The 123,711-nt window shown below is 40.5% G+C and overlaps 6 protein-coding genes across 9 annotated transcripts in view; all 6 read left to right on the top strand.

The window, feature by feature from the left end:
* Positions 1 to 5,667: 5,667 nt before the first annotated feature.
* Positions 5,668 to 21,221, top strand: LOC117372203 (cytochrome P450 2B1-like). Its single transcript, XM_033967968.2, has 11 exons — positions 5,668 to 5,867; positions 7,340 to 7,502; positions 11,069 to 11,221; positions 12,117 to 12,277; positions 12,376 to 12,444; positions 12,516 to 12,620; positions 16,923 to 17,061; positions 17,133 to 17,218; positions 18,055 to 18,156; positions 18,306 to 18,447; positions 20,324 to 21,221. Exons 1-11 carry the CDS (start codon positions 5,706 to 5,708, stop codon positions 20,509 to 20,511), a joined length of 1,470 nt encoding a protein of 489 aa, XP_033823859.1. The 5' UTR covers positions 5,668 to 5,705; the 3' UTR covers positions 20,512 to 21,221.
* Positions 21,222 to 21,669: 448 nt separating this feature from the next.
* LOC117372201 (cytochrome P450 2J4-like) lies at positions 21,670 to 40,469 on the top strand. The gene is made up of 11 exons (XM_033967965.2): positions 21,670 to 21,928; positions 22,944 to 23,106; positions 25,547 to 25,699; positions 26,030 to 26,190; positions 26,267 to 26,335; positions 26,410 to 26,514; positions 38,514 to 38,652; positions 38,723 to 38,808; positions 39,130 to 39,231; positions 39,385 to 39,526; positions 40,239 to 40,469. The coding sequence occupies exons 1-11, from the start codon at positions 21,767 to 21,769 to the stop codon at positions 40,424 to 40,426; spliced, it is 1,470 nt and encodes a 489-aa protein (XP_033823856.1). The 5' UTR covers positions 21,670 to 21,766; the 3' UTR covers positions 40,427 to 40,469.
* A 1,620-nt stretch (positions 40,470 to 42,089) lies between these two features.
* LOC117372202 (cytochrome P450 2D15-like) lies at positions 42,090 to 60,458 on the top strand. 3 transcript variants are annotated; one of them, XM_055222620.1, is made up of 11 exons: positions 42,090 to 42,284; positions 47,967 to 48,129; positions 49,651 to 49,803; positions 51,974 to 52,134; positions 52,211 to 52,279; positions 52,353 to 52,457; positions 54,554 to 54,692; positions 54,762 to 54,847; positions 55,003 to 55,104; positions 55,716 to 55,857; positions 59,922 to 60,458. In XM_055222620.1, exons 1-11 carry the CDS (start codon positions 42,123 to 42,125, stop codon positions 60,107 to 60,109), a joined length of 1,470 nt encoding a protein of 489 aa, XP_055078595.1. In that variant the 5' UTR covers positions 42,090 to 42,122; the 3' UTR covers positions 60,110 to 60,458. The 3 variants fall into 3 exon arrangements, with proteins under 3 accessions (XP_055078595.1, XP_033823858.1, XP_055078596.1); XM_033967967.2 differs by lacking the exon at positions 42,090 to 42,284 and adding an exon at positions 46,529 to 46,724; XM_055222621.1 differs by lacking the exon at positions 42,090 to 42,284 and adding an exon at positions 46,646 to 46,728.
* A 5,332-nt stretch (positions 60,459 to 65,790) lies between these two features.
* LOC117371834 (cytochrome P450 2K1-like) lies at positions 65,791 to 70,146 on the top strand. The gene is made up of 9 exons (XM_055222587.1): positions 65,791 to 65,959; positions 66,132 to 66,294; positions 66,444 to 66,596; positions 67,151 to 67,179; positions 68,580 to 68,712; positions 68,771 to 68,856; positions 69,192 to 69,293; positions 69,702 to 69,843; positions 69,916 to 70,146. The coding sequence occupies exons 1-9, from the start codon at positions 65,798 to 65,800 to the stop codon at positions 70,101 to 70,103; spliced, it is 1,158 nt and encodes a 385-aa protein (XP_055078562.1). The 5' UTR covers positions 65,791 to 65,797; the 3' UTR covers positions 70,104 to 70,146.
* Positions 70,147 to 110,200: 40,054 nt separating this feature from the next.
* Positions 110,201 to 116,323, top strand: LOC117372204 (cytochrome P450 2F3-like). The gene is made up of 11 exons (XM_033967969.2): positions 110,201 to 110,477; positions 111,692 to 111,854; positions 111,996 to 112,148; positions 112,929 to 113,089; positions 113,174 to 113,242; positions 114,521 to 114,625; positions 114,698 to 114,836; positions 115,326 to 115,411; positions 115,478 to 115,579; positions 115,655 to 115,796; positions 115,882 to 116,323. Exons 1-11 carry the CDS (start codon positions 110,316 to 110,318, stop codon positions 116,058 to 116,060), a joined length of 1,461 nt encoding a protein of 486 aa, XP_033823860.1. The 5' UTR covers positions 110,201 to 110,315; the 3' UTR covers positions 116,061 to 116,323.
* A 1,898-nt stretch (positions 116,324 to 118,221) lies between these two features.
* Positions 118,222 to 123,711, top strand: part of LOC117372205 (cytochrome P450 2K4-like) — a 6,690-nt gene continuing 1,200 nt past the window's right edge. Inside the window, exons 1-10 of one of the 2 annotated variants that reach the window (XM_033967970.2) lie at positions 118,222 to 118,503; positions 120,603 to 120,765; positions 121,327 to 121,479; positions 121,585 to 121,745; positions 121,828 to 121,896; positions 121,999 to 122,103; positions 122,192 to 122,330; positions 122,443 to 122,528; positions 123,302 to 123,403; positions 123,641 to 123,711. The exon at positions 123,641 to 123,711 is cut by the window's right edge and continues 71 nt beyond it. In XM_033967970.2, the coding sequence (XP_033823861.1) occupies positions 118,342 to 118,503; positions 120,603 to 120,765; positions 121,327 to 121,479; positions 121,585 to 121,745; positions 121,828 to 121,896; positions 121,999 to 122,103; positions 122,192 to 122,330; positions 122,443 to 122,528; positions 123,302 to 123,403; positions 123,641 to 123,711 (1,211 nt within the window). In that variant the 5' untranslated portion in view covers positions 118,222 to 118,341. Of the gene's footprint in view, positions 118,504 to 119,440; positions 119,463 to 120,602; positions 120,766 to 121,326; positions 121,480 to 121,584; positions 121,746 to 121,827; positions 121,897 to 121,998; positions 122,104 to 122,191; positions 122,331 to 122,442; positions 122,529 to 123,301; positions 123,404 to 123,640 lie in introns of those variants that run through there. The other variant, XM_055222622.1, reaches the window with a different exon arrangement.

Genomic DNA, 123,711 nt, shown 5'->3' with positions numbered 1-123,711 from the left:
ATTGAGATCGGGGCTTTGTGATAGCCGCTCCACAACATTGACTTTGTTATCTTTAAGCTACTTTGTAACCAGTTTGGCAGTATGCTTTGTCTCATTGTCTATTTAGAAGACCCATTTGAGCCCAAGCTTTAACTTCCTGGCTGATGTTTTGAGCTGTTGCGTCAGTATTCCCATATAATGTTCTTTCCTCGTGATGCCATGTATTTTGTGAAGTGCACCAGTCCCTCCTGCAGCAAAACAACCTCACAACATGATGCTGCCACCCCCATATTTCACAGTTGGTTGTTCTGGCTTGGCCAAACAATTTAGATTCATCAGACCACAAGACATGTCTACAAAAATTAAGGTCTTTGTGTACATCTTGGTACAGTACTTGTTTCACTGTGTATAATGACACACTCTTACCAGCTACAGTCAGCATATTCACAAAATCTTTTGCTTTTGTTCTCGGGTTGATATGGACAGGGCCGGCCCTAGCCCTTAGGGGGCCCTAAGAACACTAACAAGGGCCGTTGAGGCCCTTGTTAGATCATTTGAAAGCCCTGAACATTAAATATGAGAGGATTTTAGGGTCACATTATTTTTATGTTTATTGTCAGGCTTTGGATGCTGTGATTTCACGTATATGCGCAAATGAATGAGTAGGGATGTACAGTTACGTCATCAATCATCAATGGGCTGCCGATACCACTGTAACTGTGTGCCTCTTGTTTGACGCTCACAGCTCATCTCTCAAAAAAGAGCACTGAGTACTGACATGTGAAGTTCGTGACTGGTGAGGCACTAATGTCATCACAATCAGATTTACAAACACGTAAACCAGGTCAGCAAGTAAATTTGGCCCTGGGGCAATTTCTCCCCCAGTAAGTGACTTGGGGTCAGAATAAAAAAGAATTTAAAAATAAAAGTTCTGAAGTGTGTATGAAATAGCTCTAATAGTATGAAGTAAAAAGCAAGCTGGTTTTGTATTGTTTTTTATTCTGGTTCACCAATTTTCAATGGATTGAAGTCATTAAATTTCTTACCATTTTGTACCACTCTGTTTGAAAAGAGCGAGTCTTTTGTCCCATAGTCTGGAGTAAACCTTTTAGCTCCGGAGTTGGTCTTCCTTTAATTATAATCTCCTGCTTCAACTGAAAGTCCAGTTTAGAAAACTGCTTGAGTGTAATCTTCCTCATTTAAAAAAGTAGGGCCAGACAAGAAGAAAAAAGTAAACAGATTGCTGAACTTGACTTGCTAATTGTAGATTGCTGTCACTATTTTGCTGCCCAAGGACCTGCAAGAATCCCTACCATGTGGCTAGGTGACTACATGCCTCACCCATCGCCTTTTCACAGCTGCTAAAAGCACAGTCAGTCCATGGTGAGGCACAGCCGTGTGAGCCGTGTGAGAGTCACCTGTAGCGACAAACCCATACTTTAACCAGGACTCCTCGTATTGTCTGTTAAATTTAGTTTTCTTTTTCTTTGAGGTCATAGGCTCCTCTTCTGGCTCCTCAGTTGGCCTTTTCCCCTTTGCAAAAAAGCTCCCCAAAGACTTTGTTTTTGGCTCATTTTCACTCGCTTGTGGATCTACTTTTGGGCGACGTGTGTGATGCATTATACATGATACGTCATCGCGGAGAAGAGCAGATCTAGCATGGATATAATGTACTTGCCATTATATCAAATGGATTTCTGTGGCGATTTCCTATCAAGATTTTGATTATATATCTACAGACAAGCTTATTAGTGCATCATGAGGGACAGGTGAAAGTTACGTCTGAGAAGATGCGATGAATTATTTATTGTTTTTGCGCGGCCCAGTAGCAAATGCGTAACGGTCCCTGGCCCAGTAGTTGGGAACCACTGTTTTAGTCTGTAAAACAGCCATTCAAATGTCCCTCTGCTGCCTCAGCGCACCCAGAGTGCACCTGGAGGGGAGCGGTCCTTCACACAGGTGTAAACACGTAGCTGTCCTCACTACTCCCCAATTCAAAAACAAATGTAGGCAGCACATATAAAATAAAAAAATAAAATACATCTAATAATTTAAGAAGGATATTTAGACTAGCATAAACACCAGAGCACCATTTAGTTTTCAGAAAAAAAATTTCAATCATTATTTTCAATATAAATGTATGGGCTTTTGGGGGCCCTCTGGTGGCCTCCGGGCCTGAAGCAGCTGCTTAGTGTACGTATAGGCTGGACTGGTCCTGATATGCATATTTAGGACCAAAGCATGTGTGACCGGTGGACTTCTGCGTTGTGTTGTAAGGGTGCTATGGAGCCACAAGACACCGCGGGAACTTTTGAATCGCCTTTAATCTGTTTCATAAAAAGTATAAAACTTTATCAACACGTGCCACTACACATCGGTCCAGCCCACACTCTTCCCAATACCGGTTTGCAAAGGGCGTAACAACAACATACCTGTTTCATAAAAAGTATAAAACTTTATCAACACGTGCCGCTACACATTGGTCCAGCCCACACTCTTCCCAATACCGGTTTGCAAAGGGCGTAACAACAACATACCTGTTTCATAAAAAGTATAAAACTTTATCAACACGTGCCGCTACACATCGGTCCAGCCCACACTCTTCCCAATACCGGTTTGCAAAGGGCGTAACAACAACATACCTGTTTCATAAAAAGTATAAAACTTTATCAACACGTGCCGCTACACATCGGTCCAGCCCACACTATACAACAAAAGACAATAGAGAATATCAACATCTTCCTGCACTTGCTCACATGAATAAACAAAAACAATGAAACAACACAGGAGATCAATATTAACTTAAATACAAATAAAATATAACCACAGATGTATACAAAGATTAAGACAATTAAAAGAGGACACTTGGGATTACAATGAATGACTGACCTCTTCCCAATATCGGTTTGCAAAGGGAAGAGGCGGGAGTCAAACCCTGAATTTATACCAGGAGCACGGCGAAGGACACACGAAGAAGAAAGAAAAACAAAGAAGAAGCGGCTGGAGGACCAAGGCTGCACATAAAATCAAAACACCAGGTATGGATAAAACTGTGACAAACAAACGCAGCATTTTGTATAATTATACATTAATTATACATATATATCAACCGGTTACACATGTTCATCTCTGAGACACAGAACCCATCTCCTTCCTGAGGGATCTGATGGCTGGGCATTCTCATGGTCTTCACTTGCATTTAATTGTTTGAATAGATGAACATGGCACCTTCAGACATCTGGAAATTAACTTAACTTCATGTTAAGTGTACTATAACAGACAATGTACAAGGGGCAGGCGTCATAAGCTTAGGTTTCCGCCTATTCATTTTTCAAGTGTGGTTTAATTTGCATACAGCAGCTCACCTTTAGGAGTAGCCCGGTGGTCCAGAGTGGGATGTATTCAGGAAATGACCCAAAAGACATAGTGTAATGCTATTTATTACAAATATAGAGTATAGGCCAATTGCATACAGAGTTTGGGTGTTCTCTGAACCAATGTGAGAAAGACCCCGAACAAAGAAACTCACTTACATTTAAAATCTAGAACTATAGGGCAGCCCTTGACACGTCTTGTTTCTACATACGGGCCAGAACATCCAGACTGGCCAACAGTCTGTATCCACAGGCTGTGAGGCTCCTGAACTCTGCCCCCCTCTCATGGACAAAAAACCATATTCAACTCTTAATAACACTGAACTGGTTACGCGGTTACGCTGTTGCTTTTTTGTCATGATTCTCAGGTCTCTGTCTGAATGTCCCTGTTTGTGCACATTACTTGACACGCCCTCATCATGCTGCTGTAACAACTGTCTTATGTTGTACTGAGGCCACACTGGGTCAATGTTTACACTTGGGTTTAAGGGGTATCTATTATTTATGGGCTTGCACTTTATGGGATGCTCCAAACGCAATTTTGTTGTTCTTCTGTGACAGTGACTATAAATAAATAAATACCAATACCAAATACATGCTTTAAGTACAAAGGCTTAATTACAGGCTATTGCCCACATACTTCTCATTGTAAGAAACATGACCCTGTGACCTTTGTCCCCTCTGTTTCTTGACCCTCTGTGAAATGTCTGGATATATAAACTGAATTGGACTGAAGAATATTGGGTTGAGGTTTTAAATGGTCAAATTCAGTTTTACACTTTTTGATTGGTCACGTCAAAAGTGCAATCTAAAATCCAGTTGTGTTAAATACTTTGAGGAGTATTTTTCATCCATACTTTTACTTTTACTGATGTACAATTTTGGCAGGAGTACTTGTATTTGAATATGAATATGTGTAACTGTACTTACTTACGTACAAATATTCAGTACTCTTTCCACCTCTGACACTAGGTCAAACAAGTATAGACATGTATGCATGGTTGTCATTCATTATCTACATAGAACCTGTGTTTGTGCGATGTAATTTGAGATAGAGATAGATTTGTGATATAAAGGGAAGTTGAATGTGTTGTGCAATATCTCCAAATCTGGCAAGCCGAGGCTTTTGGGCTTCAGTTGGACTTTGATAGTGCTTTGACCAAATACATCGACATTCCCTATTTCATATTCATTTTCAAGTCCACTATTACTGGAGGCAGCCAAAGATACCACAAATTTGTACCTCAACCTTAGCAGACTCATGTTTTTGTTTGCTCTCTGCTTCCACCATGTTTGTGTTTGTGTTGCTCCTGTGGATATGTCTCTGCTTGTTGTTAATTAATTTCTCGACACCACAAAAACTTCCAGTGGTGCTGTGGGAGGACAGAGGTGATGTAAGGGGGAGGAGGGGGTTCTGGTGATACTGGCAGTTGAAGTTTATGGGAGGTTCTAAGAATGAGACCAGAAAGGATAAAGTTGCATTAGTCAAGGTGGGAAGAGATGAGGCTGTTGACAAGGACAGGAGCCAAGTGGACTGTGAGGGAGAGGCAGACGGTTAATGTTGCGTAGATAGAAATAGGCAGACCAAGATATGTTATTAGCGACTGAAAAGCCGAGGATGACACCCAGACTCTTGACCTGAGGGGAGGGGGGCAGGAGTTGTCAATGGAAAGGGAGAAACTGTTAACTTTAGAAAGGGCAGATTTGGTGCCAACAAGAAGAACTTCAGTTTTAACACCATTTAATTTGAGAATTTTTGATGTGAACCAGTTTTTGATTACTGAAAGGCAGTTGAAGAAGAAGGAGGGTGGGAGTGTGGAGGTGGGTTTACTGGAAAGAAAGAGCTAGAGTAGGGTTTTATTTATGAAGCACTGAAAATGAAGTGCAATCTAAAATAAGTTGTGTTAAAATATGTAACTACTCTGAGTATTTTTCATGCATACTTTTACTTTTACTGAATTTTGTCAGAAGTACTTGTATTTGTATATGACCACATGGCACAGACAGCTCAGAAAAAAAGTTCTTGCATTTTTATATATGTAACTGTAAAATAAAAGCTTTGGTAATAAAAATACAACATAACTTTCATAGCAGACATTACATCCAAAATACTATCTCTTAAGTGGGATACTTGAGTGCATGTAAACACATTCTTTAACAGAGCTTATTGTTATAGTCTGAATGTAATATAATGGAAAATGTTATGTGTTATGCAGTTAACTCCACATATGGCAAACCCTGTTACTGAAACACATTATTCATTCCCTATCACTGGAGGCGGGGCTAAAGAAACCACTGTATTTTACCCAAACCTCAGCTTACCCCTGTCCTTATTTGCTCTCTGCTCTCACCATGTTTGTGTCTGTGTTGCTCCTGTGGATATGTCTCTGCTTCTTGTTCGTTCAGTTCAGGTCACGACGGCCCAAAAACTTCCCTCCTGGACCCTTTGCTCTGCCATTTTTAGGGAATGCACTGAACTTAAGCCTTGACAACCCTCTGAAGTACTTTGAGTCGGTAGGTGTGCTATTCAAAACTACATTGTTATGTTTGTACTGTGGGCAGGCTCATCACAATGGGGCGAGAAAAGTAGTCTGCTAAGGACCTTCTGTTCATGCTGAAGAAGGGTCCTTACACATGAGAATCATCTAATGTTTTAATAAACAGTAATATTAATGCATATCTCTTAAGAAAAAAAGAAAGTATGAACAAATCTAAAAGAATCTAAGATTATTTTTTCAGCATCAATAATGCACAAAGTACCATGAGTGGAATTTTCCCAAAAATGCCTGCACGAGTGTTAGGTTTCCAAACAGTGGTCATTGCAGACTCCAGCCTAATCTTATATACTTGAAGGCAAAAAAAAGATGATGTAACATTCGAAATATGCGCTGACTGGTCTATTGAACTGAATCCTCAAGGAGTCTGGACCTTGTTGACACTCAAAGGGAATAATATCAATTTAATTTTGCACATAAGAGGAGTGGTAAAGCTTTTGACAGGTAAATCCTTGTTTAAGCAGTTAATACAGTATTCTTTCCGTAAAAAAACACAATATTACCTGATGCTATACGGTCATTTACAAGAGACTCAAATCTCTACCCAGAGGATTCTACCCCGCAGACCTCTACCAGAATGCACTTCTACCGACATGTCCTCACCTTTTATTTAATCTACTCTTTATAAGTGATTTAATTATACTTTTTTATCAGTTGCCATAGTTTGCTATTAAAGGTTATTGAAAATAAATCTAACTTTAATCCTCAATACATTTCTAAAAATTTCCTAATTTGAAAATAACTACTTTGTCTCTGCTCTGCTTGACCAGGGAAATGTCACAAAACTAAAACATATATTCAACTTGGAAACAGCAGCAGCAAATCCCTCCTGCCATTTCAGCTTCAACATAGAGTTGAAACCAGAAGTTTAGAAATCAATTCAGACTAAATCTTTTGTGTTTTAGAACAATTAGGATTACCAAAATTATTTCTATTTGTTAAAAGCCAGAATAATGCCTTCAAATACATCCATAAGTGTGACTCTGATTAACACAAATGTTGTCAATAAATCAGAAGCTTCCAAAGACATGACATCATTATCTGGGTTTAAATGCATAGTAATGAAAAAGTAATGCAATAGTAAGTAATGAAAAAAAAAAAAAAAAAAAATATATATATATATATATATATATATATATATATATATATATATATATATATATATATATATATATATATATATATATATATATATATATATATATATATATATATATATATATATATATATATATATATATAAATGCTCTCATTATTTTGGTATTTGGCAAAAATAATTTTGGTAATCCTAATTGGCCTGAAACAGGAAGAGTTTAGTCTGATTTCTTTCAAACAGTGAGAGAAAAAGTTCTTGGGGGGCCTTAGTATTTTATGTGAGATTGCTTATAAATGAGATCGTCCATGTTTGTGTGCTTTTCTGTTTGTTTCCAGTTGAGGATGACTTATGGGAACATCTACAGTCTGTACATAGGGCCCAGAGCTGCTGTGGTGGTGAGCGGGACCCAGGCTCTGAAGGAGGCTCTGGTTAACAAGGCTGTGGACTTTGCTGGACGACCTCAGGACACATACATCAATGCTGTTGTAGAAGAAAAAGGTTACTTTTTTTAAATTAATAATACAACATAATAAACAACAAAGCATAATAAGGCAAATACAAGCCAAAACCTGACTTAAAAAATGGGTGTGAACTAGAGTGCGTTCAAGGCTCAATCAAAGTGCATACTATGCAAACCAGCCACAGAGCTCAGTACTAGTCTGCTCACTTGTTGCATTAAAATTTAGGTAAGAGTGCCACGTAAAAGCTAATCAGATAAGTTACTCAGAGTAATACAATAATCAAAGGGTTTCCTAAAAAGATTTATAAATGAATAAAACAGGGTTTTCAAAATCAGTTAAATAATGTTTTTGAAACTCTTTTTATTTAGCAAATAATGAAATTAAAGCTTGTTCATTTAATGTCACACTTCATACTAATAGGCTTGTAGGTCACACAATCAAGCTGCATGCTACAGGGGTTCTAAGGGCAGACCCAATAGCCCGACCAAACATCCAGCTTGTGTTGTCACTATTGCGATTCATGAAAGCCATGCAAGCCCACTGCACTGTCCCGTGGAAAACCACCGAGCCTGAGCGACTGATGGTGATACCAGCAAAGAAAGGCATGACCCAGACCCACTCTGAAGATGAAAAGGAGTGGACAACACAATGAGGCCCTGCCTGGCAATAAAATATCAGTTAACGAAATAGTCTGACTTCCATGAGTAGGCCTATGTGCAGAGTCTACACAAGGCATCACACATAAAATGCAGCAATGGCTCCAATGCTGCCTCCACACAGTTAGTAGGAGCATGTGGAGCCTGCGAGTATCTGTGTGAGAGATGTGCTGATGTGCTCCGATGGGATCGTGGGTCAGAGTGCATAGTGCAGAGCAGAGGCAGCCATGAAGGACAGAGCAATTATTGTGACTTCCCTTGGTTGAATGGAAAGAATTTGGAGCAACACAACACCTCCACCAGCATCACACTGCGGCATGTGGTTATACAATTATAATTAAATAGAATACTCAAGGCCACTGGACCGGAGCTGAACCACGTGCAGTCTGAGCCCAGGGTGACACACAGTCAATCACAGCCACGTTTCTACTGTTGTTCTGGGACATTCATCTTAACCTCAGTCCTTTTGATTATCAATCTCATGTAGCCGCACCACAGTCAGCTGTCAATCTACACTAATGTCTCCTGCATGGTACTATGAGGTAACACACTGACAAACTGCACTGTTCATAAAAACACAACACATGGGAAAACTTTAACAGCTGGCCTTCATGCTAAGGCAGTAGCCATAGTCACTTCACTCAAACTGCAACAAATTAAACCGTTTCAATCTGTGAACCAGGCAAGCGGAACTATGGAACCCAAAACCTAAGCCAAAAGGCATTTTTGGAAGACATTTAAACATCCACAGCATTGGATTAAAGACTGGGCAGGTTGAACATTTGTTAATGGACTCTTTGCCCCTCAGATACTTGGTTAAGTTCCAATACTCCTCTATCTATTGCTACGCCGGGTTATACAGTGTACAGACGAACAGTTGGACTTTGATAATTATAACCTGGAATTTGTGGGAATATCACTTACTTTCTCTCGTGAAATTACATTCTATGTATTAGTAATGTATCAACCCACAAATGCTACTAATGGGTTTTTGTCTCTTTGGGTAAAATACTGAAAAGATTTAAAGGAACGGAAGTATACTATACATACTACTAGGTGACTTCAATTTAAACTGGTTTGAAAAGTCATGTAGGAACTATGATAGAAATTTAAGTATAGTCATGTTGTGTATTTAAAAAGCATTTGATCTGTGACAGTCTGCCAGACCCAGACGAGACATTAACATGTGTGAAGGCTCTGTCTCCATCCCACAGGAAACTCACTGTTGATCTACCTGTCTAAGTGTAAAAGTTCATTCTCATATGGGTGTGAAACAAAAGTCACTCTGCTTTGAAATGTATGTAGCATTGTCATTCTGGTATAAAATAGTCAGAGCTAAGATGCTCAGGGTGGTTGGGTGGTTGGTTGGTTGGTTGAGACTTGGACTTAGAGGGAGAGGGGAAATGGGGGAGAGGCCGGGAGGCTACCAGTCTGTGGCCAGGGCAGGCCTGGGCCCTGTCCCGTCTGTATCTGCTGTAACAAACAATAAACCTTTTTTCCTGTATTGCAAAACTCACCGAGCTTCATAAATGGATTACTTTTCATCTACAGCTGTAATTTTTCCACAACAGAACAAACTAGGAAATAGCATTTCAAATGACACAAATGTTGAAAAAGCCTCCACGCAGAACCAAATCCTCATAAACTTTAATAGATCTAATATTTACAAATACAGATGAAACCAGATGTTTATGAAAAAATATGAAAAATATGAAGAAAAAAAAAACATATGAAAAAAAGGCATGCTTTTTTTTTTAGATGAACGTGCTTTGGTCTGAAATGTACATATCAACCCAAGAAAAAAAACAAAAGACCTTTGTGAAGATGCTGGCTAAAGTTGGTAAGAGTGTGTTACTCTTACCAGCATGGGCTGAAAGGCCTTTCTGGCAGGAAGAAGCCATTACTCCAAAAGAAATATAAAAAAGCCAGATTAAGGTTTGCAAATTCACACAGGGAGCACTGTTACATTTGGAGGAAAAAGGGGGAAGCTTGCAAGCCTGAGAACACAAAGGCACTTTTTGGTCCACTAAATGCTATGATAAACAAATCTATCTATGAAGGTGTGGTTCCTGGAGCCCTAAAACCTGCCATAGTCACCCTTATTTTTAAATTGGGTGAAAAACAAAATGTAAGGCAATTATCCTCTATAAGGATCGTCTCAGTTGCCTCAAAAGTGTGTACATCCAAAACTGGATTAGGTCCTATCTGAATGATTGGCATCAGTGTGTTCGGGTGAACAAGCATCTTCTTTCCAAAAGTAATGTAGATTTGTGAGGAAAAAACACTATTTGGCAATGTGTAAACACTGGGTTTTTGCCAAGGTTTTGAGGCCTTAAAAAATGATAAATCTCAAACCAAGTAAATATTCATGTAAATGAGGTCCTATGAGATATATATTTCATAAAGTTGTCAGTCTGGCATTTGAATGAAGTAGGTATGAAAGGCCAAAGAGAGAAATGTAAGCAGGATTCACTACCTCCAACTGGAATGAATGGGAAAAAGGACTTCAACATCACTTTTTGCTCTCATTCAACCTCACATATGACTGAGTTGTAAGATTTTTATTTTTGGTAAGTAATTTGACAAATATCACTCGGATTTTGACCAAATGTGTTTGTTTAGTACAAGTGGACATTAAATGACAGACTTCTCTGGTGACAAAGTTGCTTTTGAGGTCATAAATTACTCCAGGACAACACAAGGGTTAATTGAGAAGTAGTACTTCTTTTTGGAGCACTACTTTGTACCTATACTTGAGTAATATTATTATTTACTATTACTTTCACTTGAGTACAATTATTGGCTACTCTACCCACCTCTGAAAAAATTGCATGTGAATACTGTTGATGAGCTAGGAACAAGTTACTTAGATTTAAGTACCTACTTATTATTTTCACTGTTTGAAAATTGGTAAGAATAAACATGAATTATGTGCAATTGTGTGCAGGTGTAATTCTAGCTGATTATGGTACAAAATGGAAAGAGCATCGTCGCTTTGCTTTGACAACCATGAGAAACTTTGGTTTGGGCAAACAGTCGATGGAGCAGAGGATTCTGGGAGAACTACAGCACACCATCAATAAACTGGAGAAAAACACAGGTGTGTTAATAATTCCCGTGTTAATAAAGAGTCTTGGGACTCATTATTGGACTGAGATTCATGCTGTGTTCCAGTTATCCACAGAGGTTAGACCTTGGAGAGTTTCTGTATTATTGTTGTCAAGCCAATAAATACAATGTACAGTGTTGTCACAGTTAGTGTGATTCATGTATTAAATTGGACTATTCTGACTATTTTTTCTGGGTAGAAAATAACACAAACTATCAATATTACTGTTGCTAGATTTATTTTTAGATTAAAGAGTCCTTCCATCCATTCATTTTCTTCCGCTTATCCAGGGCCAGGTCATGTAGGCAGCAGTCTAAGCAGAGACTCCCAGACATTCTTCCAGCTCCTCTGAGGCATTCCTAAGAAAGCTGAGAAACATAGTCCCTCCAGTGAGTCTCGGGTCTTCTGTGGGGCCTCCTTTTGGTGGGACGTGTCACCAGGAGGAGGCCTCACTTCTCCAGGAAGGAGTTCAGGAGGAATCAGATGCCCTGGACTAGTTCTATACTCTCTCTACTCTTTGAATGGGAGTTTGCCAAATGTCCAAATGTGATTTGTGGATCTGGAAAAGGCATTCAACCATGTCACCTCATGGTGCCCTTTGGGGGTGCTCTGAGAGTATGGGGTCTGGGGCCCTCTCTTACTTGAGCAGGAGCTGTGCTGGCATTGCCGGCAATAAGTCAGACCTGTTCCCAGTGCCTGTTGGAGTCCATTTGCTGTTGTAATGTCGTCGCTGTGTCAGACTGTTGTGGTAAAGATGACGAAAGAGTGTCCCCGTTAAAATGTTCAAGTTGGAAAATTTAACTTTTCGAATTGGAACGCGACATTGAATCATTTTACAGTGTTTCCTAAAACTGTTCTAGTCATCTGTCTATTTTTTGTCATTTAGGTAAAAGCCTGAGTGCTCAAGTCATGTTTCACAACATCGCCTCCAACGTGATCTGCCTTGTTCTGTTTGCAAAACGATTTGAATATGATGATGAGTTTATAGTAAAATATGTGGAAAATTTCACTGAGATTAACAAGATGATTAATGGACCTTGGTCTTTTGTGAGTGTCATTTTTATTGTCAATTTATTTTGTTTTCATTGAAATGCATAAGTCCAGTATTGTAATAATCATTGGGGTTTTTTTTGTTTTTTTTGCAGCTGTATGACTGTTTTCCCTGCATCCGTCGCTTTCCATTACCATTTAACAAAGCTTTTAAGAGAATACAGGTAGTACCTAAATATGATTGGAAAGTTTTTTTTTATTGTGGTCATTTTTTTTTCTTGTTCTTGTGTCTCAGACACTGAAAAGAATGACTTCCTCTATAATAAATGAACACATGAAGACCAGAGTTCCAGGACAACCTCAGGATTTTGTTGAGTGCTATCTGGATGAAATGGACAAGGTGAATACTTTGCACTGTACTTTGAAAATAAGCAATTTAAATTATTTCTAATATCCATCCATCCATTTTCTTCTGCTTATCCGGAGCTGGGTCGCGGGGGCAGCAGTCTAAGCAGGGACTCCCAAACTTCCTTCACCCCAGACACGTCCTCCAGCTCCTCCGGTGGGATCCCAAGGCGTTCCCAGGCCAGCCGAGAGACATAGAACCTCCAGCGTGTCCTGGGTCTTCCCTGGGGCCTCCTCCCAGTGGGACATGCCCAGAACACCTCCCTAGGGAGGCATCCAGGAGGCATCCTGAGCAGATGCCCGAGCCACCTCAGCTGGCTCCTCTCAATGTGTAGGAGCAGCGGCTCTACTCCAAGCTCCTCCCGTGTGACTGAGCTCCTCACCCTATCCCTAAGGGTGCGCCCGGCCACTCTGCGGAGGAAACCCATTTCGGCTGCTTGTATCCGCGACCTTGTCCTTTCGGTCATTACCCAGAGCTCATGACCATAGGTGAGGGTAGGAACGTAGATTGACCGGTAAATCGAGAGCTTTGCCTTCCGGCTCAGCTCCTTCTTCACCACAACAGACCGATACAGCGACCGCATCACTGCAGACGCTGCACTGATCCGCCTGTCAATCTCACGCTCCATCCTTCCCTCACTCGTGAACAAGACCCCGAAATAGTTGAACTCCTCCACTTGGGGCAGAGACTCACCACCCATCCGGAGAGGGCAAACCACCTTTTTCCGGTCGAGAACCATGGCCTCGGATTTGGAGGAGCTGATTCTCATCCCAGCCACTTCACACTCGGCTGCAAACCGCCCTAATGCCTGCTGCAGGTCCTGGCTCGATGAAGCCATCAGGACAACATCATCCGCAAACAGCAGAGATGAAATCCTGTGGTTCCCAAACCAGACCCCCTCCGGCCCCAGGCTGCGCCTAGAAATTCTGTCCATAAATATAATGAACAGAACCGATAACAAAGGGCAGCCCTGGTGGAGTCCAACATGCACCGGGAACAAGTCTGACTTACTGCCGGCAATGCAAACGCAGCTCCTGCTCCGGTCATACAGGGACCGGACAGCCCTTGGGGCCCCGGACCCCATACTCCCGGAGCACCCCCCAAAGGACACCACGAGGGACACGGTCGAATGCCTTCTCCAAATCCACAAAACACATGTGGACCGGTTGGGCATACTCCCATGAACCGTCGAGGACCCGATGGAGAGTATAAAGCTGGTCCAGTGTTCCACGACCGGGATGAAAACCACACTGCTCCTCCTGAATCCGAGGTTCGATTATCGGTCGGATTCTCCTCTCCAGTACCCTGGAGTAGACCTTACCGGGAAGGCTGAGGAGTGTGATTCCCCTGTAATTGGAACACACCCTCCGGTCCCCCTTCTTATACAGAGGGACCACCACCCCGGTCTACCATTCCAGTGGTACTGTCCCCGACCGGCACGTGATGTTGCAGAGACGTGTCAGCCAAGACAGTCCCACAACATCCAGAGACTTGAGGTGCTCAGGACGGATCTCGTCCACCCCCGGAGCCTTGCCACCGAGGAGCTTGCTAACCACCTCAGTGACTTCAGCCAGGGTGATGGACGAGTCCGCCTCCGGGTCCCCAGTCTCTGCTTCCTCCTCGGAAGACATGACGGGGGAATTGAGGAGATCCTCAAAGTATTCCTTCCACCGCCCGACAACATCCCCAGTCGAGGTCAGCAGCTCTCCACCCGCACTGTAAACAGTGTTGGTGAAGCACTGCTTCCCCCTCCTGAGGCGTCCTCTCATTCACCGGAGTGAACCCCAACACGAAGCGGCTGAGCTGTGGGGCAATGAGCAAGCCCACACCAGCTCCCCGCCGCTCCCCGCGGGCAATGCCAGAGAAATGGAGAGTCCAGCCCCTCTCAAGAAAGAAAGAAGAAACTGTGCGTGGAGGCGAGGCCGACTATATCTAGTCGGTAACGTTCAACCTCCCGCACAAGCTCTGGCTCCTTCCCCCCCAGCGGGGTTGACATTCCATGTCCCCAGAGCCAGTCTCCATGTCCAGAGATCCGGTCGTCGAGGCCCCCACCTTCGACTGCCGCCCAGATCTTCATGCACCAGCCCCTTACAGATCCTCTTGCGGGTGGTGGGTCCACATGAGGACGGCCCCACGTCACTCCTTCGGGCTGAGCCCAGTCGGGCCCCGTAGGGAAAGGCCCGGCCACCAGGCGCTCGCTGTCGAGCACCCACCCCAGGCCTGGCTCCAGGTTGGGGCCCCGGTAATGCCGGTCCGGGCGACATAGCTTGCCTTGATTTATCTCTTGTCATAAATGGCTGCTGAACCGCTCGTCGTCTGACCCGTCCCCCTGGACCTGTTTGCCATGGGTGACCCTACCAGGGGCATGAAGCCCCCGACAACATAGCTCCCAGGATCATTCGGGCACTCAAACCCCTCCACCACGTTAAGGTGGCGGTTCAGGGAGGGGTTTATTCCTAATAATTATTATTATTTCTAATAACAAATGTAAAATGTAATTGTAATGTAACATTCAGTAATGTGTGGCTGGTCATTTTCAGTAGCATTGTCAATACTGCGATCTAGTTACTTAATGATTCTCTTATTGATTCCTAATTAATAATAATTAAAAAAAACAACTTATATCTAATTTATAGCCTATTTTATTGTTTAAATTAAAGCCTAACAAAGTAGACAAACATAGCATTTGAAGCCCTGTTTCAAAGAGGTAGGTTTTGGAAATTTCTCAATATAGATGACACACTTTTTCCAAGCCACACACAGGGATCAAACAGTTAGGCCTACCAGTGAGAATTTTTCAGTTCAATTTCTCCCACCCTGCTGTGTTCTCAAGTACCAGTTCTTGATTCCCATCCCTAGTCTTTTTTGATGAAGAATGGTACTTGTACAGACAGGAGGAATAATGTCCTTCGTGGTTTCCTCAGACCCTTACACATTTGTGCTCAGAGTCTGCTCTGCACAGGGTCCAGGTGTGAAGATGACCATTTTAGTGTTTTATTGAAAATGCAAATGGGGATCACTGAGAGAAAGCAGAGGATCTTCTAGAGAACATGAAGCTCTCAAGTGCCCCGGTGGTGTGGTCAGACACACTCGTGCCACTGGTGAGCTGGAGGTCATTTTGTAAAGCTCTGCCATGCTCTCCTCGTATACCTGCATGTCTCCTGTAAGCTCCTTCAGGATCTGGAGGAGCTTACAGGATGACTGGAATACAATATTGAACCATTTTACAGTGTTTATAAATTCAAACACTGAATGACAAAACTGAAAAGCTCTAAAAATCTATATTTATTTTATTTATTGAGTTTATTTGAATGAGGGCAATGCACGTTAATAAACATTTCTGTAAATGGTCCAGTATTAGTTCTACAGCTAGTTTCCAACCGTAGTCCCCAAGCAAGGTGTAAAATGCAAGGATCCGCATGTAAACATTCCTGCTCTCTCGCTCGTTCCTGCTCCTAACCCTGCGCTCCAGCTCCGGTACAGTCCATCCCTTGTCTTCGCCTCCTGTCCTGTCTTGGTCTCCGGCTTGCTTCCCATCTCCTGCCCTGGCTTCCGCTCTCTGGATTACTCCTGCTCGGCCCTCCCTGGTCTCGTCTACGGTCCTGTCTTGCTCCGGCTTGCTTCCCGTCACTTTAGTCAACAACAATGACACAGGACAATAGAGTCCTGCACAGTGCCACAGGCAACAGGCAGCACAAAAGCAGCACAAAAATACATTATTAATTATGATCACAGAGTTGATTCTGAAACTCCCACTGAGAAAGCAGATTGGCTGAAGGCATTTTTTTAAGGGGATGACTAAACTATTTGAAGTAGCAGATCTGGTGTGTCTGCTACTCTGTTTAAAGAAAAGTGGTGGTGGAGCCAGAACATGTAGGATTTAAAAAAAAAAGATTTGGTCCTGAAATTTTAAAAGTTTTTATTTAACAAAAATACTGTAATGATAATGGATAAACGGTTTCATCTCCAGAACTTTTAGAGCCTGTTTGTCGCTAGTTATTATGGACAGCATGTAAATCATGAATAGAATGTGTCCGAGTACTGACCCTTGTGGCACACCGTAGCTAATTTTGGTGTACGGTGAGGTTTGTTTGTGTTTAACCAACTTATTCTCCCAGGCATCTGTCGCATCTGACATTTATTTGTTCTTTGTCATGTCAGTAGCCATTCCATTGGTGCATGTAAAAACATATGTGATAAGTGGTAAATAAATATATTAAGAGACCAATCTTTTTAACTGAGTTTTTTCATTCTTTTTCTTTTTTTTTCTTTTTTTCTTTTTTTTTTTTTTTACAGAGAGCCAATGAGGGCACATCATTTTCTTCAGAAGAACTGTTGATGACTCTTCTCAATCTACATTCTGCAGGCACCGACACCACATCAAATACACTGCTCACTGGATTCCTCTACCTCATGACCAAGCCTCACATTCAAGGTAAAATCATGTACTGTTATGTTTTAGGTTTAATAGTGGTAGTGTTAATGTTGTTTTTGTCATCTACCCAGAGCGATGCCAGCAGGAGATAGACCGAGTGCTGGAGGGAAAAGACAGTGTCACTTTTGAAGACAGACACAACATGCCTTATGTCCAGGTATTAAATAGATATTTTTATGTTTAATTCATTTTTAAAATTTTCTTTCTTTATTATATGAAGAATAGCAATTGAAATGCAGACTTCAACGAACATATTACACCGATGCTCCCTTCACTACATTACTTTATACTTTTTTTGTTAATTTACATGAATCAGTTTTTGTTCCTTTACTAAGCAGTAACCTCTAACTCACATTCACTCACACAAACATTCTGTGAGTTCTCTGTTGAAGTTGTTGTGCAAAAATTACACTTTTAGATGTTTCTAATCAATTTGCAAAGCCCGGTGAGTTCTGAAATGTGGAAAAAGGTTTATTCTTTGTTACAGCAGATACAGACAGGACAGGGCCCAGGCCTGCCCTGGCCAAAGACTGGTAGCCTCCTGGCACCCGAGTCTCTCCTCCTCCTCCGTTTCCCCGTCCTCCTACTCTTCCCTACTTTGTTCCCCAGTCTAAGTTCCCTAGTCTTCCCTACTGTGTTCCCCGAGCATCTGAGTTCAGCGTATTCATACCAGAATGACAAAGCTACATACATTTCAAAGCAGTGACTTTTGTTTCACACCCATGAGATAATGAACTTTTAAATTTTGACAGGTAGAACAACAGAGTTTTCTGTGGGATGGTGGCAGAGCCTTTACACATGTTAATGTCAGGTCACTGTCAGATCAAATGCTTTTAAAGAGATGACATATACTTAAATTTCCATCACAAGGTCATGTATTGTATTGTCGTAACTTTACATTATAGGTTAAAGTTTGTTTTATATAGTCCTGTGCAGCTGAGAGAGATTTTATCAACAGTCCTTTTTCTCCATCCATTCCTGTTGCTCCATCAGGCTGTGGTACATGAGAGTCAGCGAGTGGCCGACACTGTCCCTCTGAGTGTTTTTCATGCGACCACCAAAGACACAGAGCTGATGGGGTACTCCATTCCTAAAGTAAGTAGGATTATTAAGTTAATTGCATCAGTGGGACATTTTGGTCCCACCCCATCTCAGTTTTTTAGTGTAGGTTAAGCCCACATTGAAGATTAATGTCTATAAAACTAAGTGTATAGCAGTGTAAAATGCCTCTGTTATGTTCCTAGGGCACTATTGTCATCCCCAACCTGTCGTCAGCACTCAGTGAGGAGGGACAGTGGAAGTTTCCTCTTGAATTCAACCCTGAAAACTTTCTCAACGACAAGGGGGAGTTTGTCAAACCAGACGCCTTCCTGCCCTTTTCTGCTGGTAGGGCCTAATGAGCACACCATTTTATAGCGATATCTGAATGCCCAGTGGCTCAAAATTTCACACAGTGCATCTTCAAGCCACAGTATGTACCATTTTGTGCCAGAAACATTACTCCGGCTTGCATCTTCGCAAACCGAGTATGGTGTAAAATCTCCAAATATGGTTTTGACTTTCTATTTCTCTGGGATCATGCAGTTGACTTTCCACCTCCAGAAAGTTACAAACTCTCACTTTAGTACACTATATACTGTTATAATCACATTCAGGTGCATTATACGTCATGGAGTGTGGCACATTAGGGCAGTGGGAACTGTGTTCACATTGCCTGCGGTAAGTCAGACCTGTTCCCAGCGCATGTTGTCACCGCTTCTGTTCATTATATTTCATTATATTTATGGACAGAATTTCTAGACGCAGCCAGGGGCCGGAGGGGGTTTGGTTTGGGAACCACAGGATTTCATCGTTGCTGTTTGTAGATGATGTTGTCCTGATGGCTTCTTCGAGCCAGGACCTGCAACAGGCACTGGGGCGGTTTGCAGCCGAGTGTGAAGCGGCTGGGATGAGAATCAGCTCCTCCAAATTCGAGGCCATGGTTCTCGACCGGAAAAAGGTGGTTTGCCCTCTCCGGGTGGGTGGAGTGCCCTTGCCTCAAGTGTGAGGAGTTCAAATATCTCAGGGTCTTGTTCACAAGTGAGGGAAGGATGGAGTGTGAGATTGAAAGGCGGATCGGTGCAGTGTCTGCAGTGATGCGGTCGCTGTATTGGTCTGTTGTGGTAAAGAAGGAGCTGAGTCGAAAGGCAAAGCTCTCGATTTACCGGTCAATCTCCGTTCCTACCCTCACCTATGGTCATGAGCTCTGGGTAATGACAGAAAGATACAAGCGGCCGAAATTGGTTTCTTCCGCAGGGTGGCTGGGTGCTCCCTTAGAGATAGGGTGAGGAGCTCAGTCACACAGCAGAAGCTCAGAGTAGAGCCGCTGCTCCTCCACATCGAGAGGAGCCAGCTGAGATGACTAAAGCATCTAACCCCCCCCCCCCCCCCCCCCCCGACCTGGCCCCAAATAAGTGGAAGAAAATGGATGGATGGATGGATGTTGAAACATAGCTTTAACGTTCTATTTCTATATTTCAGTTTTAGACCCTCCTTGCTGAGAAGGAGGGTCTAAGGACAGGGAATGTTCTGGGACAGTGATCCATTTGCTTGTTTTCTGTTGTTTAATTTGCTTGTCTGTTTCTCTTTCATTGTTGATTTTCGAACTTTCTGTTGGTTAAATCAATTCTTATGTTCAGCCCTAAAAGGCAACTGCTGTCGTGATTTTGGGCTTTACAAAAATAAATTGAACTAAATTGAGTTTTATTGGCATAGAGCTTGTGTTCTACCTGCAGTTGTCTCTGGTACATGAAGCAATCTCCCAAGCAATGTCCCATATTATCTCTCTCCCTTGGCCCTTTCACTCTTTCAGGACATTCTCTGCAGATTTAATTCACATGCCTTATACGGCACACAACATATTATGCCACTTTATTCACATGGGAGTTCAACATTTTATCTTAAGAGAAAAAGAAAAATATATGGTGGCATAATGTGAGCAGCAGCAGAAGGACACAGTGTGGTTCTGGACCCTAGACCAAATCCCAACTCTGCACCACAGCAGAGAAATCTTGGTCAGGCTTGTGTTTCAGTCAGATTTTGGCAGAGAATCAAAACTAATTACAGGAAGTAGCACTGCCTCACCAAGCAACAAAGATCTAGTATTCAAACTACTGAAGTATTACTCTTTACATGCATACTTAGGCAGTGACATAGAAGGGAAAAAAATCCCACTGATATACAGACTTTATTGTACTGTTTTATATATTTTATTTTTCTCCAGGTCCTCGGGTGTGTCTGGGAGAAAGCCTGGCCCGTATGGAGCTCTTCCTCATCTTGGTGACTCTTCTGAGGAAGTTTAGGTTCATTTGGCCTGAGGACGCAGGAGAGCCTGACTATGAGCTGGTGTTTGGCATCACTGTGACCCCTAAACCGTACAACATGAAAGTGGAGCTGAGGGCCACACAGTGACAAATTTTGAAGTTGTTGAGATCAGCATAGGATAGAGGTGAGGGTGCACTTTTGAAAGTAGTAGGAACAATACCAGAGGTAAGAGAGGAATGAATGATGGCAGGAATTAAGGAGATGAGTGAGGAGAGGGAAGACTTACCAGATAAGTTGGAAGAGGATCAAGGTGGCAGGTAGAACATTTGGACTGGCGAATGGGGACACATTTCAGAGTGGTTCAGAAAGTTACAAACTAGAACTGTGTTTGTGTGTTTTTTTGTTTTTTTATCAGCCACAGCAATAGTGCAAAAAAAAGAAGACAAGACATTTTTTTCTGAGCTGTTGGTGCAAAAAAAAGAAAAAAAAGAAAAGAAAAGACAGGAAGAAAAGAGCTGTCGGTGCAAAAATAAATAAAATAAAAAGATAATTAAATGTAAAGGATTTTATATTTTATAACGTTTATTTTACTGTTTTATCAAAGTATATTTCAAAGTGTATTCTTATTGTGCAAACTGTAAGTTCTTCCTTCTTTCATGCAGAAATGCACCCATCCGTTTCCAGTGATGATAGGTGCGAGACACGCTTCTTAGAAATGATGCTTGTGTAACTGTAATGTAACCTCCCATTTGTATGTGTGCAAGTCAAATTCAATAAAAGGGAAGCTGAGGGAAGTGGCAATTTGGTAGTTTGGGACGAGCTGTAACAAGCGCCACTACCCCTCGCGAGGAAACCAGTCTCTGCCTTCTGTGTCGTATTCTCTTATCTAGATTAATAGATAGAGAAAGTATTGGCAAAGTGACAATTGATTATTAATAACTGTGTGATTTTCTGACATTAATTAATTAATTAATTTTTTTAGCTGTTGGTGCCACTTGGGGCTTCTGTAGATTTCAAACATAGTAAAAAAAACAAAAAACTGTTACATAAATTCACGGTAAAATACAAGCTTTGGTAATAAACACACAACATAACTTTCTTAGCAAACATTATATCCAAAATACTTAAGTGGGATACTTGAGTGCATGTAAATGCACTCTTTAACAGAAGTTATTGTTATAATCTGATTGTAATATAATGGCAAATTATTAATATTATGTATAAACTATATGTCTTATGCAATTGCCTCCAAACATTGCAAACCCTGTTACTAAATTCATTAATCATTTCCTACTTTACATCAGGTGTAAAGTCCACTATCATTAGAGGCGGAGTTAAAGAAACCACTGTTTTTACCTCAACCTCAGCTTACCCCAGTCCTTATTTGCTCTCTGCTCTCACCATGTTTGTGTCTGTGCTGCTCTTGTGGATATGTCTCTGCTTCTTGTTCGTTCAGTTCAGGTCACGACGGCCCAAAAACTTCCCTCCTGGACCCTTTGCTCTGCCATTTTTAGGGAATGCACTGAACTTAAGCCTTGACAACCCTATGAAGTACTTTGAATCGGTAGGTGTGCTATTCAAAACTACCTTCTTATATTTGTACTGTGGGCAGGTTCATCACAGTGGGACAATAAAAGTAGGCAACTGGCTGCTGAGTCTTTTGCTCATGCTGAAGGGGGCCCATATACATGACAATCAGTTAACGTTTTAATAAAAAGTAATATTAATAGATATCTCTTTAGACAAAAAAATGCATGAAAAAAACTAAAAGAACCAAATATTTTTCAGCATCAATAACACACCAAGTATCAAAACTGGAATTTTCACAACAATGCCTGCAGGAGCATTAGGTTTTCAAATAGTGGTCATTGCAGACTCCAGGTTCCTCTGTTACCTTTCTGTTGATTCATACTGAGCCTAATCGTATATACTTGAAGGCAAAAAATAAATAATAGACTTGACACTCGAAACCAATATGTGCAGAGGAGCCGACTGATCTATTGAACTAAATCCTCAAGGAGTCCACCTAGAAGACCCTACGCCACAGACTTCTACCAGGATGCACCTCAACTTTTCTAGAATCTACTCTTTATAAATGACTTACTTATACTTTTTGTCAGTTTTTGCCATATTTTGCTATTGAAGATTATTAAAGATGATAAAGCTAACTCTTTTTTTGCGCAAAGAACATACATTTAATCTCCAAAAAAATTTCCAAAAATGTCTACCTTGTGTTGCTGTCTCTGCTTAGCTTGCCTTTGGAAGTTAACGATATAAAACATGTGACAAACCTAAAACAAATATTTAGCATGCACGGTGACAATAGCTGTCTGAAATAGCAGCAGGTTATCAGCAACTTTTGCAGTCTTTTGGCATGGTCACAGTTCATTTATTATTGGCAACTGTGGATGGAGAAAGTTTCTGGTGAAAGTCTGTGGGGCAGGAACCTCTGGGTGGAGATCAGCTGCCAGATCCCTCTCATCACTTTGGGCCATTTCAACTTCAACACAAGTCTTCTCGGGGGCCATTAGTACCTTAGTAGATCCTTCATGTTTGTGTGCTTTTCTGTTTGTTTCCAGTTGAGGATGACATATGGGAACATCTACAGTCTGTACATAGGGCCCAGACCTGCTGTGGTGGTGAGTGGGACCCAGGCTCTGAAGGAGGTTCTGGTTAACAAGGCTGTGGACTTTGCTGGACGACCTCAGGACATGTACATCAATGCTATTGTAGAAGAAAAAGGTTACTAATTTTTATTTATTTTATTTTATTTTTTATCTTAATAGCACAACACAACATAAGAAACAACACAACACAATAAGGCATATTTAAAAGCCAAAACCTGACATAAAAAAACAAAACAAAACTGTAGCTGTAGTATGCTATCTGGTTTTATCACATAGTGCTTCTATTTATCTGACTTTCAACTCCTTAAAGTATATCAGTGTGTCAGATTTGGGTAACTCCATGAAACGAGGGTCAAACCTTTCCCTCAGTTGGAGCAACCCTGTAGCTCCAGTTGTTGTCACTAGAGCGCGCTCAAGGCTCTGGCCTTAATTTAATGAAAGCCTTAGTTCACATGTGTCAAACTCAAGGCCTGGGGGCCAAATGTGGCCCTCCACATCATTTTATGTGGCCCTCGATATGGTAAATTAAAAGGTTAACATGTCATTTTATCAAGAGATATATCGTTACACAGCTATATATTTACATCTATGCAAATTAATATGCAATATTTGAAACTTGAATAAGTAATACATACAGAAACGGTTAATTAACAAGTTAAAAAGTAGTTTCATCTATTTTACATCTGGCCCTTTGAGGACAGCCATTTTGCTGATGTGGCCCTCAGTGAAAATGTGACACCCCTGCTTTAGTTCATTCAATGTGGCACACAGGGTCCTCCATACTGACAGGCTTGAAGGGACACACAATCAAGCTGTAAGCTACAGTATGGGGTTTTATATTTAAATTAGCAGCAAGAGCAGAGCAAACATAGTACCCAAGTACTGCACTTTGTTTTCTCATAAATTAATTAATTTTGTGTTTCCCTGCTGTAAAAGGACAACTCACTGACAACTATCAGACCGAGATTCGGTCTCAGTCCAGCCTTCGCGCTCCTGAATCCGAGGTGCAAGTATCAGAACTGTTGTGCGGATCCAGCCTGAAATGTCAGAGTTTTCTTTGCGGGAGAAGCAAGACCATTACGCAGTGGACTAGGTCTGGACAGGGTGGCTGTGCTGTCCTGTCTTCCGTGCTGGGGGGAACATGCCGGGTTTCGAGGTGGAGATCCAGATTGAAGCGCAGATCCAGTCTAGTTCATTATATCTTGTTCTGAGCCGCTCGTCTTGGTGGACAATATATGTAATACCCTGCTTAAGTGAAGATCACAATCACATTGTTTGACTGTGCTTTAAATTTCTTACCTATAGAATGTTTAACCCCCACTCTTTGAGTAGCACAAAACATTGGTGCAAGCTCGCTTCTTGAGGCTCTACTGCCTTTAACCCGACTGTCCTGTTGTAACTGACGATAAAGAACGATCCCCGTGCCTCTGCGCCTGTTCTTCAAGCAACAGAACAGAAACCGACATCCTCCATGCACTTGGCTCTTGGTTCAGCCCGAAGGCATCTATAAAGCCATTTTATCGCTCCAACTCATCTGAGCCCGGCCTGAACCAGAGCTGCTCTCCGCTATTTCAGGCATCTGGGTTTGGATCCCACTGTAACACATGTCTCACATGTATCTCATGTAGGCCAAGCTATAATAATGATTTGGAAGTTGAATTAATAAAATAAAATGTTTAGAAATTATATAATAACAAATGTAGAATATTTGTTTTCTGCATTTTACAGCCAAGACTACATATTTCTTCTTTTTATGTAATTCTTTATGATTTCCTCTTCAGATAAATGCAGCATTTGACCATATTCCGTGCCCTCATGACGTATATTCTGGGGGTGAGGCCACTAAAATATGAATATTTTGGGGCACTTCATTCAAATGACGCTGGTTTTCTCCCGCCACATTTATCAACAGCTGCTCGTGTGCACGGCACAGGTTCATAAGTCCCAAAGCCAAGTGCCCTCTGCTGTATGCACAAATATACACACACATATACACTAACGCAATGCTAGTAAATGAGGGCCATTATACTTTTCTGAGTACTTTTCTAACATCATACATTTACTTGAGTAATACTTTTTATTGAAGTAATAGTACTCTTAAGTTTTGGTTACTCTTCCCACTGTAAGTCTATAAGTGACAAAAGATTAATGTCGACAATATTAAATGAGTTGAACATCTGTGTTTCTTGCGCTGCCCCTTCAGATATAATGCCTTTTTTTCTCATTTTTGTGATTATCCTTTGAAAATACCAGATTGTGTGCATTATTTAACATTAACTAAACTATAAATCAGATGTTATGTCCTGACAGTTGCTCTTTAAATTATTATTAACTGAGTAGTAAGTTTTCTTGGAACACTACTTTGTACTTATTCTTGTGTAATATAATTTTTTTTACTTTCACTTGAGTACAATGATTGGCTACTCTTCCCACCTCTGACAAAAATGCATGTGAATACTATTGATGAGCTACAGTACCTACTTCCTATTTTCACTGTTTAAAAATTGGTACCCCAGCTTTAATAATCCATGTGAATTATGTACAATTGTGTGCAGGTTTAGTTCTAGCTGATTACGGTCAAACATGGAAGGAGCATCGTCGGTTTTCTTTAATGACCATGAGAAACTTTGGTTTGGGAAAACAGTCGATGGAGCAGAGGATTCTGGGAGAACTACAGTACACAATCAATAAACTGGCGAAAAACACAGGTGTGTCAGTAATTCCCATATTAATAAAGACTCATTATATTGTACTGAGGTCATGCTGTGTCCCAGTTATCCACAGAGGTTAGGCTTTGGAGAGACATTTTCCTAGAGTGTTTGATTTTTAGTCAACTGTCAACATTACTGTTTCAAGCAAATGGAAGCCATGTTTCCTTTTTTAAATAGGACTTTTTTTAGATGAGTGTCTCTGTTAAAATGTTCAAGTTAAAATAGTAAAAAGTCGACCTCTGAGAACAACTGCAATGCAGCATTGAACTATTTTACTTTTTTTTTTGTATAACTGTTCTAGTCATCTGTCTGTCTTGTGTCATTTAGGTAAAAGCCTGAGTGCTCAAGTCATGTTTCACAACATCGCCTCCAACGTGATCTGCCTTGTTCTGTTTGCAAAGCGATTTGAATATGATGATGAATTTATGATAAAATATTTGAATAATTTCACTAAGGTCAACAAGCTGATCAATGGATCTTGGTCTTTCGTGAGTTTTCATGTATTTGTACTGAAACATAAACACATAAGTCCACTGTTGTAATGATCAGTGTGTTTTCTTGCAGCTGTATGACAGTTTTCCCTGCATTCGCCGCTTGCCATTACCATTCAACAAAGGTTTTAAGACAATACAGGTAATACCTAAAAATGAAACGTTTTTATTTCATTTTTTTTATTCTTAAATTTTTTGCTTGTTTTTGTGGCAAAGACATTGAAAAGAATGACTTCCTCTATAATAAATGAACACATGAAGACCAGAGTTCCAGGACAACCTCGGGATTTTGTCGACTGCTACCTGGATGAAATGGACAAGGTGAATACTCTGCATTGTACTTCAAAAACAAACAATTAAAATTATTTTCAATAACAACATGTAAAATATTCAATAATGTGTGGCTGGTCCTTTTGAAGGATGGGATCTGATCTTATCAATATCCCCGGCATTGTCAACACCATAATCCAATTCCTTAATTATTCTCTTATTGATTCCTAATTAATTTTTAAAATGACTTTTTTGTATCTAGTTTATAGCCTATTTTATTGTTTAAACTGGAGCTATTTGGCCAGAGGTGTAGGCTAAAACTCAAGTGCTCCTTATAAATATGAAGTATGTTTGCGGTGTCTGTGTAATCTCAGTGTAATCTGTGTAATCCCTCTCTCGGGTGGTTTGGTCAGACACAATCACACCAGTGGTTAGCTGGAGGTAATTTCGTAAAACTCTGCCATGCTCTCCTCGTATACCTGCATGTCTCCTGTGAGCTCCTTCAGGATCTGGAGACTGTGCTGAGAGACACAACAAACCTCTTGGTAATGACACATATTGGCGTGCTATCCTGGAGAACTTGGACTTCCTGGGCCACTTGCATGGTCCAGCTATTACCTCAACCCACTAGTATGATATTGAACTAGTAAAAGCAATAAAAAATTAAAGGCGGCATCGAACGGCCCTTGCGGGCCATGCTTCGTACTCTTTCCACCCAGAACTCCTTAAGGGTGGTGCTAATGGGCCACTTTTCTCTGTTTTATTGTGGCTTTGGATTGTACTTGTCTCTAAACAAAGTCAAAAGACATTGGAAGAGTTGATGCACAAAATGCAATAACATAGATTTTTGAGGCATCGTCATGGCAACACCATGCAAAATATAAATTTGGCCCCCATATTTTTTTGATGGGGATGACCTGAAGAGTCACTGTGCAAATTTCACATTCTTTAATGAAGCAAATAAGTTGTATTCATTTGAAATGTACAAAAATTGGGAAATTTTCCCATTACGATAACATAGGCATCGCCATGTGTAACATATGACATGGGTCCAATTGACTTGATCCGGATGATATGAAGAGTCATTGTGCCAAATTTCACGTTATTCCATCGTGGTAATATTTTTCTCCTGAATGGGAAATTTTGGGATCACTCCCCTTCAGATAACATCAGAATCAGAATCAGAAGACTTTTATTGCCATAGTCTGTGAACACAGTTCACAAACTAGGAACTTGATTCGGTGAAAAAGTGCAACATAAACACACTGAATAAATACAAATACAAATAAGGGCATGCACAAAGTTAAAAAGATATGCTTAAAAAAATCAAATGAAATACTTAAAGGGAGAAAATATGTACAACAGCAGCATCAGAACAACTGTGCAAAGTGGCTTATTAAAGTGACCGGTGTTATTAAGTGTCCAGTTTAGTGCAGATATTATAAAGTGTTCATGAGACAAACAGCAGAGGGGAAGAAACTGTTCTTATGGCGAGAGGTTCTGGTCCCAATGGACCGTAGCCTCCTGCCAGAGGGAAGTGGCTCAAATAGTCCATGTCCAGGGTGAGAAGTGTCAGCTGCTATACGGCCTGCTCGCCCCCGAGTCCTGGAGACGTACAGGTCCTGTAGAGATGGAAGGCTGCAGCCAATCACCTTCTCAGCAGAGCGCACAATGCGCTGCAGTCTCTGTCTGTCCCTGGCAGTGGCCCCAGCGAACCACACAGTGATGGAGGAGGTGAGGATGGACTCAATGGTGGAAGTGTAAAACTGCACCATCATCTGGACTGGCAGCTTGAGTTTCCTCAGCTGCCGCAGGTGGAACATCCTCTGCTGGGCTTTCTTGATGAGGGAGCTGATGGTCGGCTCCCACTTGAGATCCTGGGTGATGCAGGTGCCCAGGAAGCGGAAAGAGTCCACAGTGGTGATGGGGGAGTTCGTCAGGGTGAGGGGAGGCAGGGGGGCTGTGACTTTCCTGAAGTCCACAATCATCTCCACTGTCTTCTGGGCATTGAGCTCCAGGTTGTTGCTGCTGCACCAGGACACCAGCCGGTCCACCTCCCTCCTGTAAGCAGACTCATCGCTGTCCGAGATGAGTCCGATGAGGGTGGTGTCATCAGTTGGTGTACAGGGAGAAGAGCAGGGGAGAAAGTACACAGCCCTGTGGAGATCCTGTGCTGATAGTCCGAGTGCCCGAGACATTCTTCCCCAGCCACACGCGCTGTCTCCTGTCTGTCAGGAAGTCAGTGATCCACCTGCAGGTAGAGTCAGGCACGTTGAGCTGAGCGAGCTTGGCCTGGAGCAGAGCAGGGAGGATGGTGTTGAATGCAGAGCTGAAGTCCATAAACAGGATCCTGGCGTAGGTTCCCGGGGAGTCCAGATGCTGGAGGATGAAGTGAAGGGCCAGGTTAATGGCGTCGTCCACAGACCGATTGGCTCTGTAGGCAAACTGCAGAGGGTCCAGGAGGGGGGAGGTGAGGGACTTGAGGTGGTGCAGGACCAGGCGCTCAAATGACTTCATGACTACAGACGTCAGCGCCACAGGCCTGTAGTCATTAAGTCCAGTGATCCTGGGCTTCTTGGGGACGGGGACAATTGTGGACAGCTTGAAGCAGGCTGGGACATGACATGACTCCAGGGAGGTGTTAAAAATGTCCGTGAAGACAGGAGCCAGTTCCTCAGCACAGTGTCTAAGGGTGGAAGGAGAGACACCGTCTGGGCCCGCTGCCTTACGGGGATTCTGCTTCCTGAAAACATGGGCACTTTGGCGCATCTCCATGGCAACATGGTGCAAAAAAAAAAACATGGGTCTGATTGACTTTATTGATTGGGATGACCCAATGAAATTTTGTTTTAGGAAAACAAAATTTTTGCCCTCCATGCAAATTTATTTGTTATTCTGTAGGGAGTGCTATCGCACCAATTTTGTTTCTTCCACAATGAGTAGGTTTAGGCAAGAAAGTTTCACATCTGATTCAAATTTCAGCCCAATTGGACTTTGTATGCACAAATGGGAGCAAATTTTGGCATTTGAAAATTGCAAAAATTCCGATGGAATTTTGTGACTTCGCTGCACAGAAACTGTAATAGGTATCAACATAAATTGGATAAGTTTTAATGCCCCACTTATCTACATGATGTACAGTGAATTTCAGCCCCTTCAGAGGAGTTGATTAAAATGCAACGTCAGTGAAAATGCTGATCCATGATGGCCAAGTTCCAGTTTGTCAGGGGGCGTGGCCATAATAATATTTTTGGCATCACATAATTTCGTAACTGTACAACAAAGCTGACATCGGGACGTCTCCCATTGACGCAATGTATTTTAATTTTTGCAGGTGGTGCCATACAACACACACACACACACACACCCACACACATATATATACACATATGTGTGTTACAAAATTTTGCATAAAATTCAGGTCTGCTGAAAAATTTATGTGAGTTTTTAAATATGTTCAGGGGTCAAATTCCTGCTCAAAGAAAAATTAATTAATGAGATGTTAGCAAGAACAAATATGCATATCCCATGCCTATGGCATGGGTTGCTAAGATACTGCAGTCCGGGCAGGGGGCACTTCGTGCACAACTTCGTCAAAGTCTGCATGCACTCATCGTTGCGTAAGCAATAGGCTCTACGCCAGGGGTCGGCAACTTCGCTTGGCTTCGGGCCAATTTTTTTCAGCGCCCACAGGTGGCGGGCCAGATGGTAAAGGTATTGGCTTACATATATTTATAAATACATAAATATGAATTACATGCATTTTAACTCACCTAAAAATAAATATAAGTTTAAATAATATAAATTACAAGAAACAACCCCACCCCCTTCTCCCCTACGACGGATTTGGCGGGTTACAAAGTCTTAGCAAAACATACACTAGCAAGAGAGCAATGTCGCTATCAAAAGGACAAAAAAGAAAAGTAGAGAGCGAAAATCGGGGTTTCAGAGAAGAATGGAAGGAAACATATGCTTTTATCTTACCTGGATTTGCGAATGCAAAACCTTTATGCCTCATCTGCAACGAGGTAATATCCGTTTGCAAGGAATACAACATTAGACGACACCATGAGACAAAACACGGAAATTTCAGTGCGTCCTTTCCCCCAAAGTCAGAATCACGGCGTGTCAAAATTGATGCTCTTTGTGACAGCTACATCCAGAGGAGCAGAGTCTTGGTTCGAGGCCTTAACACACAAGAAAAAGTGTCCAGTGCGTCACTTAAGGCATCCTGGATTTTGGCTCGTCATGGAAAACCTTTTACTGATGCAGAAATTTTGAAGGATGTGATGGTGTCAGTTTTGCAAGAGCTGTCGACTGATAAAACCACAGACGCACTTATAGCTTCTGTCAAACAGATGCCACTCTCCGCACACACAGCTGTGCGCCGAATTGAAGTATTGTCCTCCGATATACATGGTGATATTATCCGCGCACTCCGTAAAGTTGATCACTATTCCCTGGCTATTGACGAAAGCACTGACGCGACAGATGTGGCTCAAATGTGCGTTTATGTTAGATATTTTGATGACAAGACTGTCTCATTCCAAGAAGAACTTCTTTTTCTCATTCCGCTGGAAGGCCAAACTACAGGTGAGATTCTGTTTGCCAAACTTGAGGAGCAGTTTAGGAAACACTCCTTATCCCTTGAGAAGATTAATTTCATTGTAACAGACGGCGCTCCATCTATGATTGGAAAGCAAAGAGGTTTGGTTAGCAGACTCAGGGAAATTGTTCCAAACATACAGGCGCTCCACTGTCTTATCCACCAAAGTGTGCTGTGCGCCAAGCTGAGTGGTGAGCTAAAGACCGTAATGGACAAAGTGATGCGCATCATTAATTACATCTGAGGGACATCGAGCACACAACACCGTCTTTTCAGGCAACTTGTGACTGAATCAGAAGAAGCAAGCCACAGCGATTTGCTGCTGCACAATGATGTGCGCTGGTTAAGTAAGGGGAGAGCGTTAGAGCGCATGTGCACGCTTCTCAACGAGATCAAGGCCTTTCTTCAAACAAAAATTAGCGCACCTGCCACAGAACATCTTGCCCAGCTTGAAGACAAAACCTTCATGGCCAACGTTGCTTTTTTAACGGATATATTTGGCCACCTTAACCAGCTTAATCTTCAGCTACAAGGACGAGAGAAAACAATTGTGGACATGGTAGAAAAGCTGGAGGCTTTCATCAAAAAGTTAAACTTATTCGAGACAGACATGACATCCAAACGACTTCTGCATTTCCCAACATTAAAAAAGCATGCGCCAAAAGAAGTGACAAAAGGAATGGTGGATTTTCTTAAACATGTGCTAGGGGAATTCATTTCGAGATTTGAGGACTATTCTTCCCCCAAAGAAATACTTGCCTTCGTGCGTGATCCATTTAGTGTCCAGGCAAACCCAGAGTTCTCTTTAATTGTGAAGGAAACATTGCCTTCATTAAACGAGGCAACGTTTGAGCTGCAGTTGACAGAGTTTCATACATCGTCCCAAATGCGCTCAGCTCTCCAAAATGCACAGTCCCTTTGCGCGTTCTGGCTCTCCTGTCCCGAAGATTATGGCGAGGTTAAGAAGCTCGCTTTTTATGTGCTGACAATGTTCCCGTCGACTTACACCTGCGAGTCTACATTTTCTTCTATGAATGCAATTAAAACTCATGAAAGAAACAGGCTGACAAACAGTAACTTGGAAAATGCCCTACGTCTGAAAGTCACATCTTTAACACCCGACATTAAAAAGATTGTTAAAGAGGGGAAATTCCAGTATTCTCACTGAGTAAGTTTAACATGACTCAAATATTTGTGATTTATGTAAATACATTACTAATTATGGATGTTTATTTTCAGGGTCCCGTTGCCTACACAGAAAGCAACAGTTCGTTTATGTTCTTAATGTTTATCTACCTTTACAAATACAGCCATGCTTTAAACCTGTGTTTAATTAATTAAAAATCCTCAGGCAAAAGCTTTTGCACCTTTTATTATGGTTTTGGTAAGAATTATGCCTTTGTTGAACATGGTAATATGGATGCTAAAGGCGCACAGTATCGGGTAGAGCTATGAAAAACTTTTCACTTTAAGTTTTTACCTCATTTATTCAGGTCTTTGTCTCATGATATTAATTGAAACTAATACTTTTGTGGTTAAAATGTTAAACAAGGATAAAATCTTTCTAAGACGGTTACTTGAACCAGGAAGCTGCGTAATTATTGCTTATCGTCAAATCTCTCCATCAAAATTCTTTTCTCACGCTGTCTTCTTGTGACCATCGCTGCGATTTAGCTCTGCCTCGATGGTTAAACTACGACAGGCTTTTAGTCGTGCGTAATACCGCACTAACGGCTTCCTTACTCCACATTTGGTGCCGTAATGACCTGCACCTTTACGCACGACTGTGGGAGAGCTGTAGGACTTGGATGATGCCAAGTGCAGCAAGGATCGTGATAAAATCACAACGTAAATGAAAAATGTTTAAAATTGACATGGCTAAGTGGATTTATGTTGTGTCAAACATGAGCAAAGGTCGGGAACAATAAAACCTGACATGCGGACAAAAAGCAAGTCCCCACCCCAATTAAAAGAAATCTTCAAACTGTGAGTATTTTGACAGTTGTGATTAAGTGATTTATTTTAATAAAATAGGGAATTTTGAATAACTAACCACAGAAGTGCAAGAAGGCTATAGCGTAACTGGTGCACATTCCTTGAGCTGCGCGCAGTCTGCACGCTTGCCTCACCAGATGTCCAAAAACAGTTAGCCACGATTTTGACTGGTGAAGGTGTATGTACACACCAGTTCATTGTTTGCTTTTAATGTTGTGTTACATGCACATCATGGGCAGTGGAATGCCCGTAGCAGTGCCCACATAACTTGGTATTTGTCGTAACGGTGGGTGTAGCGGACCAAAGGATGCAGACTCGGGGAATATTTACAGTATTTATTAAAGAAATGACAAATGGTGCAGTTTGAGGGTTGATCCGGCGGTGAGCAGGAGGTGAGGCACGGGCCAGGATCCAGGAGCGGAACGTGGAGCGCAGCGGAGATGACGATGCGGGCAGCACCAGGGCAGGATGCAGAGTGCTAACCAGGGTCCGGGGTCGCGGAATGCAGAGATAAAACAGACAGTACCAGGGCTGGGAAGCAGGGTGGAAGCAGGGTTATCGTCAAATCTCTCCATCAAAATTCTTTTCTCATGCTGTCTTCTTGTGACCATCGCTGCCATTTAGCTCTGCCTCGATGGTTAAACTACGACAGGCTTTTAGTCGTGCGTAATACCGCACTAACGGTCCAAAAAAGTCCAAAATCCTCTGGCGGGCCAAAAAAAATTGGCAAAGGGCCAACATTTTCCCGCGGGCCGGACGTTGCCGACCACTGCTCTACGCCCTGTAGGGGCTCAGACCTAACAAGGAGGGGACAAATTTGACAGCACATATGTATGTGTGAAACAACTCCCGTTATACAGTTTCAAAGTTTCCCCTCCGGTGCTCTTTTTTAGTCTAGTATTCTCAAAATAATCTAGCAGTATAAAACAATGAATCAGACATTGCATGGCATAATAGAGAAGATTTAACAATGGAAAGACAAGTTTATTTGTATAGCACAATTCATACTCAAAGTAATTCAAAGTGCTTCATGGAATAAGAAAGACATTAACAATCACAATACAACAAACCAAAATATAAATAATCATCATAAAATTAATATTAAAAAAGAAGAGTGCAGAATAAAACCCTTTCAGTCATATCCACAGCTAAACAGAACCGTTTTGAGCCTGGATTTAAACATGGTCAAAACAGAGGCCTGTCTGTTCATTCAATCATGTCTGTTCATTAACATGCATTGCCACAGTCAAATAAATAAATAAACAAATAAATGAATAAACATCTTCCAGAAGACTGATCCAGGGTTTAGCTGCATAACATTGATTCCCCATGTTTAGTCCTGACTCTGGGCACCAGCAGGAGGTTGGTCCCTGAAGTCCTCAGAGTGTGAGATGGTTCATGTGGCACAAACATGTCGGAGATGTACTTTGGTGCTAGGCCACGGAGAGACTTGTTCACAAGTAGAGCTGCTTTAAAGTCTATTCTCTGAGCCATAGGAGCCAGTGCAGAGACCTGAGCACTGGACTGTGCTCATACTTCCTGGTTCTAACCAGGACCCAAGCAGCAGCGTTTTGGATGTACTGCAGCTGTCTTAACGCTTGTTTGGAGAGGTCAGTGAACAGGCCGTTACAGTAGTCTAACCTACTGGAGAGAAATGCATGGTTAAGTCTCTGGATAAGTCTTGTTTTGATGGTATACCTTTGATTTTTGCAACGTTTTGTAAATGATAAAAAGCAACAGATGTTATTCATTTGATGTGGCTGTTAAAGTTCAAGCCTGAGTCCATTATTACCCCTAAATTTCTAGCCTGATTTGAAGGTTTTAGAGAGAAAGAGACTGAAGTTGACTGTTGACACCTTCTCTATGTTTCTGTGGACCAAAGACTATGACTTCAGCCTTGTCTGTGTTTAGCTGGAGAAAGTTGTTTTGCATCCACACACTGATCTGTTGATGCAGTGTCAGAGTGAATCCACTGGTCCATATTCACCTGCTGCCAGAGAGACATAGATCTGAGTGTGATCTGCATAGTTGTGGTAGGACACATTATTGTTGCATATTAAGTGCCCTAATGGCAGCATGTAGAGATTGAACATCAGGGGTCCCAGGATTGACCCCTGGGGCACCCCACAGGTCAGGGACTTTTTATCTGAAACACATTTTCCATTTTCAACAAAGTACTCCCTGTATTCTAGATAGAACTCGAACTGGTTTAGTGCAGTACCTGAAATGCCTACCTAGTCCTCTAGTCTCTGTAAGAGCAGTCTCAGTCCAGTGGTGGGGTCTAAAACCTGAATAGAAAACATTAAAGGTGTTGTTCATTTGGGGAAAGTTAATAAGCTGTTGGGCTATTGGACTTTGTCCCAAAACAGCAGATTTGAGATGGGTCAGTAATTGTTCATTGCTCTTCTTTAGGAGAGGTTTGATAACTGCAGTTTTCAAAGCTCTTGTGAATGTTCCAGATTGAAGTGGCATGTTAACTATGCAAGCAAGGGGTAATAGCACACTGTTGAGCACAGACTTTAGAAATCTTGTGGGTAACACATCGAGGCAGCTTGTAGATTTATTTATTTATTTATTTAGAAAAGGGACAGTGCATATTAATGAACATAAGATACATATGTAAATATGCCAGATTTTAGCCACAGGCTAATTTCCATCTGTTGTCCCTGGACAGGTTGATGGTCACACTTAACATAAAATACCAGATAAACAAAATACAGTCAAATACATACAGGGCAGGACAGAAGCCAAGTCAAAAACATAAACTCAGGAGGAATACTACTACTTTTAAAGTGTTGTGTGTATTGCATAAGTTCTAAAGTGCTGTGTGTATTGCATAAGTTCTAAAGTGCTGTGTGTATTGCATAAGTTCTAAAGTGCTAAGTGTATCGCATAAGTTCTAAAGTGCTGTGTGTATTGCACAAGTTCTAAAGTGCTGTGTGTATTGCATAAGTTCTAAAGTGCTAAGTGTATTGCACGAGTTCTAAAGTGCTGTGTGTATTGCACAAGTTCTAAAGTGCTGTGTGTATTGCATAAGTTCTAAAGTGCTAAGTGTATTGCACGAGTTCTAAAGTGCTAAGTGTATCGCATAAGTTCTAAAGTGCTGTGTGTATTGCACAAGTTCTAAAGTGCTGTGTGTATTGCATAAGCTCTAAAGTGCTAAGTGTATTGCACGAGTTCTAAAGTGCTAAGTGTAACGCATATGTTCTAAAGTGCTAAGTGTATTGCACGAGTTCTAAAGTGCTAAGTGTATCGCATAAGTTCTAAAGTGCTGTGTGTATTGCACAAGTTCTAAAGTGCTGTGTGTATTGCATAAGTTCTAAAGTGCTAAGTGTATTGCACGAGTTCTAAAGTGCTAAGTGTAACGCATACGTTCTAAAGTGCTGTGTGTATTGCACAAGTTCTAAAGTGCTGTGTGTATTGCATAAGCTCTAAAGTGCTAAGTGTATTGCACGAGTTCTAAAGTGCTAAGTGTAACGCATATGTTCTAAAGTGCTAAGTGTATTGCACGAGTTCTAAAGTGCTAAGTGTATCGCATAAGTTCTAAAGTGCTGTGTGTATTGCACAAGTTCTAAAGTGCTGTGTGTATTGCATAAGTTCTAAAGTGCTAAGTGTATTGCACGAGTTCTAAAGTGCTAAGTGTAACGCATACGTTCTAAAGTGCTGTGTGTATTGCACAAGTTCGAAAGTGCTGTGTGTATTGCACATAACCTAAAGTGCAAGGTGTATTGTACAAGTCCTATAGGTCGAGTATTTTATGTAAAACTAAAACTGAGTAATTATGAATTGTGTTCACATGTTTGAGTTGATCTAAGCCACTCCTTTAAATACCTTTTAAATGTAGTAAAAGTGGGTGCCTCCCTTACAAAAGTGGGAAGACTGTTCCACTGTACACAGCATGAACTGGTGATGATCTCTTGGACAGTTTTGTCAGTTACAGGTGCAAAGTGAGTCAGCTCTAAGTGTCTAGGTGGGTGCTGGGTTGTTATTTGTGTTGTGGAAATGATAGCATTTTTAATGCCCTGAACCTTGGCATTAAAGAACACTGCAAATTCATTATACTTAGATGTGAAAATTAGTTTTAACGGCAGCAGAGCCGGAGAGTTTGTTAATCTGTTTACTGTTGCAAACAGGACATGAGAGTTGTTATGGCAGAAAAATACCTCACCCTTGTTCTACATAAACTGTGGTTGTACGTGTGCATCTTTTCTCTGTAAATCCCATAATGAACCTGGAGCTTTGCCTTGCGTCATTCCCTCTCAGCCCTCCGACACTTCCTTTTCTGTGCCCTGACTGAATCATCATTCCTCTATGTCGCTTTCTACTTATTTTTAACCATTTAATCCTTCATTGGGCAATGGTGTCCAGAACATTCAGAATACTCTAAGTCACAGAATTCAACAAATCATTAACATTAGAACATGAGGCATTTTCAAAGTGCATCATTTCCATGAACAGTGCACCTGTGTTATCATTTATGTGTCTCCTTCGAACAACTGCAGGACCAGCCGCTGGTTTGGGAATAACAGACAGGTCAAAGAAATGAGTGTCCTCTGTTGTAGGTGGGCTCGCTGAAATGCTGAGTCAGACCAAAGATTTCAAGAACAGATCTGAGCTTTTTAGTGTTTCTGTTAAACACATTATCCACATGTACATTCAAATCTCCTGTAATGACTAAACCAATCCAGACATAGACTTAGACGTGTACAACAACAACAACATAACTCAACAAATAACACAGGGCTAAAGACAAGCACAGTGCCACAGGTGACAGGCAGCACAAAAACAGCACAAAGAAATTGTATTATTAATTATGGCCATAGACTTGATTCTGAAGTAACCATGATTTTTCCATGTTTTTAAAAGTTGTATGTACCAGGATTGCGTATATGAGATGGTATAGTTTTCCAGAGCTGGACAGCTCGCACCAAAAAAACAGATTGTCTGCTTTATAAGGGTACAACTAGATTATTTGAAGTAGCAGGTCTGGTGTGTCTTCTACTTTGTTTAAAGAAATCAGAAAGTGGTAGTGGAGCCAGACATGTAGGAATTTAAAAACAGATTTCAAAAATTTGACCACATTTTCCCAAATTAATAGTTCATATTTCACCAAAATAATGCAATGGTGATGGTGAAAAGGTTTCATGTACAGGACTTTTAGAACCTGTATGTGGCTTGTGAAAGGGGACAATGGATGATTTGCATAATGTCATATTCTTTATTATATTATGGACAGAATGTCAAGCATGAGCAGAATGGGACAGAGTACTGACTCTAGTGGCACATCAGAGCTAATTTTGGTACACATTTAGGGTTGTTTGAGTTTAACCAGCTTATTCCCCAAGGTATCTGTTGCCTTTGTCACTTTTTTTAAAGAATCATTCCATGTGATAAGTGATAAATATATATCTTAAGAGACCAGTCTTTTCAACCAAATCTTTTTTTACAGAGAGCCAATGAGGGCACATCATTTTCTTCAGAAGAACTCTTGATGAATTGCCTCAATCTACATAATGCAGGCACCGACACCACATCAAATACACTGCTCACTGGATTCCTCTACCTCATGACCAAGCCTCAAATCCAAGGTAAGATGATGGACTGGTCAGTTTGGGGTTTAATAGTGGTAGTGTTAATGTTATTTTGTCTTCTCCCCAGAGCGCTGTCAGCAGGAGATAGACCAAGTGCTGGAGGGAAAGGACTTTGTCACTTTTGAAGACAGACACAACATGCCTTATGTCCAGGTATTAAATACATTTTATTGATTATGTTTCAATTCATTTTTAAAAAGTTCTTAGTATATGAAAAATAGCAATTGAAATGCAGACCTCAACGAACATATTACATCAATGCTCCCTTTACTACATTTACTTTTTTTTTTTTTTTTTTGGTTAATTTACATGAATTAGTTTTTGTTCCTTTGCTAAGCAGCAGCTTCTAACTCACATTCAGTCGTACCAACATTCTGCGAGTTCTCTGTTGATGTCATGTATTGTATTGTCATAACTGTACATTGTAGGTTAAGGCCTGCTTTGTATTGTCCTCTTTCTCTGTTGCTCCATCAGGCTGTGATACATGAGTGTCAGCGAGTGGCCGACACTGTCCCTCTGAGTGTTTTTCATGCGTCCACCAGAGACACAGAGCTGATGGGTTACTCCATTCCAAAAGTAAGTAGACGTTTTGATCTTGCTTAGCCTCACCTGAGTTTTTAGCCCACTTAGTCAGGATAAGCACACTTTTTAAGCAGGCTGAAGATTAATGTATATAGAAAGAAGTTGTGTATGTGTTAGTCGTGTAAAATGTCTCTGTTTTGTTCGTAGGGCACTATTATCATTCCCAACCTGTCGTCAGCACTCAGTGAGGAGGGACAGTGGAAGTTTCCTCATGAATTCAACCCTGAAAACTTTCTCAACGACAAGGGGGAGTTTGTCAAACCAGAAGCCTTCCTGCCTTTCTCTGCTGGTAGGGCCGAATGAGCACACCATTTTACACTGATATGTGAATGTGCAGTGGGTGAAAAGGTAGTGCACTCAAAACTTCACAGTGCTCCTTAAAGCCACAGTATGTGCCTTTTGTGCCAAAACAGTCTAAAATAAAAGCATGTTTTTTTCATTATAGATGTTATAATCTAGCATCTCCACAAATTTCTTGCGTGTCTGGGCCTAACCTGACCCGAATGGCCCATAAACACTGAAAGAAAGATATGTTGCAGCCTGGATTTTACATTCTGTGCATTTTTATTGGCATAGAGCTTGTGTTCTACCTGCAGTTGTCTCTGGAACACGACGCAATCTCCCGGGCAATGTCCCATATTATCTCTCTCTCTTGGCCCTTTCACTCTTTCAGGACATTGTTTGCGGATTTAATTCACATGCCTTATACCGCACACAACATATTATGCCACTTTATTCACTTGGGAGCTCAACATTCTGTCTTAAGAGAAAAAGAGAACTCTATGGTGGTAGAGTGTCAGCAGCAGCAAAGGGACACAGTGTGGTTCTGGACCCTAAACCAAACCCAACCTGACACCACAGCAGGAAATCTGGATCAGGCTTGTGTTTCAGTCAGATTTTGGCAGAGAATCAAAACTAATTACGACAGGAAGTAAGACTGCCTCACCAAGCAATAAAGATCCAGTATTCAAACTACTTTTATGTTTTCCATTTTTGTCCAGGTCCTCGAGTGTGCCTGGGAGAAGGCCTGGCCCGTATGGAGCTCTTCCTCATCTTGGTGACTCTTCTGAGGAAGTTTAGGTTCATTTGGCCTGAGGACGCAGGAGAGCCTGACTATGAGCTGGTGTTTGGCATCACTGTGACCCCTAAACCGTACAACATGAAAGTAGAGCTGAGGGCCACACAGTGACAAATCTGCATATTTGCTGTCAATAAATGTTGTGTAAAGTGAACACATGCATTTCTCAGAAGGAATATTAAAAAAACTTACCTGTGTGATATAGCTGTAATGTGCTCTCCTATTTCATAAATGAAATGAGTTGACATACTGAGGACTCATCAAACTGTGGTTGGCCCCTTCAGATTTATTGCATGTGCAACACATTATGATGGATTTCATTGAATTGATCCCCTCAGAAGGTAAAAGACATTGCCTCATGATAATAGACCTATGTCTCGGTGGATAGCAGCTTTCCCCACATCAAAACATACCTCAGATGCAGTAGCAATACAAATTACTAAGAAAAATAATTCCTAGATGGGGAATTCTGGGAATAAAATTTCGTGAGAATGACAATGGGACACACTTTGGTAATGAAGCAATTACACAACTACTAAATACCGTGATATTGACATTCACAAACATTGTGCTTACTGTATCAGAGTTAAAAATGCGTTATTTCCTTTTGTGTATTATGTTTCTTTTGAATTTATATGTGAATTTTATCATTTTGACGTTTTCATTTTGAAATAAACTGAAGTGTGCGTTGCTCCTTTGTATTTTATTTTGCTAGCTTCACTTCCCCTCTCAGTCGCATGTTGGAGACTGCAGAGGGGAAGTTCCAGTGACGTGCGGTGAGGTTCATGACTGGTGAGGCCCTGATGTCATCACAATCAGATTTACAAACATCTAAACCAGGTGTCGGCAAGCAAAGCAAGTAAGTGACTTGTGGCCAGAATAAAAAATTATTTCAAAATAAAGGTAGATAAATAAATAAAAATAAATAAAGGTAGAGCTGTGTGAAATAGCTCTAATTGTCAATAGATTGAAGTCTTTAAATTTATTACCATTTTGTACCACTCTGTTTGAAAAGAGCAAGTCCCTTAATTTGGAAGAAACACTTTAGCTCCAGCATTAGTCTTCCTTTAATTATAATCTCCTGCTTCGACTGAAAGTCCAGTTTAGAAAACTGCTTGAGCTTTAATATGTAATCTTCCTTGTTTTAAAAAGAAGAGTCAGACAAGAAGAAAAAAGTGAATAGATTGCTGAACTTGACTTGCTAACTCTAAATTGTAGTTTGCTGTCACTGTTCTGCTGCCCCAGGACCTGCAAGAATCCCTGAGCTCATGAGTGCCCCCTACCATGAGGTCAGGTAACTACGTGCCTCAGTCAGCGCCTTTTCACTGCCACTTAAAGCAGTAGCTGTCAATGCTGAGCAAACAGCACAGTCAGTCCATGGTGAGGCACGAACGGCTGGTGCTTCTCCGCGTCTTTTCAGTATTTGAACAGTAAAAGTAAAAAATCGGCGATTTTGAAAGAAACAAATCAAATAAAAGTTGCAAAGTTAAATAGAAAATAACTTTATACTACAAATCATTGGATAAATATAACCATTTCATTTATTTTTTCTCTGTGATGACAGGTGAGGCACGGCTTCACCTGCGTGCCCTGACTGCACTTCACTGGTACGTTCTGTTGCTGCTGAAAATAATATATTTTATAAAAATGATTTACTGTAAGCAATAATACAAGAACACATCTTAATCAAACAATATTATATAATTAATGTATTATGGAATGCTAATTCTAAATTTTCTAAGTTTAATTTGTATTGTAAAATTTTTCTTCGGCTGACTCCCGTCCTTGTTTGCTCTCTGCTCTCACCATGTTTGTGTCTGTGCTGTTCCTGTTGATATGGCTCTGCTTCTTGTTGGTTCAGTTCAAGTGTCGACGGCCCAAAAATTTTTCTCCTGGACCCTTCGCTCTGCCATTTTTGGGAAATGCAATCAGCTTAAACCATGACAACCCCCTGAAGTACTTCGAATCCGTAGGTGTATGGATCAAAATTACCACAGTCAGCAGACTTGTGTTCTTTATTACATCATTTTGATTAATATTTCAAAGTTCCAAAGTATAACAATGTTTCATGGGTGTCATTGATTATAACTTGGTGAGACTTGCCACATAGTAAGATGAGGTTGAAAATATCCAGCCTTTTCTCATTAATAATTAAATTCAGTTTTTCTCCCAGAAAGTGTATTGTAAAAGCAGAACTTATTTTATTTCTTGCAAGCTTGAGCCATCAGCTGTACCAGGGGTGTCCAAACTTTTCTCATTAAGGGCCACATATATAAACACAGACAAAGCTGAGGGCCGATTGAAGACCATGGTCAATTGTAAAAAAAAAATTCCGTTAGCTTTGTATTGTAACATGGTACTAATGCCACGAAAATGAGGCGCCATCTCAGTGTTTTCTCATTGTTACAGGGAGCCATTGTGAAGACATTAATGTGTGTGTGTTATGTCTGTCACAGGTATATTTAATTATATTTTCATGTATGTAAAATGGTAATTGGTGCATTTGTTTCTCAGAATATTTTTCACTACCACCCATGTAAATTCAAAATTATTTTATTGTTCATGTATGATTTATATAATTGAGTCCTGTAGCATTGTAATAGCACAGCCAGAATGTATTTGTAAGATCTCTCTCTGTGTCGCATGTTAAAGACCTGGTGACTACATCCTGGTGAAGGACATCAGAAGGAAGAACTGGTGGTCCAAATGCTGGCAAGGCCCCTTCTGTGTGTTGCTGACCATCTACACTGTAGTAAAAGTAGCTGACAGAGTGACCTGGATCCACACCAGCCACTGTAAAAAAGGTAATCTCAGCCGTTGGTTCCTAAGAATGCTGTGCCAAACTATCATACTACAGATGTAAACACTAAGAAACATCTACGTTGTGGCAAGTCCCGAGCATTAGCCCCTAAACTGAGGCTAAGTCGGTGTGCTGGGTAGGGATGGGTGAAATGAAATGAGATCTTGCGATCTGTACCGAACAAAAGTGGGCGTTCCCAATGGAGACTCAAACTGAAGCGTGCATTGTGAACAAGGCGATCACGTGATGAGATCTCATCCAGAGCAGGTGACGTCAGAGAGGTTCACACTCATCCAGCGCTTATAAGCAGTTTGAATTTGCTGCACCACTCGTGGGTTGTTGTCAGCGTTTATAGGAGTTAGCGAGTTAGTAAGTTTGTCAGTTAGTGAGTTCGTTAATCAGTGAGTTATTAGGTAGGTGTATTAGATAGTTGGTTGGTCAGTTAGTGAGTTGGTGAGTTAGACGTAGGTGAGTAAGTTGGTCAAGTAGTGAGTTACTGTTGCTGTTTTTAGATGATATTTGGCATAAGCTTGACAGAAATGTACAAGACAGACTAAAAAGACCAAGGAGATTGTTGTGGATTTCCGCAGGAGAAGTCACAACAACCACCTACCTCTCCTCATTGGCTCCGAGGCGGTGGAGAGGGTGAGCAGTTTTAAATTCCTGGGGGTAACCGTGACTGATGACCTGTCCTGGGGTGATCACATCACCTCAGCTGTACGGAAGGCCCAACAGCACCTCTACTACCTGAGGAAACTGAGGAGTGCCCACATTCCCAGACCTCTGATGTTGAACTTTTATAACTGTGCCATCAGTAGTGTTCTGACATATGGATTTTTAGTGTGGTTCTCCAGCTGCACTAAGGCTGACCAGCAGGCACTCCAGCAGGTGGTGAAAGCAGCCGGCATCGGAACCACTCTTCCAGAAATCGGCACCATCTACTCCACTTGCTGTCTGAGAAGAGTGCACAACATCCTGCGGGATCAACATCACCCTGCGCACCATCTTTTTCACCTGCTGCCCTCAGGGAGAAGGTACAGGTCCATACGGACCAGAACATCCAGACTGGCCAACAGTCTGTATCCACAGGCTGTGAGGCTCCTGAACTCTGCCCCTCTCCCCTCTCGGCCCCTCTCTCACGGACAAAAACAACATCCAACTCTCAATAACACTGAACTGGTTGCATTGTTGCATTTTGTCATTATTCTCAAGTCCCTGTCTGTATGTCCCTGTTTTTGTTTTTGTGCACCTTACTGACACCATCATGCTGCTACAAGACTGTCTCATGTTGTACTGAAGCCACACTGGGTCAATGTTTACACTGGGGTTTAAGGGTATTTATTATTTATGGATTGCACTTTATGGGATGCTCCAAACACAATTTCGTTGTTCTTTTGTGACAATGACAAATAAACTGAACTGAACAAAGATCTTTGTAGCAGATGCAACCACTGAAGTAGTTACCTTGCTGAAGTTCCAATACCGAGAAGCGAGGATCCATTAATGTACTGGACCAAATCAAAAGTGCTATACCCAACCCTGTATAATCTTTTCAAAAGTTTCCTCTGCTCCCTAGAATCCTCTGTTCCTTGTGAGAGAATATTTTCAAAAGCTGGAGACATTCTTTCCAACAAAAGAAACCGTCTCAGTCCAAAAACCCTTAAAGAAAAATTGTATTTTTAAATAAAAATCAATGAAACAGAATTGTGTGACATGTTTTAATATTTTTATAGTCATTTTTATATACAGGCTTTTACAAATATCCAAAGTGTTAGTTGAAATAACTAAGGCTAATACACAGCTCAAATGTTGTAATGTATGCAAAGTAACAGCAGATGGCAGCAATATGAGACCTCATTACTGTACCACATTTTGAATCATTTGGCTATGAGATCTCGTCATCTGATAAGATCTCATTTCCCCCATCACTAGTGCTGGGCCCCTCCGTTGAAGTTAGTCCGAGTGCTGACCCCTACGTTGACCAAGGACGTTCGGAAGATCAACCAACATGCCCAAAGAAATTGACATGGGACAAAAGCCCGACAGCACCAACAGATTCGCCTACGAGAACACACAACAAAGAAAACAAGGTTTTCCTGCTCACACACTGTGACGGCTGTGTGGCCCTTGGGGTATTATAAACGTACCATGTGCTGGATTTACTCTTGCATTTTATCATCACCCTAATTTTAGTTACTAATTTACATAGAAATACAGAAGGCAAATGCACAATACATGTATTAAAAAGATCAGAGTACAAAGGTTACAATACTTACCCAACACTTGGATCCTGGCCCTACAGGTTGAGGCCAGGAAGGACACCAATGAGTTCTGCTATGTGAGTGCACACTTGCGTTACACATGTGGAGAATCTGACTTGTTTAACTAACTACATGACATGTCTCTCCGTACTCATGGACCATATTAACAAGCTATGGTCAGCTGTTCCACTACTGTCCCACCACTTCCAACCAGGCAAAAGTCATAGGTCTGACCAAAACACAAGAGGTCAGGATATCAGCTGGACAAAAATTCTTGAATGGTATCATACCTTGGTACAGTGGTATTCACAATGGCCACGAAATTGGCCACCTAGCCACTGATTTGGAAAATTTAACAGCCCTGACTATGCAAGGTTTTGAACAAATGACTAAAGCAGCGCGACTTCTGGGGCAATAATTTATATAGATAGTTTATGTAATAGGCCTCTGAGATAATAGAAAAGATGATCAATATTATATATGAATGACTTGTTAATATAACCAAGCTTGACCACAACCTATCCAGTGGCTGGAACTGGTGGGTCTGGCTCACTGGTGGATGGGAAGCTTGACCCGTATTTCCCGTATCATTGGCCTAATCACTTTTACATTTTTATTCTGCTGCCTCATTCCCTGGATCCGCAACCTAATCAGTAGAATGGTCCAAAATGCCAGTGTCCAATACACTGCCTTACTGATCTCCCCATCTATCATACACCCACTGACTCAGATGACACAGACTCAGACTTTGACATCACTGTTTAAACATGGCTCTACTGGACAAACTATGGTCCTGATCTTGGTCTTGGTCCAACCACTGGTTCTCCTACCAGTCTTCAAGACACTTCAAAAATGGCTTTGTGACATATATACTCCAATATCTACAAATGTTAATAAACTATGTTGGTCCAGGCTTCTCTAATTTTACTCCAAATGGCTCAGTACATATGCATTTAATATGTCAGTAAAAATAAATATAATAACTTGCAATGTAGTTTCTAGAAAAAGTGGTGGTATTAGATTGCTTTTTACGATATTGATGTCCACTCAAAGTATGTTTGCCTAACCATAAAAGTCTTCATAACTTCATAGCTGTTCACTATCACTGGAGGTGGGGCTAAAGAACCCACAGATTTTTACTTCAACTTCAGATTACTCCCGTCCTTGTTTGCTCTCTGCTCTCACCATGTTTGTGTCTGTGCTGTTCCTGTTGATATGTCTCTGCTTCTTGTTGGTTCAGTTCAAGTGTCGACGGCCCAAAAATTTCCCTCCTGGACCCTTCACTCTTCCATTTTTGGGGAATGCACTCAGCTTAAACCATGACAACCCTATGAAGTACTTCGAATCGGTAGGTATATGGATCAGAATTACTACTTTATTATTGTATTGTGGGGAGAGCCGTCTCACTATAATAGGTAAGACAATTGGTAAACACAAACACTGAACCACTTCAGTTAAATTAAGCCTCTAATGGATGGTACAGCAAAGCAGTGCTTTGTTATGAAGACATTTATGGTCGTCTCACAGTAGGCTGCGCAATTTTCCAAGTTGGAAGTCAGCAGATTGTGTTCTTTATTACATCGTTTTGATTAATATTTCAAAGTTCCAAAATATACCATAATATTCCATGGGTGTCATTGATTATAACTTGGTGAGACTTGCCACATAGTAAGATGAGTCACCTATTAAGGCTGAAATATCCAGCCTTTTCTCATTAATAATTCAATTCAGTTTTTCTCCCAGAAACTGTATTGTAAAAGCAGAACTTATTTTATTTCTTGCAGGGACACATATAAAAACATAGACAAAGCTGAGGGCCGATTGAGGGCCATAGACTAGTCACTGATACAGTGAATGCTTCAAATCTGTGTTATTATTACAAGTTAGACTAAACAACTATACCTTTGTTCATGCTTACATCCTCAATGGAAAGCATTAAATGAAAAAATGATTATTTAAATGATAAATTCTTGTTAAAGTAGATTTTCAGAAATGTACAGGGAAAAGTACTGGTCTGAGGACCGCATTCTGCCCCCGGGCCACAGTTTGGACATGCCTGCACTATGCAATGCTAGGATGGGAGCTGACAGGGATGGTCCACCCTTTTCTGACTTTTCTGACTTTTCTTTAAAATAAGTTATTACTTTTATAAGTGTCTGAGTTTTGTAGAGGCACGTTCACTGAAATTATGTTTGTAGATGCTTTATACATGTGTATTTTCAAGACCAAACAAAAAACTATGCACACAGGGGCCGACTGGTCTATTGAGCTAAATCACAGAGGAGTCTGGGTCTTGTTGAAACCCAGGGGTATAATGTAATTTAACCTTATTACACAGTTGGAGGCCTGAATGGGACAAAGTAAGCAAGTCAATCTGATAAACAACAAAGATGCCAAAGACTTTGACACGTAAATACTGGGTTACTTTTTCCTCTAAATGCTATTCGTTAATGTTTTCTTTGTGGTGGCAGTTCTGGTTAACCAGAAATCCATTTCAACCAGGAATTGATTTCAATGACAAATTTAAGCTTTTGTAAGATGTTTATTGATGATATTCTCAATGTTTGTGTGTTTTTCTATTGGTTTCCAGTTGAGGAGGACTTATGGGAACGTCTACAGCCTGTACCTAGGGCCCAGAGCTGCTGTGATGGTGAATGGGACCCAGGCTCTGAAAGAGGCTCTGGTTAACAAAGCTGTGGACTTTGCTGGACGACCTCAGGACACCTTCATGATGGCAGTTTTTGAACACAAAGGTTACTATTTTTTACTTGTTTCATACTTATAACAAAACATGCAAGAAAAAAGTCTGATAGCTCAGCCCTAAGCATTAATTTTAATAATAACCTGCTTCTGTTTTAATGTTTTATATGGGCTTATATATGTATTTATATTGTATTTTTTCTGTACTTGAACAGCCCATGAAAAAGGGAGTGCAAGTACTCTCATTGGGCTCTCCCTGTATAAATAAAGATAAAGAAAAAAAGAATTGGGGAGGGCACAGGACATATGTGCAAAAGGCTAATGAGATCAAGGACAAAGTTAGAGGTGGGAAAAATATGTAGAAGTAAAAGATGTAGACAGACTAATAAAAAAGGATTATCCAAGCGTGTGAGTGAAACAAAATACAAGTCAGAGCATGTTTTTGATGAGGTATAACATGGTTTAAAGCTCACAAGAATGAATTTTGTGTAACAAAGGACATTCATTTAGAAGTCTTGAAGTCATGTTGTACAGTATGAGCAAAACATCAAACATGTCTTATGTCAATCATAGCTGTCAGCTGTGGTATTAAGGAGAAATAAATTTTAAAAAAAAGTAATCAAGTGGGAAATTAAAATAAAAAAGAAATCACCTTTTTTATATGTATGTATGCCATTATGAGTACAAGCCAAAGCTAAAAATAAATAAATCAATAATTATAAATAATCATTTGGGGTTCACTGTGGGTGAGGGTCCAAAAGTGATTTTAAGAATTGTATTAATTACCTGCCAGGGTGATATAGAAACACAATGATGTTGTAATAGTACTGCCAATATATTATAAGATCCAGGCCAATTAGACCTATAAAAATTTCATTCAGAACCTTTCATGGTACATCTGTTTCCCACTGCTAGTTGCCATGAAGTTTGACGTCAGACTTTTTACCAATATTGTACCAAAATTTACCAATACTTCCTGCTAATTTAATTCTTAAAATTAAATTAGCAGCAGGAGAGGAACAAAACAAATGTCTTACTACATGTAAGCACGTAACAGGACCAAAAATACATTTTAAATGGGGAATCGTAGACCCATGGGAACATAAGTACACCATGTAAGTACGCACGGCTGCTGTCCACGTCCATTTCATTCACAGCCTCTACACCCTGATAGAATCATTACTCAATCAACCAAATAATCAGCTACTCCAAAAGAACATTTAACACATTTTTATAAGACTAAGACTGTTTATAATTTCTGTGCCAGGGTGACCTAGGAACATAATGATAATGAAATAGTTTTAAAGCATTACAGATGAGGCATAAACTTAAAAATCCATTTCAAACATGGAAGAAAAAGTCATGTGAGTCACTATACACTTTGGGAAGAAAGCTGATTGGCTGTTGTGCTAATGGCCAAGAAATATGTGCATGTGAATACTACTGATGTACCAAAGGGCCTGTCAGAGCTAGGAACAAGTTACGTAAGTTTAAATACCTACTTCCTCCTTTTGTGGTTTGAAAATTGGTACTCCTGCTTTATTAATGAATCTGAATTATGTGCCTGTGTGCAGGTGTAGGTCTAACTGATTATGGTCAAAAATGGAAGGAGCAACGTCGGTTTGCTATAATGACCATGAAAAACTTTGGTTTGGGCAAACAGTCGATGGAGGAGAGGATTCTCGGAGAACTACAGTACACAATCAATAAACTGAAGAAAAACACAGGTGTGTTAATAATTCCCATATTCAATACATATTCTTTGAGCTCATTGTGTTGGACTGAGAGTCATGCTGTGTTCTAGGAGAAGCACTTGGCCTGAAAGGTCAAGAAAACCCCCGCACAACGTTTCGGTCCCTCTGACCTTCCTCAGGTCGTCCTATTTGTCAAATTGTAAAAACAATGTACAGTTTATGTACATTAACAAATAAATAAAAACTGAGCCTTTTAAACGTTGACACACATTGTTAATAAATTAATCACATTGACTGTGTCAACATTTGTCAGAGTTTTGCTTTTTATCCATTGTGTGCTAGACTGTGTATAATTGTCACAAATCCGTGTGATGGAAATGTATGTGTATTTATGTTCTGAGGAAAATATTCTTATCATATGTCTTTGTGTAAATGCATTTGATCTGTGTCAATCTGTCAGAGACCCAGACCAATAATTAACATGTGTGAAGACTCAGTCTCTATGTTGTTATACCTGTCTTTAAGTGACACCATTATTGTTGTGAAAAGACAATATATTTTGGTCAATAATAATCTATATGCACTTTGACACATGTCAAAGTCTGACTCACAGACTGACACAGATCAAATGCATTTTCACAAAGAGATATGATAAGAATTTTGTCCTCACAACATTAATGCACATAGATTTCCATCACATCCACCTGCACCAGAATAAAGTGAATGAATTAAATTGCCTGGACAGCTCTAATTAACTCGGACAGTGTGCGTCTCAGTCACCTGTTCACAGTGAGGAGCAGCTGTGCTCCAAGTCCAAGTCTAGAATGAGTGCTTATTATTAGTATTATTATTAAGGAGAAGGTGCAAGTGGAGAGGAGAGGCAGGTAAAGTGTGCATTAAATCATGGACTTGTGGAGTGATGAAAAGATCAGCCTTTATATCACCACACACCACATGCTTACTCCACAAGCTTACGCGGCACAGTGCAGCACCTTTTAAGCATACTCGGCACATCCTCTGCACACAAAATACAAACTAAACCCTGCTATGGTCAGAGAGTGGAAGTTACCAGATTAGCTCTGCATATGCAGCAGACCCAGGTGTACCACTGGATAGGCCGAGGCTGTCATCCCCAAGACAGACCACATTCAGTGGACAGGGCTGATGGAGTGCTCAAGCTCAAGCCAAGATGAGTAGTGCCCCGGGCCTTACCCTAGTAGGCTGTGCATGCCACATGCATTGTAAGCAGCTTCAGCTCCAGATCCAAAGCTCAACCTGGAGTTGCTGTGCAGAACCAGGGCTGTGTGCTCCGTGTGCTGTATTTTGAGAGGACACCAGGACTAGCCCGTTGTTGAGGTAGAAGATCCAAATGCCCTCTTGGGTCTATGAAAGTGATGAAAGTGCATGGAGTAAGGGAGTAACATTGGAGTGACATGCTCTCCTTGAACCCTGTGGTGTGCCGGGAAACACCTAGTTAGCGTTAGCATAACTAAATCCAAGAGCCCTGCCATACACCTATCCCTGTCCAAAGGGGAGGTGGGTTTCCCACTGGGCCAGAGAGTGGATGATGAAAGCAGGCAGAGCTCTAACGAAGTCTTTGATGGACGCCTGTGATGTTGCACCAGCTATCAAGATTGCAGCACTCCAGGGACCCAATCTCAGAAAGCCACTAGAACTGCAGAGACTGAACCACATGGAACTGCAGTGGACAACTTATCGGAGAATAACATAAATAGTATCGATATTACTTTTGTCAGAATTGTTCTCAAATGCAGCACAAAGCCATGTTTCATTTTCCAAACCGGAAGTTAGAGACATTTTTTTTAATTAACACTTGGAAGATCCAGTCTCTCTAGAACAACTAGAATGCAGCATTGAAGTATGTACGGCGACAGTGGCTCAGTGGTTAGAGTGTTGGTCCCCCAACCCGAAAGTCGGAGGATCGAGTCCCGCTCGGACCAAGTTCTGTCGTTGTGTCACTAGGCCCATTGCCTAGTATGAAAGTGCAAATGATTGGTGGTCGGAGGGGCTGATGCCGCAGATTGGCAACCTCGCTTCTGTCAGTAGTAACTTAACATCACTAAGTGTGGAAATGAATGAATAATGGCTGTAGTGTAGCACTTTGACAAGCCTGTAAAGTGCATTATAAGACATTATTATTATTTTACAGCATTTCCTAAAACTGTTCTCTTGTGTCATTTAGGTAAAAGCCTGAGTGCTCAAGTCATGTTTCACAACATCGCCTCCAATGTGATCTGCCTTGTTCTGTTTGCAAAACGATTTGAATATGATGATGAATTTATAGTAAAATATGTGGAAAATTTCAGTACGAGTATGAAGACAATCAATGGACCTTGGTCTTTCGTAAGTTTTCATATATTTCTATTGAAACATAAACACATAAGTCCAGTGTTGTGATAATCATTCTGTTTTCTTGCAGCTGTATGATAGTTTTCCCTGCATTCGCCGCTTGCCATTACCATTCCACAAAGGTTTAAAGGCAATGCAGGTAGTGCCTAAAAATATATTTTTTTAAATTTTAGTTCTTAAAAAAAAAGAAAAATCTTGTTTTTGTGCCAAAGACAGCGAAAAGAATGACTTCTTCTATAATAAATGAGCACAAGAAGACCAGAGTTCCAGGACAACCTCGGGATTTTGTCGACTGCTACCTGGATGAAATAGACAAGGTGAATACTTTGCACTGTACTTGTATTTGAAATCTTGTCATTTCCAGAGTTATTCCATTGCTATGTATACAGTTGAAACCAGAAGTTTACATTTATATAAAACAACATATACACAACCGTCTGACATGAAATCAGACTAGATTGATTTTTCCTGTTTAGGTCAATTAGGATTAACAAAATTATTTCTATTTGCTAAATACCAGAATGATGAGAGAAGGATTTTTTTTGGTTTTCATTACTTTCTTCAAAGTCAGAAGTTTATATACGGTAAGATTACTATGCATTTAAACAATTTGGGAAAACCCAGATAATTATGTAATTTCTTTGGAAGCTTCTGATTGGTTTATTGACGACATTTGAATTATTTAGAGACACACCTGTGGATATATTTGAAGGCACATCTGAACCGCACTGCTTCTTTGTGTAACATCATGAGAAAGTCAAAAGAAATCAGCAAAGATATCAGAACAGTGACCTTGCACAAGTCTGATTCCTCGTTGGGTGCAATTTCCAGACTCCCGAAGGTGCCACGTACATCTGTTAAAACTACTATATGAAAAGATAAAGACCATGAGAATGTCCAGACATCATACTGCTCTGGGAGGAGATGGGTTGTGTGTCCCAGAGATCAACATGCTTTGGTCCAAAATGTACATACTAACCCAAGAACAAAAGCAAAAAACTTTTTAAAGGTGTTGGCTAAAGGTAAGAGTGGTACACACACAGGGACAAAGACCTGCACTTTTAAAGATATGTCCTGTGGTCTGACAAAACTAAAATTATACTGTTTGGCTATAATCAGAAAAGTTATATTTTGGATGTGTTGTGGAAAAAATGACAATTCTAGATGAAAAGTAATCCATTTGCGAAGCCCGGTGGGTTTTGAAATACAAACAAAGTTTATTCTTTGTTCCAGCAGATACAGACAGGACAGGGCCCAGACCTGCCCTGGCCACAGACTGGCAGCCTCCCGGGCCCCCAAGTTTCTAGTCTCAGTTTAAGTCTAAGTTCCCGAGCATCTGAGCTCTGACTATTTATACCAGAATGACAATGTTACATACATTTCAAAGCAGAGTGACGTTTGTTTCACACCCATATGATAATGAACGTTTACACTAAGACAGGTAGAACAACGACGAGTTTCCTGTCGGATGGAGACAGAGCAACATGAATATACTAACATTTCCATGACAGAGGAAAACGGGGAAAGCTTGTAAGCTTCAGAACACCATTACAACTGTGAAATACGGGGGGTGGCAGCATCATGTTGTGGGGTTGTTTTGCTGAAGGAAGGACTGGTGCACTTCACAAAAAAGGATTTATTTCAAGCAGATTAATGGGCAAAAGAAGTCAGTATACATGTATTCAGTACACTTAATGCACATTTCCCACATTTTTTCTTAATTAAATTCAAAAAGGAGTGATAAGAAGAAAACATTAAATCCACCCCTGTCTTCATTAGAACATAAGTTAAATGCTTTGTTTAAGCTTCCTTTTCAGTTGAACATTTATATATAGCTATTGAAGATTTAAAAGTGTGATTTTTGGGCCACCCTGTATAACAGTCGTCAACTTGTCTGGGTCAGGCCTTACCTCACAACAGTCCACCATATCCCATGAATTTTACCTCAACTGCATGTTCACGTCACAACACTCCATCACTGGTCCTGATCCTCCTCTGGGCTGGCTCTGGCACACCGGGACACCTATGCAGAGTGCAGTGTGCACTCCAAACAACTGCTAATAGTCCTAGGCTACTCTCAGAGAAGTTACAACTACAATTCACAGTACTCACATGGTTGGCAGGAATCCATTTCCTGGCGCTGCGTGTATGATGCTGTCCCAGTGTACTCCTGGTGCATGTGCCTTGATTCTGCTACAACTCCCGCTGCTGCACTGCACTGCTTCTGTGCATCCCTCTCTTCATTTCTCTCTGCCCTTTGCGTCCTCCCTCACCAGCCAATAAAAACATGCATGTATTCCAAAATAAAAGCACAATACACTACAAATAAAACCATGCACTTCAAAAAAGTTGAAATCCTTGCTGTCTCTCTTGAAAGACAAAATTACATTCTTTTTAACATTCTTTTTTCCAGAGAGCCAATGACTACACGTCATTTTCTTGGGAAGAACTGTTGATAACCTGCCTCCAACTACATACTGCAGGCACTGACACTACATCAAACACACTGCTTATTGGATTCCTCTACCTCATGACCAAGCCTCACATCCAAGGTAGGATCATGTACTGTTGAGTTTTTGTTTTACTGTGGTCATGTTAATATTTTTATGTCTTCTCCCCAGAGCGCTGTCAGCAGGAGATAGACCGAGTGCTGGAGGGAAAGGACTTTGTCACTTTTGAAGACAGACACGACATGCCTTATGTCCAGGTATTGAAACATCATTAATGCAATGTATTTAATTTTCTTTTTTTTTGCTCTTTTCCTTAATGTTTATATGAAGAATTGCAATTGAAATGCAGACCTCAAGGAATAAATTACTCCTTTGCTCTCTTATTTACATATTCCCTGTTATGCTCCGTCAGGCTGTGGTGCATGAGAGTCAGAGAGTGGCCGACACTGTCCCTCTGAGTCTTTTTCATGTGACCACCAGAGACACAGAGCTGATGGGCTACTCCATTCCCAAAGTAAGAAGGATTAATAAATTACTCCATTTCAGTCATTGCTTCAATGGGACTTTTTGATCTCATCCTCTTTATGTAGTCCTACCCTTTTAAAGTGTGCATGAAAATGCTCTGGCAGTCATTCATTTTAGTTCAGGTTTCACCCCTTGCTTAAACTCATCTCAGTTTTTTGCTGTCAACCCCACTTTTTAGATCAGGGGCCTCAAACTCATTTTCACCGAGGGCCACATCAATAAAATAGTTGCTCTCAAAGGGCCAGATGTAAGTGTAAGACAGTAACTAAATGTAACTAAATATAATGTAAAATAAATACAACTACTTTTTAATCTTGCTAATTAACCGTTTCTATATTTATTACTTATTCAAGTTACCAATATTGGATATGGATTTGCATAGATATGAATAAAGGCTGTGTAACTGTGTATTTCCTGATAAACTGATATTTTAAAACGGTCAGACCTTTTAATTTACCTTGTTGTGGGCCATATAAAATAACGTGGCGGGCCACATTTGGCCCCCAGACCTTGAGTTTGACACATGTGTTTTAGATTGATGTCTATTGTAAGAAGTTGTGTATGTGTTAGTAGTATAAAATGTCTCTGTTTTGTTCCTAGGGCACTATAGTCATTCCCAACCTGTCATCAGCGCTCAATGAGGAGGGACAGTGGAAGTTTCCTCATGAATTCAACCCTGCAAATTTTCTCAACGATAAGGGGGAGTTTGTCAAACCAGATGCCTTCTTGCCCTTTTCTGCTGGTAGGGGTCTATTGTAGTGATACCAGAATGTCCAGTAGGGGAAAATGCAGTGCACCCAAATCACAATGCATTGCTTAATGTGTTTACATGCTTAAGTGTTCTACCTGCAGGAGCCTGTCCAGTTTTGTTCACCTGCCTTCTATCTCACATAGCATATTATGCTACAAATATTTAGTCTTAAGAGAAAAGAACTTTGAATGTAGGTGAGGGTGGCTGAGTGTTAGCAGCAGCAGAGGGACACACACGCACAGTGCGGTTCTGCCACTGACATAAGCCCCGACCCAGCACAACAACAGGGAAATCTGGGTCAGGCTTCAGTCAGGCTTGGGCAGAGAATCAAAACTAATTCAAACAGGAAGTAATGCGGCCTCAACATCCAGTATTCAAACCACTGATGTATTACTCTTCCAGCACATAAAGAAGTGACATAAAAGAGACAAAATACTTCTGTAAACTCTGATATAATTTATCGACTCTTCACAGAAGTATTTTGAACTCGTGGACACAGCGAACCAATCAAAGTGCCACTAGGTCCCTCCATACAATGAGGTATGGAGGGTCCTGTTGATGGAGGGCTTTGTAGCTGATGAAGATCTTGAAGTTGATGCAATGTGGGATGAAGAGCCAGTGGAGTCATTTTAGAATGAGGATGAAGTGTTCTCTGGAGTTTTGAGCTTTGTTAAGCAAAAAGTCCTCACCGCTGCATTGATTAATCATCATGATACAGCAACTGCATCACTGCGGACGCTGCACCGATCCACCTGTCAATCTCACGCTCCAACCTTCCCTCACTCGTGAACAGGACCCCGAGATACTTGAACTCCTCCACTTTAGGCACTCAACACCCACCCGGAGAGGGCAAACCACCTTTTTCCGGTCGAGAACCATGGCCTCAGATTTGGAGGAGCTGACTCTCATCCCAGCCACTTCACACTCGGCTGCAAACCGCCCCAGTGCCTGCTGCAGGTCCTGGCTTGATGAGGCCATTTATTTTATTTTATTTTTATTTTATTTATTTATTTGAAGGACAATGTGCAGATGCATTAAAAAGATGGCTGCACCAGATTTAGCAAAACGCTAATTTCCATCTGTAGTCCTTTGTGTCACAAACATTAAAAAACAATTCACACATAAAAAGTGCAATACAAAAGATAATGTACAAGTGTGCAAAATTTTCAATACATAGTGCAAACTACAAGTTATTAAAGTGCAGGACATATGCAACAAATATCAGAATAAATACAGTGTAGTCGCTATCAGATGATACCCACGAGGGTAACATCTGATAGCTCTGTACCTTATTGGTATTGTGAATGTAAACAAGACAGTAATATGACACTAAAACAGTACTATAACACTCATGATCTGGTAATCTAGTGGCCATCAGATGGTACCCACGAGGGTAATATCTGATGGCCGAATACCCATCTGGTATTGTTAGTGTGAGCAGGACTGATGGTCAAGAAGCTAGTTTTTGACAGCCCCTGAAAAGCTGTGATAATCTGCTATGTTCTTAAGATTTTCTGGAAGCCCGTTCCATTCCTTGATGGCTTTAAAAGAGAAGGCAGATTGAGAAAAAGCGGACTTTCTTATAGGAACATTGCAGTCACCCCTAGACACGGACCTTAACACTCTACTTGTTAGTTGAGAGCGAGGCTGTACATAGGTCTTTAGTGGGGGTGGGACAGCATCATGTAAGATTTTATGTGCCATGAGGACAACACCATCTGCAAACAGCAGAGATTAAATAATCTGGTCTCTGATCCAGACCCCACCCAGCCCCTGGTTGCAGCAAGAAATTCTGTCCATAAATACAATGAACACAACCGGTGACAAAGGGCAGCCCTGGCGGAGTCCAACGTGCACCGGTAACAGGTCTGATTTACTGCCGGCAATGCAAGCACAGCTCCTGCTCCGGTCATACAGGTACCGGACAGCCCTTAGAAAAGGGCTCCAGACCTCATCCTCCCGGAGCACCCCCATCAAAGGACACCAGGAGGGACAGAGTCGAATGCCTTCTCCAGATCCACAAAACACATATGAACTGGTTGGGCAAATTCACATAAACCCTCGAGGACACAATGGAGGGTTTGATTATCGGTTGGATTCTCCTGTCTAATTTCCTGGAATAGACCTTACTGGGAAGGCTGAGGAACACACCCTCCAGTCCCCCTTCTTAAACAGAGGGACCACCATCCTGGTCTGCCACTCCACAGGCACTATCCCCGACTGCCACGCGATGTTACAGAGACGTGTCAGCCAAGACAGATCCAGAACATTCAGAGACTTAAGGTACTCGGTACGAATCTAGTCCACCCCCATAGCCTTACCACCAAGGAGCTTGCCAACCACCTCAGTGACTTCAGCGGGGGATGAGTGCGCCTCGGAGTCCCCAGTCTTTGCTTCTTCCTCAGAAGATGTGACAGTGGGATTGAGGAGATCCTCAAAGTATTCCTTCCTCCGTCTGACAACATCCCCAGTCGAGGTCAGCGACTATTCGCCCGCACTGTAAACAGTGTTGGTGAAGCACTGCTTTTCCCTCTTGCCAGAATCTATTTGAGGTCATCCATAGTCCTCCACCATGGCCTCCCCGGACTCCTCCCAACCCCGAGTTTTTGCTTCTGCTTCTGCAACTGCACAAGCCGTGGCACTCTTGGCCCACTGGGACTTGTAAGCTGCCTCAGGAGTCCCACAAGTCAACAAGGTTCCTGATGTCTGAGCCGCAGGTAACTTGGAGGATTGCGACTCAGTAGCCAACTCCAATGCAGAGAGACAGACCACCCTCAGTGAATGAGGCATGGTCATGTGTCATGATGCACGCATTATCTGCCTCCTGTGTTGTCTCCCTGTGTGCTTTCCCCTCCCCCACCTGTCTGAGCCTGGAGCTGGGCAGAGCCCCTGGCTCCTCCCGTTCGCACCTGCAGCCCATCAGCACAATTACCTCAACCTGCTGCTGGGTATAAGATGGACCATCTCAAGACATTCGGGGCTAGATTGTCTGTTTGTCCTCCCCCTGCTCCCAGGACCATCTAGGACCAGACACTCGGTGCCAGATCGGCCGCGTGTCCACATTCCTGCTCTCTCGCTCGTCCCTGCTCCTGGTCTCTGGTCCTGCTCCTGACTCTGCGATCCAACTCCGGTACAGTCAACCCCTTGTCTTCACCTCCTCGTCTCATCTTTGGCTCCGGCTTGCTCCTCGTCCCCCACTCCTTGGACTACCCCTGCTCGGCTCTCTCTGGCTCCGTTCCCAGTCCCGTCCTCGCCCTGGTCCTGGCCGCTCTCTGTTCCTGTTCCGGCTCACCGTGACGTATTCCCGGACCCCGGCTCGCACTCCGCTCCCCGCTCCTTGTTGGTTTAATGAACTCTTGTCTTATTGCACAAACTGTAAATAAACACTGTAAATCTGCCCCGAGTTCTGCACTCTTTGGTCCGCCTTACACCAGCCATTACGACAGTCATGCCACATCGGGAGCAAGCATCAGCAGTGAGCCTTGCCTCAAATGTTCTGCACCCACACATGAAGGACATGAATCATGACAATCATCATGCTATATGGGCGCCATCATGGCAAAGCAGACTAAGCAACTGCTTAGGGCCCCAAGGCCACCAAAGGGCCACCAAGAGCCAATGTATTTATGATATTGAAAATGATGATTGGAAAGTTGTTGTTGTTTTTTTTGGAAACTGTTGTTGTTGTTTTTTTTTTGTTTTGTTTGCTTTTGTTTTTATTGTACCGTATTTTAACAGGGTGCTCATGAAAAAAAGAGTCTATAAATAAAGATAAATGAAAAAATGCAGTTTTTGGAGATCAGTGGAGGGAGACTGTACAGGGGGCTCTTGCAGTAGTCAAGTTTGGATGAAATTAAGGCATGGATGAAGATGTGATGATGTGATGAGACAGATATGGGGTTTAAATGAGAGGGTGGGGAAAAAGAGGAATCTAAGGCCTAAGGGGAAGGAGTGACTGTCTGGCCGTCCATGGAAAGACTGAAGGGGCGGATGCTGATGAGTTCTGATTTATTTAGTTTTAGAAATACTTGTATTTGATTTCTATCTTTGTCCAGGTCCTCGAGTGTGTCTGGGAGAAAGCCTGGCCCGTATGGAGCTCTTCCTCATCTTCGTAACTCTTCTGAGGAAGTTTAGGTTCATTTGGCCTGAGGACGCAGGAGAGCCTGACTATGAGCTGGTGTTTGGCCTCACCACGACCCCCAAACCATTCAACATGAAAGTGGAGCTGAGAGCTGCACAGTGAAGAATGTATTTGATCACAAAACTGCACCCTGGAAATCAATACCACATTATATTTTTGTAATACAAATTCACAAATGTTTTAAATCAATAGCTTCATTTACTTCAGCCTTAATCATACATACCAATTAATGCATCATATTTTTACATTTTAACCCTTAATGCTATTTGTAAGGCAAAAATTTAAAAAAGTAAATTCTTTCAAGTAATTACATTTTTTGTGTGGGAATAATCAGAGGCTGAGGGTAGTGCTGTAAAATCAGCATTGATTTGGACATTTTTAATAAATAATCGCACCTGTAGACTTTCATCACAAAAATGCACACTCGAAAATAAATAAAGGTAGTCATCCAGTTTTTTTTTCTCCGTAAAATGTCTTTGTTTACTTCTTCCTCAAATATACCATGTTGTTCTAAAATTTAAACTGTCTGTGTAATCCCTCAGTCGTCTAGGTCTGATCCATAAAATTTAAGCCTTTAAATACCATTTTAGTTGTAAATCTATTTTGTCTAAAACACACATTTTTAGTGGATTTTGTGTGGAGATACACATGTGGACAAAATTGTTGCTGTCCTTCGGTTAATGAAAGAAAAACTCACAATGGTCACAGAAATAATTTGAATCTGACAAAAGTAATAACTTACCATTGTGAGTTTTTCTTTCATTAACCGAGGGGTACCACCAATTTTGTCCACGTGTGTACAAGCATCTGTGTGGGGGTTGATGGAGGGGTAATATTTCCATTGTGTAAAAATCTATGAAAATGTAAACATAATGCTTGAAATGGTGGAACAACAAAACATAGGAAAAATCTCCAAACCGTCAAAAACTGTAAAATATTAATATTAAAACATTTTGTTTTTTCATGACTCTGCTTTCAAATTAAAAATTCAGTGTAATTAATTTATCAATGGTTGCATAAACAATGAAAGATATATACACCTTAAAGTGTACTCACACACGACTTCCCAAATGCCACGTTCAGACCACAGCATGAAAATCTCACCAAATGCCTCTGGTAGGACATCCTTGCATTTGAGGGCACACACTGGATTTTTCTACTCTGGTGTCTGAAGCCTGACGCAAATGCTCCAGGTGTTAACTGTTTTTTTTTGTTTTTTTTTTTGGGGGGGGGGGGGGGGGGGGGGAATTAGCCAACTATCTAATAAAAGACATTAACTGTTTTAGCATTAACACTGCTTAGTTACAATGAGACTTTGACCCCAACTTGTGTTGCACCGACCTGCCTCTCCCCCATATCCAGCCACTTGATATTCATTTCAGAGTATTTTTCTATAGCCCAAAATCAACTTGCAGGGCTTGTCACACAGTCATCGGTTAATAACAAAACCAACATTCACAGGAAACAAGCAAATAGATAACTGTGCCAGTGTCACAATGTACAATGACCCAGAAGGACCAGACAGCAGGTAAGTCTGTAACAAGTTTATTACAGGAAGGTGAGAATTTGATATCTTGCAGGTGGAGCAGGTTTGTGGCGGTGAGCAGGTAAGAAGATAGGCAGGTTACGAGGCAGGTTACGGGGCAGGTTACAAGGCAGGTTTACGAGGCAGGTTACGAGGCAGGTAAAATGGTAGCTGGCACCAGGACACAGAACAAAAAAAAAATTCCAAAAAGCTTAGAGCAAGCGATTCTTAACAGTAGAAGTAGCAACAACAAACTGGCGATGAGTGGATGAGGTGCCAACCTTCTTATACTGCAGCTGATGAGCAGTTGAATGGAGACAGGTGTGCCAGCAGTCAAGCCACTCCCAGGGAGGACACAGAGGGAAAGAGGAGAGGGGGAGGGGAAAAGGCAGAACCAGGAATGGATCATGACAGCCAGAGCATCTCAAAAGTCCTTAGACCCTCTTTCTTGGCAAGAAAAAAAAAAAAAGAAAAATCCTATGGAAAAAAGAGAGACTTGAAGGAGAACCACAGTGAAGGACAGAAAACAAGAAAAATCGGCCAGGCGAGGAGGAGGGGCCTGTTTAACATCAGCAGGGAGTTCATTCCATAGCACAGGAGCTTGGTAACTGAATGGTCTCCCTCCCACTGTACTTTTGGACACTCTAGGAACCACTAATAGTCCTGCATTCTGAGAGCGGAGTGCTCTGTTTGGCTGCTACGGGACAATAGCATCTTGCAGATAGCTTGGGGCCATACCGTTTAGGGTTTTGTATGTCAGGAGGAGGACTTTGAATTTGATTCTAAGCTCGACAGGAAGCCAGTGCAGATATTTTAGTACAGGACTGATGTGGTCTCTTCTTTTAGTTCCTGTTAGGACTCTGGCCGCCGCATTTTGGACCAACTGGAGGCTCCTTATAGTACTTTTGGGGCAGGCGGCGAGCAGAGAATTACAGTAATAAAGTCTGGAAGTAACAAATGCATGGATGAGTTTTTTTGAGGTAAAATATTTCTAATTTTAGTTATATTTCGCAGGTGAAAGTATGCAGTTTTACAAGCTAGGTTTATATGGGCTGTGAATGAGAGATTTTGATCAAATAGGACTCCAAGATTTTTTAAAGTAGGGCTAGAAGCTATACTCACATTGTCGAGTGAGATTATCTGGTCTGACAGAGAATCTCTTTGACCTTTGGGACCAATGACAATGACCTCTGTTTTTTCAGGATTTAAGAGCAGGTAATTCAAGGTCATCCAGGTTTTGATGTCCTTCACACAGGCACTGAGTTTATCTATTTGATCAGTCTGATTTGGTTTCATTGATAAGTACAGGTGAGTGTCATCAGCATAGCAGTGAAAATTAATGCCATGTTTTCTGATAATGTTACCCAATGGCAACATATACAGAGTAAATAGGATTGGACCAAGCACAGATCCTTTTGGAACACCACAGGCTACTTTAGAACAGGGAGAGGTGCTCTGGTTTATACTATCAAACTGGTACCTATCTGATAGATAGAATTTAAACCATTTGAGGGCAGTCCCTCTGATTCCAATGTCATATTCTAACCTCTGCAGTAGAATGTTGTGATCAATGGTGTCAAATGTTGCACTGAGGTCCAGTAGGACCAGGACTGAAGCCAGCCCGTTATCAGCAGCTAGTAGTAAGTCATTTGTTACTTTAAGCAGTGCAGTCTCTGTGCTGTGGTGATCTCTGAATCCAGATTGAAATTTTTCAAATATATTATTGTCCTGCAAGAGGCAGCAGAGCTGTTTCACCACCACTCGTTCTAGAATTTTTGAGAGGAAGGGAAGATTAGAGATAGGTCTATAGGCTATGGCTAGTTCATCAGGATTTAGGTTAGGTTTTTTCAAAAGGGGTTTAATCACAGCATACTTAAAGGACTGAGGAATGTAGCCATTTTCTAACGACATATTTATTATGTTATGGATGGAATCTATTATTAGGGGGAGGGCTTCTTTCAGGAGTCTGATTGGAATAGGGTCGAGCATACAGGTTGATGGTTTGGACGACATGATGGCTGAGGTGATCTCCACCTCATCAACAGGAGTTTTATTAGAGGATCTATGTGGGATATTGGCATTACAGACTGGATTTTCTCAGAGCTGATTTTAGGAGCAGCTTTGTTGATTTTGTCTCTAATAGTTGTAATTTTGTAATCGAAGAATTGAAGAAAGTCATCACAACTAGTGGTCGAGGGGATAAGAGAGTCATTAGCAGTGTGGGAGTTTGTCAGCCTGGCTACAGTGCTGAACAGAAATCTGGGGTTATTTTTGTTTACTTCTATTAGATTTGAATAGTATCTAGTTCGGGCTTTCCGCAGAGCGGCCTTATAAGTGAGCAGGCAGAGCTTCCATGCCTTCAGAGACTGCTCAGAACGCAAGCAGTGCCAAAGCATCTCTGTGTGTCTTACATGTTGTTTGAGTGTCCTGAGTTGGTTATGTGTATGTCTTTATGTTGTTTTAGAATACTATTTCAACAATGTGACCCTAGGTAATATCATTCATTCATTTATTTGCGGTCAATTTATCTATATATGTTGAATCTGTATTTCAGTATTTCCACCAAAAAGCTCAGGGACTACATGAGTAAATTTGTATTCATGCTATAACCTAGTACCAGCATCTTTCCTATGACTTTTGTTTAGGTTAATGCATTGTTATGCACTGCCCCTGTAGAAATAAAAGCATACTTTACCGACGGGTGCTTAAAAAATCAGGTCAGTACAGAAGCGTGTTTGCAGTTAATCATTTATTTGTGTTTGTGTTTTTTTCCAATTTGTAGTTGTTTTTTTTGCATGTTTTGGGCGTGCCCCCACCCTTGCCAGACACAAAAGGAGGGACATTGGTGCTACGCACCTGATCCACATTGATGGCAGGTGTGGAGCTAATGAGGGCTTGATAAATGGTCGAGAGCGAGACAAAGGCACAGACAGAGAAGAGAGGCAGGGAGAGGAGGACAGAAGGGCACGGGCAGGAGAGGCCCGAGGGCTTGGGCAGGAGAGCCCAAGTCAGGAGGCGACACGACGGAACACAGGAGACACCGGACAAAGAAACAGGTGCGACAGGGGAAAGGAAAGACGTACAGGGGACGAGATGCAGCGCTGAAGCGCGGACGAGGACGGCCTGGGCACAGCGCGAGTCATGGGATTGAAGCCGGGCCCTGTGGAGACGGCATCGGGCGATCCGGAGGAACCCGGAGCATAGAACTGAAGTGACGCAGTGTGGCGGCCGGAGGAGGCGGGGGACCGGAGGACAGGCTGACCTACGGCGAATACTAACACTGGACGGCTCTTAAAAGCCGTCCAGCTCGGTGAGTCGGCCGCATGTGGGGTGGGTTATAGTGAGCCGATTGTACCCCCCCACTGGCAGTTGTCCTGTCCCTTCCCCGTAGGAGTAACCGGTGGTTCCAGCCTGGAGGAGCCAGGAGCGTAACCCAGGGCGACGCTGCGCGGCGGCTAGAGGAGGCGCAGACATTCATAGCGGTTTGACCCGTCCCCTGTGGATATTTTTACTGAGACATTGTTGTGCCCTTCCGGAAATCCAACTTTTCCCTGTGGACATTTTATTAGAAACATTTTATGGTTTTTAATCCTTGTCTGAATAAATGGTTATAAAATTATATTGTGGTTTTAACTCATTGCTCACCCCTGTGACCTGCCGGAAATTTAGAACAGAGCCCAAGCATAGCGTGTCATATAACGTCCCTCCAAGCCTCAAAAATCTTTGGGTCCTCAATAGAGTAATCTAATAAGACAAATGCTCTCTCACTGCAGCCTGGAGGTGTTGTTCAAGGCTTATAGGTTTGACTTCCAACCATGATTATTTGTCTCTCTCTAATACAGTCTATACAGGCCCAAGTGTGTGGGACAAGATTTCTATATTCAGTGCAGTGGCTATATGCTGCATCTTTTATTATATTTTGGAGAGAAAATGAAAACAAAAAGTAATTACATAATAGAGAAAAATGTAAAATTTACACATCGCATCAGTGGTAGGTACTTCATGTCTTAGATAAATAGATTAAACACAATTTCACAATATTCTGTGCAACTGATCTGTTTTTATATAACGGGTGCAGGGTCCACTATCACTGAGGTTTAAGCAAACTCTTATGTATATTTTTTCTCTTGTTAATACAGCATTTAGCCCCTACTTCATCTTCATTGGTGTAAAGTTCACTATCATTGAAGGGGGGGTTAAAGAAAACATAGACTTGTACCTAAACCTCAGCTGACTCCTGTCCTTGTTTTCTCTCTGCTCTCACCATGTTGTTGTCTGTGCTGCTCCTGTTGATATGTCTCTGCTTTTTGTTGGTTCAGTTCAGCTCTCGACGGCCCAAAAACTTCCCTCCTGGACCCATTGCTCTGCCATTTTTGGGGAATGCACTCAACCTGGCTGTGGACAATCCTTTGGGCTACCTTGAAATGGTTTGCAAACTACTCAAATCGAGGTTGAAAATGCTATATTTTTATGTTGTGTCAATGTTCGATCAAGCTTGACACATGTTAATAACGCATGTCTGTTTTGGCACCGGAGGTTTAGGAATCACATGTGTAACATGTGTAATGAGATGTGATCGCTGAAAATGTTTGTTTCCAGCTGAGGAGGACTTACGGGAATGTCTACAGCCTGTACATAGGGCCCAGAGTTGCTGTGGTGGTGAGTGGGACCCAGGCTCTGAAGGAGGCTCTGGTTAACAAGGCCGTGGACTTTGCTGGACGACCTCAGGACTTGTTCATGAATGACATCACAGAGAGAAGAGGTACTGTAACTATTGGTAGTAAACAAAAATGTGATGTATTTACCTTTAAAAAGTATGTATTTTCCTACCATTAAGAAACTATTATCCCAGAAATCATGACTAAAACTAAATATGAGCTGTGAATTAGTTGTTCCACTGTGTTTGCTCAGGTGTTATTTTTGTTGATTATTGTCCTGCCTGGAAAGAGCATCGTCGCTTTGCTTTGATGACCATGAGAAACTTTGGTTTGGGCAAACAGTCGATGGAGGAGAGGATTCTGGGAGAACTACAGTACACCATCGAAAAACTGGAGAAAAGCACAGGTAAAATGTCTTTAAGTTGTATTTTTTTCTAAGTATCTATAAACTTATACATACATCACCTTAAAGAAAACATATTATGCCTTCTTGACTTTAATCCCCTTGTAAACATGCTATAAATAAGTCCTTAAGCCACATAAATTCTATGTGAATACAATTTGACCACAGAGGTGATGTTTTATTAAACGCTGTGCAAAACGTTTACCTGTGACGCAACAATCAGAGCAAAATTCAAACTGAGGTAATTGAGATATGAATTCTTTCATTAAACAAACTTGAATAACAAAATAAAACATTTTTAAACAACAACATAAAGAGAGATTTCAGTTCGTTCCTTTGTTAAAGTTGTGTAACTGTGTGAGAGAGTTTAGTTCATTCCTTTTTTAAGGATTAAGTCCATTTTACGCATGATGCAGTTTAGCAACAAACTAAATTGCGTAACTTTAGAGATAAGATAGAGATGGGTTGGAATTTCACAAATATCATTCTACAGCGACTGCTCTATGTTAACGTGTCAAAAACATCAAGTCCAGTATTGATGCTGATGTTGTTGGCAGTGTTCATTGACTTAAAGATGTATGACACTGTGAACTATCAGACACTACTACAAAAGCTCACTCATTTTAATCTATCAAATCTATCTATCAATAGCTCTAAACTGGCTACAGTCTTATCTGACTTTGAGAAAGCAGTGTGTTCAGCATGTACATTAATGACTTGCCCCAGATTTGTCCACCTAATGAAGTCTGTCAGATGTATGCTGACAATGCTGTTCTGTATGTTCACTCTAAAAACAAACTGCATACTGCACACGACTTGTCAGTTGCTATGTCAGAGGTAGCAAGCCAGCCACAAAATCCATAACTACATTTAAATGTCTCAGTCAGTTAGAATTTAATTATTTAATTTAAAAAAAAGCCTGGCATGGATACAGACCCAGATGTCTGCGTGTTTGGAACAAAACTGAAAGTAGTCCAAAAATGTAAGTCTCTGGCAGATACATTGGACCACCAACTGTCATTTAAACAACATGTCAAAACAACAGCGAATGAAATCAAATATAATTTATCACATTTTTATCGTATAAGACATAATCTAACAACAAAGTCTGTGATTATGTATTTAAATTCAATGATTTTAACTAAATTATCACAATTTGGACTTTTATTTAAAAAAAGCACTTACGGTGTTAGACACAAAGCCCACTAATTATCACTGCTGCAGAATACTTGACAAATACAAATTGCTTAATTGGGACAACACAATCAATTGTAATTTTCGTATGAACAAAGTTTCTGGCTCAACGTTCTGGCTCCACCTCCCCTAAAGAAGTTTGTGAAAAGAAATTCAGCGTGGACAAAAAGAGCAGGTTGTAAAGAGAACTGCTCTGTGCCGTTTGGGAAAAGTGCTTTTGGATAAGTCTCTTTGGCTTATGGAGCAGGTCAGACACACTGCTGCTCATATACGAGAGCTCTCAACACTGGCAGGGTTTTTAAAGCTTTAAAACAGCGGCTGTTCAAGGGTCAAATATGTCGCCATGTAGAAATAAAAGACATTTTATACTGAGGGGTTGTTGGTTTAACTTTTAACTTTTAACTTCAAATGAACTGTTCTATAATTGTGAGTATAATGAGTGTGTTGTGTGTGTGTATAGTGAGTGTGTTGTGTGTGTAGTGAGTGTGTTGTGTGTGTATAGTGAGTGTGTTGTGTGTATAGTGAGTGTGTTGTGTGTATAGTGAGTGTGTTGTGTGTATAGTGAGTGTGTTGCATGTGTATAGTGAGTGTGTTGTGTGTGTGTGTATAAGGAGTGTGTTGTGTGTATAGGGCGTGTGTTGTGTGTGTGTGGGGGGGTGTATAGTGAGTGTGTTGTGTGCGTATAGGGAGTGTGTTGTGTGTGTATAGTGAGTGTGTTGTGTGTGTATAGTGAGTGTGTTGTGTGTGTATAGTGAGTGTGCTGTGTGATTTTTTTTTTTTACTTTTCTGCAGAGAGTGGACACATCGTTTTGTCCAGACGAGCTGTTGATGTCATGTATCAATCTTCACACAGCAGGAAGTGACACCTCGTCTAACACACTGCTCAGTGGATTCCTCTATCTAATGACCAAGCCTCACATCCAGGGTAAGATCATAGACTGCTCAATGGTGGTCGTGTTAATGTTATTATATCTTCTCCCCAGAGCGCTGTCAGCAAGAGATAGACCGAGTGCTAGAAGGAAAGGACTGTGTCACTTTTGAAGATAGACACAACATGCCTTATGTTCAGGTATATCATTTTGATGTGTGCTGATGTGCTCTGATCACCTTCTGCCTCATCTCTGAAAGTTCTGACATCCAAAGTTTGGCAGTTCATATTTCAGTATTTTTGTAAATTACTCTGGACATGTTTAAAATGGGGCAATGCAAAGCTTGTCAGGAAAATCACAGTTCATAAATTGTTCAGCTCTAAATTCAAACAAAAACAGTTGCAACCCTAGATTGTTCCCACAATCAGTATTTTTTCCCCCATACAGTTGGCCAAAATCATGCAGTGAACATCTGGGTTTATATAAAAGTAGTATTCATTTTTTCATATATGACATTTCTCTTTTGCTTTGTCAGGCTGTGTTGCATGAGATCCAGAGAATGGGAGACACTGTCCCTCTGAGTGTCTTTCATGAGACCACCAGAGACACAGAGTTGATGGGCTACTCCATTCCCAAGGTAAGATACAATTGCTCTTAATGTAAAAATTTTAAATAAAGATTGGTTGTCCAATTAGTCTTTGGCATCTTGAGGAATTATGATGGAACTGTGTCTAGCAGCCTTGCATATATATATATATATATATATATATATATATATATATATATATATATAGTGCATTTTGAATATGTTTTAGTAACTCCTCCAGGCTATTACTGCAGTTCCCAAGTTACTCCAATTCCCAGTTTCGCAATATGACATGGGATATTGTACACACACAACACTAGGAGAATATTCTAATGTTATAGTTATCATGAATGTAAGAACACATGCAGGACAGTCTACTTTAGGGCTGTTAATTACAGATCCACTATTCTGTACCCACGCCCCCAGTTTCACTTTCATATTTCTCTGTTTCAATCTTAGGGCATCACAATCATCCCCAACTTGTCATCAGCACTCAACGAGGAGGGACAGTGGAAGTTTCCTCATGAATTCAACCCTGAAAACTTTCTCAACGACAAGGGGGAGTTTGTCAAACCAGACGCCTTCCTGCCCTTCTCTGCTGGTACAGCACTGTAGCCTGATCCGTACATAATCATTTATCCCAATCTTATCTCTAAATCTTTGTTTTTGATAGGTCCACGAGTATGTCCTGGTGAAAGCCTGGCCCGTATGGAGCTCTTTCTCATTATGGTGACTCTTCTAAGGAGATTTCGGTTTATTTGGCCTGAGGACGCAGGAGAGCTTGACTATGAACTAGAGTTTGGGATCACTTCGATGCCTAAACCTTATAACATGAAGGTGGAACTGAGGGCTGCACAGTGATGAGTTTGTGTATTAGTGGTTTACTATGTGTAGCCGCTATTATAAATTTCAGTTGGTTGGTCTATCATTTATGGCAATCGGTGCTTCAAGACTGTACATAGAAGAAACTGAGCTGCTCATGGAGCTTGCATATGAATGACAAAACATAGATTTGGCTGAAGTAAAATGAAATGTATTTGGCAAAAGTAGGTATAAAAGTAAGGTAATTGAGATATGAATTATTTCATTAAACAAACTTGAATAACAAAATAAAACATTTTTAAACAACAACATAAAGAGAGATTTCAGTTCATTCCTTTGTTAAAGTTGTGTAACTGTGTGAGAGAGTTTAGTTCATTCCTTTTTTAAGGATTAAGTTCAGTAAAAAAAAACAACACAAATTCAGATTACAGTTTGTTATTACACAGATCCATAATGCACAGACCGCAGGGGAAAAACAAAATAGTTTAGCCCTACCAGCTCGACATCAGTAAAGAGATCACAGTTCAGGCCCATCAAAAAACCTGATCTGAAAACAAGGTCAAAACAGGATCTCAGTTCATAGTTACGCATTTCATCACAACATTTCATCATTAAACATTCTTAATTCAATTAATGTTGTGCAACATCATTTCAGGAATCAAAACATTTACAGAAGAACGCTACAGATTAATCAGATTAATATACCAACAATACCGCCAGCCGTGAGCGATTAGCCTAACAGTGGCCCGTTGTTGGGCTTTTATATTGGCTGTCATTCGTAATTTTAGACTAAATGGGGGTGGAGCTAAACAGCCTTTGTAAATGCAGGGCCGTGTTTATCTGACTCACTCTCTCATCATGTTTGTGTTTGTGCCACTGCTGTTTTTATGTCTCTGCTAACTTTTCATTCTGGTCGGATCTCGGAGGCACATAAACTTTCCTCCTGGACCCAGACCTCTGCCTGTGCTGGGGATGTGCTCTGCTTTTGCTCCGTCAATCCCCTGGCTGACTTGGATCAGGTATGGCATCTACTCATTTGAAAACTGTACTTGTTTGATGCTAGCTAACTTAGTATTTATATAATATCTGAAACTGCCACTTGACACTTGTAGCTTATACATAAAAATGTGCCATAAGTTTAATGCTATAATGAGGAACATTTCAGGCAAAGCAATAACATCTCCATGGAGGCAGGCAGTTAGCAAATCCCCCATCAGAAAAGTTACATGATATGGTGAACTTGTGAGATCAGAAACCTCCTTAGGGCACTGTCACAATAAATGTTTAGAAATCATATATTTGCACACAGGATCTTGTACAACTGTTATTGTTTTGGTTTCCAGCTGAGGAGGACGTACGGGAATGTCTACAGCCTGTACATAGGGCCCAGAGCTGCTGTGGTGGTGAGTGGGACCCAGGCTCTGAAGGAGGCTCTGGTTAACAAGGCCTTGGACTTGCTGGATGACCTCAAGACATGTTTGTAAACAATGTCACAGAGGAGAGGTAATGCTAAGCTAAGAATTGACACTCTTTTAATTTAAGTCAATAATTAATATGGTCTACAATACTATCAATTTAAATATGTTTGTATGTTGTGAGATATTAATACTATGCTCTCCTGTAATTGTATTTCTGACTGACTATGGTCCTGCCTACTTTGGTTTGGACAAACTGTTGATGGAGCAGAGGATCCTGAGAGAACTACAGCACACCATTGATCATCTGGAGAAGAATGCTGGTGAGTAATTGTGAGAGTAAAGAACACAGAATGTGCCCTCTCCTTGTGCTAATCTGAAACACCATCTTATATCTGAGAGAACAAAAATCGTCTACCATTTCGGTAATGGACGGAACCTCAGCAAAGTGCAAAGTCTGAAGTACACCAGCTCATTCTTCCTTTTTCCACTTAGCAACGTTAGCATGCTATTCAATTCAATTCAATTCATTTATTTTTGTAACGCCCAAAATCACAACAACAGTTGTCTCGAAGGGCGTTCATGTTTTGGTTGATGGGGGAAACCGGAGTACCCGGAGGAAACCCATCCAGACACGGGGAGAAACATGAAAAACTCCACACAGAAAGGCCTGGTGACCCGGGGATCGAACCAACCTTCTTGCTGTGAGACATGAGTGATGGCACTCAGTCACCGTGCCGCCAAGACACAAAAAACAATGCTACTATCATAAACACAAGCACTGTGCTAATATGCTCTGTAAACTATAAAAGAGATCTCAATATTTGTACATTTCATGTGACAGTCACATATGGTTACAGCTACACTTAATGTGCAGGACAGTTAATGTGCACCTTTATGGTCACCTCTGCACATGTGCACCTTTCTGGTCACCTTTATAGTCACCTGTGTGCAGTGTTCTGTTCAGAGCTCACTGCTCTTTTGAGAGATGAGCTGTGAGTCAAACAAGAGGCAGCACAGTTACAGTCTTATCGGCTCCTGGTATCGGCAGCCCATTGATGAGTACGAGTACTGCCACCCAATACTGATATAGGTATCTGTGCATCCCTACTCAATATGCACATTTATGCAAAATCTCCTCTGATTTTGAATGCAAATTTATGTCTCGTAACTCAACTCTGCATTCAAAGACTGACAATAAACCTAAAAATAATATGACCCTAAAATCCTCTCTTATTTAATGTTCAGTCCTTCCAAATTATCTGATTATAAATCTGATGATCTGTCTCTTATTCAACTCTTAACTTGGATCACTACTTTGAAACGTCTTGAGAGATATGATTTTGAAGTAAGTGTACTCTTGCTTAAGTACATCTCATGGCTACTCTATCCAATTCTGCATTTTATGACATAAAGAATTGATAAATGTAAGCTCACTTTAGTCAACTGGAACACATTGCAAAGCACCAGAAACCAAGAAAAATATGTCTAGAATTAAATGTCTGATAGACCCCCCCTTCCCTACATGTTTTTATATTGTTATACAGCACTTGTGGCTATTGCTGTTGTGAGCCTATAGAATGTTCAGTCTTTTTACAATTGGTTGTGATGATGTCTTAATTTAGTCAAATATGAATATGTAGCACTGAAGTAATGAGGGCCCCAATCGCAAATTTAGCTTAGGGTCCCCTAAATGCTAGGGCCAGCCCTGATTGTAAGTCAGAGAATTGAGCGGAATTTGCATAACATTCTGTACAGGTTTAAGTTTACACACTCCACTCAGTGGAAAAGCCTGGTCACTAAAGATAGCATTAGCAATAAACATCAACAATAAATCCCCACAACAGTACACATATACTATTACCACTGTGTCTGATGTGTTCACTTTCTCATGTAAAGTCAGAGGAGTAAGCTTCCCTCAGTGAAGTCGGTAAGGTTTAAAGTGTGCTCTGCTCTGTTCATGTGCACTTTTTGAAAAATGTAAGCATAGTAAAAGCCAACAGTAAAAAGATTATGTCTAAGACCCCAATCCTGTTTTTGTCCAGTTGACAAATTTCATTTTTAGCTTTTACTATGGATCAGACTACACAGATTACACAGATAACAATGTATGCAATGAACCAGACTGAAATACAAAACATCATAAACAGAGGTGAGGGGTACTAAGTTACATGTACTCAGTTGCATTTATCTGAGTAACTTTTTACAGAAACTGTACTTTTCTACCACCATACATTTAATCCTACTTGAGTAATATTTTTATTGCAGTAACAGGACTCTTAATTGGGTAAAAGTTTTGGTTACTCTTCCCACTGTGTGTAAATCTCCAAGTGACACAAGGTTTATGCTGATGATATGAAATGATTTGAACATTTGTGTTTCTTGCACTGCTCCTTCAGATATAATTTTTTTGTTTGTCTTTGGAAAATATCAGATCTTGTTCATTATTTAATGTTTTGTCCTTCAAATTACATTATCGTTGTATTATAAATCAGATGTTACGTCCCAACTGTAACTCTTAAAGTTACTCTTACTTGAGTAGTCTGTGTAGACTATTAGGCGTGTTCTATTAAAATGACGACTGGATTCAATCAGTTCAAATCTCAAAAGTTTATTCCCCTGACAGTTACAATCTAATACAGTACCCGGGGTCAAATGAGCTATCCCTCGCGGCCTATGCATGCAGGACTTAAGCCAGGTGGTCTGACTCTCCTTTCCCTTGACCCAGGGGATAAAATACAACATGAATATGCAAATATTATGTTGAGCAGGTTGACGCCTTGGTTCCTCCTTCCGGCCTCGTTCTCGAACATCCCGACTGCACCGGTCCGCCCTTCGGCCTTGAGTCTCCTTCAGCTGCCTATCTCTGTAAAGGAGTTTCTGCAAAGCACCCAACTGCTTCCCATAATTCAGAACACACAATGTTGCCTTTAAAGGAGGACTATTATAATGAATAAATAGTTTCAGTGTTAGAGTATAGTGCTCGTTAGACTATCTTCAAAAGGATACAACATTAATGAATTAATAGTTTCAGTGTTAGAGTATCAAACTAGTGCTCAAAATTTAGTACAAAAATGGTGCTCGTTAAACAACCTTCAAAAGGATACAACATTCAAGGGATATATCCTTACATCCTTTGAACAACGTTCAAAGGATGTATGAATTCAGTGTTTTGATATATCTATATGTGATGCAGCTAAGAAGCTTTATTACTTAACATTCCCTTCATTACTAAAGTATATATGTCACAAAGCCATTTTTGAAGTGTCTTGAAGACTGGTAGGAGAACCAGTGGTTGGACCAAGAGCATGGTTTGTCCAGTAGAGCCATGCTTAAACAGTGGTGTCAAAGTCTGAGTCCGTGTCATCTGAGTCAGTGGGTGTATAGGCAGATGGGGAGATCAGTAAGGCAGTGTATTGGACACTGGCATTTTGGACCATTCTACTGATTACGTTGCGGATCCAGGGAATGAGGCAGCAGACTAAAAATGTAAAAGTGATTAGGCCAATGATAAATAATAAGAAAATACGGGTCAAGCTTCCCGTCCACCAGTGAGCCAGACCCACCAGTTCCAGCCACTGGATAGGTTGTGGTCAGCGGCAATGTCTTTTACCTTCTCAGTTCAATGAAATCAATCATAAGGCGTTCGAATGGTCTGGTCCGGAGGTGGGCCGGCTGGTGTTCTGGTGCAGAAGCAACAACCTGGAGCTTAACACCCTAAAGACATTGGAGATGATTGTGGACTTCAGGAAAGTCACAGCCCCCCTGCCTCCCCTCACCCTGACGGACTCTTTCCGCTTCCTGGGCACCTGCATCACTCAGGATCTCAAGTGGGAGCCGACCATCAGCTCCCTCATCAAGAAAGCCCAGCAGAGGATGTACTTCCTGCGGCAGCTGAGGAAAGCCAAGCTGCTGGTTCAGATGATGGTGCAGTTTTACACTTCCATCATTGAGTCCATCCTCACCTCCTCCATCACTGTGTGGTTCACTGGGGCCAGGGACAGACAGAGACTGCAGTGCAGTGCGTGCTCTGCTGAGAAGGTGAAGCCTTCCATCTATACAGGACCTGTACGTCTCCAGGACTCGGGGGCGAGCAGGCCGTACAGCAGCTGACATTTCTCACACTGGACATGGACTATTTGAGCCACTTCCCTCTGGCAGGAGGCTACGGTCCATTGGGACCAGAACCTCTCATCATAAGAACAGTTTCTTCCCCTCTGCTGTTTGTCTCATGAACACTTTATAATATTTGCACTAAACTAGACACTTTATAACACTGATCACTTTAATAAGCATGTTTGCACTATTGTTCTGATGCTGCTGTTGTATATATTTTCTACCTCTAAGTATTTTATTTTATCTTTAAGTATATCTTTTTTAACTTTGTGCATGCCCTTATTTGTATTTATATTAATTCAGTTTGTTTTTCTGTTGCACTTTATCACCGCAGTAAGTTCCTAGTGTGTGAACTGTGTTCAGACGATGGCAATAAAAGTCTGATTCTGATAATAAAGGCGTTGGTCCAAACTGAAATGTTTCTAGTCTCTTTTGACAGTCATACTCACAGAAACAGAGAAAGTGTCAACAGTCACCTCTAGTCTCTTGCTCTAAAACCTTCAAATGAGGCTAGAAGTCTAGTTGTAATAATGGACTCGGAATTGAACTTTACAGTAACAGCACTCTTTTATTGTTCATTTTATGATGTTTGGTTGTTTCGTATTCTATAAAGCACTTTGAATTACTTTGTGTACAAATTGTGCTATACAAATAAACTTGCCTGGCCTTGCCTTGCCTTTTTATTTTCTTATCCACTGGGCGACGCTACAACTGTCTGGGTCTTAACTGAGAAGCTTACAGGGACAGCACAGATCATCAATAGTCAAAAAACATTCCAATTCCATAAACAGGGGGCTGCCAGTATTAGGAACAGACAGAAAGACATTATCTGCAAATGTGCACTTTATAATTTTATACTACAGTGATAATACAGCCTCATGTGTGACAAAAATCCCCTCATATATCACAAAAGTCCCCTCATGTGTTACAAAAGTCCCCTCATGTGTCACAAATGTCCCCTTAAACACAGACCTACATTACAAAAGCGCGCTCACATTCACCTCTCACAGATAAAAATCGAAACCAAGTTGTTCCTATAGAAATATCATGTAGTTTCCTGAAGCAAAGATGGTTCCGAAAAGCCACATGTTCCTCTACACATGTGTAATTGTCCCATTATTCCTGCAGTGCTGTCTTGCAGGAATAATGGTCCTTCATAAACATAGGTCACAAAGGAGACAGGCTCCTTGCTGCCCTAGCTGCTATCACTCCACTGCTCTGTCTGGATCCTCCATTTCACACAAACTAGTTCTGAAACTAGCTCACGGTTTGATTAAATGACTGCCTGTATTTCTAACTAAGATCTAATCTTTACAAACTCAAGACTACAAACAATGACTTGTCGCTAAAAGAGAGTTCTTTTTAGACACAAGTGTTGAAAGGCACATCTCCATCATGATCATGGCTCTCAGCACCAGAGCTACTGTTGTTAAGCACACAGAAGGATGGAAACCAGAGAACAAGTATTAAGCCCACAGGGTTTTTCATAATAGAGTAGTGGTGCCCTCCGCTCGCGGGCAGAGTGAACACCACATATCCATACTGCTACACTATCACCCGAAAACAAAACAAAAAACCCCACAAAAGAACAAAAAATATATTACGACTCTGGACAAAAATAGAAAAGTATAATAAAGTAAATTAAAGTTGGGCCAGGCAGTCTTGCTTTGTGTTTGAATTAGTTTTGATTCTCTGACCAAGCCCAATTTAAACCTAAACCCAATGTAGATTTCCCTGCTGTGGGGAAAATCAGGACAGGCTTTGGTCCAAGGTGCTGAACCACAGTGTGCACGTGTGCTGTTGTTCACACTCTTATACTATTGTACATACTGTGGCTTTAAGGTGCACTGTGTGAAATTTTGAGCATTATGTTTTCACCCACTGGACATTCAGGGATCACTACAAAATGGTGTGATCATTATATTATGTCCTACCAGCAGAGAAGGGCAGAAAAGGCGTCTGGTTTGACAAACTCTCCCCTGTCGTTGAGAAAGTTTTCAGGGTTGAGTTCATGAGGAAACTTCCACTGTCCCTCCTCATTGAGCGCTGACGACAGGTTGGGGATGACAATAATGCCCTAGGACCAAAAAGACATTTTACACTGCTATCATATATGCAACTTCTTTCTATAGTTCTTTCTAACAGCCTTAACCTGCAACAAAAATAGGTGGTGCTAAGCAAGGGGTGCACTTTTGAGCAAGATCTCCATTAAGAGGATGAGTCCAAAATGTCCCACTGATGCAATTAACTTTTAATCCTACTTACTTTGGGAATAGAGTAGCCCATCAGCTCTGTGTCTCTGGTTGTTGAATGATAGAGACCCAGAGGGACAGTGTTGGCCACTCTTTGACTCTCATGTACCACAGCCTAATTGAGTAAAGAGAAAAAAAGAATGGATAAAATCCCTCTCAGGTGCAGGACAATACAAAACAAACCTTACAATGTACAGTTATGACGTATTTGGTGTCATATGGGAGGGGCCCCACCTGCATAGGTTTTAAAAACACAAAAAGTCACAATACGCAAACAGATTTCATAACAAAGACACATTAGACTAGAGACAGTAGTACAAAAAATGCATTTAGCTTTCAATGTCCTTTAGTTCACACAGAGTACATGTGCACTCCGCTGGGATGGAGCTTTGATTCCTTCATCAAAAGCGAGTTGTTCATCCAAAACAAGTCCCAGGTACTTTTTTTGTAAAGGAGAAGGTTGTGGCGCCAAACTGGAAGTGAAAATGTCTCAGTAGGTGACTGACTGACTGAATTACCTGAGTTTTACCAGTTTATTGTCAGTCCCATTTTGTTCCATCTGGCCTGAACAATACTCAACATTTTATAAAGATCCAATTCATTTTCTGAGATATGCACTATATCATCAGCAAACAGCAGTATACACACTTTGAGATTGTTGTGAAAAATACTATATCCTAATATATATAATAATAATAGTGAGTTATGAAATAGAAAAAGGTTTATTCTTTGGATGGCCAGACAGGCCAGAGCCCAGTCCTGCCCTCGCCACAGACCTGCAGCCTTCTGGCATCCTAAGCAAATCCCTCTGTCTCTCCCCCAGAGCATCTGAGCTCTTAGTGCTTATACCAGAATCACAAACATACACTCACCTAAAGGATTATTGGGAACACCTGTTCAATTTCTCCTTAATGCAATTATCTAATCAACCAATCACATGGCAGTTGCTTCAATGCATTTAAGGGTGTGGTCCTGGTCAAGACAATCTCCTGAACTCCAAACTGAATGTCAGAATGGGAAAGAAAGGTGATTTAAGCAATTTTGAGCGTGGCATGGTTGTTGGTGCCAGACGGGCCGGTCTGAGTATTGCACAATCTGCTCAGTTACTGGGATTTTCACACACAACCATTTCTAGGGTTTACAAAGAATGGTGTGAAAAGGGAAAAACATCCAGTATGTGGCAGTCCTGTGGGCGAAAATGTCTTGTTGATGCTAGAGGTCAGAGGAGAATGGGCCGAGTGATTCAAGCTGATAGAAGAGTCAAGTTGACTGAAATAACCACTCATTACAAATGAAGAATGCAGCAAAGCATTTGTGAAGCCACAACACGCACAACCTTGAGGCGGATGGGCTACAACAGCAGAAGACCCCACCGGGTACCACTCATCTCCACTACAAATAGGAAAAGAGGCTACAATTTGCATGAGCTCACCAAAATTGGACACTTGAAGACTGGAAAAATGTTGCCTGGTCTGATGAGTCTTGATTTCTGTTGAGACATTCAAATGGTAGAGTCAGAATTTGCCGTAAACAGAATGAGAACATGGATCCATCATGCCTTGTTGCCACTGTGCAGGCTGGTGGTGGTGGTGTAATGGTGTGGGGGATGTTTTCTTGGCACACTTTAGGTCCCTTAGTGCCAATTGGGCATCGTTTAAATGCCACGGGCTACCTGAACATTGTTTATGACCATGTCCATCCCTTCATGACGACCATGTACCCATCCTCTGATGGCTACTTCCAGCAGGATAATGCACCATGTCATAAAGCTCGAATCATTTCAAATTGGTTTCTTGAACATGACAATGAGTTCACTGTACTACATTGGCCCCCACAGGCACCAGATCTCAATCTGATAGAGCATCTTTGGGATGTGGTGGAACAGGAGCTTCGTGCCCTGGATGTGCATCCCACAAATCTCCATCAACTGCAAGATGCTCCTATCAATATGGGCCAACATTTCTAAAGAATGCTTTCAGCACCTTGTTGAATCAATGCCACGTAGAATTAAGGCAGTTCTGAAGGCGAAAGGGGGTCAAACACCGTATTAGTATGGTGTTCCTAATAATCCTTTAGGTGAGTGTATTTTACTGTTAAAACCGAACCTGTCCATGACCAAATTCCCAACCGACAGAATCAAATGCTTTTTCAGCATCAAGATTAACTGCTATAGATTCTGTTTTTCATTTTATTAATGAGATGTAAAGCACGTCTAATATTATCATGAGTCTGTCTATTGCGGACAAATCCAGGTTGATCAGTGTCTGTCAATTCTGGAACAACAGCCTCGAGCCGCTGAGCTAGTATCGTGGCAAATATTCAATAATCAATATTTAAAATAGATATTGGACGATAAGAGCTGCATAGAATTCTGTCTTTACCTGGTTTATAGATCACTGAAATCACTGCTCTTTTCCAAGATGGTGGTATCTCCCCACCCCTTAAAACATAATTAAAGCAAGCCTTAAGTGGCGAAAGTATTAAATGTCGAAAATGTTTATACCACTCGGCTGGATAACCATCCTCTCCGGCCATTTTATTGGTTTTCAACGTTGAGATGGCTTTACTAATTTCTTCATCTGTTATTTCCCGATTTAACCTCTCGTTTTGTTCGGTTCCTATGGATGGTAAATCAAGTGAAGAAAGAAAATGATCTATAGCTTCAACATTTGCAGAGTGGGGTTGAGTATACAATTGCTCATAATATGCCACAAAGGAGTTACCGTATGTATGTCTTTTAGATCATGACATATATTGTCATCAAGAGGGCTCTTCATTTTATGTATAAATCTTTTGGCCTGTTGTTTATGTATCCTCCAAGCAAGAAGTTTCTTAGATTTAGGACCATTTTCATAATAATTTTGCTTTATAAATTTTGACTTCTTTTCTATGTGATCCTCATATAGTTTATTCAAAATTTGTTTTGTTTCGTTGATCTTTATTAGGATATCATTGTTTTTGTTTTGCATGACTTCATTTTCTAAAATCTTCAGTTTGTCAGATACATGTTTCATGTAACTTTCCTTTTGCCTTTTCTTAAAAGAGGACCACATAATCAATTTACCTCTAAGTACGGCCTTTAACGCATCCCACACTACACTGGGAGAAATATCATTAATACTATTATGATCCATATAATCTTTCAGTTCCTTCTCTACAAAGTCATGAAACTTATCATCTTTTAGGAAACTTGTGTTAAGTCTCCATAGAATTTCTTTGCGATCATTATCCAAATGGAGAGTCAAGCACACCCCTGCATGGTCAGATACGTCTCTGACACCTATTTCGCAATTAACAATTCTATGTCTGTCAGACATCAACATAAAAAAATAATCTAATCTTGAATATACCTGGTGGGAGTGTGAGAAAAAAGTATAACTCTTATCTGATTGATGCAAGTTTCTCCACACATCCATCATTCCTTGTTCCTTAAGCATTTTCTTAACCAATATTGCTTCTGGTTGGGTTTTTTTTTTTTTTTTCATTTTACTGGAGGAATCTATAAAAGGGTTAAGACAGACATTCCAATCCCCTCCACTTATAAGCACACCTTATATTTCTGTTGCAATAAGAAATAAAAAAATCTTCTTAATCGTGCATTTGTCTTTGCCTGGAGAGTCACTTCTTTATTGTCTATATATCCTTTAACAAATATATAACGTCCTTCCTTGTGACTGTCACTGACCTGAGATGTGTACTGAAAGTTCACTCTATTTGGTTGTAGGATGGAAACTCCTCTAGAGTGACCCTTTATAAATGAGTAGTACATATTCTTGAACCCCATTTTGCTTATCTTTTCATGCTCTGTGGCAGAAAGATGAGTTTCCTGCCAAAATATTATATCACAGTTTCTTCTTTTCATTTTAGCTATGACTTTAGCCCTTTTAATGGGGTTATGAAGACCATTTACATTGAGAGTGATAACTGTATACTGTTGTCTAACCGCCATCAAGAGAAAGGTACAAACTAAACATAGATATCTCTAGATACTCTGAAAAACACACATGGGTCTGCAAAAAAAGAAAACAAGAACATACCAGAACATGGAACATACGTGAACTCCAAAAGTGAAGTATAAGTCCACCTTCAAAGTTGGGAGGGGAATCCCTGACCAGGGAAACCCTCGCAGTGCTGCCACCCTCCATCTACTGTCCATCATGATGGCGCATATTGGGGAAGCAATTTCCCTGACGGCCAATCAGATATGGTGATTCAGTTAGCGGAGCGCAAGTATAATATTGCTTGCACTGCTATACCAAGCAGAAGCTTGCCTTGAATCACACGGTGCCTCTTTTAAACACCTTCAACTTTTCCTGGATGCTTCTCGTCAGCTCTTCTCTGTTCCAACCCTTTGTTGCACACATGGATTTCCACGTAGGTCTCCTCTGTCTGGGAGAGGGAGCCGGGTCCGCTGCGTCCTCCACTCCTGCCTGCAAAAGCCCTCTTTTCTTTAAGTTGTCCGTGGCTCCACGTTATTATAAACCACGGTGTCATTGCCTCCATCGTAAAACACGCGGAGTCTGGCTGGGTAAAGAGTTTGGAAGCGATATCCTTTTTCTTTGAGCATTTTCCTGACGGGGTTGTAGGCTTTATGTTTAAGAAGCAGATCACTGGGGGTAGTCTTGGTCAAAATATATACGCCTTCCATTAAACTGAATATCCCCTTTACTCCAAGCAGAGCGGAGAACCTTCTCCTTCATCTTGTATTCCAAAAAACATATTACGATAGATCTGGGGTTAGCGCTCAGCGGTGGTCTGGGCCCCAGAGAGCGCTGTATGGCTAAAGGGGCACCAGCAAGGGAGAGCTCAGATTTTAAAAAATCTTCCGTAAACACTTGAATATTGGTCCCCTTCTCCCCCCTCAATAATTCCATGAATCCCCGTCGGGGAGCTAAGAAATTATGCTGCCAATTGCTCCCTCGCCATCCCGGAAGTCGAGTTTGTAGTATTTTCAACACAGAACTAACAACAACAAATCTAGTCCAGGTTAATAAATGAATCACACTAACAAAGTGTCAACACTTACAAAGTGTCAACTCTAACAAAGTGTCAACACTTTGTACATTGTATTTATCGACTTGACAACTAAAACACAAACACTTGAGGAAAATGTCTCTCCAAAGCCTAACCTCTGTGGATAACTGGGACACAGCATGACCTCAGTACAATATAATGACTCTTTATTAATATGGGAATTACTGACACACCTGTGTTTTTCGCCAGTTTATTGATTGTGTACTGTAGTTCTCCCAGAATCCTCTGCTCCATCGACTGTTTTCCCAAACCAAAGTTTCTCATGGTCATTAAAGAAAACCGACGATGCTCCATCCATGTTTGACCATAATCAGCTAGAATTAAACCTGCACACAATTGCATATAATTCACATTGATTATCAAAGCTGGGGTACCAAATTTTAAACAGTAAAAATAGGAAGTAGGTACTGTAGCTCATCAATAGTATTCACATGCATTTTTGTCAGAGGTGGGAAGAGTAGCCAATCATTGTACTTATGTGAAAGTTAAAAAAAAATATATTACACAAGAATAAGTACAAAGTAGTGTTCCAAGAAAACTTACTACTCAGTTAATAATAATTTAAAGAGAAACTGTCAGGACTTAACATCTGATTTATAGTTTAGTTAATGTTAAATAATGCACACAATCTGGTATTTTCAAAGGATAATCACAAAAATGAGAAAAAAAGTCATTATATCTGAAGGGGCAGCACAAGAAACACAGATGTTCAACTCATTTAATATTGTCGACATTAATCTTTTGTCACTTATAGACTTACTCACAGTGGGAAGAGTAACCAAAACTTAAGAGTACTATTACTTCAATAAAAAGCATTACTCAAGTAAATGTATGATGTTAGAAAAGTACTCAGAAAAGTATAATGGCCCTCATTTACTAGCATTGCATTAGTGTATATGTGTGTGTATATTTGTGCATACAGCAGAGGGCACTTGGCTTTGGGACTTATGAACCTGTGCCGTGCACACGAGCAGCTGTTGATAAATGTGGCGGGAGAAAACCAGCGTCATTTGAATGAAGCGCCCCAAAATATTCATATTTTAGTGGCCTCACCCCCAGAATATACGTCATGAGGGCACGGAATATGGTCAAATGCTGCATTTATCTGAAGAGGAAATCATAAAGAATTACATAAAAAGAAGAAATATGTAGTCTTGGCTGTAAAATGCAGAAAACATCTGCTACTGCAGAAAACAAATATTCTACATTTGTTATTATATAATTTCTTAACATTTTATTTTATTAATTCAACTTCCAAATCATTATTATAGCTTGGCCTACATGAGATACATGTGAGACATGTGTTACAGTGGGATCCAAACCCAGATGCCTGAAATAGCGGAGAGCAGCTCTGGTTCAGGCCGGGCTCAGATGAGTTGGAGCGATAAAATGGCTTTATAGATGCCTTCGTGCTGAACCAAGAGCCAAGTGCATGGAGGATGTCGGTTTCTGTTCTGTTGCTTGAAGAACAGGTGCAGAGGCACGGGGATCGTTCTTTATCGTCAGTTACAGCAGGACAGTCGGGTTAAAGGCAGTAGAGCCTCAAGAAGGCGAGCTTGCCCCAATGTTTTGTACTACTCAAAGAGTGGGGGTTAAACATTCTATAGGTAAGAAATTTAAAGCACAGTCAAACAATGTGATTGTGATCTTCACTTAAGCAGGGTATTACATATATTGTCCACCAAGACGAGCGGCTCAGAAGAAGATATAATGAACTAGACTGGATCTGCGCTTCAGTCTGGATCTCCACCTCGAAACCCGGCATGTTCCCCCCCAGCACGGAAGACAGGACAGCACAGCCACCCTGTCCAGACCTAGTCCACTGCGTAATGGTCTTGCTTCTCCCGCAAAGAAAACTGACATTTCGAGCTGGATCCGCACAACAGTTCTGATGCTTGCACCTCGGATCCAGGAGCACTAGGGCTGGACTGAGACTGAATCTCGGTCTGATAGTTGTCAGTGAGTTGTCCTTTTACAGCAAGGAAACACAAAATGAAGTAATTTATGAGAAAACAAAGTGCAGTACTTGGGCACTATGTTTGCTCTGCTCTTGCTGCTAATTTAAATATAAAACCCCATACTGTAGCTTACAGCGTGATTGTGTGTCCCTTCAAGCCTGTCAGTATGGAGGACCCTATGTGCCACATTGAATGAACTAAAGCAGGGGTGTCAAACACATTTTCACCGAGAGCCACATCAGCAAAATGGCTGTCCTCAATGGGCCAGATGTAAAATAGATGTAACTACTTTTTAACTTGTTAATTAACCATTTCTGTATGTATTACTTATTCAAGTTTCAAATATTGCATATTAATTTGCATAGATGTAAATATATAGCTGTGTAACGATATATATCTCTTGATAAAATGACATGTTAACCTTTTAATTTACCATATAGAGGGCCACATAAAATGATGTGGAAGGCCACATTTGGTCCCCAGGCCTTGAGTTTGACACATGTGAACTAAGGCTTTCATTAAATTAAGGCCAGAGCCTTGAGCGCGCTCTAGTGACAACAACTGGAGCTACAGGGTTGCTCCAACTGAGGGAAAGGTTTGACCCTCGTTTCATGGAGTTACCCAAATCTGACACACTGATATACTTTAAAGTGAATAAAATCTTACTTTTTGGGTTGGTTGTTTAGACAGTAAGATTACAGAATGTAGTGGTGTATGTGCATAAACGCTGATAGAGCCATTATGAGTTTATGATAATTCCAATACTTTTAACTGCTGACTGCAGCAAAAACTAACATTTGGACAGTAGAGAGGTTTTTTGCCCATACTGGTCTAGCTCATTGGATTTGGAAAGATTGATGTCTGTGGCTCTTCCCATGAAAGCATCAACAGGTAACACGCACATCTTACCACCCATTCCATGGTTGCCAATGGCTACACAACATTCAAAGAATAACAACATAATGTTGTTATGGACAACATTCGAATTATCCGCCATTTCGCTCTTGTCCTTGAGAGAGAAGCCACGCACTCGTTCTCCGCAGACTAAGCTAACGGCTAATAGCAGCTAAACTAGCACCACCGCAGCCTCACGCAGCTTTGTTTTTGTTCCCACAGCAGTTGAACTTCATCAGCCTTCAAGTTCAGCAGCACTTGAACGCCACCAGCCTTCACATTCAACTGCAGCATGGTAAAACAAATTTGTCTTTTTAAAAAGCATTTGCGATGATTATTAGTATAAATAACAACGTTAGCTATAAGGCTACTTTCAGTATTTACTACTTCTACTTGGCATCAGTAACATTGAGAAAGTAGCATTAACTAGCTAACACACTGAAAATAGAAATAGAAATGGAAAATATAAATGTATACTTCTATAGGTTCTATAGGGTCCATGGTTAAATATTAAAAGGGCCAAACTTTGAACAGGGTTTAATATAGTTTAGCAACATGTTCACATTTAAATATATTGTTCGATATGGCCGTATTTGGCCAAAACACAGATTTTGTACTAAAGTTACTTTAAGTACTATATTTGTACAAAAAGAATGAATCCTCAATGTATATGTATGTTTTTAATAAATATAAGGATTTGCTTTGTAAATATATCATTAGAAGGCAAAATCTCCGAAGGTACAGTTGCGAGTTTCTTCTACTAAATCTGCTCAGTAATTGGTGAACTTACAACAACCCAGAGTATTTTATTTAATGTTGCTTACTGAAAATAAGTGTTATGTTTTACTGAATTTTATTGAATTTGGAGTGGATGAACACAAAGTGGCCAAATGGCTCACATTTATGCTTGTTGAACAAAAATGTTTGATTTGAGTATTGATTGCAGTAACATTAATCAACTTTATAAACTACAATACATTTACAACACTAACCAAATAAAACATAGGCAATGCACACAGATATTAAAATAAGCATCCTGTTGCACTACATTTGTTTTTTGAAAACTAACCCCGATTGCCCATGTCTTTGAAAACTTGGAGATGCGCTATATTATTTGTTTGATTGCTGTGTGTCCACCTTCCAGCCACAAACTCCTGTAGTGAGGTTTTGAAAGAAGACCTTAATTAGTTTGTCATTTAGATACTGTCTTTTAGCATACATTTAATGTTGATTATCTTCTGTCCAACAGGGCGGCAGGAAGAGGAAGAGGTCTCCGGCGCCTGCCCCTCGGACCACTCGTGCCCGCCGCGGTGATTCTTCAGCAAGGGGCAGCTCTCCACCCTCCTCTTCTGCTCCGGTAGGCCTGGTCACATTTGCCCTTTGCTCTTTTTATAATGTCGTTATAAAGACATTAATATTCACCTGTGTGTTCTGATGTTCCAGCTCCAGAGACCGGACAGCCCAGGGCCCTCCACCAGTGGGACGCCCGCAGCTCCTCAGCAGGTAAACCTCACACACTTAACTCAACTAAAATCTGTCTCTTGGTGGTTTAGATTGTTTGTGGGAACTTTAACATGTTTTTATCCCTTTTCCATTTTTACCTCTTTTAAACCAAACTTAAACTTTTGCAGGCTGCCAGCAGCAGACGCCCTCTGCGTCGGCAGACTGGCCGTTCTGCTCGTGTGCAGGTGAGTTTGACCTGCCTTAAATATTCAGTGACACTTAACTGCATGAAATGTCAAATGGCTCATGCTCTTTTTCTTGATTCCCAGCCTGTTGAGAGCCGCAGCCCTGGGCTCTCCCCCTCCGGCTCCTCTGTGCCCCCTGACCCTGGTGCTCAGGTAAGTCTAATGTTTCTCTGAATGAGACATTGTGCCCTTGTTGCATTGTGTTTGACATATGTCTGTATGTTGTTTGAGCAGCCTGGAGTTCTGCAGCTGTTCCCTCTCTGGGTCCATGTGTGGGACGAGTCCCTGTTCCTTGAGGTATACAGAATCCTATACGAGAATACTGTTGGTCACAGGTAAAACGGACACAATACTCTAAAGTGACTGTGCTCTCTTTCAGCTCTTGGGGACTCTGCTTCCCAACCTGCACCTCATGGACCAGGAGGTTTGGATCTACGTCTCTGGCTCAGACTCCGTGCTGGTGACTACCCCCTGGACGCCTGCCTCCACCATCCGTGAGGTTGAGGAGACCCTGGAGTCTCGGGACTTCAGCCCCTGGCCCCACGGCAACGAACTGTGAGTCCCTGTGCTGAGGGGTTTAACCATTTACTTGTTGTTTTATAGTGACAGGTACAGGTAGGTATTGTCACAAGTTCTCATGTGAGTAGTACTGTCTTTTTACTTGATAATGCCATTTTGAGTTTAAGGTTTGTAACACAGCAGGAAGAGAACATTCTTGAATTGTGCAACACTCAGTGTGATGGTCCAAATACCTGTTTCTGGTACACTGGATCCAATGACCTTTTGGGACTACATTGGGTCCTGTCTCATGGATTGGTGAAGCTCTAGGATGTATTTATTGACAACATAGAGATGTCACAACCCTGCCTCTTTCCTCCTCTGTGCCTCAGGTATAAGCAAGTCCCACAGGGAAAAAAAAACAGTTTAACTATTCACCATATATGCCTCCTACAGTGATTTAATTTGATCCTTAATTGTTTAATGCAGTATACAAGTGGACTGTACTCCTACCTGCTGGAGATGCCCTTGAATGAAGATGAAGATCCTGGATGGATCCTAACTGTTGTCATCATCATGCAAATGCTGGAACTGTCAGATGTCTGGTAAGTTTAGTGACTGTGCCCAAAAATGTCCTTTTGGTTTAGTAGCTTTTAAAAAAATAATCAAAGCTACATTTTCTTTTACATTTATGCAGTAATGTGTAATTGAATAGATGCTGTTTTAAGATGAGGAATATTCATCGTGTTTTCTCAGTATTAACATATAATTCGGTTGTTGATATATATCAAACAATATAGATAACAGATTTGTCTTGCTGACCACGTCTAGGAAGAACAGTTGTTAAGTCGCATCACACCACCCGAAGACTGTCTGAAGTTACTATGAAAACGTGTCAAAGTAATACATCACCATGTTATCTGTATTGTCTAATGTAGGGTAACGATTTATACTGTTTTTCTTTTTTTCCTTTAACAGATAATGTTCTGGGATGAAGAGCAGAAATGAATACAACTATGACCATTTACAAGTTACTGTAAGTTGTTACAATATTATTATTTACAATATTATATGTTATAGCAATATTTCAAATCAAGTTGATGTAAGTGGGGCACTATGCGATTTCTGATGAACTCTAAAATGGTTACCCTCCCATAAATTTTATCTATTCTAGCTAGGCATGAAAACATAAAATATAACTATTGTTTACATCTATTTGGTTCATATTGTTGATGGTGCGTTTTAAAAAGCAATTCTCGGTATCACCAGCAGAGGATGCCTGGTAATTTCACTAACAGTAGCTGTAGCCTGGGCAGAAGTAGTACCGTCTGAATGAACGCAGAGTATGCATCAACTGAGTTTTTGTTATACTCTTTTCCAGATATTCATCATGATGGCAGAGGATGTGTTCGACTTTTAAAGGTTCCAGCCAGTTGGATGAGAAGCAACAACCAGACCCTCCTCCAAAAACATGGAGAAGGGTCTGATTGTTGTGGAGTGGCACATAGACAGGAAAGAATCTCTATGCGTCACTCCATCATTTCACCTTCTCCATTCAGAACCTGACTAGAGCCAACAAACAGTCCAGAGGGAACACTGAGGAGAGTTTACAGTACCATGGCAGCCCGCGGAGTACTCATGTCCACCACAGGACAGACCCACAACGGTTTCTTTTAAGAGCCACGAAGTGAACTATAAAGAGCTTAACATTTTAGAATCTATGGTTATGATTCATTATGTTTATTTACTTAGGAAATATTATACTACCTAAATTTTAAGACTGTATATTTTTGTGCTGTTCGTTGTTTCTTGTTTGCAGGTAACGTCTGTCAGGACTGGGCTGCTGACTGTAGCTTCAGGTTCATCATGAAATGTACATTCAAGACTGGCCCTAACTACCAGGTTACACAGGGAAATGATTAAAAATACAGATTAATTTAACTCTTGTCTATGCTTTTTTGATGTTTTATGTATGGTCTTGAATTGGTAAATTAAGTAAGCTTTTAGATATGTAAATATGGTATACATTGTGTTAACAATTGATATTACCCCTTACAAACTACACAGTAGTAGAAAAATGGTGTATGATGTATGAAGTAGTAAACGTTTCATAATAAAATTTACACATTTTATTTTACAACAGCATCAAAATTTTGTAACAACAAATATTAACAAAAAAAGGTAATTTTATGAAGTATTTACCAATATTTAGAAAAGACCTTGCCTGGAGGAGGGGTGTGGAAAGTGAGGGAACATATGAAGTAGAGGAGAAAGGAGGGTCTGTTTTCCCCCCTGCAGCCTACACAGTAGGCTCCAAAGGTTCCAAATTTAAAGGAAATTGTGTTTTTATATAATAATTAGTGAATGGTAAATTTTACAAAATCCTTGAGGGGGCGCCTTTTGCAGGAGAGGAAGCAGAGACAACAAAAAGTGCTCATCCTCAGACTGAGCGTGAGGAGGAGGAGGTCGGTTCTGGAGTGCCACCAGCAGCTCCCTCTTGAAGCTGGAGGACTGACAACACCAGGGACCTCTTCTTCACTCTCCTCTTCGGTGGGTCTACAAAACAGAAAGTGTTATGAGAATGACAAATTAAACACAAGTTAATGGATATAAGTTGAAAAACAAACAGATACATATGTGCACTTAATGGAAAATTGAAGACTGAAGTTGCACATTCAAATTCACAACAATCTCATACAGTGTTATGAAAGCCTGACTACAACTTAATGCCTTTAAACACCTGTGGGTGCAGCAGAAGAGCCAGCCTGCCCTGAAGAAGCAGCAGCAGGCAGATCTAGGAGGTGGGAGTCCCCCTGCTGGTTATTCTCAACATATTTAAAATATGTTCATATTCATATTTAAAATCGCTTATAAAGGTCAAGGATATTTTAGCTAAAATTATGTATTGTTTTTTTTTCCCAGCTCCTGGCAAGAACCAACTTGGAAGAAAAAACAAACTACAGTAAAAAGTCTCATGAATGACTTTTTAATCAAATTGCTTTGACACATTTTTATAATTTCCGATTTTAAAAGGTGAAATTGAATTGTATTTGATTAAAAAAATAAAAATTACATGCACACATTCTGAAACCCATGCATAGTACTTTTAAAGCAGCTGGCACTAGTGCAAAATTTTCAAACTTGGTTGCCCAAATCTGGCGTGTGCAAATTCAATTATCAAGATATCAACAGAACTGATTTAATGAAAGTACATTAAGCAAGAATTTGAGCTTTTTAGTCTCCAACCAGGTTCACTATTAGCGAGTGAAATATGATGTTTTAAAAACAGCAATATATAAAGTGAATAAAATCTTACTTTTTGGGTTGGTTGTTTAGACAGTAAGATTACAGAAATGTAGTGGTGTAATGTGCATAAACGCTGATAGAGCCATTATGAGTTTATGATAATTCCAATACTTTTAAACTGCTGACTGCAGCAAAAACTAACATTTGGACAGTAGAGAGGTTTTTTGGCCCATACTGGTCTAGCTCATTGGATTTGGAAAGATTGATGTCTGTGGCTCTTCCCATGAAAGCATCAACAGGTAACACGCACATCTTAACCACCCATTCCATGGTTGCCAATGGGCTACACAACATTCAAAGAATAACAACATAATGTTGTTATGGACAACATTCGAATTATCCGCCATTTCGCTCTTGTCCTTGAGAGAGAAGCCACGCACTCGTTCTCCGCAAACTAAGCTAACGGCTAATAGCAGCTAAACTAGCACCACCGCAGCCTCACGCAGCTTTGTTTTTGTTCCACACAGCAGTTGAACTTCATCAGCCTTCAAGTTCAGCAGCACTTGAACGCCACCAGCCTTCACATTCAACTGCAGCATGGTAAAGCAAATTTGTCTTTTTAAAAAGCATTTGCGATGATTATTAGTATAAATAACAACGTTAGCTATAAGGCCTACTTTCAGTATTTACTACTTCTACTTGCATCAGTAACATTGAGAAAGTAGCATTAACTAGCTAACACACTGAAAATAGAAATAGAAATGGAAAATATAAATGTATACTTATAGGTTCTATAGGCTCCATGGTTAAATATTAAAACGGCCAAACTTTGAACAGGGTTTAATATAGTTTAGCAACATGTTCACATTTAAATATATTGTTCGATATGGCCGTATTTGGCCAAAACACAGATTTTGTACTAAAGTTACTTTAAGTACTATATTTGTACAAAAAGAATGAATCCTCAATGTATATGTATGTTTTTAATAAATATAAGGATTTGCTTTGTAAATATATCATTAGAAGGCAAAATCTCCGAAGGTACAGTTGCGAGTTTCTTCTACTAAATCTGCTCAGTAATTGGTGAACTTACAACAACCCAGAGTATTTTATTTAATGTTGCTTACTGAAAATAAGTGTTATGTTTTACTGAATTTTATTGAATTTGGAGTGGATCAACACAAAGTGGCCAAATGGCTCACATTTATGCTTGTTGAACAAAAATGTTTGATTTGAGTATTGATTGCAGTAACATTAATCAACTTTATAAACTACAATACATTTACAACACTAACCAAATAAAACATAGGCAATGCACACAGATATTAAAATAAGCATCCTGTTGCACTACATTTGTTTTTTGAAAACTAACCCCGATTGCCCATGTCTTTGAAAACTTGGAGATGCGCTATATTATTTGTTTGATTGCTGTGTGTCCACCTTCCAGCCACAAACTCCTGTAGTGAGGTTTTGAAAGAAGACCTTAATTAGTTTGTCATTTAGATACTGTCTTTTAGCATACATTTAATGTTGATTATCTTCTGTCCAACAGGGCGGCAGGAAGAGGAAGAGGTCTCCGGCGCCTGCCCCTCGGACCACTCGTGCCCGCCGCGGTGATTCTTCAGCAAGGGGCAGCTCTCGACCCTCCTCTTCTGCTCCGGTAGGCCTGGTCACATTTGCCCTTTGCTCTTTTTATAATGTCGTTATAAAGACATTAATATTCACCTGTGTGTTCTGATGTTCCAGCTCCAGAGACCGGACAGCCCAGGGCCCTCCACCAGTGGGACGCCCGCAGCTCCTCAGCAGGTAAACCTCACACACTTAACTCAACTAAAATCTGTCTCTTGGTGGTTTAGATTGTTTGTGGGAACTTTAACATGTTTTTATCCCTTTTCCATTATGACCTCTTTTAAACCAAACTTAAACTTTTGCAGGCTGCCAGCAGCAGACGCCCTCTGCCTCGGCAGACTGGCCGTTCTGCTCGTGTGCAGGTGAGTTTGACCTGCCTTAAATATTCAGTGACACTTAACTGCATGAAATGTCAAATGGCTCATGTTCTTTTTCTTGATTCTCAGCCTGCTGAGAGCCGCAGCCCTGGGCTCTCCCCCTCGGGCTCCTCCCCCTCGGGCTCCTCTGTGCCCCCTGACCCTAGGTGCTCAGGTAAGTCTAATGTTTCTCTGAATGAGACATTGTGCCCTTGTTGCATTGTGTTTGACATATGTCTGTATGTTGTTTGAGCAGCCTGGAGCTCTGCAGCTGTTCCCTCTCTGGCTCCATGTGTGGGACGAGTCCCTGTTCCTTGAGGTATACAGAATCCTATACGAGAATACTGTTGGTCACAGGTAAAACGGACACAATACTCTAAAGTGACTGTGCTCTCTTTCAGCTCTTGGGGACTCTGCTTCCCAACCTGCACCACATGGACCAGGAGGTTTGGCTCTACGTCTCTGGCTCAGACTCCGTGCTGGTGACTCCCCCCTGGACGCCTGCCTCCACTATCCGTGAGGTTGAGGAGACCCTGGAGACCCTGGAGTCCCGGGACTTCAGCCCCTGGCCCCACGGCAACGAACTGTGAGTCCCTGTGCTGAGGGGTTTAACCATTTACTTGTTGTTTTATAGTGACAGGTATAGGTAGGTATTGTCACAAGTTCTCATGTGAGTAGTACTGTCTTTTTACTTGATAATGCCATTTTGAGTTTAAGGTTTGTAACACAGCAGGAAGAGAACATTCTTGAATTGTGCAACACTCAGTGTGATGGTCCAAATACCTGTTTCTGGTACACTGGATCCAATGACCTTTTGGGACTACATTGGGTCCTGTATCAGGATTGGTGAAGCTCTAGGATGTATTTATTGACAACATAGAGATGTCACAACCCTGCCTCTTTCCTCCTCTGTGCCTCAGGTATAAGCAAGTCCCACAGGGAAAAAAAAAAACAGTTTAACTATTCACCATATATGCCTCCTACAGTGATTTAATTTGATCCTTAATTGTTTAATGCAGTATACAAGTGGACTGTACTCCTACCTGCTGGAGATGCCCTTGAATGAAGATGAAGATCCTGGATGGATCCTACTGTTGTCATCATCATGCAAATGCTGGAACTGTCAGATGTCTGGTAAGTTTAGTGACTGTGCCCAAAAATGTCCTTTTGGTTTAGTAGCTTTTAAAAAAATAATCAAAGCTACATTTTCTTTTACATTTATGCAGTAATGTGTAATTGAATAGATGCTGTTTTAAGATGAGGAATATTCATCGTGTTTTCTCAGTATTAACAGATAATTCGGTTGTTGATATATATCAAACAATATAGATAACAGATTTGTCTTGCTGACCACGTCTAGGAAGAACAGTTGTTAAGTCGCATCACACCACCCGAAGACTGTCTGAAGTTACTATGAAAACGTGTCAAAGTAATACATCACCATGTTATCTGTATTGTCTAATGTAGGGTAACGATTTATACTGTTTTTCTTTTTTTCCTTTAACAGATAATGTTCTGGGATGAAGAGCAGAAATGAATACAACTATGACCATTTACAAGTTACTGTAAGTTGTTACAATATTATTATTTACAATATTATATGTTATAGCAATATTTCAAATCAAGTTGATGTAAGTGGGGCACTATGCGATTTCTGATGAACTCTAAAATGGTTACCCTCCCATAAATTTTATCTATTCTAGCTAGGCATGAAAACATAAAATATAACTATTGTTTACATCTATTTGGTTCATATTGTTGATGGTGCGTTTTAAAAAGCAATTCTCGGTATCACCAGCAGAGGATGCCTGGTAATTTCACTAACAGTAGCTGTAGCCTGGGCAGAAGTAGTACCGTCTGAATGAACGCAGAGTATGCATCAACTGAGTTTTGTTATTACTCTTTTCCAGATATTCATCATGATGGCAGAGGATGTGTTCGACTTTTAAAGGTTCCAGCCAGTTGGATGAGAAGCACAACCAGACCCTCCTCCAAAAACATGGAGAAGGGTCTGATTGTTGTGGAGTGGCACATAGACAGGAAGAATCTCTATGCGTCACTCCATCATTTCCACCTTCTCCATTCAGAACCTGACTAGAGCCAACAAACACTCCAGAGGGAACACTGAGGAGAGTTTACAGTACCATGGCAGCCCGCGGAGTACTCATGTCCACCACAGGACAGACCCACAACGGTTCTTTTAAGAGCCACGAAGTGAACTATAAAGAGCTTAACATTTTAGAATCTATGGTTATGATTCATTATGTTTATTTACTTAGGAAATATTATACTACCTAAATTTTAAGACTGTATATTTTTGTGCTGTTTCGTTGTTTCTTGTTTGCAGGTAACGTCTGTCAGGACTGGGCTGCTGACTGTAGCTTCAGGTTCATCATGAAATGTACATTCAAGACTGGCCCTAACTACCAGGTTACACAGGGAAATTATTAAAAATACAGATTAATTTAACTCTTGTCTATGCTTTTTTGATGTTTTATGTATGGTCTTGAATTGGTAAATTAAGTAAGCTTTTAGATATGTAAATATGGTATACATTGTGTTAACAATTGATATTACCCCTTACAAACTACACAGTAGTAGAAAAATGGTGTATGATGTATGAAGTAGTAAACGTTTCATAATAAAATTTACACATTTTATTTTTCAACAGCATCAAAATTTGTAACAACAAATATTAACAAAAAAAGGTAATTTTAATGAAGTATTTACCAATATTTAGAAAAGACCTTGCCTGGAGGAGGGGTGTGGAAAGTGAGGGAACATATGAAGTAGAGGAGAAAGGAGGGTCTGTTTTCCCCCCTGCAGCCTACACTGTAGGCTCCAAAGGCTTCCAAATTTAAAGGAAATTGTGTTTTTATATAATAATTAGTGAATGGTAAATTTTACAAAATCCTTGAGGGGGCGCCTTTTGCAGGAGAGGAAGCAGAGACACAAAAAGTGCTCATCCTCAGACTGAGCGTGAGGAGGAGGAGGTCGGTTCTGGAGTGCCACCAGCAGCTCCCTCTTGAAGCTGGAGGGTGACAACACCAGGGACCTCTTCTTCACTCTCCTCTTCGGTGGGTCTACAAAACAGAAAGTGTTATAAGAATGACAAATTAAACACAAGTTAATGGATATAAGTTGAAAAACAAACGATACATATGTGCACTTAATGGAAAATTGAAGACTGAAGTTGCACATTCAAATTCACAACAATCTCATACAGTGTTATGAAAGCCTGACTACAACTTAATGCCTTTAAACACCTGTGGGTGCAGCAGAAGAGCCAGCCTGCCCTGAAGAAGCAGCAGCAGGCAGATCTAGGAGGTGGGAGTCCCCCTGCTGGTTATTCTCAACATATTTAAAATATGTTCATATTCATATTTAAAATCGCTTATAAAGGTCAAGGATATTTTAGCTAAAATTATGTATTGTTTTTTTCCCAGCTCCTGGCAAGAACCAACTTGGAAGAAAAAACAAACTACAGTAAAAAGTCTCATGAATGACTTTTTAATCAAATTGCTTTGACACATTTTTATAATTTCTGATTTTAAAAGGTGAAATTGAATTGTATTTGATTAAAAAAAATAAAAATTACATGCACACATTCTGAAACCCATGCATAGTACTTTTAAAGCAGCTGGCACTATGCAAAATTTTCAAAATTGGTTGCCCAAATCTGGCGTGTGCAAATTCAATTATCAAGATATCAACAGAACTGATTTAATGAAAGTACATTAAGCAAGAATTTGAGCTTTTTAGTCTCCAACCTGGTTCACTATTAGCGAGTGAAATATGATGTTTTAAAAACAGCAATATATAAAGTGAATAAAATCTTACTTTTTGGGTTGGTTGTTTAGACAGTAAGATTACAGAATGTAGTGGTGTATGTGCATAAACGCTGATAGAGCCATTATGAGTTTATGATAATTCCAATACTTTTAACTGCTGACTGCAGCAAAAACTAACATTTGGACAGTAGAGAGGTTTTTTGCCCATACTGGTCTAGCTCATTGGATTTGGAAAGATTGATGTCTGTGGCTCTTCCCATGAAAGCATCAACAGGTAACACGCACATCTTACCACCCATTCCATGGTTGCCAATGGCTACACAACATTCAAAGAATAACAACATAATGTTGTTATGGACAACATTCGAATTATCCGCCATTTCGCTCTTGTCCTTGAGAGAGAAGCCACGCACTCGTTCTCCGCAAACTAAGCTAACGGCTAATAGCAGCTAAACTAGCACCACCGCAGCCTCACGCAGCTTTGTTTTTGTTCCCACAGCAGTTGAACTTCATCAGCCTTCAAGTTCAGCAGCACTTGAACGCCACCAGCCTTCACATTCAACTGCAGCATGGTAAAGCAAATTTGTCTTTTTAATAAGCATTTGCGATTGATTATTAGTATAAATAACAACGTTAGCTATAAGGCTACTTTCAGTATTTACTACTTCTACTTGGCATCAGTAACATTGAGAAAGTAGCATTAACTAGCTAACACACTGAAAATAGAAATAGAAATGGAAAATATAAATGTATACTTCTATAGGTTCTATAGGCTCCATGGTTAAATATTAAAAGGGCCAAACTTTGAACAGGGTTTAATATAGTTTAGCACATGTTCACATTTAAATATATTGTTCGATATGGCCGTATTTGGCCAAAACACAGATTTTGTACTAAAGTTACTTTAAGTACTATATTTGTACAAAAAGAATGAATCCTCAATGTATATGTATGTTTTTAATAAATATAAGGATTTGCTTTGTAAATATATCATTAGAAGGCAAAATCTCCGAAGGTACAGTTGCGAGTTTCTTCTACTAAATCTGCTCAGTAATTGGTGAACTTACAACAACCCAGAGTATTTTATTTAATGTTGCTTACTGAAAATAAGTGTTATGTTTTACTGAATTTTATTGAATTTGGAGTGGATGAACACAAAGTGGCCAAATGGCTCACATTTATGCTTGTTGAACAAAAATGTTTGATTTGAGTATTGATTGCAGTAACATTAATCAACTTTATAAACTACAATACATTTACAACACTAACCAAATAAAACATAGGCAATGCACACAGATATTAAAATAAGCATCCTGTTGCACTACATTTGTTTTTTGAAAACTAACCCCGATTGCCCATGTCTTTGAAAACTTGGAGATGCGCTATATTATTTGTTTGATTGCTGTGTGTCCACCTTCCAGCCACAAACTCCTGTAGTGAGGTTTTGAAAGAAGACCTTAATTAGTTTGTCATTTAGATACTGTCTTTTAGCATACATTTAATGTTGATTATCTTCTGTCCAACAGGGCGGCAGGAAGAGGAAGAGGTCTCCGGCGCCTGCCCCTCGGACCACTCGTGCCCGCCGCGGTGATTCTTCAGCAAGGGGCAGCTCTCCACCCTCCTCTTCTGCTCCGGTAGGCCTGGTCACATTTGCCCTTTGCTCTTTTTATAATGTCGTTATAAAGACATTAATATTCACCTGTGTGTTCTGATGTTCCAGCTCCAGAGACCGGACAGCCCAGGGCCCTCCACCAGTGGGACGCCCGCAGCTCCTCAGCAGGTAAACCTCACACACTTAACTCAACTAAAATCTGTCTCTTGGTGGTTTAGATTGTTTGTGGGAACTTTAACATGTTTTTGTCCCTTTTCCATTTTGACCTCTTTTAAACCAAACTTAAACTTTTGCAGGCTGCCAGCAGCAGACGCCCTCTGCGTCGGCAGACTGGCCGTTCTGCTCGTGTGCAGGTGAGTTTGACCTGCCTTAAATATTCAGTGACACTTAACTGCATGAAATGTCAAATGGCTCATGCTCTTTTTCTTGATTCCCAGCCTGTTGAGAGCCGCAGCCCTGGGCTCTCCCCCTCCGGCTCCTCTGTGCCCCCTGACCCTGGTGCTCAGGTAAGTCTAATGTTTCTCTGAATGAGACATTGTGCCCTTGTTGCATTGTGTTTGACATATGTCTGTATGTTGTTTGAGCAGCCTGGAGTTCTGCAGCTGTTCCCTCTCTGGGTCCATGTGTGGGACGAGTCCCTGTTCCTTGAGGTATACAGAATCCTATACGAGAATACTGTTGGTCACAGGTAAAACGGACACAATACTCTAAAGTGACTGTGCTCTCTTTCAGCTCTTGGGGACTCTGCTTCCCAACCTGCACCTCATGGACCAGGAGGTTTGGATCTACGTCTCTGGCTCAGACTCCGTGCTGGTGACTACCCCCTGGACGCCTGCCTCCACCATCCGTGAGGTTGAGGAGACCCTGGAGTCCCGGGACTTCAGCCCCTGGCCCCACGGCAACGAACTGTGAGTCCCTGTGCTGAGGGGTTTAACCATTTACTTGTTGTTTTATAGTGACAGGTACAGGTAGGTATTGTCACAAGTTCTCATGTGAGTAGTACTGTCTTTTTACTTGATAATGCCATTTTGAGTTTAAGGTTTGTAACACAGCAGGAAGAGAACATTCTTGAATTGTGCAACACTCAGTGTGATGGTCCAAATACCTGTTTCTGGTACACTGGATCCAATGACCTTTTGGGACTACATTGGGTCCTGTCTCATGGATTGGTGAAGCTCTAGGATGTATTTATTGACAACATAGAGATGTCACAACCCTGCCTCTTTCCTCCTCTGTGCCTCAGGTATAAGCAAGTCCCACAGGGAAAAAAAAACAGTTTAACTATTCACCATATATGCCTCCTACAGTGATTTAATTTGATCCTTAATTGTTTAATGCAGTATACAAGTGGACTGTACTCCTACCTGCTGGAGATGCCCTTGAATGAAGATGAAGATCCTGGATGGATCCTAACTGTTGTCATCATCATGCAAATGCTGGAACTGTCAGATGTCTGGTAAGTTTAGTGACTGTGCCCAAAAATGTCCTTTTGGTTTAGTAGCTTTTAAAAAAATAATCAAAGCTACATTTTCTTTTACATTTATGCAGTAATGTGTAATTGAATAGATGCTGTTTTAAGATGAGGAATATTCATCGTGTTTTCTCAGTATTAACATATAATTCGGTTGTTGATATATATCAAACAATATAGATAACAGATTTGTCTTGCTGACCACGTCTAGGAAGAACAGTTGTTAAGTCGCATCACACCACCCGAAGACTGTCTGAAGTTACTATGAAAACGTGTCAAAGTAATACATCACCATGTTATCTGTATTGTCTAATGTAGGGTAACGATTTATACTGTTTTTCTTTTTTTCCTTTAACAGATAATGTTCTGGGATGAAGAGCAGAAATGAATACAACTATGACCATTTACAAGTTACTGTAAGTTGTTACAATATTATTATTTACAATATTATATGTTATAGCAATATTTCAAATCAAGTTGATGTAAGTGGGGCACTATGCGATTTCTGATGAACTCTAAAATGGTTACCCTCCCATAAATTTTATCTATTCTAGCTAGGCATGAAAACATAAAATATAACTATTGTTTACATCTATTTGGTTCATATTGTTGATGGTGCGTTTTAAAAAGCAATTCTCGGTATCACCAGCAGAGGATGCCTGGTAATTTCACTAACAGTAGCTGTAGCCTGGGCAGAAGTAGTACCGTCTGAATGAACGCAGAGTATGCATCAACTGAGTTTTGTTATACTCTTTTCCAGATATTCATCATGATGGCAGAGGATGTGTTCGACTTTTAAAGGTTCCAGCCAGTTGGATGAGAAGCAACAACCAGACCCTCCTCCAAAAACATGGAGAAGGGTCTGATTGTTGTGGAGTGGCACATAGACAGGAAGAATCTCTATGCGTCACTCCATCATTTCACCTTCTCCATTCAGAACCTGACTAGAGCCAACAAACAGTCCAGAGGGAACACTGAGGAGAGTTTACAGTACCATGGCAGCCCGCGGAGTACTCATGTCCACCACAGGACAGACCCACAACGGTTCTTTTAAGAGCCACGAAGTGAACTATAAAGAGCTTAACATTTTAGAATCTATGGTTATGATTCATTATGTTTATTTACTTAGGAAATATTATACTACCTAAATTTTAAGACTGTATATTTTTGTGCTGTTTGTTGTTTCTTGTTTGCAGGTAACGTCTGTCAGGACTGGGCTGCTGACTGTAGCTTCAGGTTCATCATGAAATGTACATTCAAGACTGGCCCTAACTACCAGGTTACACAGGGAAATTTTGAAAAATACAGATTAATTTAACTCTTGTCTATGCTTTTTTGATGTTTTATGTATGGTCTTGAATTGGTAAATTAAGTAAGCTTTTAGATATGTAAATATGGTATACATTGTGTTAACAATTGATATTACCCCTTACAAACTACACAGTAGTAGAAAAATGGTGTATGATGTATGAAGTAGTAAACGTTTCATAATAAAATTTACACATTTTATTTTTCAACAGCATCAAAATTTTGTAACAACAAATATTAACAAAAAAAAGGTAATTTTATGAAGTATTTACCAATATTTAGAAAAGACCTTGCCTGGAGGAGGGGTGTGGAAAGTGAGGGAACATATGAAGTAGAGGAGAAAGGAGGGTCTGTTTTCCCCCCTGCAGCCTACACTGTAGGCTCCAAAGCTTCCAAATTTAAAGGAAATTGTGTTTTTATATAATAATTAGTGAATGGTAAATTTTACAAAATCCTTGAGGGGGCGCCTTTTGCAGGAGAGGAAGCAGAGACAACAAAAAGTGCTCATCCTCAGACTGAGCGTGAGGAGGAGGAGGTCGGTTCTGGAGTGCCACCAGCAGCTCCCTCTTGAAGCTGGAGGGTGACAACACCAGGGACCTCTTCTTCACTCTCCTCTTCGGTGGGTCTACAAAACAGAAAGTGTTATAAGAATGACAAATTAAACACAAGTTAATGGATATAAGTTGAAAAACAAACGATACATATGTGCACTTAATGGAAAATTGAAGACTGAAGTTGCACATTCAAATTCACAACAATCTCATACAGTGTTATGAAAGCCTGACTACAACTTAATGCCTTTAAACACCTGTGGGTGCAGCAGAAGAGCCAGCCTGCCCTGAAGAAGCAGCAGCAGGCAGATCTAGGAGGTGGGAGTCCCCCTGCTGGTTATTCTCAACATATTTAAAATATGTTCATATTCATATTTAAAATCGCTTATAAAGGTCAAGGATATTTTAGCTAAAATTATGTATTGTTTTTTTTCCCAGCTCCTGGCAAGAACCAACTTGGAAGAAAAAACAAACTACAGTAAAAAGTCTCATGAATGACTTTTTAATCAAATTGCTTTGACACATTTTTATAATTTCTGATTTTAAAAGGTGAAATTGAATTGTATTTGATTAAAAAAATAAAAATTACATGCACACATTCTGAAACCCATGCATAGTACTTTTAAAGCAGCTGGCACTATGCAAAATTTTCAAAATTGGTTGCCCAAATCTGGCGTGTGCAAATTCAATTATCAAGATATCAACAGAACTGATTTAATGAAAGTACATTAAGCAAGAATTTGAGCTTTTTAGTCTCCAACCTGGTTCACTATTAGCGAGTGAAATATGATGGTTTAAAAACAGCAATATATAAAGTGAATAAAATCTTACTTTTTGGGTTGGTTGTTTAGACAGTAAGATTACAGAATGTAGTGGTGTATGTGCATAAACGCTGATAGAGCCATTATGAGTTTATGATAATTCCAATACTTTTAACTGCTGACTGCAGCAAAAACTAACATTTGGACAGTAGAGAGGTTTTTTGCCCATACTGGTCTAGCTCATTGGATTTGGAAAGATTGATGTCTGTGGCTCTTCCCATGAAAGCATCAACAGGTAACACGCACATCTTACCACCCATTCCATGGTTGCCAATGGCTACACAACATTCAAAGAATAACAACATAATGTTGTTATGGACAACATTCGAATTATCCGCCATTTCGCTCTTGTCCTTGAGAGAGAAGCCACGCACTCGTTCTCCGCAAACTAAGCTAACGGCTAATAGCAGCTAAACTAGCACCACCGCAGCCTCACGCAGCTTTGTTTTTGTTCCCACAGCAGTTGAACTTCATCAGCCTTCAAGTTCAGCAGCACTTGAACGCCACCAGCCTTCACATTCAACTGCAGCATGGTAAAGCAAATTTGTCTTTTTAAAAAGCATTTGCGATGATTATTAGTATAAATAACAACGTTAGCTATAAGGCTACTTTCAGTATTTACTACTTCTACTTGGCATCAGTAACATTGAGAAAGTAGCATTAACTAGCTAACACACTGAAAATAGAAATAGAAATGGAAAATATAAATGTATACTTCTATAGGTTCTATAGGGTCCATGGTTAAATATTAAAAGGGCCAAACTTTGAACAGGGTTTAATATAGTTTAGCAACATGTTCACATTTAAATATATTGTTCGATATGGCCGTATTTGGCCAAAACACAGATTTTGTACTAAAGTTACTTTAAGTACTATATTTGTACAAAAAGAATGAATCCTCAATGTATATGTATGTTTTTAATAAATATAAGGATTTGCTTTGTAAATATATCATTAGAAGGCAAAATCTCCGAAGGTACAGTTGCGAGTTTCTTCTACTAAATCTGCTCAGTAATTGGTGAACTTACAACAACCCAGAGTATTTTATTTAATGTTGCTTACTGAAAATAAGTGTTATGTTTTACTGAATTTTATTGAATTTGGAGTGGATGAACACAAAGTGGCCAAATGGCTCACATTTATGCTTGTTGAACAAAAATGTTTGATTTGAGTATTGATTGCAGCTTTATAAACTACAATACATTTACAACACTAACCAAATAAAACATAGGCAATGCACACAGATATTAAAATAAGCATCCTGTTGCACTACATTTGTTTTTTGAAAACTAACCCCGATTGCCCATGTCTTTGAAAACTTGGAGATAACTTGGAGATAACTTCTTTATTGAAGTTATGGCTGTAGTGAATAGCAGACCATTAACTGTAGAGAACCTTAATGATCCAACTAGTGTTGAACCTCTGACTCCCAATCATATTCTCATGATGAAATCCAACATTATACTGCCCCCTCCTGGTGAGTTTGTAAGCCAAGACCTGTAACTAAGAAAGAGATGGCGCCAAGTTCAATTTCTCACAAATGAATTCTGGACGCGGTGGAAGAAGGAATATCTTCTCAATCTTCAGCAACGACAAATATGGCAAAAGGACAAGAGGAACACAAAGGTTAATGACATTGTTATTCTTCAAGAGGATAACTCACCAAGGAACAAGTGGAAGCTTGCACGAGTAACAGAAGTGTATCCGAGCGCTGATGGATGAGTGAGGAAAGTCAAGCTGCTACTAGGAAGGCTGGAAAAAGGACTGTCAAACCAGTATATCTTGATAGGCCTGTACATAAAACTGCATTATTACTTGAGGCAGAGTAATGCTTATAAATTGTTATTGTTGTAATATGTTTGAGAAATCACAATAGTTATGTGATTTGGTGGGAGTTTTACTGCCATAATTTTGATTTATATTTTATTTAAATAATGTTAATGTCAATAATATGTTATCTGGTATTTTAGTGTTTTATTTTGGTAGTGAGGTAGGAAATGTTGTTTTTTGTTTGGTTCCGCTCGACCGCAAAAAGGGACGCACGCCTGGGTTTTTACCTGAAAAGTGTGGCGTGTTTGCAAGATATATTAAAGTTACGCAAAGTTAACCTAAGTAAAGCTCATTCTACCTCCTAAATTTGGGTCAGTCAGCGAGGTATGTGTTTGTAGTTTCATGTGTTATTTTTATGTCTTTAATTATTATATTTCTCTAATTGTAATTTATATAAATGATTTAGTTCGACGGTGGTTCGGTGGTTTGGTGGTTTGACGGCATTGTTATCTACAATCAAGTTTGCACTTGTATAAATTAAAGATTCATCCAGCCATCAGTAAAAGAACTCTTTATTGACACGAGGAGGTGGCGTGATAACTACTGTAGTATCTGGGGTTGTGTTATGCATCCACGAGATGGAGCTGCGCTAAAGGGAAAGTCAACAAAACACATAAGTCAGTCAGTCAAACTTTATTAATAGAATAAAAAAAAAAAAAAAACGTTCTGAAAACTTTGTTCACTCACAAAACAAGTTAATGCATCACAATATAGTAACTCTCGAAATAGTGCAAAGCAATAACAATAACTCAACGTTGTTCAAACGTTAATGTCCATATTCACAAAATCTCCCAGCCTTGTTCAGTTGTAAACACGTAAAGCCTCACTTTTTCAGTTCATTCCTCATTCACGAATCCCTCGAGTTCTTCCTCTTCAGTGTCTGAGTTGAACAGTTGGGCGAGCTCATTCAAAGTGTCCGATTCCGTCTCGTCAAAATCGTCATTATCCGTGTTGATGCTGTTGTCTAACAGTTCAGTGACAATTCCTGCCTTCGTAAAAGCTCGGACCACAGTTGAGACTGATATATCAGCCCAGGCATCCGCAATCCATTGGCAGATTGTGGCGTATGTCGCCCGGCGCTGTCTCCCCGTCTTGGTGAACGTGTGGTCTCCTTCTGTCATCCACTGCTCCGCGCAGTCCCAGTCCAGATGTGAACGCCCTGTTGACACTATTATCTAGTTACGTCAGTCCTTTACCGTTATCTCTGCTATTACTTCGGCGACGCCTCTTGAAAAAAATATTATATTTATTTTTACTGACATATTAAATGCATATATACTGAGCCATTTGGGGTAAAATTAGAGAAGCCTGGACCAACATAGTTTATCAACATTTGTAGATACTGTTAGGTGTGTTCTATTAAAATGACGACTGGATTCAATCAGTTCAAATCTCAAAAGTTTATTCCCCTGACAGTTACAATCTAATACAGTACCCGGGGTCAAATGAGCTATCCCTCGCGGCCTATGCATGCAGGACTTAAGCCAGGTGGTCTGACTCTCGTTTCCCTTGACCCAGGGGATAAAATACAACATGAATATGCAAATATTATGTTGAGCAGGTTGACGCCTTGGTTCCTCCTTCCGGCCTCATTCTCGAACATCCCGACTGCACCGGTCCGCCCTTCGGCCTTGAGTCTCCTTCAGCTGCCTATCTCTGTAAAGGAGTTTCTGCAAAGCACCCAACTGCTTCCCATAATTCAGAACACACAATGTTGCCTTTAAAGGAGGACTATTATAATGAATAAATAGTTTCAGTGTTAGAGTATAGTGCTCGTTAGACTATCTTCAAAAGGATACAACATTAATGAATGAATAGTTTCAGTGTTATCAAACTAGTGCTCAAAATTTAGAACAAAAATGGTGCTCGTTAAACAACCTTCAAAAGGATACAACATTCAAAGGATATATGAATTCAGTGTTTTGATATATATATATAAATAAAATGCACCTAAAGCTTTATTCGAACTAATATGCATTCAGTATTTTGATATATGTATATGTGATGCAACTAAGAGGCTTTATTACTTAACATACCCTTCAAGACCCTCAGTCATCCAGGTCATCCAGGTCTGATCCATAGCAAACGACGAAGTTAAATCTGTTAACTGGACAAATAGTTGTAGGAGTGAAGATGTTTCGCTGTTCATCTAAGCCTCTTCTTCAGTTCTGGTCAGATTACTGGTGGCCACTGCCTTAAATCTATCTGAGGGGAGGGGCTAACCACACTGAAACTGTAAACAGCTTTTGTTACCAGTTTCAGCTCAGACTACTGTAACGGTTGCGAACTTTTCGCCAGTCCATATACAAATAACAGGACACAGGATGGAGCCACTCTGCTTTATTCTCTCTCTGTGACAGACATATAATTGATGGATGATATCGTCCACTGGCCCTGGACAACAAGTGTGGGGACTAACATACCGCAGACTTCAATCTCTACCTCAAAAAGCACATTTGGGTTTGACGCGGAGTCCCCCACAATCCACATTAAACAGCTTTGCATCAGTAAGTATACCAGCCTCTCTGAGTATCTGTTCTGCACTCTCATTAATGCTGCAGGCCATAGAACCACTATCCAGCATCCCATCCATCTTAACTGTACGACCAAATAACACAGTAGTGTAAAAAAGGCTGTCACTGCTGCCTATCTTTTGAACGTTCTGGTACAAGACAGTTTCATGGCTGGAACATGACACTAGGGCGGAATAATTGACAGACTCAGCATCAGAAAACACAACAGAGTGGGAGTTAATACCAGGACCTGTACTGCCTCCCACCGAATACAGGTCATCTAGTTTCTCTGATTTTGGGGAGGGCCACAACCAGATGCAACACGGGGACACTTGGATCTAGTGTGGTCAGGGGCAAGACATTCAAAGCGCAGTCTCTCGGACATACAGTGTGAGATTGTGGAGTGGCTCATGTCACCGCACACTCTACAGTTTGGCTCTCTGGGACGGCGCTAGCGAGCACAAGAGGGTCCGCTATTGACAGCAGGACGAGCATTGTGCAGCTGCACTTTATCCAACACCTCCTGAAACATTTCAACCATACGACTCAGGAGCCTCTCCTCTGACTGCTGGAGGTTTTGGGCTACGACCGGGACAGACAAACCCTGTGGTGCTACTCAGAGCCTGCGCACTAACATTAGCTGAAGGGAGTTGGTAACAAGCTGAGCGACACTGTTCTGGCAGATGTGCATTATCTGGACTAGAATGTTCAGGGGTCACTGCAGCGGTGTGAACTTTGAGCTGTGTTGCACCAGATGCCCTTTGGTTTGCCCGTATTTCTCTTTGATAGTCATCAATCCTCAATTGAACATCCTTTGAGGACCACTCATGAATGGGCTTCCACTTAAATGTAGAGGACAGCTCAGGGTCTGGGCAATGCGTAACAAACATGAGGGCCACCTTGTTAGTCAAACAGCCTGTTGCATTACCTTGTCCCCGCAAACCCTCTTGAGCGCTGTCAGCTGCTTTATTCAGCCTTATCCAATAGTCAACAGAATTTTCTTAGTTCCTTGGTAGAGTGGCATAAATGTCCGCAAGGGGAAGACATGAGGGGGCATCACTGAAATAACGCAGAAGAATAACATAGATCACAGTGGGTTTGTCTGCAACATTGAGGTCAGGGTCACCACAGAGGGCTATTTTAACAATGTCTCTGGCTTTGCCCAGTAAATGTCCCATGATTTCTTCAGCCTGTTCACATACTGGAGTAATAATAAGTGCAGAAAATAATAATAAGTGCATAAGTGCTGTAACACTACCCTATTCAGCCCTTAACGACCTTGATATTGTTCTCATTGTTCTGGGTCTGAGGATGGAGTTGTAGATGGGGGAGAGATTATGTCTCAGTCCCCCATTTCTGTTTAAGGAAGGATTCTCTTTCCTAACAAAAATAGCTTCCTTAACTCCTCTCTCAAACAATTTCTTTTCTCTGGCTAAGATCTGAACTTCCCTATCTTCAAAGGAGTGGTTAGTGGCTTTAAGATGGAGATGTACAGCAGACTGGGGTCCAGTGGAACTCTCCCACCGGTGTTGGTACATCCTCTTATGGAGCAGCTGTTTAGTTTCTCCAATGTAACACTCACTGCACTCTTCACTACACTGAATGGAGTAGACCACATTACTTTGTTTATGGCTCGGGGTTTTGTCCTTAGGGTGAACCAATTTTTGCTTAAAGTGTTTGTGGGTTTGAAAAAGACAGGAATCTCATACTGTCTGAAAATCCTCTGAAGTTTTTCAGACACACCTGCAGTGTCAGGAATGGTAACACCTCTCCTTCAAGGTTCAGGTTCTCTGTTGTCCTGTTTTTAGCTCTCTTCGATCTATTGAAGGCCCATTTTGGATATCCACAAGCAGAGAGGGCTTTCTCCACATGTTGCTCCTCCTTTACTCCTCCTTAACTGGAAACAAAAGCTGTTTACAGTTTCAGTGTCGTTAGCCCCTCCCCTCAGATAGATTTAAGGCAGTGGCCACCAGCATTCTGACCAGAACTGAAGAAGAGGCTTGGATGAGCAGCGAAACGTCTTCACTCCTACAATAATTTATCCAGTTGACAGATTTAACTTCGTCGTTTGCTATCTTACTTGAGTAGTCGCTTCCCAAACACTTTTTTACTTTTACTTGAGTAATTTCTTGAACCATACCTTTGTACTTCTGCTTGAGTAAAATTATTTTGAAGTAACATTAATCTTACTTGAATACAATATTTAGCTACTCTATTCACCTCTGATTATAAATGATTTTGAATATGTTTACAGCAGATTTACAGAGGATAGAGCTCATCTCAAAATGTATTTTCCATGCGCTATTTGGCCATTCACTCTACGTCAGGGGTGTCCAAACTTTTCTCATTAAGGGCCACATATAAAAACACAGACAAGGCTGAGGGCCGATTGAGGGCCATAGACTGGTCACCAATACAGTGAAAACTTCAGATCTGCGTTATTATTACAAGTTAGACTGAACCACTAGACCTTTATTCATGCACACATTAAACACATGAAATATTTGATATGGACGTGTTAAAGCAGATTTTCAGAAATGTACAGTAAAAAGTACTGTTTAAGGTAATATGGGCAAATTCACCTGGAAGCTTGAGGGCTAAAAAATTTTTTTCTGAGGGCCAGATTTGACCCCCAGGCCACAGTTTGGGCATGCCAACGCTACGTGAACCCTGCTATTTTTGTTAACAATGGTGCCATCATGTGTTCATTTGTAGAAACTGTAGTGAGAGAAGAATGACTGGGTGCATCTGAGGTGAGAGCAGGGCTGTGTGGCTCTACAGCGCCTCTACTGAAAAACAAACAAGCCTACAAATAAAAGTTACAGTGTGTATGGCAGCTTAGACTATTAATTTCAGTTAACTTCATTAGATTTTAGGTTTGACTAAAAATGCTGCCAACACAATTTTCTAGTTTTATAATTTTGGTGAAATTTTACACCTTAAAGTTAAGCTGGTCTACTTTAGTTGGAGTATTTTAATTATTGTGCATGCTTTGAGGCATACCCTTTGATCACCTACCGCCTTTTGAAACACTCTGCTGTAATTTAGCAAATAGGGTGTCCCTCCTCCCACAAAAAGTTTTGCACCAGGTCACCACAAAGCTACAAACCGACCCTTCCCTTCCCTTAAGAAAAGTCTCAGCTGACTATCACAGGAGGCGAGGCTTAACAAACTGTTTTGAACTTTCCCAGTCTCTCTTTGCACAGAGCTGACTTCACTGACCGACTCTCCTCTTTCGTCTTTTCTATCTCCCCTATCTCCTGTCACTATGGTTACCTCCGTACTGCTTTTGGGCATATGTCTGGTCTTCATCATCATGCATCTCAAGTCTCGACGACCCAAGAATTTCCCCCCTGGACCCACTGCGCTGCCATTTTTGGGGAACATGCACAATTTGAGCCCAAGTAACCCTCTGAATGACATAGAGAAGGTATGAAACACACACTGAAGTCATTATGTTCTACAAACTGTATCCATCAAGTTCGTAGAATTTTGAACCATAAAGCATTTTTTAGTTTTCATTTCTATTTACTCTTTACAACCCGTTTTTATTATGTTTTACTACATCAGATCTTTTTTCTGTTCATATAGTTTTTGTATTGTTGATTTATTTGGGTGTGGGGGGCAGTTTGGACTTTGGATTATTTTTGTTGCCTCACTACAGATATATTGTAAGAAACAGCTATCTTCCGTGAACCACTAAGTAATGTTGTTGCACTGTTAACGTACTTGTTGCTGTTACCATGCACTTTTGCCTCTGAAAGTTGTAAACACTTTGAGGTGAATAATTAGAATTAGATAGGATTAGATTAGATAGGCTGCAGTGGTGGATGAAGTACTCAATTTGGTCACTTAAGTAAAAGTACAGATACAAAAGCAAAAAATTACTCAAGTAAAAGTATCACATGAAAAAATCTAAGTAAAAGCATTTATGTACTCATTAGCAATATACTTTTTGTTTAGTAGTTTTGTAATTTTGTTAAATGTAGTGATACTGATTAAAAGTTATACATATTTTGCCCAGTAGTAGCAATACAAATCAATTTCTTAATTTTCCATGAATTTGTTTTTGTTTGCTCAAAGCCAAAGCTTGAACTCAAAAACTTTAGTCAGGATGTGCATGGTAAAAATATCCCCTCAAACTCTCAAAGTACTTTTTTACTTTTCAGTCCTGTTCAGAAATGTAGTGTAGTAGGAAGTACAGATAACTGCTCTCAAATGTAGTGAAATAAAAGTAAAAAGTATCCAATATAGAATGTTCTTAAGTTAAGTACAGATATTAAAAAAAAATACTTAAGTACAGTACTTTGCTACTTTTACTTTGTTACCTTCCGCCACTGGATAGCTGTCTTTGGAGTATGAATCAAGCAGCCTTCAGGTTCTTTAAAGTGAGATAGATTCACAGCTCTGCCAGTTTGCCGAATGTCTCTTCTCACTCTTTACTAACCCTGACACAAACTTAAATAGTCCAGTCTGTGGAGAGGCGAGGGGAGAGAATGCAGTTGACATATCCCCCATCAGAAAAGTTACATGATATGGTGAACTTGTAAGATCAGAAACCTCCTTAGGGCACTGTCACAATAAATGTTTAGAAATCATACATTTGCACACAGGATCTTGTACAACTGTTGTTTTGATTTCCAGTTGAGGAGGACTTACGGGAACGTCTACAGCCTGTACATAGGCTCCAGAGCTGCTGTGGTGGTGAGTGGGACCCAGGCTCTGAAGGAGGCTCTGGTTGACAAGGCTGTGGACTTTGCTGGACGACCTCAAGACATGTTCATAAATGATGTCACTGAGAGGAGAGGTAATGCTAAGCTAAGAACTGAGACTCTTTTAATTTAAGTCAGTAACTAATATGGTCTACAATACTAACAATTTAAATATTTTTGTATGTTGTGAGATTTAGTCAAAAGCATATTAGCACTAATACTATGCTCTGCTGTAGGTGTATTTGTGACTGACTATGGTCCTGCCTGGATGGAGCATCGTCGCTTTGCTTTGATGACAATGAGGAACTTTGGTTTGGGCAAACAGTCGATGGAGCAGAGGATCCTGGGAGAACTACAGTACACCATTGATCATCTGGAGAAGAATACTGGTGAGTAATTGTGAGAGTAAAGAACACAGACTGTGCAGTCTGAATCACCATCTTATGTCTGAGAGAACAAAGAATCGTCAACTATTTCAGTCATGGATGGAACGTCAGCAGTGCTAAGTCTGAAGTACACCAGCTCATTCCTCCTTTATCCACTCAGTGTTTGAGTGAGGGCTGCAATATTAATCACAATCAAACCTAAGTTGCAATTTGGATGGTTAGCAAAGGCTGCAGTTTTTGAAGCATCATAATTTTCTCCACCAACAACAAAATAGTCTCATATTCTACATAAAAACTGCTAACCTTTAGAACTGTAACATGCTCTTATATACATATTTGTCAATTCATATTTCAATATTTTCGTCAGTTGTCCTGTCTTTATTAAAACGTAAATCTCAAATCAAAACTCGATACTACAGGGCCTGTAAGTCCCATAAAAAAAAAAAAGTATAACAAACAAGATTTTATATATATATATATATATATATATATATATATATATATATATATATAGTGGAGAATGATCGAGACAAGATTTTATATATATAACTTTTTTTTTTTTTTTTTTTTTAAATGTAGGGGACTTTAGGGGCTCCATAGCGTTGCAATGCTTGTCAGAAAAATGGCAGTTAGTTATTTTTCTCCAAATCGTTCTGTCCTATTACCCATCCATGACTGCACTTGAAGATTATTTATTATATCCATCTCAAGCTAATCAGCTTTCAGGTGTATTGAAAGATGCATCTATTGGATGTCAACCAAACTTGCACTTTTGTTCTTTAGGAAAGATTCTGAGCCCTCAAACCATGTTTCATTCAGTCGCCTCAAACGTGGTCTGCCAAGTTCTGTTTAATAAGCGATATGACCATGGTGAGGAGTTTATTATGACATATGTGAACTCTTTCTGTGAGATGACTAAAATGATTAACGGACCCTGGGGTTTGGTACGTAACTTAAGTTTGAAACTGTTTGTAATTTAATGTAAAAAGTGCTAATATAACATTTAACATGTGATTTTTCTCCATCAGCTTTATGACAGTTTCCATTGGGTTCGGTGCTTGCCCCTCCCTTTTACTAAAGCGTTTGAGGCAATGCAGGTAAATTTGTTCTTCAAACATAAGCATTAGTGATTATACAAGTAACTAGTGCACTGGATGATAGTTTTCAGGTTTTAAATATGTTATAACATTGTTCCCTCATCAAACTTGTACCTGAAGTTGTATTTCACGCTTGTCTGATGAATCTTGTGCATGAAGTCTGCCCTCCATGAGCTGCAACAAAACTGTTTGAAATTTCCCAGGATTGTCACGCCAGAGGAAGAAGCTCTTCACAGTTTTTAAGTCCATAAATATTTGCAATTACTAGTTTTAAGCCATTGTGTCATCAAATCACGTTCATTTCAACTGTGTGCTTGCATCAACATGTCTGAGCATGTCCCTTATTATTAGTTAATTTATTTCCCCCCCTCAAGGTAATGCCCTATGCTGCCAGTAGATGGAGCTCCACACCAGATCACAGTATGGGGAGCACCCAATATAATCATAGCCTTTTCAAAGCCATTATTGTGAGTTATAAAGATGAGATATCTAAGCAAAGTGTTTCAAGACCAGGCTAAAAAAAATACAAATAATGCAATCATGCATATGTGTTCTTTAAGGTCATTTTCATACTGTCACTAGTTAGGTCGCTACAAGAGCGGTGCGCTTGGGCCAGTGTGGACGCTTTCTGGACGGCAGTAAATGGTCTGTCTGAGAGCTCTTGAAACAGGAGTACTCGGAGCGGCTCCACCTGTACACTGGAGCGAGTGCGGTGTGAACGCGGCTGACCTCGGGCCGACCTACGCAGTCAGCTGTGACAGTAAAAGTGCTTGGAATTGGGCAGAAAAGTGCCCATTTTATGAATGGGCGCAGCAGAGCTGCTGTTTAACACATTCGTCTGACGAGGAAGTTTGGATCAACTTAATATCAGTGACACGTCTCCTCCTGCCTCTGTCTGCGCAGGTGAGACTGGGTCTGTCTGTGCGTCTTTTTCTCCTCCGCCGCCACGCATCCTCCGCTTACAGTCCAAACAAAAATAAAGTGCAGTAAAACAAAAGACCACCGTCTATAGAGGAAGCGAGCGTGTGCGCTCCTATTCACAGGGTTCTGTCTGCTTAAAGCGCATTGTCATAGAAATAAGTTCAGCGATCAGCTGATGGCCTCTCACGTGGCTCATGCTGTGTGTCTGGGGTGAATGATACTCAGTGTATGTGAACAAGACTGACCCAAAAGTAAAGTAAATTGAACTAAATTTAGTGCGCATTAGGGTCCGTCCTCAGAGCGCACTGTGTGAAAACGACCTAAGAGCTCATGTGTTGTGTTATTTGTATATCTCAGAGAGTTAAAAACATGACTATCCCAGTGATAGAGGAACACAAGAAGACCAGAGTGCCAGGAGAACCTCGGGACTTTGTGGACAGTTACTTGGACGAACTAGACAAGGTATGTAACTACCCCATTTATTTACCCCAAAACTGTAATTCTTAGCATGTATTTAATGATCTCTTTCAACAGAGAGGCAATGGCAGCTCTTCCTTTTCCTCTGATGAACTTCTGATGTATTGCCTGCTCATATACATTGCAGGGACAGACACGACATCCAACACATTGCTCTCCAGCTTCCTCTACCTCACGACGAGGCCACACGTTCAGGGTAATCCAACTGCATTGTTTATGTGTGTTAGGATGAGATACTGGAGTCCTCTGCTGTGTGAAAGAGCAAGGGGGTGCAGTGGCTGTGCGTCCCACTGATGGATCCTCTTATTGGACTGTATTTTGCTGCATTAATCATTGACAAAACAAAATAATGATCTTCATGTTATTAATCAATCTGATCTGCCATTGTGCACTCTGTAACTTTTTCCCGTGAAGGGTCTGCTATTTGTGCATCCCCAGGTAGATGTACACCTGTAACATGGCCTTGTAACACACTAGCCATACTGTGGAACATTCCAGAAAATGCAATAACCATTTCATGAAGACAAGCAGGTTGCAGACCTCCACCAGAAAAATGACATAGTGGACCTGTAACATTTGTCTTGTGAGATTTTGGAGACATGAAGACATGAATGTTGTTGCTAGGGCCATTTTGGGTACTCTTACCTTGTCGCCACCAAATTAAGCTTCTCTTTTCCCCATGCAGAGCGCTGTCAGCAGGAGATAGACAAAGTCTTGGAGGGGAAGCACTTTGTCACATTTGAAGACAGACACAACATGCCTTATGTGCAGGTAAAAATGTGCAACTATACTAAAAGTACGCTCTGTGTACATACTGTTACCATGTTCGTTCTTCAGGCAGTTATTCATGAAGCTCAGAGGACTGCTAACACTGTTCCTCTCAGTGTTTTCCATGCAACCACCAGAGATACAGAGTTTATGGGCTATTCCATTCCTAAAGTATGTGTCCACATATACAACTGCACACATTCTAAATGGGACAAAAGAAATAAAGTCACTCCGCTTTGGTCCTAGGGCACTCTAGTCATTCCCAACCTGTCGTCAGCGCTCAGTGAGGAAGGACAATGGAAGTTTCCTCATGAATTCAACCCTGAAAACTTTCTCAACCACAAGGGGGAGTTTGTCAAACCAGATGCCTTCCTGCCCTTCTCTGCTGGTAGAGTAGTTCAATCAACACTAAAGCATGTATAATGATATATTTATAAGTATATATCTTTGTTAATGTTTTGTGTTTTGTCCAGGTCCTCGGGTGTGTCTGGGAGAAGGTCTGGCCCGTATGGAGCTCTTTCTCATCTTGGTGACTCTTCTGAGGAGGTTTAGGTTCATTTGGCCTGAGGATGCAGGAGAGCCTGACTATACTCCAGTATTTGGCATCACCATGACACCCAAACCGTACAACATGAAGGTGGAAATTAGATAATAATATTTTGGTTTAACATGATGGTATTACATTCTTTGGTCGTATTCTAACATTGAACTGTATAGCTATAATTGAAATTTGCAATTGAAAACTGTATTCATTGGTTTCAGCTTCTTGTTGTATGCAACATTGAGGACCTTTCCCCATTCAAAAGATACAGTATTTTTTATGTTGTCATGTTTTTATGTGTTTGTTTTTATATATCACTATAACAACTTGTGACAACTCTCGGACAACTACTGTGAATAAAAAAGACACCATACACCTTTTGTTGCATTTCATGGACAAAATGATTTGGATGGGTAAATTGTAATAACATATAGGCAATTTTGTATTAAGATATAGTACATAACCAGACAACTTAAAATGAAACACTGAAAAATCAATATCTGTACTAATCTTATACTCTGCAAACACAATATTTCTTTGTCCTCGCCTCACGTGCTTCTCTCTCGTAAAATGTAAATCTACCACAATCACTATTACTGATCTACTGTTGCATAACATTCTGTACAGGTTTAAGTTTACACACTCCACTCATCAGTGGAAAAGCCTGGTCACTAAAGATAGTATTAGCAATAAACATCAACAATAAATCCCCACAACAGTACACATATACTATTACCACTGTGTCTGATGTGTTCACTTTCTCATGTAAGGTCAGAAGAGGTCAGAGCAGTAAGCTTTTCTCAGTGAGGTCGGTAAAGTTTAAAGTGTGCTCAGTTTTTGAACTCTGTATGCAATGAGCCACATTGATATACAAAACATTATAAACAGAGGTGGGCAGGGCTAAGTTATATTTACTCAGTTGCATTTATTTGAGTAACTTTTTACAGAAATTATTAGTACTTTTCTACAGCATACTTTGAGTCCCACTTGATTAATATTTTATAATATTATTAATATTGCAGTAACAGTACTCTTAATTGAATAAATGTTTTGGTTACTCTTCCTGCTGTGTGTAAATCTACACAAAGATTATGTTGACAATATGAAATGAACTGAACATTTACGCTGAACATTTCATGCACTGCTCAGATGTTATGCAACGACAGTTACTCTTAAAGTTACTCTTACTTGAGTAGTCGTTTCCGAAATACTTTTTTACTTTTACCTGAGTAATTTCTTGAACCACTACTTTGTACTGCTACTTGAATAAAGTTATTTTGAAGTAACATTAATCTTATTACATAAACTTAATTATAAATGATTATGAATATGTTTACAGCAGATTTACAGAGGGTAGAGCTCATCTCAAAATGTATTTTCCATCATTACAATGAATCACTGACCAGCATCAGCACACTGCTATTTTGTTAACAATGGTGCCATCATGTGTTCATTAGTAGAAACTGTAGTGAGAGAAAAATGACTGGGTGCATCTGAGGTGAGAGCAGGGCTGTGTGGCTCTACAGCGCCTCTACTGAAAAAAATCTAACTAAAAATGTTGCCTATACTCTTTTCTAGTTTTGTGATTTTGGTGAAATTTTGCTTCCAGGTTGGACAAGGGTGGCAGATGTGATATATTTAGAGTTATGTAACCAAGCAACCATGTTAACAAGAGACAAAACTTGTCTAAATTACACAATAGTAATGATTTGACATGAAAAAATTTATTACACCTTTATTTTAAATCAAAGTTGAAATAAAACTGCCTTCCTTGTTTGTAAATTGTCCGTGCATTTTGGATGAAATTGATTACTGTTAATGACATAGGTAAAGGGATTTTGTTTTAGAGCTCACTGCTGCAATTTTGTTTTGTTTTTGAGTGGCACAAACTGCCAGTTGATTGATGCAAAATTATGATGGAGATTTACCACAGGCACTATCTCATCAAACCAAGTCAGAATTAGAAAAATATATTTATCTGTCAAATACACCTTAAGGTTAAGCTGGTCTACTTTAGCTGGAGGATTCTACCTATCGTGCATGCTTTGAGTTGATGGGCCTGGGGGAAGCCGGATTCAGATAATGTGAGGCATACTCTTTGATCACCTACCGCCTTTTGAAACACTCTGCTGTAGTTTAGCAAATAGGGCCCCTCCCACACAAAGTCTTGCACCAGGTCACCACAAAGCTACAAACCGGCACTGAACCTCTCCCTTCCCATTTTTAAGCCTCTACTAGATTTCCTCCCCTTTATAACAATAACAGTTGACTATCACAGGAGGCGAGGCTTAACAAACTGTTTTGCACTTTCCCAGTCTCTCTTTGCACAGAGCTGACTTCACTGACCGACTTTCCTCTTTCCTCTTTTCTATCTCCCATATCTCCTGTCACCATGGTTACCTCCGTGCTGCTTTTGGGCATATGTCTGGTCTTCATCATCATGCATCTCAAGTCTCGACGACCCAAGAATTTCCCCCCTGGACCCACTGCGCTGCCATTTTTGGGGAACATGCACAATTTGAGCCCAAGTAACCCTCTGAATGACATAGAGAAGGTATGAAACACACACTGAAGTCATTATGTTCTACAAACTGTATCCATCAAGTTTGTAGAATTTTGAACCATAAAGCATTTTTTAGTTTTCATTTCTATTTACTCTTTACAACCCGTTTTTATTATGTTTTAGTACAGGAAATATCTTTCTTCTGTTCATATAGTTTTTGTATAGTTTTTTTGTTTATAGTATTTCTTTACTTTTTATTTATGATTGTATTACTTAGGTGCACTTTAAAATTTTTAGCTGGTGTCACTCACTTCAAAGAGATAGATAGGTTTAATGCATCAGAAAAGTTACATAGTTCAACTTAAACATTTCATATTTGCTTTTGTTTTGCAGTCAAACATTCGAGAAAATTCCAAATTTTTCCCAACTGCAATGCAACGTGTGTAGATTTTTTTGAATGCTGCTACTTTACGTAACAGTAGCTAGGATGCTTAGTTTTGTTTGTTTTGGCTTTCATAATCCTGCTTTAACATGCGCAGCACTGTTTGGCCCAGCCCACGTATCCTCAAATGCTCCCTTCCACTTCCCACTTCCTCCAGATCTCAAACTTAAACAAATATAACTGCTTACCACATTGTTGAAATATCCCAAATCAGATTCAGAGCACACATGTTTCATTCAAGTTCTGTTGGATCAAAGATCAAAAGACTTCAAACATTCACTGGGTTTCTGGTGCATTATATAACTTTTGTTTGTGCTTGTCTCTATGGGGATTCTTGTTTTACTTGGAACGCTCACGCTGTGGGATTAAACATAGATATAACTTGTCATTATGGATGGCTTTATCGCTTGCATCAAATACGCCGAAAACATCCCTTCTGATTGTGAGCAAGGTCGCCTCTCCACAGATCTGACCTATAACTTGGCCTCTTGGCACTGCCTGCTGTGGTGTAGATGGAAATAAGTTTAATACCATACTGTGGAACATTTTGGGCAAAGGAAACAAGCAGGTAGTGTACCTGCCACCCAGACAGAAAAGCTACACAGTGCACCTTTAAGCTTCCAGTGTATCTCAGTTGTAGCTCAGGTGGTCAAGCAGACTCCCAAGAACCCAATGGTTGACAGTTCAATCCTCACTTCCACATGAACGCGCTGTTCTGTGAGCTTGCGTTAGTAGTACCTTGATGGAAAAGCTTTTGGAATGTCCACCGTGGAATTTTTTATTTTTTTATTTTTTTTATTTTTTTCGTAGATGGACCTTATTTGGCCTTTTTCTGCTGTGGCTGATTGTAGACTGTCTGGGGGCGTGGTCTCATTCTGCTCTTATCCTCTGTTTCAGCTCAGTGCAACCTCACCTTTGGTTGCCGTGATATCGTTTTGTGTGTTTGTTTAGGTGGCCAGCTCACCAAGTCCTCCTTTTGTTGATTTATTTGGGTGTGGGAGGCAGTTTGGACTGAAATGTACCATTATGAAATAAGATTTGAATCCTTGTGATCCCTCTATGTACTTGGGTTTACAATGGTCTCTGGGTTTAGCCATTAAAGGGGATTATTTTTGTTGCTCACTACAGATATATTGTAAAAAACAAAAAACAGCTATCTTCCGTGAATCTAGAAGTAATACTCTTACACTGTTAGCATACGTGATGCTGTTACCATCCACTGTGGCCTCTGAAGTTTATTTTTGTTTGCTCAAAGCCAAAGCTTGAACTCAAAAACTTTAGTCAGGACATGCATAGTAAAAATAACCCCTCAAACCCTCAAAGTACTTTTTACTTTTCAGTCCAGTTCAAAAATGTATTTGAGTAGAAAGAACAGTAACTGCTCTCAAATGTAGTGAAATAAAAGTAAAAAGTATCCAGTGTAAAATGTTCTTAAGTCAATTACAGATACTTAACAAATGAACTTAACTAGTACCTTACTACTTTTACTTTGTTACCTTCCGCCACTGGATAGCTGTCTTTGGAGTATGAATCAAGAAGCCTTCAGCTCCTTTAAAGTGAGATAGATTCCCAGCTCTGCCAGTTTGCCAAATGTCTCTCCCCACACTTTACTAGCCCTGACACAAACTTAAACAGTGCAAAATGAAAGTGAAACCAGAAGATAGAACAAATTGCTAATGTTTGTTTCTTGGTTTGGTATTGTTTCCAGTTGAGAAGGGTGTATGGGAACGTCTACAGCCTGTACATGGGGCACAGAGCTGCTGTGGTGATTAGTGGGACCAAGGCTCTGAAGGAGGCTCTGGTTAGCAAGTCCGTGGACTTTGCTGGACGACCTCAAGACATGTTCATGAACGATGTCGTTGAGCAAAGAGGTACGTGCCAAACACTAGGCTACGTTTCACTTTTGTTTTGAATCCCCCTCCATTTGCTCTCCACACTAAGTCACATCCCCTTCAGATCTCTATCACAATATAATCAGCATGCATTTCGCTAATGAAACCACTGCACATTGCATCAGTTTTGTCAAGTTATATATCCTGCCTTTAAATGTATGGAAAGTTGCCATGTATGGTGAAGATTTGTGAGCCGAGTCTTGGACCAAATTGTTCTACTAACCGTAAGAAGGGTTTGAATAGTGCCTGGAAGAGACTGCAAAATTACTCAAATATGAATGACATATAAAACCTCTTCAGGCATGTTTCTGATGAGCGAACAATGTTATAAGATGCTAGAAAGCTCCCTCTTTAAATGCGGTAGTAGGAAAAAACTGGAATTTTCTGAGCACTCTAGCCTTGGAAGTAGGACAGTGCAGATTAACTCAAAACACAACTTTGAGTACACTGATGATGAAAGAACACCTTTAAAACATGGTTAAAAGCCCATTCAAGTCGATTTTACATAGTATATCCTCTTAATCTGGAGCACTGTTTCAGGGGTTGTCCTGGCTGACTACGGTCCGGCCTGGAAGGAGCATCGTCGCTTTGCTTTGATGACCATGAGGAATTTCGGAATGGGAAAACAGTCAATGGAGGATAGGATTCTGGGAGAAATACAATACACGATAGACTTTCTGGAAAAAAATACTGGTGAGTGAATGTGTTTCAACTGGCAGTCAAAAAAAGAACAAAAATGTATAGGTTTTGCCACTAAATGGTGCTATGATCTCACATTTCTGTATTGTTTTCATTTAGGTAAAACTTTGAGCCCTAACGTAATGTTCCATAGTATTTCATCCAACGTGGTGTCCCTGGTTTTGTTTGGCATGCGGTACGAGCATGATGGTCCATTCATGACTAAACTTGTGAACAGCTTCGATGACGTAAACAAGACTATAAACGGACCCTGGGCTTTTGTAAGTTACCAACATTTTTTTTTTTTTTTTTTACGGTAGCATGGCTTTAAATGTATTATCGCAATTAATATGTTTTTCACAGCTGTATGATTCTTTTCACTGGGTGCGATACTTGCCTTTACCATTCACCAAAGCTTTTAAGGCAAGACAGGTATGGATTGTAGACTACTGACTGCTTTCACATAAAGTTCAAAAGAAATCTCTCTGTAATTTTGACGCTGTGGATCTGATTTGATTTTTTTATGCATTTCAGACAGTAAAAGATATTATTATTCCGATCATAAATGAACACAAGAAGAACCGAGTGCCAGGCGAACCGCAGGACTTTGTAGACTGCTATCTGGATGAACTGGAGAAGGTGAGTTATAGCTGATAAAACTGTAACTGATAGAACAGATATGAATCATTTATTGTTATGATTGACTTACTCTTTATGTAATTAACAGAGAGGTGACGATGGCTCTTCATTTTGTCCAGAGGAATTGTTCATGTTCTGTCTTAGTCTTTATGGAGCAGGGACTGACACTATATCCAGCACTCTGCTCACCGGATTCCTTTACCTGATGACCAAGCCTCACATCCAGGGTAATATCATGTGATCTATAGTCAAAATTAGTAGTAGTAGTAGTAGTAGTAGTAGTAGTAAAATTACAATAATGACATAGTAGTATTTTTATGTCTTTTGTCTTCTCCTCAGAGCGCTGTCAGAAGGAGATAGACCAAGTGTTGGAGGGAAAGGACGTATTTACTTTTGAAGACAGACACAACATGCCTTATGTCCAGGTATATAACACATAATGAGGTAGTTAATTCTGTTCCAATAATTTCTTCATGACTTGATCAATGCCTCCAATTATTTGCAATCGGCACTGCATACTATCATTGCGTCCTTGGGCAAGACCAGTGGTGGAAGGTAATGAAGTACTAGTAGTAAAGTACTGTATTTAAGGTTTTTTTTTTAGCTATCTGTACTTAATTAAGTAAATTTTACACTGGGTACTTTTTACTTTTACTTCGCTTCATTTGAGAGCAGGTATCTGTACTTTCTACTCCACTACATTTTGAAATGGACTGAAAAGTAACAAGTACTTTTCATAGGATTTGAGGGGTTATTTTTACCATAACTATCACTACATTTAACACTTTAACAAATTAACCCACACTTCTTGAAATATTTTTACTTTATTTTTACTTTTTACTCTTAAAGCATATTTTTAAACATGTACTTAAATCATTTTACTTAAGTAGATTTTTTCATGTGATACTAGTAACTTTTTACCTCTGTATTTGTGCTTTTACAGATTTAAAATTTAGTATTCATCCACCACTGGGCAAGACACTTCAGACACTTAGACGCCTATATCAGTGTGCTTGCTTGGTGGGGACTGGAGAGGGCAGTCGTGTTTTTGTAAATCTTTAGGACACATGGAAATCCTCGAGGGGCACTATGTAACCTTTCTATCATCTACTAGTCTGTGAGGAGAAGTAACCCCTCACCAGAAAAGTTTTGTTGTGACTCTTTTAATCTAATGCCTATAATATTGCATGTTTTTCAGGCTGTGATTCATGAAATTCAGAGGACTGCCAACATTGTCCCCCTCAGTGTATTCCACGCCACCACCAAAGACACACAGTTCATGGGCTACTCCATCCCTAAAGTAAGACTCAGAACTAAACCTAAGTTACATCTGGACTAGAACAGGTCCAAACCAAGTCTACATCAAGACTAAATTGGGCTCAAATCAGGATTAATTAAGGCAAGTGTGAAAACTGTAAATGCATCATTAGATATTTAGTGGTACAAGTTTTAGAGTATTTTTATGTGCTTAAGTGATTATTTAAATAGTCTAAACTTTAGCTGGCATTGCTGGTAAATTTGCATGATTTGTTCTTAGGGCACTATTATCATTCCCAACCTGTCGTCAGCGCTCAGTGAGGAGGGACAGTGGAAGTTTCCTCATGAATT

The sequence above is a fragment of the Periophthalmus magnuspinnatus genome, chromosome 6 (genome assembly GCF_009829125.3).
Source record: "Periophthalmus magnuspinnatus isolate fPerMag1 chromosome 6, fPerMag1.2.pri, whole genome shotgun sequence".
In the NCBI taxonomy this organism is placed as follows: Eukaryota; Metazoa; Chordata; class Actinopteri; order Gobiiformes; family Gobiidae; genus Periophthalmus; species Periophthalmus magnuspinnatus.
This window is presented reverse-complemented; position numbering and strand designations above follow the sequence as displayed.

Coding starts and splice junctions, on each gene's coding strand:
- LOC117372203 (XM_033967968.2), top strand. CDS start 5,706: ATGTTTGTGTCTGTGTTGCTCCTGTGGATATGTCTCTGCTTCTTGTTC. Junction 7,503..11,068: donor TGCTGTTGTAGAAGAAAAAG/GTTACTTTTTTT, acceptor AATTGTGTGCAG/GTGTAATTCTAGCTGATTAT. Junction 17,219..18,054: donor ACAACATGCCTTATGTCCAG/GTATTAAATAGA, acceptor TTGCTCCATCAG/GCTGTGGTACATGAGAGTCA.
- LOC117372201 (XM_033967965.2), top strand. CDS start 21,767: ATGTTTGTGTCTGTGCTGCTCTTGTGGATATGTCTCTGCTTCTTGTTC. Junction 26,336..26,409: donor AAGGTTTTAAGACAATACAG/GTAATACCTAAA, acceptor TTTGTGGCAAAG/ACATTGAAAAGAATGACTTC. Junction 39,232..39,384: donor TGGGTTACTCCATTCCAAAA/GTAAGTAGACGT, acceptor TTTTGTTCGTAG/GGCACTATTATCATTCCCAA.
- LOC117372202 (XM_055222620.1), top strand. CDS start 42,123: ATGTTTGTGTCTGTGCTGTTCCTGTTGATATGGCTCTGCTTCTTGTTG. Junction 48,130..49,650: donor GGCAGTTTTTGAACACAAAG/GTTACTATTTTT, acceptor GCCTGTGTGCAG/GTGTAGGTCTAACTGATTAT. Junction 54,848..55,002: donor ACGACATGCCTTATGTCCAG/GTATTGAAACAT, acceptor ATGCTCCGTCAG/GCTGTGGTGCATGAGAGTCA.
- LOC117371834 (XM_055222587.1), top strand. CDS start 65,798: ATGTTGTTGTCTGTGCTGCTCCTGTTGATATGTCTCTGCTTTTTGTTG. Junction 66,597..67,150: donor AAAACTGGAGAAAAGCACAG/GTAAAATGTCTT, acceptor TGTTGTTGGCAG/TGTTCATTGACTTAAAGATG. Junction 68,857..69,191: donor ACAACATGCCTTATGTTCAG/GTATATCATTTT, acceptor TTGCTTTGTCAG/GCTGTGTTGCATGAGATCCA.
- LOC117372204 (XM_033967969.2), top strand. CDS start 110,316: ATGGTTACCTCCGTACTGCTTTTGGGCATATGTCTGGTCTTCATCATC. Junction 110,478..111,691: donor CTCTGAATGACATAGAGAAG/GTATGAAACACA, acceptor TTTGATTTCCAG/TTGAGGAGGACTTACGGGAA. Junction 111,855..111,995: donor TGATGTCACTGAGAGGAGAG/GTAATGCTAAGC, acceptor GCTCTGCTGTAG/GTGTATTTGTGACTGACTAT.